General features: G+C 38.7%; 6 protein-coding genes across 9 annotated transcripts; 3 read left to right on the top strand and 3 right to left on the bottom strand.

Annotated features, from left to right (window-relative positions):
• Window positions 1-1,229: 1,229 nt before the first annotated feature.
• On the bottom strand, window positions 1,230-17,644 carry arhgef33 (Rho guanine nucleotide exchange factor (GEF) 33). The gene is made up of 15 exons (XM_034308230.2): window positions 16,717-17,644; window positions 14,163-14,212; window positions 13,164-13,328; window positions 12,826-12,923; window positions 10,468-10,574; window positions 10,230-10,334; window positions 9,135-9,261; window positions 8,754-8,886; window positions 6,401-6,496; window positions 6,213-6,305; window positions 5,701-5,918; window positions 5,458-5,529; window positions 4,006-4,618; window positions 3,774-3,910; window positions 1,230-2,587 (listed from the first exon to the last, which is right to left on the bottom strand). Exons 1-15 carry the CDS (start codon window positions 16,736-16,738, stop codon window positions 2,458-2,460), a joined length of 2,166 nt encoding a protein of 721 aa, XP_034164121.2. The 5' UTR covers window positions 16,739-17,644; the 3' UTR covers window positions 1,230-2,457.
• A 3,067-nt stretch (window positions 17,645-20,711) lies between these two features.
• Window positions 20,712-26,342, bottom strand: morn2 (MORN repeat containing 2). Its single transcript, XM_026944297.3, has 5 exons — window positions 26,167-26,342; window positions 25,861-25,911; window positions 24,115-24,221; window positions 23,840-23,976; window positions 20,712-20,980 (listed from the first exon to the last, which is right to left on the bottom strand). The coding sequence occupies exons 1-5, from the start codon at window positions 26,171-26,173 to the stop codon at window positions 20,878-20,880; spliced, it is 405 nt and encodes a 134-aa protein (XP_026800098.2). The 5' UTR covers window positions 26,174-26,342; the 3' UTR covers window positions 20,712-20,877.
• Window positions 26,343-26,392: 50 nt separating this feature from the next.
• On the top strand, window positions 26,393-29,133 carry znf593 (zinc finger protein 593). The gene is made up of 4 exons (XM_026944225.3): window positions 26,393-26,518; window positions 26,840-27,042; window positions 27,339-27,401; window positions 28,477-29,133. The coding sequence occupies exons 2-4, from the start codon at window positions 26,843-26,845 to the stop codon at window positions 28,601-28,603; spliced, it is 390 nt and encodes a 129-aa protein (XP_026800026.1). The 5' UTR covers window positions 26,393-26,518; window positions 26,840-26,842; the 3' UTR covers window positions 28,604-29,133.
• A 3,577-nt stretch (window positions 29,134-32,710) lies between these two features.
• Window positions 32,711-45,049, top strand: selenon (selenoprotein N). Its single transcript, XM_026944242.3, has 12 exons — window positions 32,711-33,129; window positions 33,883-34,000; window positions 34,157-34,287; window positions 35,081-35,293; window positions 36,078-36,202; window positions 36,938-37,075; window positions 37,500-37,581; window positions 38,152-38,340; window positions 38,425-38,530; window positions 39,421-39,533; window positions 40,277-40,378; window positions 41,092-45,049. Exons 1-12 carry the CDS (start codon window positions 32,932-32,934, stop codon window positions 41,263-41,265), a joined length of 1,689 nt encoding a protein of 562 aa, XP_026800043.3. The 5' UTR covers window positions 32,711-32,931; the 3' UTR covers window positions 41,266-45,049.
• Window positions 45,050-45,143: 94 nt separating this feature from the next.
• Window positions 45,144-67,860, bottom strand: si:ch211-15d5.11 (oxidation resistance protein 1). 4 transcript variants are annotated; one of them, XM_026944215.3, is made up of 17 exons: window positions 67,479-67,860; window positions 65,728-65,923; window positions 64,701-64,855; window positions 63,409-63,488; window positions 60,800-60,877; window positions 59,122-59,226; window positions 58,018-58,149; window positions 57,754-57,938; window positions 56,293-56,558; window positions 55,900-56,044; window positions 52,159-52,333; window positions 50,746-50,862; window positions 50,473-50,625; window positions 50,173-50,268; window positions 49,677-49,727; window positions 48,610-48,683; window positions 45,145-47,502 (listed from the first exon to the last, which is right to left on the bottom strand). In XM_026944215.3, the coding sequence occupies exons 2-17, from the start codon at window positions 65,784-65,786 to the stop codon at window positions 47,367-47,369; spliced, it is 2,007 nt and encodes a 668-aa protein (XP_026800016.3). In that variant the 5' UTR covers window positions 65,787-65,923; window positions 67,479-67,860; the 3' UTR covers window positions 45,145-47,366. The 4 variants fall into 4 exon arrangements, with proteins under 4 accessions (XP_026800019.3, XP_026800016.3, XP_034164143.2 ...); XM_034308252.2 differs by having other exon boundaries at window positions 49,677-49,724; XM_026944216.3 differs by lacking the exon at window positions 49,677-49,727 and having other exon boundaries at window positions 45,146-47,502; window positions 67,479-67,858.
• A 1,704-nt stretch (window positions 67,861-69,564) lies between these two features.
• Window positions 69,565-81,784, top strand: mtfr1l (mitochondrial fission regulator 1-like). Its single transcript, XM_034308274.2, has 8 exons — window positions 69,565-69,723; window positions 70,914-71,058; window positions 71,890-71,997; window positions 72,498-72,607; window positions 74,171-74,382; window positions 74,608-74,974; window positions 77,439-77,591; window positions 78,406-81,784. The coding sequence occupies exons 2-7, from the start codon at window positions 71,041-71,043 to the stop codon at window positions 77,548-77,550; spliced, it is 927 nt and encodes a 308-aa protein (XP_034164165.2). The 5' UTR covers window positions 69,565-69,723; window positions 70,914-71,040; the 3' UTR covers window positions 77,551-77,591; window positions 78,406-81,784.
• The last annotated feature ends 30,534 nt before the right edge of the window (window positions 81,785-112,318 follow it).

The following is a 112,318-nucleotide window of genomic DNA, read 5'->3' as shown; positions in this document are numbered from 1 at the left end:
TGGTAATTTTCACGCATCTACTGCATGTTGTTTGTCAGTGTGTCGTTTTCATTCAGCATGCAAGAGGCGCGTTTTTGATTTGGATACCAAAATGTCCTTGTGATCGTAGCCGAACGGTGGCATCTGTCGTTGAATGTTGTATTTTTATCTTTTTGGAAATGGCAGTAATGACTGTCTGGGTGATAATTTAGCAATGTGAACATGCTTACTAGGAAAAAAAGTGCACTTGGGCTACTTCGTCACACTCCACGATTGATTAAACTGATTTAGGGCTAAAATATAATGCAATTCATGTCAGTTTGCCATTTTGGAACATCATTCAAAGGAGCAAGTCAGAAAAGTCCCCAATTTTCCCCCAATCAATCAAGACATGTTTGGTGTCAGAAGTTTGCTTCTTTAGTTTTGCACTGAAGCTATGAGTCAAATGTAGCAAAAAAAATAATGGAAGTTTTTCACACCTAAAATTCTGTAATTGGATGTGCTTTCACATGTGCAGAGTTTAGTCTGTTTGAATGAGTGTGGTTTTTTTTTTTGTTTTTTTTTTTTTGGCGAAAGCAATTCGACTCTGAATCGACTCACCTGCAGGAAGTGAATCAAAAACACAGTGCGTTTTAGGTCACAGCATTTCTCTTGACACACTAGCTGCTAAACTGAGCCGTGAGACACAAACTGAGCCAAAGGACAGAGCTGCAGAAATGCTACATGTTCTGAAGATTTGGAGCGACGAACAAAAAGAGAAAACAAATGCTGGATGTGACACACAAAATGTTTAACACTAGTTATTTATATAAATTATCTAATACTTGATCGAGCGCCGGCTCCATGTTGTCCGTTCTCTCTGGTGATTTTTGTGATTTCTACACTCACTTCTGTTTTACTTTTTTTTTTTTTTTTTTTGATAAATGAATGAAAGAGTTTTACGAGTACATTTTCAGATGTACACGTCCATGGATTCAGCATTGTTGTTCACGTCCACAGACAACACTGTTAAGCTTAAAAAAAAAATTTACGTTTAAAAACATTTAAGTTCGGTGTGAAAACAATGTCTTAGCAAGTGATGATATCTTGGATAAAAGAAAAGCTATCTAATATTTCTCATTATGAGATTATTATATTAAAAATATAAGACCATTAAGACTGTTTCTAGACATTACTAATTTCAAGCTTAAAACTGTCTTATTCTATTGGCAGATAATTTTGCTTCTTTCTAGAAATAAATGCTGCCAATAGAACAAGACAATTTTAAGCCTGAAAATGAGTAAAGATATTTAGAAATAGGCTTAATAATGTGTTTAGAAAACAACCTAATAAAGAGAAATATTAGTTGAATTTGTCTAAGATGGTGGAATGACACCAAATTTTGCTTAAAAAAAAATCTGGTAGTCCAACATGGCCACTCAAAACATTCCAGGTGAGAACGACGAGATACTTTCCATTTGAGACAAGACAGCTTCCATTAGTTATTTACATTAGCCTCGTAGCTACACAAAACTGCAGAGCAAACGTGTCTTGGCTGATCAACTATGTTTAATTAACCGCCGCTCGGCTTTAGACAAAGCCGGTAATGTGGACAGATCAAGACTTGTTGTGTATTTCCATAAGACATAACGCATTGCTTACCAGTCAAAACATGCAGGGTGTAGTATAATACACACATCACTGAACATAGCGAGAGAGAGAGACTCAGAGAGTGTATGTATGTGAGTGAGAGAGAAAGAGAGAGAGAGTTGAATGTGTTTAAAGTGCAGTAACCTTTCAATCTTCCAGAGTGCAGCTTTCATCCTGAAACATCACCACACAGGTTTCAGCATGTGTTAATAACAAACCGAGTCCGTGTTCTTCAGCTGCATTAACACGTTCACTTCACACTACGATGCACATGACCTGTAAATAGTGTACGATAATATTTGGTTTTACAGACTGTATAATCGTCTATATTTTGTTTCGAAAGTGAAACTGATCTATGAGATTGAGGTAACACATTAAAGGTGAAAACAAAACAAAAATGAATGGTGGTCATTGTGTCTGTTATTTCGTGTTATTATTTTCATAAACACACATTAATGTACTTGGATTGGTTTGGCAGATGGTTTAGTTTGTTTAATGTCATTGTAGTAATGTTTTTTTTTTTTTGCTCAATAGTTAGATGAAATGAAATCCATTATGAAATTGTGGATGTATATTATTGTGTATTGTAAAATGTACAGAACAGCAGTGAGGTTATTTCTATATAATGTTACTGAATGGGGGTTAACAGCATTCTGAGAGAGGATAGTGAAGGATAATAACATGAAAGCATTAAAGAAGCAACACAAGGGGTGTGTGTGTGCGTGTGTGAGAGAGAGAGAGAGAGAGAGAGAGAGAGAGCAAGCCACAAAAATAGATTCTTCTAGTAGAATTGTAGTGTGTGTGTGTGTGTGTGTGTGTGTGTGTGTGTGTGTGTGTGTGTGTGTGTGTTTAGACCGCAGTTCCTCTGTCGATATCTTCAGATTGTTGTGCTCTGTTTAATCTCCCAGATTCCAGCTCACTGCTGCTCTGTCCTTCAGCCTTCTCCACAACTTTCTCCACCTTGCTGTCTCCACCAGACCTGACACACACACATATATATATATATATATATATATATACATACACACACACACATAAAACACTTGTTGGTGCTGGAGCATCCACATCAAAGCCATTGCGTGACAATGTGTGTATGTGTATATGGATGTGTGTGTGTGTGTGTGTGTGTGTGTGTATATATATATATATTCTTTTATATACAACAGTTAGAACATGGCGTCATAGGCTTTGATGTGGATGCCTCCAGCACCAAGTGTGGTCCTTCATGTTACTAGTTTGTGTCCCTGAAACACACTTAAAATACACTTCAAACAGGAAGGAAGCTATTAAGGAAAAGTAAAAAAAAAAAACTATTTCAGACATTTGACCTTGCTGTGACCGTGACCCAGTTTGGATCAATTCCAAAATCTAATGAGTTCATCTGCTGGTTACAATAATACTTCCATATACAATAATACTTCCATATAAATCCTACAAACATTCAATCACTCCATCCTGACATGTCACACTAATGCATATCTCACACGGATGGGCACAGGGACAACCTGAAAACACCACCATCTACTGGCGGAGGTGTAAAAATGTGTTAGCAATATATGTGAATAAATGTATACATGTTCTTACACATTAAAAAAAAAAACATTTTGAAAAACTTTAAATAAAAGTCCCTAACTGCCAAAAATGGATGTAGTGCATTTTGGAATGAAACTTTCCAACTACTTTATGGTATGCAAAGTGGCCAAACCCCAAGCCGCAGGTCAAAAGTAGCCAAATTAGGTGGTAAAAACCACACCTAGCAACACTCATGCCACTAATTTACATCTGGTTTTGGAAGCTGAGACAATTCCGTGCAAAAGTTTCAACATCTCCACCCTTTGTTTGTCCTGACCTCCCACTTAATGCTCAATCCTTCCTCAGCTGCACATGTATGAGGCCCTGTATGTACACAGTGCATATAATATGTCTGGATGTACCACATACTGTTTTTTGTAAAAATAAATATTTATATACAGGGATGTTCCTTGAATTTTTTGTGAGCCACCTTCCTATCTCTAAAGGAAATGACTCCCTCAGCATGTCTATCTACTTAAAAGGAGGAAGTCCTTATAAAATGTGAGTGTGTGTGTGTGACTTGCGTGACATTTTAGTGAGGTGAGTTGCCATCGGTGTGTGTATGTGTGTTAGAGAAAATTTGTTACCCTCACTTCTTTTTAAAGAGTTTTTTGAAGGAGCTCCGGAAACCTTTGCCCTCCTTCCTGCTACGCTCGCTCAGAGGGGTGTGGTCACCTTCATCGGACACGCCCTTCCATTTTAACTCCTCCCATATTGGAGGTCCAGAATCCTGAGATGGGAAAGCACATACACTTGTTAATAAATAATGGTTTTAATGGTTTTCCAGTTTAGAGAAATGCATTGTGTAGTTTTGTGTTGTGCAACCTTGTGTAGTTGTTGTGTGAGCTCCTCAGCGGTGGTGTGTGTGTTGGGTTCGTGATGCCGCTCTGGACTGCTATTCCTCAGCCTCGATTTGGCGCTTGATTGGCGGACCAGCCTCGGGTGGACCGGACTTCTGACCAGGTGGGGACGGCTGTCGATGCTGTCCAGCTGCAAGCCATTCAGCGACTTGCTCTTCCGTTGTACCGGCTGCAAAGGCTTCATCGCGCTGGCTGAATCGGGCGACGCACAGCCACGGCTGGGTCTGTAAACCCCACCTCCGCTGCTCCGCCCTCTGCTGTGTGATTGACGGTCTGGACTGAGGGAGGGGCTACAGCTCACGAAAGCAATGTCGATACTCGAGTCAGTAGAATGGGAACGACTTGAACAGCGAGAGTCCCCGCCTCTGTATGGCAGGAATGCCCCCATTGCGTCGGCCAGGGCTGACCCCACCCTCTCTGTCTCTGGAATCCTGTGGAGTTGAGTGGGCGTGGCTTTGTGACGAGATTCTGAGTCGGATGCAAAGGAAATATCGGGGTGAAAACGATTAGGCTCCGCCTCCCAATCAGGGTAACGACGGCCAGCTGCTTTCTTTCTGCCATGACCATGGGCTGGATCACTAAGAGAAAGAGAGAGAGAGAGAGAGAGAGAGAGAGAAAGAGAGGGAGAGATGAAAAGAGATAGACAAATCAATGGATGGGAGATGTAGAATGAATATTTATTAGAATGAACAAATGAAATGGAATTGGAGATAAATTGAATAGTTAGATGGGGTGAATGAATAGATGAGTGGATGGAGGGATAGATGCAGTTTGATAATTTGATCTATGGAAGGATGGCACATGGATTGATTAGAGTAGTTAGATTGACAGGTGGATAGATAGAATGGTTAGAGTGATAAATGCATGGAATACCAATAATTATGTAGTCGGGTGGATGGATGAAAATAATTGCAAGATGGACAGATTAATGAAATGTGTGATAAGTTTATAAAAGTTGGATAGATGGATAGAATAGCTATGTGGACAGATGAGGAAATGGTGGGATGAGTGGATGGATGGATAAAACTGTAAGATAAAACTGAAGTGGTTTAAAAGGATGGAAATATGGATGGAGTAGTCTGATGGATAGACAGATGGAATGGTTGAATGAGTGGATGGCTGGACAGAATGATCAGATAGATCATTGGGATGTTGGAATGATGAAAGGATTAGTGGAATAGAGGGCAGAGGGTTGGGATAGACAGCCAGATGGATGTAAAAGATGGATGAGTGGATAGTAAAATGGACAGATGGATGGAATCCTTGAATGGCAGGATGGATAGAATACTTAGACAGGTGGATGGAATAGATGGAAGAATTATAATATTGACAGATGGAATGAGTGGATGAAGAAATGGATGAGTAGATGGATGACTGGTGCTGTGATTAGTCATATGTGTTAATGTTGTTGACTCACATCAGTGCACTTGTGCTACTGTAATTTGATGAACTCTCATAATCCACTTTATACAGCTGCTTTACTGAAGATCTGAATCACACACAACAAACACCAGGTCAATGAGACACACAACAAACACCCTAATGCACACCTAACTGAAAGCTTCTTCCTCACACGCTCACACACACACACACACACACACACACACACAAAAATATTCTCTCTCATCACAATACAACATTGACACAATCATAATTTGACCTGCTGAATTCCTTGCGTGTGTGTGTCACCCGGTCCGGCTGGTGTGTGCACAGGTTGTGTGTGTGTTCTCTCGGGCCGTGTGTGTGTGAGTGTGTGAGGAGCTCCTGGTTGTGCTGGAGGAGGTTACTGTACTGGGTGGTGAAGGATCGTAGATGCTGCACACACACAAGCAGCAGATAATAATCTGGATGCTCAGATTCCGTCTGACGCAACAGGCTCTAACACACACACACACACACACACACACACACACACAAATGTTAATTAATGATAAAACCCAGAAGCAACACATACACAGTCAGAATCCTTTTTTCTACATGACACTGTAACACACAAACACTTGTACATCTCACTCTCAGAAAAAACAGCAGGTTGATGTGTAAATGGATGAAATATTAAGATGAACACTTGAAAGTATGGATAGACAAATGGAATGTTTAGATAACAGAGATGGAATAGATATTTGAATGGATGGATGGATGGATGGAAAGATGGTGTATTTAGATAGACACCTGTAAGAGCCTGAGGTATTCTGGGATACGCTGGACTGGCTGGAGCAGCAGAGTGTGTAGAGATGGACGTGCCTCATCTCCTGTGATGTCACCCTAGATTAGAACATGCACAGCCAATCACAACACATTCATCACACCTGATCTTAGTGTGTGTGTGTGTGTGTGTGTGTGTGTGTGTGTGTGTATACCTCTAGCAGGCCAACAGGCTTTGAGAAAAAGCTGGCAGCTGAAAGGCACTCGGGGAGCTCCTTTAGATAGGACACGTAATTGTCCAGAAAATCACTCTGTGGAACACACACACACACACATTCATGTAAGCTTTAACCCCTCATTTCATCTCCATTGTTATGCTAATGTTGGGTCATCATTAACTCTATGCCTTTTTCACTGGGACTGATGCACATAAGCCATGTCTCTTTCACCAAAACTGACATGAACATAAGCCACACTCTTTCATTGGGACTGACATGAACATAAGCCACACCTCCTTTACTAGCACTGACATGCACATAAGCCACGCCTCCTTTACTAGTACTAACATGCACATAAGCCACACCTCCTTTACTAGTACTAACACGCACATATGCCAAGCCTCCTTTACTAGTACTGACATGCACATAAGCCACGCCTCCTTTACTAGTACTGACATGCACATAAGCCACGCCTCCTTTACTAGTACTGACATGCACATAAGCCACGCCTCCTTTACTAGTACTGACATGCACATAAGCCACGCCTCCTTTACTAGTACTGACATGCACATAAGCCACGCCTCCTTTACTAGTACTGACATGCACATAAGCCACTCCTCCTTTACTAGCACTGACATGCACATAAGCCACACCTCCTTTACTAGTACTAACATGCACATAAGCCACACCTCCTTTACTAGCACTGACATGCACATAAGCCACACCTCCTTTACTAGCACTGACATGCACATAAGCCACACCTCCTTTACTAGTACTGACACGCACATATGCCACACCTCCTTTACTAGTACTGACACGCACATAAGCCACACCTCCTTTACTAGCACTGACATGCACATAAGCCACACCTCCTTTACTAGCACTAACATGCACATAAGCCACGCCTCCTTTACTAGTACTGACATGCACATAAGCCACACCTCCTTTACTAGTACTGACATGCACATAAGCCACGCCTCCTTTACTAGTACTGACATGCACATAAGCCACGCCTCCTTTACTAGTACTGACATGCACATAAGCCACGCCTCCTTTACTAGTACTGACATGCACATAAGCCACTCCTCCTTTACTAGCACTGACATGCACATAAGCCACACCTCCTTTACTAGTACTAACATGCACATAAGCCACACCTCCTTTACTAGCACTGACATGCACATAAGCCACACCTCCTTTACTAGTACTAACATGCACATAAGCCACGCCTCCTTCACTGGGACTCACATGCACATAAGCCACACCTCCTTTACTAGCACTAACATGCACATAAGCCACACCTCCTTTACTAGTACTGACATGCACATAAGCCACACCTCCTTTACTAGCACTAACATGCACATAAGCCACACCTCCTTTACTAGTACTGACACGCACATATGCCACACCTCCTTTACTAGTACTGACACGCACATAAGCCACACCTCCTTTACTAGCACTGACATGCACATAAGCCACACCTCCTTTACTAGCACTAACATGCACATAAGCCACACCTCCTTTACTAGTACTGACACGCACATAAGCCACACCTCCTTTACTAGTACTGACACGCACATAAGACACACCTCCTTTACTAGTACTGACACGCACATAAGCCACACCTCCTTTACTAGTACTAACACGCACATAAGCCACACCTCCTTTACTAGCACGAACATGCACATAAGCCACACCTCCTTTACTAGCACTAACATGCACATAAGCCACACCTCCTTTACTAGCACTAACATGCACATAAGCCACAACTCCTTTACTAGTACTGACATACGCATAAGCCACACCTCCTTTACTAGTACTGACATACGCATAAGCCACACCTCCTTTACTAGTACTAACATGCACATAAGCCACACCTCCTTTACTAGTACTAACATGCACATAAGCCACACCTCCTTTACTAGTACTGACATACGCATAAGCCACACCTCCTTTACTAGTACTGACATGCGCATAAGCCACACCTCCTTTACTAGTACTAACATGCGCATAAGCCACACCTCCTTTACTAGTACTGACATGCACATATGCCACGCCTCCTTTACTAGTACTGACACGCACATAAGCCACACCTCCTTTACTAGTACTGACATGCGCATAAGCCACACCTCTTTTTTGGGACTGATACGCACATAAGCCACACCTCCTTTACTAGTACTGACATGCACATAAGCCACACCTCCTTTACTAGTACTGACACGCACATAAGCCACACCTCCTTTACTAGTACTGACATGCACATAAGCCACACCTCCTTTACTAGTACTGACATGCGCATAAGCCACACCTCTTTTTTGGGACTGATACGCAAAAGGCAAAGCTCTAGTACCTCTTTACTGGAAAGCCTCAGAAACACATCTCCCATGATGCCTTGCCAGTGACTCTTGAGCACTCGTTCCTGCAGAAGATGCAACAGCTCCAGGTGCTGCTGGATCAAAAACCGTAAAGAGGATGGGAACAGCCTGAGACAGAAAAAGAAGGAAAGTGACATGAGAGTCGAACTTTCTCAAATCATGTATTCTGCATACAAAAAGTGAGTTTACGCTGGAAAACTTAATGGCATGTGGTGTACTAGAAAGAATATAGTGTGTGGTAAACAATGTGAGACAAGTGTTTCAGGTTAAGTTCTGTCTGAGGTAACAGTAAATTGTCTGTGTAAATATATCTAAACGTGTGTGTGTGTGTGTGTGTGTGTGTGTGTGTGTGTTACCGTTTGTCTTTGAGGTTAGAGTTTTCACAGCCGTTGTACGTGATGTTGGCCTTCAGCAGCAGAGACAGATATGACACATACACTCTCTCTGACTCCAACAGCTCCAGAGCAGCTACCTGCCTTTGACCTACACACACACACACACACACACACACACACACACATACAAACAAAAACACACATTTTAGATCAGGGCTACCCACACTTTTTGGGCAAACAACGCCAAATGGACATTCTGAATTTTCGGAGACCCAAGCCTTGACCACTCAGTCCAGATTTATAATTCAGGACTACTATAACATTTGAACATTTTATTATGCCAGTAACATGCATATGTGTAACATAAGTCACTAAAAACCAAAGAAATATTCCTTGCACTGACAGACCAGTCTAGCGGGAAGTGTTGTGTTATAGGAAAATCCAGACCGGTGTGGTGTGATAGGACGCAAGCAGGGGTGCATGACCACATCTTCATATACAAATGATATTGTTATTCTATTTGCATTTACCTCTAAAATGATTTTGTAAAATAGCCTAATAATCCTGTATTTACAAATCTCAGTATAGTGTGGAACTATATTACAATCCGCATACTTCCCTGCTTTCTAGTACAACAGCAGACCAGCAGTGAGGTTCTGGAAGTAAAAGTGGCACTAATTTCCTCCATACAGAGTTACATTTTTAGCTCAGTTTTTAAATCTGATAAGACTGACATAACATGACTGAGATTCTTAATGGTAGTGTGAAACATTAAAAAAGTTTACTTTAATAAAAGTAATGTTTAATCTCCACATTCTAGTGTCATTACTACAATACTCAGAATTGCAAAGCAAAGCACAACAGATACGTTGATGTAACCATGGTAATAGGTAATGAGAGTCTGGCATTGTGGGATCGGTCCACCATTTTCATTTAAACATTCACTTTGTGAACATGGACCATAATAACTAATATAATAACTGCAAAGTGTATTCACAGTATTATTAGACAAACTCTTATAAAGACCTCTTTGATTTTGTATGATGTGTGTGTGTGTGTGTGTGTGTGTGTGTGAGAGAGAGAGAGAGAGAGAGAGAGAGATAGAGAGAGACGCACTCATGTCCTGGCTGTTCTGTTCTGTCAGGTCTCGGCTCTCTCTCCTTTCCTGCCTGAATGGAGCTTTATGGTGAGTCCTGAAGTCACTGGCATCCTGCTCCGAACCTAATACACACACACACACACACACACACACACACACTCAGTAACAAACAGCAAGTGTCTCTTTCCTAAACATGTGTCTAATCAGAAGGGCCAGTGTAAATGCATCCGAAAGGACGGTCAGAGATTCACTCACTCTGATTGGTCGGCAGGCTGCTGATGTAATGCTGAATGAGCCTCAGCTGTGTTTGGCTGCAGGGAGAGGTGTGGACATCCACGAGCTCCTCCCCACCTGAGAATTTTCTACCAGTAACACAGGTAAGAGATGCTTCAGTAACAGCTAAGAAAATCTTTGTGTGTGTCAGACTTCTTGCTGTTACCTGTGTTGTGTCCTCTGTAGTGTGTGTTACCTGTGTTGTGTCCTCTGTAGTGTGTGTTACCTGTGTTGTGTCCTCTACAGTGTGTGTTACCTGTGTTGTGTCCTCTGTAGTGTGTGTTACCTGTATTGTGTCCTCTACAGTATGTGTTACCTGTGTTGTGTCCTTTACAGTGTGTGTTACCTGTGTTGTGTCCTCTGTAGTGTACATTACCTGTGTTGTGTCCTTTACAGTGTGTGTTACCTGTGTTGTGTCCTCTGTAGTGTACATTACCTGTGTTGTGTCCTCTACAGTGTGTGTTACCTATGTAGTGTCCTTTACAGTGTGTGTTACCTGTGTTGTGTCCTCTGTAGTGTACATTACCTGTGTTGTGTCCTCTACAGTGTGTGCTACCTGTGTAGTGTCCTTTACAGTGTGTGTTACCTGTGTTGTGTCCTCTGTAGTGTACATTACCTGTGTTGTGTCCTCTGTAGTGTACATTACCTGTGTTGTGTCCTCTGTAGTGTGTGTTACCTGTGCTATGTTCCTCTACAGTGTGCATGTTACCTGTGCTGTGTCCTCTGTAGTGTGTGTTACCTGTGCTATGTTTCTCTACAGTGTGTGTTACCTGTGTAGTGTCCTTTACAGTGTGTGCTACCTGTGTTGTGTCCTCTGTAGTGTGTGCTACCTGTGTTGTGTTCTCTACAGTGTGTGTTACCTGTGTTGTGTCCTCTGTAGTGTGTGTTACCTGTGCTACGTTCTTATAAGTGTGTGTTACCTGTATTGTGTCCTCTACAATGTGTGTTACCTGTGTTATGTCCTCTGTAGTGTGTGTTACCTGTATTGTGTCCTCTGTAGTGTACGTTACCTGTGTTGTGTCCTCTGTACTGTGTGTTACCTGTGCTATGTTCTTATAAGTGTGTGTTACCTGTGTTGCGTCCTCTACAGTGTGTGTTACTTGTGTTTTGTCCTCTGTAGTGTGTGTTACCTGTGATATGTTTCTCTACAGTGTGCATGTTACCTGTGTTGTGTCCTCTACAGTGTGTGTTACCTGTGCTATGTTTCTCTACAGTGTGTGTTACCTGTGTTGCATCCTCTGTAGTGTGTGTTACCTGTGTTGTGTCCTCTGCAGTGTGTGTTACCTGTGTTGTGTCCTCTGTAGTGTGTGTTACCTGTGTTGTGTCCTCTGTAGTGTGTGTTACCTGTGTTGTGTCCTCTACAGTGTGTGTTACCTGTGCTATGTTTCTCTACAGTGTGTGTTACCTGTGTAGTGTCCTTTACAGTGTGTGCTACCTCTGTTGTGTCCTCTGTAGTGTGTGCTACCTGTGTTGTGTTCTCTACAGTGTGTGTTACCTGTGTTGTGTCCTCTGTAGTGTGTGTTACCTGTGCTATGTTCTTATAAGTGTGTGTTACCTGTATTGTGTCCTCTACAATGTGTGTTACCTGTGTTATGTCCTCTGTAGTGTGTGTTACCTGTATTGTGTCCTCTGTAGTGTACGTTACCTGTGTTGTGTCCTCTGTACTGTGTGTTACCTGTGTTGTGTCCTCTACAGTGTGTGTTACTTGTGTTTTGTCCTCTGTAGTGTGTGTTACCTGTGCTATGTTCCTCTACAGTGTGCATGTTACCTGTGTTGTGTCCTCTACAGTGTGTGTTACCTGTGCTATGTTTCTCTACAGTGTGTGTTACCTGTGTTGCATCCTCTGTAGTGTGTGTTACCTGTGTAGTGTCCTTTACAGTGTGTGTTACCTGTGTTGTGTCCTCTGCAGTGTGTGCTACCTGTGTTATGTCCTCTACAGTGTGTGTTACCTGTGTTATGTTCTCTGTAGTGTGTGTTACCTGTGTTATGTCCTCTACCGTGTGTGTTACCTGTGTTATGTGCTCTGTAGTGTGTGATACCTGTGTTGTGTCCTCTACAGTGCGTGTTACCTGTGTTGTGTCCTCTGTAGTGTGTGATACCTGTGTAGTGTCTTCTACAGTGTGTGTTACCCGTGTTGTGTCCTCTACAGTGTGTGTTACCCGTGTTGTGTCCTCTACCGTGTGTGTTACCTGTGTTGTGTCCTCTACCGTGTGTGTTACCTGTGCTGTGTTCCTCTACCGTGTGTGTTACCTGTGTTGTGTCCTCTACAGTGTGTGATACCTGTGTTGTGTCCTCTACAGTGTGTGTTACCTGTGTTGTGTCCTCTACAGTGTGTGTTACCTGTGTTGTGTCCTCTGCAGTAGGTCCAGATCAGTCTGTAGCTCTTTTTGTCTGATGTTAAGTTCAGAGATCTGAGAAAGAGCATTACCTGTGTCCTCCTGCAAAACATCAAACATTTATCAATATTCATATTTTTCTTTATATATATATATTTATAAATGCTATGATGGGACACTTCACTTATAACAGTTAAACAGACACGCCAATCAAAATATATCATGTGACGCTTTGTTGGGATTGAAGTAAATTAAAAAAGTAGAACTGCTTATGTGTAAGGTGTTTAATCTTTCTTTGCTTAGCTGCCTCGCTGTCTAGAGATTAATGTGTGTGTTGTGCACCTGGAGTGTGTTCAGCGTATTTCTCAGAGACAGAATTTTCTCAGCCGTGTCTCTCTGGCACTCGGACACTTTCTCCTCCAAACGGCTGTTGCTCTGCTGTAAGGTGGAGAGCTCCTGAACCACGCCCCTGAGTCCTGCCTTAAGCTCCGCCCACAGGGCCTGCAACTGTAATGTGGCAGGCTTAAAGTTGAATAAACATGAAGTTCATAATCTATAAGGCATTATATATACAGATTAAAGAGCTAGATTGGTGATACTACTGAAACCACCACTCCAGTGGGGTGTACTACCTAAAAGTAAGTGCCCCCATCAACTTACATAGACTTTTGCCCATTTTAAAAGTGACAGAATTGAAGTTTTTTTGTTGTTTTCTGCTAAGAGCAACATCTGATTATCCTTAATCAAGTTCAATTTCCTGTGTAACAAAGTATATAAACAAAACCAAAAATAATGTAGTCTGAGTCTGTAAAATATATGGTGTTTCTATTGACTATGTGTGATGTTGATAATGCTATTTAAATATGTTAATCAAAACGAATAGATGTAAAACACAAAATACAATATCATTTACAAAGTCAGTTACTTATTGAAATTAAGGATCAGCCAACCTAGAGCGATTAACTAAACTTTGTCAAACAAATAAACCAATCTAGCAAGATTTAGCTAGCTAGTATTAAAACTGGCTAGCTAACTGAGTGACTGCTTCTTTGAGTTCTTTGAGCTGGATTTGGTTGAACTTCAATCACACTCTCTTCATTAAGACTTAGTGTCTTTTAACAGCATCAGACACATTTTTGTATTTGTGTATTTGTGTGTGTGTGTGTCTTCAGTGTCCTTGGACTTGAGGAGAAGAGTAAATCAGTTTATATTTATCTGTTAAACTACAAGGTCATCTTTTTTGCAACTCACACACACACAAATTAAGCACACAATCATGTGAAAGTCATCAGAGAGAGAGAGAGAGAGAGAGATTTGCTAAAAGGAAAGAAGACATTCTACCTGAACCATGTGCAGATCTGGATCATCCATGTGTGCATTTGCATCTGCATCTAAGAACAAAGTGGTGTACACACACAAGAAAATGTTTAGAACTCATTTATATATCCACGCTGCAGTAAGAATGCTTAATCCACATGACCTATAAGGTTGTAATGGCTTCCTTCATTTAGTCCGTTTCACAAATTTGTAGTCTGTTACATTTAAAACGGATTTAATTCATAGATGTCTTTAAATTCATTAAGTCTTAATAAAGGAAAAATCCCAGCGAAAAATGTACTCAGACTGTTTAATCAGGTATTCGTCAGGTTTTAAGAAGGTTACAAAAATAGCATTGCTGCAACATTCTTAAAACATATGATGTAGTAATGTTTCGTGCACAAAACTTTCCCAGACAAAAACTAACATAAAGATGTTTTTCAAACTCTAACAATTATATTTAATAGACTTTTCTTTTTTCCACATGTTTCTCCCCAACTACCAACTGGGGAGGGAGAAGGCTAACACGCGCTTCATCCGAGACACGTGAATGTTTTTTTTTAAACTGCTGCTTGTGCTGTGCCACACCACGCTCGAAAGAGAGTATACCCCTCCCTCCCAGACAGCATGGCTTATTTTGCTCTCTAGACTCCTGGCCACTGATGTCTGGACCAGGATTCAAACTCACAATCTTCAGATGATATGGCAAACGCTTTTATGTTGAGCCACTAGGGAGCCTATAATTAGACCTTTCTAAGCCTTTCAGTTCTGAAAAGTTGTTCTGTAATCTGTAAATCGTTCTCGAGGCTCTGAAAACATGTCTATGCATTGTCTACAGGAGTTCCTACAACACTGCTGGAACATTTTCAGTAATGTTAACTTAATTTTTAGTAACGTTAACACAAATATTTGTGGACTGGAAAAATCTGGGGGAAAAACCCACACTTTTTTACACTGCAGAATGCTCCACTAACATAAAATTGCTAGCTGGGAAAGGAACATAATTTTAATCTAAGAAAAAAAATTATCAGAAAACTGAGTAACAAATGTGTGACAGGATTTGCTTCACATGTGTAGGAATGTTGGAAAACGTTGGAAAATGTGTAGGAAAACATTCCTATCCGGACATAAACTACCTTTATGTCAATTCTGTTCAATATTTCTACAAACAAAACTCCTTGTAGAATTGTTTCTAAATGTTATCTAAAATGTTCTCACGCCACCCAGTTTAGAAGTGAATCATTTCAACAAAGACATTATCAGAACATTCAAAAATACGGTAGAGAGATTTGAAGACAGCTACATTATAAGGTTGTTCTGATGTGTAATGAGTTCATTTAGAGCTTCATTTACACAACATTCAGACAACAGGAGACACTTAAAGGACATAGTTAGAGTTGGTGACTTAAGTCCGAAAACGATGTCAGTATTTATGCAAACTTATGCATATTCGGAGACGGCTTACTTGCAGGCTTAAGATGATTTTCGAGGCTACAGATTCAGATTATTAGAATCACATGTGTGTAATTCACGCTCCCAAGTGTTTTCTTGAGTAGAAGCGTCAGAATCGAGGTTTCCCTAGACCACTCACCTTTAAGCCCAAAAAACAATTATACAAAATGCAGACTGTAGAAGGAAATAAAGGTTTTTCTTTGCTGTCAAATGTAATATGATATAAAAGCAAAAAAAAATGTAAAGATGAAAACAAAAAAAAAAGACTAATATGAGGATATCTGAATGAGAGTATTTCGAGCATGAAAATAATCACCTGATAAAAGTCTAGTATATTGGCAATATACTGGTGTATGAATGTTCCTATTACATTAATTAATACAAAAATTACATTAATTATTACAAAATTAGTTTAACAGTATGGCTTCCACCCTCATTATTCAGCAGCTTGTAAGCTTCTATAGCACTTGATCCAGCACATCCTGTTATTTTGCATTTCATTTTTGATATATAGGTAATTGTGCACACCTTGAATGAAATCATGAGATATTAAATCATGGTCATTGGATGTATGTTATCAATCATGATTTGAAATTAGTTTATTAAAACAATGGTAATGTTTTTGTTAATTCGATGCACTCTCCTATAAAGAAAACATGCCCATGATTTGAAGGACAAGCTGACCAAGCAGTCGTCTGCTACACTTTCAGCTCATTTAATGGTCATTCAGAACTTTATCCATAAAAAATCTGTCCAGTGAGCAGCGTCTCTGATTAGGATTATTCATATTGATGTATTTAATGTAGGCCACTATGGCATTCCTTAGTATTTTTAACATATTTACAGCCAAGACATAAGTGACATACTGACGTAGCTTCTGAAGAAGTCTGGAGTTACTTCTGGGGCCTGAATACTGATGTGCACAATTCCAGTATTAACCCTCACTACACACGCTAAACTCAACTCTGAACACAGTCCTGAGTGTTTGATTCAATATTCCTAAAGAAAACTGTTGCAGAAGCAGTTGACATAAGGTTTAGTAAACCTGCAAAACCCTAAAACTGTTAACTGATTGTAGATACACTTTAGAAAACCAGGCTCAGTGACTTTGGCTCATCAACTTCACCTTCTGTTTTTCCGTTCTCCATGTTCCTTTAGGGTTCTATATTCCAACTTATCGTTTAAGATCCAGAGTTGTAAATTTTGCAGATCGAGATTTACTTCTTAAAATTTGTTACACTGTCTTTCTGCTCCTAGAAACAACTTCTGCTGTCTTTCCACTTTTTTCAGGTTTTAGAATCCACTTTTAATTTATAGAATCCTATTCTGCTGTTTTTTTGCAATGTTTTTCAGATTCAAGAAACTTCTTCCACTGTCCTTCTGCCTCTACAAACTTGTTCCAGTCAAGAATTTTGTTCAAATCTTTCCACTTCAAGAATCTTCTTTCAATGTTTTCCAGAATCCACTTCCAGAATCTCATTCCACTGTCTCTCTGGCTCTAGAAACTAGTTCCAGTGTTTTGGTTTCTAGAATGTTTTTCCAGTCGCACTGCTTCTGGGATCTTGTTCCACTCTCTTCCCACTCTCCTGTTCCAGTTTTCCGGCTTCTAGAATCTGGCTCCAGTGTCTTTCCACCTGGTTCTGCTGTGTTTCTTACTCTACAAAAATGAGTTTCAATTATTTTTCCACTTCTAGAAACATGTCCCAGTCTTTCCGAGTCTAGAGTCGTGTTCCAGTGATTTTTCCGCTTCTACAAACTTGTCCTAGTTTTCCAGTTTCTAGAATCTTGTTCCTCTGTTTTATTTTAATTAAAACACTGTGTTCCTCTGTTCTTCACTCAGAAGCTGAAAGAATAAACAGAAGTCATCCAAAAGCTCTAATCCAAAAATGACCTAAGAGGTCATTTTCCTGAGTGTCTGAATCTCTCCTTTGCACGCTTTATCCTCTCCGCCTCACTCTGTCCCACCTCTGTGTCCTCTCTCTTCCGAACCATGTGAGTCTGATGAGGCCTCGGACAAAAAGGCCTTGTTTTAGAGTAAATGGAAAAATGAAAACGAGAGAATAAGGGAGAGGGAGAGAGAGAGAGAGAGAGAGAGAGAGAGAGAGATCCACCCCTGCTTTATAGAACAAACCAGACGATTCAATTTCCTCTTCAACCTTCAAGACAGATCTGCCCTGAACTCTAGGCACACACCCACACACAGTTTACGTTACTGCAAATTAAAAACAAGTACTTAAACACACACACACACACACACACACACGTTAAACGTTCTCATCATTTACTGAAGTGACTCAGCAGTGTAGACTATTATAGCGGCTTAAGACATCGGAATAATGAGTGCAGACGAAACGCCTAGCTGTAAAAACACCCACCCTCGAGCAAGCGATGTAGCCACTAATCTGAATTGGACACACACACACACACACACACACACACACACACACACACACTGTTAGTTTTCAAAAACAGGAACAATAAGTAGAAAATTATCTCCAAAGAACACAGTGTATAGTACTGTAATTTCGGACTAAAAGTCCCTCCGAATATTACCCTGCCTTCACACGCCAGTCATGTGATTCTTCCATATTTCCCAAATTACTACACATTGAGTGCTAGAAGGCGTTTCTGACACCTAATAGCACCAGGTCGGTGCAACAGACTTCATCATACGAATGATCTTACTTTCTCTACAGAGAGCAGTGTGTCATATGTATCATACTTACAGGAAAAAAAATTCTGTAGTCAACTTGGCAACAGTACAAAAAGCAGTATTCATACAGTGATTTTTTTTTTAACCAACCAGATTAACTTTTTGTCTTGATTTTGTCTTAGGAACTAAAGAAAGTGAGAAATCATGTCACTTTGCTTCTCTCGTGCATAAAACTAACCTCTTTTATCGCAGCTATTGGTCGTGTCCACATTCCTTGCCAAATATTTGCCAAATTGCTATAATTCACTAACCGTCACTGAATATAAGTGATTTCTTTATCTTCAGTGAGGACAGGGGAATCACTTTGAATAAGGCACACTAATGGACTAAAATTATTTTTTTAAAATAATCTTAATGGAAAAGCAGGTAGTGTGATTCTTTTCTCCCCCCATTTTTGGTCCTGACGATTCCCACCCACTTCTCCCGTATCATAATTGTCATATTAAAGGGGAAGCCTAACACGTGCTTCCTCTGAGAAACGTAAAGCCAGCTGATTGCATCTTTTCAAACTGCTGCTCAAGTTGCTTCACAGGGCAGCGTAACACACTCAGAGGAAAGCGCCATCAACCCTCTTCCACATACATGAGTTCACAGATGCCCATGATTGGCTAGTGTCGCTGTGATTGACGGGGCAGAGAGAGTATGAAGTCCCTCCCACTCAGACAACACAGCCAATTTTACTCTCTTGTACCCCCCACAATGGATGGCTGTAACGTCGCCGTGATTCAAACTTCTGCGATCTCCTGGCGATAAGGCGAATGCTTTTCTGTTGCTCCACTCAAGATCTAAGTAGCGTATTTTTTAATCATTTTTGAAGCAAGCAAATTTGCTTAGTTTATTGGTTTATTTTCAAGAATGCATTTGCAACATTCATTAAAATAGACACATCACTGATGCAAAAAAAGTAATACACAACTGAAACATCATTAATGCAAAAAATACCCCATACATTGTAAAGTTTTCTGATTGGTCAATGACAGCGCTTTCATTTAATGTATTAATTATTGGTTTGTTTTAATGTTAGCATTTATGTGTAATAAAAATAAGCAGATGACAACATTAAACTAATGCAAAAATAATATCACATGGCCTTCTCCTGAACATCCGGTCTGGTGTTACACAACTCCTGACAGTCTTACTGCAGTCATGAGCTTAGCTGTGTGTGTGTGTGTGTGTGTGGGTGGGTGGGTGTGTATATACATAAAAATCTTGTGTTCCTCAGGAAGTCACACTCGTCTCACAGATCTTCACCCTCCTCAGGCAAAACAAAGTTCTGATACTTACTAAAGCATGAGACCTTTTCTTAAATTTATGATGTAAGGTTTGAGGTCATTTTGATCACATTTTCATTCAAATGACACAAAATGCTGCTTTATATGTGATATTTAAATAAATTTCATAAAAGGTTAAATGTAACCCTCCAGGAAGGCTAACTCAAATAACCACTCTTTATAACCATGGTGGACAGAAAAGCATCTCAGAACGAGCAGAAGAGCACATCGGGTTCCACTGCTGTCAGCCAAGAACAGGAATCTGAGGCTACAGTGGACACTGAGTCACAACTTAATAGCTGCAGATTGGAAAAAAACTTTATCTGGTCTTTCTCCATTGTTCAGAGTTTCTAGTTTCAGTGATCCTGTGCCCACTGTCTTCTGGTCTTCTGCTGTTGTAGTCCATCTCCCTCAAGGTGTTGGCGTGTTGCGCATTCTGAGATGCTTTTCTGCTCAACACGGTTGTAAAGAGTTGTTATGTGAGTTACTGTAACCTTCCTAAATATTCCTCGGAATAAAGTGGACAGTGAATGTTTATGCGGTGTACTTACTTCAGTAAAAAAAAAAAAAAAAAAAAAAGTAAATGTAAAATTGTAAAACAAACATCTTTGACCTTCTGTACAACTGGATTCCCAAATCCAGCTTCAGATACACAACTAAAGGACTTTTGTCTCAGTTAGTTAAACTAGTAGCTAACAGCTTTGCTAGAGATGCTAGAAGGTAAGTTTGTGAAAATTTCACAGCATCAACTTCATATAATTTTAGATTTCATTATCACAGTATAATGTGATAGCTATGTATCACCACAACCTTATTTACATGTAGTACGTTTAGATTTTATAGCATATAGAGTTGAACAAAATGAAATATCTACAGCCAATCATTTATATTATTCTGTTCATCACTGACATATAAAAATACAACCCTGTAAAAGTTCTCAATACTCAAGAGAACTTACAGAAATGAAGGAAGTTTCAGAAGAACCCTTTTCACTTGACAAAGACAATCAGTGCTCTGTTATAAGAGGAACACATGCTTATTTGTTGATCCTTAGTGTGTGTGTGTGTGTGTGTGTGTGTGTGCGTGCGTCCACAAGGAAATCATCTTTTTTCTTACAAAAACTGCAGCTTTTATTTTTTAAAAAACTAAAAGAAGCAAAAAGTTTCCTGATGTTAATATTAGGGTTAGATTTAAGTGTAGCATAGCATTAATTAGCTGCATTAATAACTCAATTGAAGGTCCCTACAAGGACAGAAAAGAGTGTGTGTGTGTGTGTGTGTGTGTGTGTGTGTGTGTGTGTGTGTTACATATTAAGTTTGAGTTTGAGCCCTGGCGCTGCTTTTCCATGGAAGTTTCCAGTCCACACGAGTCCCTCCGGGTCGGTGAACTCGCCCTCACCCTCAAGTCTGAGAAGAGAAAAGACAAAATTATTCAAAACATCCAACACAAAAACCTCTTCATGTAAACAGCTCAGCCAGTTTTCACACTTTCTTCCCTTTTTCCCTTAAATAAGGTCAATCAGTCGTGACTTGATTGGTGTCTGAGCCAAACTTTGCTTCCTGAGCTATGAGGCTAATATCGCTAACAAGCAGGGATGGACAAAGTACTGAAAAAAAATTATACTTTAGTGAAAATATAGATAATGTGTCAAAATCTCACTCAGTTAAAAGACAAAAAGTGACAGTAAAAAAAAGTTGCTACTTTTAAATCAAGTCCAAGTACTAACAAGTAAATGTTTTTAACTGATAAAATAAAGTTAATGTCCACATCATTTTGAAAACATCATTCATTCTCTGTTTTGCAACATTTACCATTAGCTAGCATTTGATTTCTACGTAGCCAATCACTAATTAGCTACTGGAGTTGATGCTAGTCCATCTAACCTGGCATTAGGAAAGAAACCAGGCTAGTGGAATATAGCTAGTTAATGTTAGCCAATTAGCGAAACTTTCCTCAGCATGCTTTTTCAAATTAGATGGAGATCATGCCTTCTAATAATTTCTTCTTATTCCAGCATATTGAAACATTTTACTGAGGCAGGGTTCATCCTCACGTTCCACACTGCTGTCTGGTCGGCTATAGTGTTAAATTATTAATCACATTGTGATTCTTGATATATATATTTTTTTTCTACATTGATGAACCCGATTGGATGCTAAACTGAGCTTGTTCGTTTGATGACTGGATGAGAGAAGAAGACACCTTTGAGATTTGTAAGTACTTTGAAGGTCTACATAAAAATAGGGATTAAACAGTATGTTTTTTTTTTCTTAAAAATATAATTAAGTAAGAGTATAATACTTAAATATAATTAAGTAAGAGTATAATACTTAAGTATAGTAATGAAATACAATTATTTAAGCGTTGTCCACCCCTGCTAACATTCAATTTACGATTCGCAAATTGTTCGCAGAAGCAAGAAAGAATAAAGGGTCAGTGTGTGTCTGTGGTAGCTGACTCGCTGCGGTGGCTGAGCTGCATTACTAGACGATTTAGTTCACGCCACACTTAAAGGATTTTCATGTTTTCAGCTCTTTGTGAGCTTTGCCATTTATGGAGTTTTGTGGGCGGGGCTGAATGTAAATCAGCTGTACTGTGGTACATTACGGCTGATTGTTATTTGCACACGGGTGCGGAGAAAATCAGCGTTATCAAGACTTTTGTAAAGCTCGCAGGAATTTTTAGTTTGGTTTGGTCAATGAAAACATTTACACAAATATTTTATTAAAAGATTGATAAATCAGGCTTATTGTTTGGCTCAGTAATAACATTTCTACTAAAATTGCTGAATAATCTGTATTAAGAAAATACATATACAAATCTAATGAAACAACTGCGTCAATTTTAAATTTGGCTAAATAGCTCCTTTAAGACAATTAACCAAGTAACTGAAGACTGTTTGTGTATTTCCATCTAATGACAACCTGGGATTTTAGCTTATTGTTCTCAGCCGCGTAAACAGAGAGCATGTGATTAATGTTTAACTCAAGCCGCGTTCAAAGCTGTTTCACTAAAGTAGTTATGGCATGATATCCATTTATAGGATAATTGCAAATAAAACCGAATGAAATGTGGAAATTCACCTTATGGAGTCCATTCTGGGGGGAATAAAATCAAAGATCCTTTCTTGCACATGATGTTATTTGTTGATCATGATCTTTATCTTGGTGCAAAGGCGCTGTTACGATCTTTCCCTGAAGCCACCATGTGCTTGTCAGCAGCACTGGTTCATGTGAAAGTCGTTGCTTATGGCCTGATGAGATGTTCTTCAGGGAAGGATAGAACTTGGATAAGAATACCGGGTGTTATAAACTACTTAGGGGACGTGACAGAAGATTAATTGCTCCTGAGGGTTACTAAAATAAACGCACCTTTAGCTTTGAAAGAAGCGAAAAATGCGATTGACTGGGGACCATTTTTAGACTACAGAAGCAAAAAAACACTTCAGGACGTGCTGTTATAGGAAAATAATCAACTTCTGGGTGGTTACAGTAACTCCGCTTCATCACAACACCCTGTCGTTGATTATTTTCCCAAAACAGCACAGCACAGAGTGTTGTATTCCTGTTTTTTTTTTTTTTGGCTTCTGTAGTTGTCCCCAGTCTAAGAATGATTAAGATACAGAAGATGTGGTATAAGAGGTATAAAACACTTCGGGGCATGCTGTTACAGGAAAATAATCAACGTCCGGATGGTAACAGTAACTCTGCTACATCACACCACCCATTCGTGTTTTATCTCTCTTAAAAAATGAAAATTTCTCACAGCAATTTTCCAACAATTTTTTTTTTCAGTTATTAAAGAACGACACTTTGTATGTTTTATCCATTTATAGTTACATTTGTGGAAAGTCCATGAAACAAGTTAGTTCCTGTTATCTCTTACATTATAGCAGCTATAAACACTCATTCCTCCTTTGTGTGCTGGAGATTTTCCAGCTTTTTCTTTGACTGTTACAAAGCGCTGACACTGGAGACTCCTTCCATAAATGTTAAACAAACGTCTCCTTATAGAAAACGTTACCGTTAGACACAGTTTTTTATCAGTTTTTGTGGAGCACCTGGCGTACCTGTCCCCGTGAATGAGCAGTTACTATAGAAACGATGATGTATTAGAATGAGCGCATTAAAAGAAACCTGAAATTAATAGCTGCACTAATGTCAGAGCTGCTGTTATAGAAAACTAATCACCTTCTGAACCAATCAGAATTGAGAACATAAGAAGTATGTGAGAAACGAGCGAAGCACATCGAGAGTAAACACGACCTGTTGTTGCTGAACGTTCCAGAGTATTTCGTCCCGTCAGGAAAGTGGTACGTTCCGCTGCCGTGGTACATGTTGTCTCGGAACTGGCCTTTGTACACGGCTCCTGAGGGGTGTGAGAGCGTCCCGCTGCCGTTCATCTGCAACACAAACCCATAATGCACCTCGATCATCCTCATCACCTCTGTACACACGGGAACATAATGATGACATGATGTCGCTCAGACCTCGTTACTTTATTAATAATTTAATAAAAAACTTCACATAGACACTAAAACCTTATCGTCGTTCCACTCTCCAGTGTACGTCGTCCCTGAGGACGAGGTCTGTGTGCCGAAACCTTTCCTCATCGCCACGCCGTCCGAGGTATGACAGCACTCACCCTCTGCCACAAACACACACACACACACACACACTGCAGTTAACAACACAGCAGCTAGTAGGAGAACTGGTCCTGAATTTCTCTCTTTTACACTGAATAATTAAGTCTATGATTATTATTCCTTATTGATCAACATCTATGAGAAGGAAGAATCAGTAATTTAGATTAAAAAAGAGCTTTATGTGAAAGTGTCTTCTCATTTGTGATAAAAATTTGAAAATGTTTAATTTAAAAGCAAGTCCTGAGATCAATAAAGCAAATCTGCTTTCAAAAAAAAAAAAAAAAAGGTGAAGATCACAATAAACTGCCATTGAAGCTTTTTTCTGTAGGTTTGTATCTGTTGAATTCTCGTTTCTGATCGCTCGCTCTAATATGTTATCGTTTCTATAGTAACAGCATGCTGCACATTATCTAAGACTAATAATAAACAGTTTAAAAAACTGGTCATTTAACGAAGAAAAACGTTATATAATCGCTGACGTGGTGAAGTTTTTTTTTTTTTTTAAAGAGATGTTTATGTAATATTTCTGGAAGGAGTCTCCAGTGTCAGCGCTTTGTAACAGTAAAGCTATAAGATTTCCACCATGAGAAAGTTTTGACATGACAAGTGCAGTTTTCTCTCTTATTAACTTCAAAGGAAAGTGAGGGAAATACTGTTTATAGCTGCTATAATGTAAGTGATAACAGAAACTTATTTTGTTAATGTTCCATAACAAATGTAACAAATGTAACTATAAACAGATAAAAAGTATGATGTGTCATTCTGTAATAAATAAAAAAAATCCGCATCAGCAAATTGCTGTGGTATAAGAGGAATAAAACACTTCCAGGTGTGCTGTTACAGCACATCACCAAGTGTTTTATTCCTTATATAATAAACACCAAATTTACACCGAGTGACTTACGTCTGTTTAATCTGATCTAAAAAAACAAGTATCAATAACTTACATCTAACTGCAACATTTAACTAAAGGAGGAAAAGTGGTGTTTCATTTCATTTTCATGAAATGTAATCAAATCTTATCACAGTTTAAAGCTGATCTGGGTTCAGGAATTAACTATTCTGAGATAAAAGCTCTAATAATAAATAAAAAGAAAGATACATACTTGGTATATAATTGGTCTAATATTTTAATTAGACATACAGCTATGATTAGAGTCATTTTAACAAATGAGGAATTTCTTCCAGACTAAACAAGTTGTAAATGAATTTGTTATTAATCTCTCTCTCTCTCTCTCTCTCTGTCTGTCTCTCCCTCTCTGTCTCTCTCTCTGTCTCTCTCTCCCTCTCTCTATTGCTCTTTGTCTCTCCCTCTATCTCTGTCTGTTTCCCTCCGAATCTCTATCTCTCTCTCTCTCTGTTGCACTCTGTCTATCTCTCTGTCTCTCTCTCTGTCGCTCTCTCTCTGTCTTTCTCTCTCTCTCTATCTCTCCCTCCAAATCTCTCTCTCTCTCTGTCTCTCTCTCCCTCTCTCTGTGTCTATGTCTCTCTTTCTCTCTCTGTCTCTTTGTCTCTCTCTCTCTCTCTGTTTTGTTTTTGATTTTTTGCTCTTTTTTGGGGGAATAAACCTGACAAGGAACTTTTGTGCATGTTCAGTTTATTACAGGTTTATTAATGACCCCACAGTCCTCTGTTACTCACCATATTTGTCTCCATTTGGAAAGATGTATGAGACCTTTACAGTCCCAGACTCTGCAACATAAACAGTACTTTATAATATAATAATCTCTAATTTAAAGGGTAAAGGAAATTTTAACCTGAATAAGACATGGAGAATAAATGGGAAGAGTAATATGAAAGAGCAGTATTTGTGGTAATAATAATAATAATAATAATAATAATAATAATAATAATAATAATAATAATAATAATAAGCTCATGGCCTAATAAGCTAATTTTTCATGCTAACTAGGTTAAATATGCTAAAGCTAACCATAAAATACTCACCTGACATTCTATTGCACAGCGTAATTAAAGTTTATAATAACTTTCAGATTAAATTAAGCCACTTTTCCTCCTTATTTTGTCCTTCGCATAGTTTAATTAATCATTAATGTTAATGGATATCAAACTCTTTTTGACGAAGAAGCGTCCTCGCGACAGCATCACCATGGCAACTGCTGGTTTACTCACACGCTCGTTTTTGTCGCCACTTAGTGGCCAGTCGTAAAATGGCCGCCCACCGTGTGCGCATGCGCAGTAGTCTCCCACATGTCGCCTTGAACCCGGAAGTAAATATTTGAAGGCGTAAACACGTGGATTGCTGAGCTCGCAAGTCGATGAAATAACAGCATTATAAGTAAGTAAAACGTTTTCTATTTAAATTATATATCAAATTTATTGGTTCCCTGTTATTTATTTAATGCTTTAATACTCAAATATGCTTCTTATCTGAAGAAATGGCAGATAGTTATCACCAGACTCTACAACACGCAGCTACTTTAAACTCTCATTGCTTATGTATCTAGTTACAGGCAACTAAAATGCTCATCTGACTCACTCCATAAACTTTACAATTGTTTTCACCACGGTAGAATGCACTAAAAGCTTCAGTTATTAGGTTTGCTGCATATATAAGGCAATTATTTGACAATTAATAAGAAAGCTGCTCTTGTGATAGGTCATGGGCAAATCCAAGCAGGTGGGCAACCACAAAAATGGCAAAAAGAAGAACATTGCAAAGACATGGAAGACAAAGAGAAGGACTAAGGACCTGGACCAGATCCACACTGACATGATCCCTGCCAATGCAGCCAAACTGCTGAAGCAGGAAGTGGACTATGACGTCACAGGCTTCGCTCAGCACTACTGCCTGCACTGCGCGTGAGTAACTCACCTGAGAGATAACAAAATATGGACAATAACTCATGGAATGCTATCAAAGTGCTCATAATATATCAAAGTGTATTGTAATATAACTGATCATAATCTATTAATATTATATCATCATATTCCCCAGCTGTAGTAACACCTGGAAATAAAATTGCTTTCAAAGAGACATTCATGTGCAGCTTTTAGGTCAGGAAGTGATATTTATGATAATTCAGCACACGAGCCCAGCATTAATACCTCTGTTGATCTCTTGAATGTTGATTAATTGAGAGTAATGTTGATTGCAGGCGCTACTTTGTTGACCTGAAGACCCTGAAGGAGCATTTCAAGACCAAAGTCCACAAAAAACGGTCAGTTTCCTGCTGAATGCCCGTGCAAATATATATATATATATATATATATATATATATATATATATATATATATATATATATATATATATATATATATTACACACACATACAAGTACAAATTTTGTTATAGATATTTATTTTATGAATTCTGCATTTTTGAGTCAGTACAAAAACATTTTAAATTTCCAAACATTACTTTTCCAAAAAAAATAATGTTACAGAAACAAGTTCGTATGTCAATAAAGAAAGCAGTATATTATGTAAGAGCACTTTTCAGACAAAAAACATCATGAAGGCTGCAGAAATAAGAAGCGAGTCGACAGTCAAAGTCTCCAGAAGAACTGTGGCTGGTTCTACAAGATACTCAGTAACACTTACAGCTCATTTCCTTATAAAACTGCACACACTGCACCTGAGACTATTAATTAAGAAAGAAAGAAAGAAAAAAAAAAAAAAAGCAAAGGGTCGGCACACCAAATATCGACTTTGTTTAGTTTATTACTGTTTACTGTACAGTGTAGTATTTTTCCTTTAAGTAGAAAGATATTTTTTGAAGTCATCTTTATAGAATTTCTTTACATTTGCCTAAGACTTTTGCACAGTATTGTGTGTGTTTCTCTTTTTTTTTTTTTGCCCTCAGTAAAAATTGCCATATGAATCTGGAATGATTGACAGTTGTGTAGGTGGAAGCCCCGCCCCCTTTCCCTCATCTCACATTAGTAATGTTTTGACTGGTGCAGGTTTTAACACATCCTGCACTTTAGCACACACTCGTACCTTGTTGGTCACCTTGGATGTAGACAGATAGAGACTAAAGCTCTTGTTTTTCTTTCTCCAGTGTGAGTTTCTGACCACATCAGCTCCGTTGGCTGGAGATTTTTGCTTGATGGATTGCCTCTCAATCCAGCAGTGGCACTGAGGTGGTCAGACACAGTGTATAGTGATGGATTGTGAAAACTGTATCAGATCCTGGAGAATAGATCGCTGTTTGTCAACCTTCCGATGCACTCCACTGCTATTAATATTGAAAAGACATCTATTTTGATTGTGTAAGCTGTTTTTTTTCCCCCAGGTTGAAGGAGCTGAGAGAGGAGCCGTACACTCAGGCCGAGGCGGAGAGAGCGGCAGGAATGGGCTCGTACGTCCCGCCTAAAAAGGTGGAAGTGCACACGCAGCAGGTGGAGGAGGACATGGAGTGAACGTCGTCTGTCGTCTCAACACCACTGAAGCATGAAGATCTACATTTATCCACATTTTTACCTAAAAAATATTAGCTACCCAACAGTACCTCATGTCAGTGTCTGACTTTCTTAAGACGCCTTCTCCAAGACGTACACAGATAACTGTCCTCACATCCTCATAAAGTTGTTTACTCAAGCATAAGGCTTGTCCGGCTTTAAATTATTTTTAACATGGAAGAGCTGGTGTAGGATTACAGCAGGATTCGGATAATTAACCGTTTTATTCATAGTGTTGAGTGTTAAAGCACTACACAGTGTATTATCAGGTGTATTATAGTGCTGAAAAGCCTGAGCTGTTTAGTGCACTGACTGAGAAGCTCCTGATTGGCAATTTACCTGTCAATCAAATCCCACAGTAACACACTGATGTGGTGTGTGTGAGCACTGGTGGTTTATTGTGTGTGTGTGTGTGAGGATTTGACTGGACTGTGACCACAAACGGCTCCATATGTAAATTCATATGTAAATAAATTGTGATATCACAGTTACCGTGTGTTGTGCATATGTAATTTATTGTGTGTATGTGTGTGTGTGTGTGTCTACTCTGCATATAAATTATAAATATAAAAATATAAAATCTTAAATTAATTTAAGCCCTAAAAACAATTATTCAACCATTGTTGACTTTTCTAATCTGATTGCTCAGAAGGTGTTGATTAATTGTCTATAACAGCAGCTCTGACAGTAGCGCAGCTGCAAATCACAGGTTTATATTAATGCACTCGTTCTAATATGTTATTGTTTCTATAGTAACAGCTCATTCACAGGGACTTGTATGATGGACACTCCACAAAAACAAACAAAAAAAAAAACATCCGAGCTGCTGTTATAGAAAATTAATCAACAACTTCTGAGCAATCAGATTAGAAAATTCAACAATGATATAATTGTGTTTAGCCGTTATCATGCTGTCCTACCTGGAAAAAAAAATACTTTGTATCATTGATATAGTGAAGTTTTCTATGATCATGTTTATTTAACATCTATGGAAGGAGTCTCCAGTGTCAGCGCTTTGTAACAGTCAGTAATGTTTTCTGACATGGGAAAGTCTTAAGGATTGAGAAGTTTACGCTTCCTCAGTGACATGACCATCTGCATTTTCTTTGCCTTATTAACTTCAGGAGAGAAAAAAGTGAAACTGTAGAGAGAGTGAGTATAGTACAGCTGCTATAGCGTAAGCGAGAACAGGAACTAACTTGTTTCATGGATTAACAGTAAAAGTAACTATAAATGGTTTAAAAGTATGATGTGTCATTCAACAATAAATTAAACATTTCAATCATTGGGAAATTATTGTGGTATAAGAGGAATAAAACATTTGTGGAAATGCTGTTATTGGAAAATAATCCATTGGGGTGGAAACAGTACCTCATAGTTATAATCAATCTCAAACAGGCGTTTCTTTCACAGAGTAATTTAACAGCCTGTAGTTCTTTAAATGTATAAATCTGTGAATTAGCATAAGCAGAGAAAAGCGATCCCGGGTGTCCAAGATGGCTGCCAGGTGGTGACGTCTTGTTCACGTCTGAAAGGTGACATCAAATCCCACTGTGTCCCAAAACACATCAGCACATCTGAGTGAAATCTCTGAAGAACTGGGTTTAGTTTCAGGTGTGTATTTAAAGCCACAAATGTACCATGAGACAGATTTTTGCTTCCTTGTTAGCTGCATTAGCCTTGTTGCTCCAGAGTAAAACTAAAGAAGCTAACACTGGACACCAGGCATGTCTCTGATGATCAACTACGTCTTACGTAAGTGGACAAATGTGTGCATTTCATATGGGTCTTAGATAAGCCTTGATTGCAGGTTTGATTAAAATCCAACAAAATCTGCGTCCAAAAAAAAAAAAATCAGTGATTTTCTTCTCTCAAGTCTAAATTTGAAACCACACGAATTTTTTCTATTTGTTTTATTGGACTTGTTTTATTTTATGTAAAACACGCAAGGGTCTGAACTTTACGAGCGGGAGGAATAATGAAGTGAAATGGGAAAAACACACCCACGATTCCTCTACAGTCAAAATCCATGGTTAGGAAGAGATAGAAGGAAAATCATCATGAGATCCATAAATTCACATAAATTAACAGCATAAGCAGGGGAAAAAAAATACATTTTTAAAACTGAAGACCATTTGCTGCCAGCTGTTGTCAGAATTTCTGGCAAATGTGCACTGATTCGCTGCTCACTCTTTTTAAAGTTTCATTCAGAAAGATTTAATTGTTTTTGTCTTGTTAGTAACTTTGTATAATCGCAAAGTTACACCGATTTATTCAAAAGTGGAAACAAGCAATTACAGAAAAGAAACTTGAACAATCACAAAACATGCATATTATTTTATTATTATTATTTTACAATGACTATATCACCACACAGTTGCATTTTACAAGAAATGCTTTAAATAATAAAGTGGGTATAATAAAAGTTAAGCATCTGAGACATTTCACAACATTAAACGTAACTATAAATGGATTAAAAGTGTTTTCTCATTCTTTAATAAATAAAAAAAAATCTATGGCTGTGGTATAAGAGGAATAAAACACGACAGAGCATGTTGTTATAAGAAAATAACTTAACACCGTGCTGTCACTGATTATTTTCCTATAACAGCACACCCCATGTGTCTTACTTCTAACATATCGTATTATAGATTATCATTGTCTGCTTTTAAATTAATTCTATTGAGTTGATCTTGAGTGTAAATGCTGACTGCTGTTTACTGTTATATTTTCAGTTGGTACCTTACATTAGCTACTTATATTTACATTACTTTTATTCAAATGATGGATAAAGTTAGCTCGCTAGTGAATGGTAGCTCAGTCAGCCATGACTCAAAGCTCTAAAATCTTTTCCTGATGATGGTAAAATCAGTATACTTCCGAAAACTGTACAACTACACTTTAGCAATTTATATAGTAATTAATAACTTGGCAGTTAGCCGATGCGACAACTTGCGAGCGCACTCCCAATGTGAATAAGTACAGTGTCCATCACTAATATGGGCGGGCAAAAGGCAAAGACTCTGCCTTCACAAGATGGCGACTCCATTTTGACCAAAAAGAAGAGGCTTCAAATCCTCACAATGGGAGTAAATGGTGCTTTGTTTTCCACTCGGATATACAGTCACTGATTGTCATGACTCACTAAAATCACGAATCACTAAAAAGAATTATTCTACGTGACTAGCACAACAGGTACGGAGTCCCTACAGGGACATGGTGATGGAAAAATATGAGATGGGAGGAAAATTTATAATTCAATGCTTTTGCGTTCGCTTGCAAAACTTTTGTGTTCCCACGAGAAACTTTGCGTTCTCTCGCAAAGATATTTGCTTTATCTCGCCAAGTTTCTCCGGGGAATGCAGATATATAAATTTTTCAAATTTTTCTCCCATTTCATAATTTTTTTCCATCACCATCAACCTCCATCTCAACTTCAAATCTCATCTCAAAAAAAAAAAAAAAAACAGGAGTACCAAATTTTTTTGCGTTCTCTTGCGAAGATATTTGCATTGCATTCTCTCGCAAATTTTTCTGCGTTCTCTCGTAAAAATATTCGCGTTCTCTGCACAAATTTTTTGCATTCTCTCAAGAAGATATTTGCGTTCTCTCGCAAGGATATTTGCGTTCTCTCGCCAGGTTTCTCGGGGGAATGCAAAAGCATTGAAAGATAAATTTTTCAAATTTTTCTCCCATCTCATAACTTTTTTCCATCACCATCAACTGCCATCTCAACTTCAAAAAAAAAAACCCAAAAAACAGGAGTACCAAATTTTTTTGCGTTCTCTTGCGAAGATATTCACGTTCTCTGCACCAATGTTTTGCATTCTCTCACAAAGATATTTGCATTTTCTCAAGAAGATATTTGTGTTCTCTCGCGAAGTTTCTCGGGGGAATGCAAAAGCATTGAAATATACATTTTTCTCCCATCTCATTTTTTTTTCCATCACCATCAGCCAAAAAAAAAAAAAAAAAAAAAACAGGAGTACTGTCCCTTTAAGAATGAAACCCTGTCCTCCCAAACCGCACAAATCTAAAGAGCTCTACGTAGGGCGCGTACGTCATGATGTCACAGCTTACGTAGTGCGCTTATGTAGGGAACTGGGAAGCATTTGGGATTCGGCCAGGATGATGTGAAAGACAGTTTCTCCTCTGCGAAAAAAGAGAACTACAGGACTGGCTGGAAAAGTCGGGGCTTGTGGAGGTTCGGCGGTTTTCTGGGGCGATTTTCGGTGCAACACAAACCGCAGGAAAGAGATTATAAATGTAAAGCAGAGGCAGGTTTAGGGATGGAGGGGGATGTGGATAAAGCAGCGCTGGTAGAAGAAGAGGAGAAGAAGAAATCAGTAAATAATGATGCAGCTCACGATTCGGGGAAAACACCTGGGCGCATCTGGACTTTTTGGACTTTATTCGTGGTCGCGTGCGTTCCGGTAATCGGTGCTGGGATCCAGTATTTCAGAAACACACACATCTCCCAGCGTCATGTAAGTGCCAGCTCTGAGATAATGTTGCATTTCAACAACATATTCTTTCTTCTTTTTTAATCAGTTTGAAATAATGCATGCGACCGGATAATCGATTTAGTCGATTAATCGTTGCACCACTGATTAAAAACAAACAAACAAACAAACAAACAAAAAAGCAAGAAGCATAGAGCAGAATCCCGGATATGACGCGAGCTGTAAAGCGAATAAAGATCGATGCACGAGTCGATTAAATCGATTAATCGTTGCAGCACGCGCAGTAATACACAGCTGTGGTGTGCCATTGTTTCTATGCCACGTATGTGTTATATGAGAACAGCTGTTTTATTAGGGGGTGGGTGTTTGATGATCACACACACACACACACACACACACACACACACACACATGGGTGCAATGTGGAGTTCCTTCCTCCATTACTTGGTGGTCTTTACGCACATAACTCCATCCCTGCCCTCAGATCACATCTCTGTGCATGAGGCTTAATGCCTGCCTCATATCTGCTTCATATCTGCTTCATTCCTGTTTAAATCTGAAAACTCTAAAGCTCGGTCATTCATTTAGCACCAAAATAAAATTAGATATAATTAGATATAAGGTTGCATATGCAGATATATATTTGGAGGAAACAGAGACGACAGATAACATAACACGGCAACTTCGGCTTTCCTGGACCACAGGATTTATCTGCGATAAACTAGTGAAAGAGGCAGCGTGTGAACTTTCCACTCGTTACGTTCTTCTGTTCTTCAGGAAGCGGCGCTGAAGACCCTAGGAGCAGAAGGACTTTTCCTCTTCTCATCTCTGGATGTAGATCACGACCTCTACCTGAGTCCCGAGGAGTTTAAACCCATCGCTGAAAAACTCACAGGTTCAGACGTTCACGTTTGTTTCCCAACGCCACGTTTATCATACGTTTATCTCATTAGTTCATCACAATGCCAGTGCAGTTTTCAGTTAAAAAAACTGCCATGTTTTTAATATCTGCCATGTTTTTAATGTCTGCCATGTTTGTGTCTGTGTAAAGGTGTCGCTCCTCCTGCGGAGTTTGAAGAGGAGTTCATCGCTGACCCGAACGGAGAGACGCTCACGCTTCATGCAGCCATGCAGCCGCTTCTGCTCGAGACCATGACCAAGAGCAAGGACGGCTTTCTGGGGGTAAAACTTCATCCTCCGCACCGAGTCTTAATAAAACACTGGAAAATTGTTTCACTGATTAGGAACAGGCTTTTTTTTTTAATAACATTAGTTCAGCAGGAGCTGTTTCTCTGTTTCTGACCAATCAGAAGCCAGAATTTTTCATCTGACTGATTTTCTTGTAAAACATATCTGCCTAAGTAACTTAAAAAAACCCTTCTGTGCTAACTTAGTGTTTAAGTCGTTGAATTATTCTGGCAAAACTGGAATTAAATATAATAGCTATTATTACTGTTACTGAACTGATCTTTTTTTTTTTTACTTTACAAATTCGAAGTCGTAAATACGACATGATGTGATCAAATAAGTGTTTTTTGGTCTGAAACATCAGAACACCCTGGGAAAGTATATTTTTTAATTAACATAATTAACAAAAATGAGAATTTAATATAAAAAATAAATAATATATCTCCTTGTTTTTAACCATTTACTGTAGATGGGACGTTTTGGAGTTTCGACAACCTCAGATCACGAAGAAAAAACTGATTTTACGACCAGGAATTACACTATAATGACTTTCATGTACACTGATCTCAAAAATACATTATTTCAGCGAGTAGACATGTCTAGCGAGTAATTTATTAAATATTTTTGTTTATCTTGCATCCTTTCATTTTTACAGCTTCTTACGACTATCATGTTGTTTCAGAAAATCATGTCAATGTACTTTTTTCCAAAATAATTAATAAATAATAAATAATAACAGGAAGCGGATATAAAGAAGGAAAAGTAAATGAAATCGTTTTCTCTGTAGGTATCCCACAGTGCGCTGAGCGGCCTGCGTTCGTGGAAGCGTCCCGCTGTTCCATCCTCCAGCTTCTCCGCTGCTCATTTCCGGGTCTTTCTGCCCCCGAAGGGTAAAGGGGAGCCGGGGGACACGTGGTGGATCATACCAAGTGAGCTCAATATCTTCACTGGATATCTACCCAATAATCGGTACCACCCGCCCACCCCCCGCGGCAAGGAGGTGAAGTATGATTCCGGCAGAAATCCAGCATTCAGCTGACCAATAAATGTGTTTTATTGATCTTTTTATGGTGCACTTGTCACTTAAATGGCTCAGGAAAATAATAAACCTGCTGCTTGCTGTTTATCTCCTACATTTAATACGGATATTGTTCCTAAGAAGCATAGTGTACCGAGCGAAACAACTTGTCTTTTTGTTTTTCCTGCTGAAAATTAAGCATGTATGACCAGACAGCATGGTTATGGGCGTGTTTACTTTTAGTTCGTTGGATTAATGGGGAGGTGGAATCATGGAGAATATTCCCAGACTAGAGAAAATAGGATCGATCCCATTCTTCGTACGTTTCCATTTCAAAATAAAACACAAGGACAAGACATGAAATGCATCCGTCAGTCAAATCTCATAACAAGATCGAATCTGATACGTTCTAGATCGGATCAGCGCATCTCTATAAAATAAAGTTATGAGCATTTTCACATACAGTTTTTTTCCAGTGCTGAGTCTGATTGCCAGGAACAAATGAGGAAGAAGTAATCAAGTAAATTAAGCTTTGATTAAATAAACATTAATAAGACCAATAAATAATAAGAACAGTATCTCACAGGAAATCACCTACAGCAGAAGTCGTGTATAGAAATAATGGAATTCACTGGAATGCATTGTGGAGATCAGGTTCTTCACAGTGATCTGTAACAACACTGGCATCTGTGTGTTTTAAATATTAAGGTCCTGAACTGTTGTCCATGACTTCTGAAGTGTTTCTCTTTTCTTCTGGCCCCCTCAGGTTCTGATCCACACCCTGCTCAGCATGTTTCATCCTCGCCCATTCATCAAATCCCGCTTCGCTCCTCAGGGAGCCGTGGCCTGCATACGAGCCGTCAGCGACTTCTACTACGACATCGTGTTCAGGTACTGAGCTTCACAAGTTCACAAATCCTAATGCATCATCATCATCATCATCATCATCAGAGATCAGCCGAGATAAGCTTGATGAATTGACGCTGAGCTAGGATGTCAGGAATGTTCTGGATTATAGAGCTGACTTTCAAGAACTGCACCTAAGCAGAATAATAATACTTCCTCTCTTTCTCCTCTTTTCAAGATCTGTGGCACCAGTGTGAATTTAATATCCCATAACAACACATGATAAAACAAATCAACTAAAAAATCCAACCAATGTGTTATTTGCATTGAATAGATCATGTCTTCTAAATAAATACAAATACAGATATGAACATCAGGCGCACTATTATTTTTATCAGAAAAGTTACGTGAGCGGGAGGTTTCTACTTTCATGCGGGAGTGCAGTCAGATATGAAGCTCGTGGGACAAGAAAGACCACGTTCATTACCATGAATGTACAGCAGCCGTTCACTCATCCTTAGTAACTGCCTGGTCAGGGGTGCGATGCTTTAAATTAGGATACTGGTTTGTTTAAATTTGTTCCTTTTGTCCTTTGCGCATCTCTATAAAAAAAATGAAAAAGAAGAAAAAACTTCTGATTTAGGCCACGCCCACTTCGGATTTAAATCCGACTATTTGGAGCACTGAACAGATACAGCTACAGATAGTGCCATTGCATCACATCTGCTTATGATCCAGTTTCAATGCCGTGTTTTGTTCGCTTTGTGTCTCCAACCTCAGGATACACGCCGAGTTCCAGCTGAATGACGTTCCCGATTTCCCGTTCTGGTTCACACCCGGTCAGTTCGCTGGCCATGTCGTGCTCTCCAGAGACGCTTCTCATGTCCGAGACTTCCATCTGTATGTCCCTAATGACAAGTGAGTACAAAGAAGACCGTAGAAACCAACTGTACAGCTACTGAAACTAAAAAAACACCTTTATATTTCTTCAGCATGACCACATGCTGAAGAAATGCTTTTATATGCTGTGTGTTTAAAATGGTATTTTAGATGCGGCTTAGTTAAACATTACACATGACATCTTTGCTGGTGTATAATCAAAGAAATGGAGAATGGAAATAAAGAGAAATAAAGTCAGTGACTTTATTGTGTTATCCTTGATAGAGAAGCTGAGATGTGATCTTATTGTCAGATAAACTAAAAGGGGGTTATGGTCCGATCTCAAGGTAGTGTGTGGTCTGTAATGCTGGCATCAGAGCTGAAGTTCTCTTTGTTCATTCTGGAAGTTCTGTATATATTGAACGCAGCTTGCAGATCTCTGATTGTCGTACTGTGTCTGTAGGTCTCTGAATGTCGATATGGAGTGGCTGTATGGTGCCAGTGAGAGCAGCAGCATGGAGGTGGATATCGGCTACCTGCCACAGGTACATAAACACCCCCCCCGCATCACTGAAAATAATTCTCCAGAAAATAGCAAGAGCCTTAATTGGAGAAAGCGTACTTTTTAAATGAATGTTTCAACTATTGTTGGTGACTGTAAATAAAGATGTGCATCCTATGGCTGCTTATACAGTTGGAGTTTTATTTTTTTCAATCTCCAGTCCACATTTTACATGAAATTCTCCAGGAAGTGGCTGGCAGAATGTGGCCTTTTTTTTTTTTTTTTTTTTTTTAAAGTGACATGATGTCATACTTTAACTGTCATTACATGTAGTCAAGTCAGACATGAAGTGCAAATTCTCTTCATTTTTTGGTGCCAAAGTTACAGCGAAAGCAAACAACCTCCTCATCACCAGAGGTGGTGATCACCAATGCTTTTTCTGTTTAAAAAATCAGCTTATGAATACTCAGTCCTAAAATAGAGGCTTCTGTATTGTGGTCAGAAATAAACAAAATGTTGGATTTCAGGAGCTGAATATATTTTATATACATATACATATACATATATACATTTTATATATGAATATATTCACACACACGTCAACGTTTTCCAGATGGAGTTGCGAGCGGCCGGCCCGTCCACGCCCTCCGTGATCTACGATGAACAGGGGAAGGTGATTGACACCCGAGAGGAGGGAGGAGAACCCATCCACTTTGTGTTCGAGGAGATCCACTGGAGCTCTGAGATCAGCCGAGACGAGGCAGCCGGTCGCCTCGAGGTCACTTTTTACCCTTTCAAGAAGGTAAACTCTTTCTGTCACATGTTCCACAGCCTCATTCATACCTTCCTTCCCATAAACACCTTTATTTTTTTTTCCCTTCCTCAGGTGGCGTACCTGCCTTTCTCAGAGGCCTTCAGCAGGGCAGAAGCAGAGGGGAAACTGGTTCACTCCATCCTGCTCTGGGGAGCGCTGGACGATCAGTCCTGCTGAGGTCAGAATGAGAGGATTGCAACTGCAAGTGTGTGTTATTGTGCAGTGGATTCATTCCATTATCCTGGCAGAGTACAAGCAAGACTGCGTGGTCCAGGAATGTGGGTGTCTCACACTATTGCCAGAATTAAAAAAAAAAAATTTCTAAGACTTAAAAAAAATTTTGTTTCATATTTAGAAAAAAAAAATAGTATTAGACAAACTGGAATCAGATTTTTAATAATTGCACAATTCCTCTGAAAAGCTAAATACATATACAGCACTTATTATTATTATTATTACAACATTTAAGATAAACCTTTATTAATCCATCATGAGGAAATTAAGGTATTACACTGGCAAGATAGTGAGGAAAAGTAAGGAAGAAAAAGAAATAAATATGAATATGACAGAGTGTCTTTCTGTGCTAAGTAGGGCAGTGTGACGTCTCTCACGTTTTCTGTATTAACTTGAACTTATTGGCATTTGGACTTGTCTTGGTCTTTATTTCGACCCTGAGTTTGTAAAAAAATAATGTTCGTGTTGTCTTTCTTTTACAAGACGTAATTCTTAGTTCAAGTAAAGTCTTTGCCGAAATTTGAAAAGGATCTGAATTTTTTCGGGCTCCGTCTTCACTCAGTCTGGATTTCATCTGGACTCGATCTTAAGACTCGACCTTGAGATGACATGGGCTAGTCCTGGTTTACAACAGTTCTAGTGCAGAGGATGGTCTGTAACCACAAAAAAAAAAAAAAAAGTGATTGACAGCAGGTTGATGTATTTATTCATAATAATAATCTCATTAGCTATTATGGAATGTTTATGAATGGATACACAGTTAATCAAATTTGTACTCTATGCTCTCTCTCTCTCTGTGTGTGTGTGTGTGTGTGTGTGTGTGTGTGTGTGCAGGTTCGGGGCGAACTCTCCGGGAGACAGTCCTGGAAAGTTCGCCCGTCCTGGCCTTGCTCAACCAGAGCTTCATCAGCAGCTGGTCTCTCGTCAAAGAGCTGGAGGACCTGCAGGTGAAGCTTCACACATTTTTATATCCATACTTTTGAATAACTGATTAGTGTTCTGTTCAGTGTGTTCACGGAGTAAGGATGCTTGATAAGTAAAGCTGCTTTCATACTTGTTTTCCCCTCAAACTCCTGCTACTTTTAAAAAGTGCTGCTGTCTCTTCCAGAAGTTGGGAAAAGTTTTCAGAAAAGTGCTTTTTTTTTTTCCTGACCAATCAGGTCTTGTGTAAGGAGAGCAAGCAAGAAAATCCAACCGTGGAGGAATGAGTGCAGTGAATAATTCGTCTTGTAGTAGTGGGTGAATATGAGGAGATTTACGACACGTTGACTTGAAAATGTTTAATTCTCTATATTCTAACTTTACAATCTAGCTAAAAATAACACTGTGTATTTTCGGGATATTCCTTGTTGTGTGATGTGACGTCTCACTTTAACTGTAGCTGTGTATGGTCAAGTCACACAAGCAGCTCACGTTCTCTTCATTTTCTGCCTCCAAATCTACAGCGAAGACAAACAACCTCCTCATCACCCATCTTTATTTCATCTGCATTACTGATAATAATAAATCTAATCTAGACAGCAAGCTAGACACAAGGGTGTTGTTATGGTTACAGTGGGCCGCATGAGCCATTTCTTTTCCGTATTAGCACAAAAGTCGCTCCAGTAAAAAGTATGGAAGCTCCCAGATCTCATGATCAGTGTTTGTGTAAGAAGTACCTGGTTTTTAATGCCATGTGATTTGCGTGCAGGCTGATGAGAAGAATCTGGACTTGAGTCAGAAGGCGCGTTTACACCTGGAGCAGTACAGCTTCCCTGTGGAAATGATGGTGGCGTTGCCTAATGGCACAGTGGTAGGTCTGGGAATTTTATAAAATATGTGTCGTGTTCTTGGGAAAAACTGACGTATGTTGTTGTGGATGAATTCTGGCAAGAAATCACCAAAATTTTCACCAGAATTTGAGTTTTTCCAGCCTATAACGTACTTCGATACCTCAAATTTAAGAAACTATACATAAATCTTACCAAAGTGTAGTGTTTTTATTCAATTTCTAATCTTGCCTAGGCTATCAGTCATGAATTCGCCTCGTTTTGTTCCGTCTTTGATTAGTTTGTCCGTTTACTGTGTCTTTGTCTTTAGAGAAGTCCTATTGTGCATTTGTATTGAGATCTCATCCATGTTTTCCTTTGTCGGGTTTATTCCGGTTTTAAGTCTTGCTCGTGTTTTGGGATTTTAACTCACAACCTTCCGGTTACCCCTTAAAAACGATCAATTTCACTTTCACTTATTTATACATAATATAAATAATGTAAAAACATATTTGTATAAATATCTCCAATATAGACAAATGTATCTAATATATGAGATTTTTTATAAAACATGAGATCACTGGTCCAATTTCTATACTTTTAATTTTTTTTTAAACTCATTTCCAGCTTGAAATGATCTCATGTACAGGCAGATAGTTGAAATTAGCACATTATCCAAATGATCTCCTCGTAAAAGGATCTGATGTTATAAAACTTCGATTCTATTTTCATCCCATCTTGTTTCTCCGTTCCGCAGGTTCACCACATCAACGCTAACAACTTCCTGGACCAGACGTCCATGAAGCCGGAGGAGGACGAGCCGGGGTTCAGCTTCTCGGGCGGGTTCGAGGACCCGTCCACCTCCACCTACATCCGCTTCCTGCAGGAGGGACTGGACAAGGCCAAAGCTTACCTCCAGTCAGCATCATAAACACACACACACACACACACACACCTCTCAGTCTAACAGCTAGACTCGTCCGTGTCTCACACACGTGAACGGGGAATTATTTCCTGGACCTTGTGCTGCACTGAATTCTGGGGATTTCTCTCCTGTCCTGTAGCAAGTGACTGCAGATTTTTCTACATGTATCTGGTAATACAGTGAATACGGTAACACTATTTTTGTGACCTGGGTTTAAGCGTAGTGTGCTGGTTCATCAACACTCCAGCTCTGACCTAGAGAAGAGGCATTTATTAAAGAAATAGTTCAGCCAAAAAAAAAAAAAAAAAAAATTGAATTGAAATATAGTTCATCAGCCAAGACATGTTTGGTGTCCAAAGTTTGTTTCTTTAGTTTTGCACTGGAGATACGAGGATAATGTAGCTAATAACTAACTGAAGCTAAATGAAAGAACAGAAGCTTTAGACACCAAACATGGCTGATTTCTACTTTCACTAATTCTTTTGCCCTAACTATTACTTTACCTTTTTTTTTTCTTCCATTTTCAGTTATTTTGTTCACTTTTTTTTCTCCACTCACCACCAAATGTGTGGCAGCCTGAGAAAACCCTTCACATGGTGAAAATCTGACATTTTCCATTATATACAGTTCTACACACTTAAACAAAAAACAAAAGAACATGGAACGTAATAAATAGGAAAAAGAAATATGTTTCTCTTTTGCATGCATTTCAACCAGAAGTGAAGTTCTAGCATTTTAAAACCGGATCTCTAATTACGAACTGATTGGGTGTATGTCCGTTTCGCTACGTCATGTAGCTATCACACGACTTGATCAAAGTGTGACGTTCACGCCGGTTATACACTGCGATCTCAGCCGACTTTTAAGATTATTACTTGTCACACTGTATGAGATCCTAATGGCTGAATTCTATAACATACTGTACAACATGGTGTGTAGTCCATCTCAGCGTATACGATGAAGATCCTCTAACGATAGACCTGTGACGAGTGACGTAAGCAGAATGCAGTCGTTTTCTTTAATCAGCTGAGCAGAAAACAAACTCTCATAACACACTGTCGTTATAAGGAGATTTCTTCTGTTTGTTAGCATGTTCCATGCATGTTTCATTTATGTTTCGCCATCGCCGCTACCATATTCGTAGCTATCCTGTGAGATCCTGTGCCGTCCTCCTATTGGTGGATTTCAGATAAGCGTCGTAACAGTGCCAACTACCTTCCTAGAATGTTGTCGTCACCTAGAATGGTGGCACTAAACCGACGAAAAGATCAGAGAAGTCTTTTACGAAGTGTGATTTTTGTCTGAAACTGCAAAACCGGGCTGAAGATCATACAGTGTAAAGCCGGCTTTAGCTACAAAATATTTAGAAATCTTTCGACAGATTCTTTATAGTGCCGCATTTAATAAATCTAAAACACAACGTTAGAAAATAAAAATATTTCCGTGTCATTTTGGCATAATACATATAATTTCTTAAAACTGATGTGTCAAAATACAGCAATTTTTCACTCATTTTTGCTTTGACATGTGACTGGTTTTCCCAGAATGCCACACACACATTAATATTATTTTTGAGTTTGTTTCCATGGACAATGGTACTCTAGTAGCTGCTCAGTGTGTTCAGAATGAAGGAAGTGGGTTTGTGTTGCTCAGCCAAACACACTGGTGGTGTGTGTGAGTGTGCGTGTGTGTGTGTGTGTGTGTGTGTGTGGTTTGTTCTTGGATGGAGCAGTTTGTGATGGCCTGCTCTGAAAGCTCACTGTGGCGAGACCAGGCCTGATGTCTTTGTTCCAGTCCAAACACACACACACACACACACACACACACACACACACACACACACACACACAGAGCACAATAACACAAACACACAAAGCCATACCGCATTGCTGAGCATAAACACACACACACATGTATGCACACATAAGTGCTAGAAGATCAGTGTATTGTCTTGTCTTGTAGTCATGATCAGTATTAACTATGCAAAATTATTTCCCTATAATTCAAAGCCACTGCTTTCCTTATATTTATGGAACAAATTAGACTCAGTGTTATCGGAAAGAAAGAATTTATTCGTCCTGGAAAAGTCATAATTATATTATGATTTATCTCTGACTATCATATCATATTATACTTTTACAAAAGTACCACTTTTGCCAAAGACGATCAAAGGAAGTTTGAGGTAAACTGAGTAAACGGAGCATAAAAGTATCGAATTCAAGTAGTAATTTGCCTCCAAATCAGATTTTCACGTTTTCATTACAGTAACATGGACAAACAGATGTCTGAACTTTGCTTCTTTAGTTTTGCACTTGAGCTACGAGGCTAAAATAGCTAACAACTCTTGAAAATACGTGGCCAGAGCTTCATACGCTTAAGGTTGGTTTATACTTGATGCATGACGTTGCGTGACTTTTTGTTGTCGAAAGCTGCATCTCAAATCAAAAACTCTGACCTTACATTCAAAATAGAGCTTTCGGTAGGGTTGAGGACTAATTTTAAAATTGAAAAACTAAACAGAATAGTACAGAAGTATGCGATTTGAGACACAAGGCTAGTTTGTTTATTATTTGCAGACACGGTGTAACATGGTGCTATACTGCCCCCCAGTGTTTACGTTGGTGTTGCACAGCGCGTTCGTTTCGGAGGCCGTGCACAAGCGACGCTCGGAACAAGCACAGGATATGCGTGGCAGCCATCTTGTTTACGCACATGCGTAGCTAAAAGCACGTATAATCCAGGCGTTTCTTTTAAACAACATCAGTAAGCTTGATGATCTCATTGTTAAGCAAGTGATAACAGCTTTCAATCCCAACTTTAAAATTGGGAAACAGTGGGCCTCATTCCACAGGCTGGATATGAACAAATTTATTTGTAAATTCATTTATTCAGTTTTATATACGGATTATTACCCTGTCAAGTTAAAAATGATCAAAACATAACCACAAATGAAGACAAATCAGGCTGTTCGTTCAATTAGGACAAAAGTAATGGCGCTCTATTAAAAAAACGGAAGTTAGTGAGTGTCTATGGAAGCTGACACGCTGCAGTGGCTGAGCTGCGTTATTGGAATATTTAGCATTCTCCGCACTTAGGACGTGCTCTTTCACCATTTAGTCGCAATTTGGTTGTTTTCAGCTCTCTGTAATCTCTGTAGGCTTAATGTAAATCAGCTCTGGAGAGAAGACACTTGGTAATTTATGGTAGATTATTAATAAATATTATTAATAAATAAGTATTATTAACATACGCATGAGTACGAAGACAATCAACATACATTTTTCTAAGTCTGGTGGGAATTTTTAAGTTTGGTTTGACCTACAAATAATTTACTAAAATATCAAGGAAAAAAGTGATTTCGGTTGTCCAAGATGGCCGCCGTCATAATGTTACAGCGTTCAGCTACATGGTAGAGTTTACGTCATGTTTATAGCCGACAGGAAGTCCTACTCTGTCCTAAACCACATCATCATATCTGAGTGACTTTATTGAAGAACTGAATCTAGTTTGAGGAGAAAATTTACACAAAACATATTGGCTAAAACTGAATTTTTTATAACTTGTTAGCTACATTAGCATCAGTTAGCTACATTACATCAGTGCAAACAGGAGCAAACGTTGGACATGAAACGTCGACTACACTTGTGGTGAGCGGAAAACTGTGTGTATTTGTTTTATTTGTAGTGTTCATCATTTGTGTTCACTATATGAATACTTTCCCTGTATGAATGTTTTTGTTGTGGAGTATCAGAAAATGGAGTACCGGAAAATAAAGAGCTTTTCTACTTGTTTTTTAGTTGATGTCTGGAATCTTTTTAAAAAAAAAAAAAAAAAAATCACCACGATTTATTTTGAAGATTCACATTTATTGTTTACATATATATATATAAGTTACAGTGACGAGTTGTAGGTGTGATGCACTTATTAACAATTCCCTTTTTAAATACAGGTTAGATTTCAAACGTACACTTCCTTTAAATAAACAGCGTTGTGTTAGCTAGTGAAACTTGGTAACAGACAGTCTCTGTATGCTGCGATGATGCTTTTTTTAACGTGACGTCGTCAACTGTGCCTCGACTGCGTTTGTCCTCGTGAGTAAAACCGTGATGCAAAATGGCTGCCAATTCGGTGCAATCCAGAAGCAAACACTTGGTTTTTTGGGTGAAACAGGTTTTAAAAAGTACATCTGTTTTATAATTTATCCATAAAACAATTATGTTCCCATTGTTAATGCTTGTACCTACAGTTTTACCCCTTGTATATTTTAAAACAGTGGTTTTTAGCATTTGAATGTTGGTTATTTATCAGTTACTTGCTCCAGAAGTGCTTTGTAGTCATCGCATTTTAAAAATCTTCCAACTAGTACAAACATAAAATCCTGAAAGGGAGGTGTGTGTGTTTGTTATTAACATCAGTGGAGGTTTAGAGTTTGTTTAAGTGCTTACAGGGGATTCAGTCTTCGTTTAAAGGCAGCTTGATCAAATTCATTCCATCATCCAGGTATCAGAAAAGAGACGAATCTTAAAGTGAAATCAAACTTGGTGTTTCGGAGGTTTTTGTACCCGTCCCTTGGTGCTATGAAAACAAATACGGTACTTTATATAAAAACAAATGACAAAAAATAGTATTAGGGCCGGGCAATATGACGAAATAATGTTAATATTGTGATAAATGACGTCACAATATATTCTTCTGAAACTACAGACGTCCAGAAAGGCCATGAGTTAATTATTTTTATGTACCGTTGGCTCCAGATCACAACTTGGTTTTCACAATAAAAAATAAAAAGTATCTTTTCCGAGATCATGTAGCAGTAGCACAGTAGCACACTGTTATATATTGGTGTTACGGCGATTCTGCACTAATTACTTCCTATTTCGAAGATTATGATGAAGGTTTAAAAAAAAAAAAAAAAAGTCATGAGCCTCGCACCATTTAGGTGGCATCTCTCAAACCTCACGCGATAACCATGGAGACGTCCCGCTCCCTCAGTCTGGCTGGTAATGAAACTGATCACCTGTTCAGGATCACTGTAGTGTCCATGACTCTATAGTTGCAGATTTCTGAGTCGCCTTTTCAAGTGATATCAAGGTAACAGCACAGAAAAATATAAATAACTCATTGCCTTTCTGGATTTCTGTATTTTCTGTAATTTTCTGTAATTCTCCTTTTAATTTTATAGTTCTTCGCTTTTGGGAAACTTTTCGATCATTTTTGTTGATGACGTATATCTCGACTTCGATCATGGTCATCTAATTAATGCTCTCTAGAACCACGTGTCCCGTCCCATATATACGGAGGCAGGACTTGCTCTACAGTAGCAGCGCGTTAGCTCGTAAGCGCAAATGTGGTTTGTCGGTGCGTTTTTGGCTCTTCAGCGCTGGATGTCGCTTTGTCAGACAGAGCGAGAGTGCTGGATGAATGCGATTCCATAAAGGCTTCTCTGCCAGTAAAAGATTCTCCTTAAACTCTTTGCTGTTCTACTTATTTAGCTAGCTCGCTAAACTGCTGACACGTTTCGTTAGATTGAGTGGGGGGGTGTGGCTTAGTCTCTTGACTCAGTCAAGCAGTTCAACACATTGCTTCCTGGTTCAGAAGGAAATACATCAACATACGAAACTGATTCGCAGCTAAGAAGCTATTTCATGGGGACTTTAACGCTCGTATAGAGACGTGAAGGTGAGAATATTTTGTTTGTCACCTGATTGGAGACAAAAGTGTGGTTCTTGGTCGCTGGAGCTCCATCAATCTGATTCAGTCATTTAATTGTACGATTGTTCTATTCTACATGGCGGCCATATTCGTCAAAGTTGCGTACGCTTGTAAGCAGTGAAGAAGAAAAAGCAGTCGAACTTTCGTTTCTTATTGACGTTCGTGTCTTTTCCTTTCATCGAGGTCACATGGGTCGGGAAGCCACGTAATGACGTAAAACGCATGACCTCTTTTTTTAGCATTGCACATCATGTCTTCAATATGAAAAGAATTCATCCAATATTGCTTTTCCACCTCACAACCTCCGCCAGATCTTAAAGATCTCCACCCTAATTCTCCATAAAACTCCTCCACCAAACAGCCCTTTTACAGCTCAGGTCCGGGGAACTGCGAGATCACCAGAAGGTCCAGGCCTCGAGCTCCAGCACCCGGAAGTCGCTCTTCTCAGACAGGCTGCAGTTGTTAAAGGTGTAACACGGGCTGCTCCTGCCCACGTACAGAGACTCGTCCAGCCACAGGCCAAAGTGTCCACTGCCGAGGGAGAAAAAAACACAGGAATCAAAATTACATCAAAAGTGTTTTTTTTTTTTTTTGTAATTCTGTTTTTATTCATGATTTTTAGCCGTATTTTCTAATTTCCATGTTAAAATACAATATTTAAAAAAAGTATCACAAAGTGCAAATAATAACCAATGTAATTAACATTGCAAAATGTTATGCAAAAGTTTTGGCACCCCATCCAAATGACATATTTTCGAAGTGAACCGAAGTAATGTTAAAGCACAGTTACTTTATATTTGATGAACCAAAAAAACAGAAAAATTGTGGCTTGTGGCAAGTTTGGACACCATTCCAGATGTAAAGTCTGAACTTAATTAGCCCCTTATGCCTTAATTGACTCATTAGGAATTGTTAGGTGGGTCAAGATTTGGCATACAACTGTCATTTGCATGGCTGCATAAATAAGTAAGGAATAAAACACTTGGAGGTGTACTGCTACAAGAAAATAATCAACAACTAGGTGGTGTGAGTTACTGTTGCCATCCTGGGGCTGATGATTTTTCCAATAAAAGCATGTTTTATTCATCTTATACTACAGCAATTTGCCAATGATTACAATTTGTATTTATTAAAGACTGACATTTTGGACTTTTTATCCATTTGGTCCTTTTTCTGGAAGGTCCATGAAACAAGTTAATTTCTGCTCCTTCTTACATTATAGCAGCTGTAAACAGTCATTCCCTCACCAGACTCTGTTTTGTTTCTCTCTTGAAGTTAAAAAAGGGAAGAAAAAAAAAAAAACGCAGCTATGTAACGCTTAGCTTCAAACAACGCAGTGGAAAACTTCCTGACTGTTACTATGTTTCAAGCACTGACACTGGAGACTCCTTCCACAGATGTTAAATAAACAATTCCTAACAGAAAACAAAAATCTGAATGAGCTGTTACTATAGAAACGATGACATTAGAACGAGCGCATTAATATAAACCTATAAACTGGCAGAGGTGCTGTTATAGAAAAGTAATCAACACCTTCTGACCAATCAGAATTGATCATTAAACAATGTTGTGGTATATATCTGAAATAACAACCACAATGCCTGTATATATATATATCTGATTACAAAGAGCTCGTACCTTCCACCACCGATGGCAAAGGAGTCGAGGTCACCTTTAATGAAGAAGGAGTTTTCACCTGTCCAACGGAAGCTCTGAGAGACAGACAGACAGACAGACAGACAGACAGACAGCGAGACAGACAGACACAGAGAGTAAGACAAGACAGCGAAGAAGGATTAAGGACAGAGACAAGAGCTCGGAGGCTGAGAAATATAAACTACGCAGAGAGTAAGTCTCTTTTCTGTGTGTTGAAATGACAGTGATAAAGCACTTCCTGTTTGTGAGTCATGTGACTAAAACCAAGGCGATAACGCAGGCAAAGTAAGTAACATTATATCAGCTTTACTTCAAACAAGCAGCAGTGACTGTAACTGATTAAGTCTCTCTAATATGTTTACGTCATCACTGATTGGTTGAGGTGAGTTTGTCATAGGGTGTGTCTCGTGTAAATGTTTTATATCTAATCCTATAGATATCATACACACATTTTACTTTATTTTATTCAAGGTTTGTGTGTGGGTCATTTCATATCAGCTCAACCAGAGGTGGCTGCATCATGATCTCAGCATTTGCTAAAGCTTTTGGTACATAAAGTTTGGTCCAAAGGACTGATAAATCTCAAATACAGCAGTGATCTGACCACTGGTTTTTAAAACAAGAACAAAACCTTATTTTTTTTAAGCAAATTAAGCTTCCTTCACTTTGTGGTGGCTTCAATTTTAATGATCTTACAAAGCTGTGCTCTTGGAAATATAGTGTACTTCTCAGGTAGTCCAGCTATTAGCAAGGACATGTGACTTATTTTAAAAATGTGTCTTTCAAAATGGCCGAAAATGCAACAATTGCACAGAAAAAGTCATTCAGAAGCGCTTTTCAGATGCTAATAGAAAGATCAGTGTTGTAGACAGAGACTTGAAACTTGCTGGACTATTACAGAAGTTAGTTCTGATCAGACTGCCACCACTGTGGACACCAGATACTGCCTCTACTCTTAGTTATATGCTTTCAAATCTAAGAAAATCATCAATTTTACTACTCACAACTAGTATTTTGAAAAATCATAGAAAATACTCTATACAATATACCTCTATTTTTTTTCTTGTATCTTGTATTATGCCAGGTTTGGAGTGAAACTGCTGGATTTAATCACAAATAATCATTAGATTTTGTTAAAAGTCAATATTGCAAAGATACAATTTTAAAAAGCATACAACTCAGTGTTAACAAAGTGCTAGAGATATCAATTTTAGCATGCACAAGCAATATTTCTAGTACTATTAGCACCCTCAATTGCCATGAACCAACAGTGCTGTCTTCGTATGTTTCTACTTCTGTAAAACCACATAGTTAAAATATTACTGACTTCATCAATGTAGACGTTCTTGAATAAAAAGTAAACATTTTCAGTATTGTTTAATTATAGATCTGATGTCGCAGGGATATTTTTGGAGTCACCTCTGTGTCCTAAAAGCCTCATGTCTCCATAATTCCTTTAAAAAAAAAAATCTATACGCTTGTAAAGATATACCTGTGGTGTTGTGTGAGAGGTGCATTCTGGGATATCTGTGCACCTAGATTTACCTTATATCGAGGGTGAAGGAGGAAGAGGAAGGTCTCTCCTGTACCGTAAAACGTGTCGCTCGGGTGCAAAGGGTGAGAGAGGAAACCACCAAACACCTGAGAGAGAGAGAGAGAGAGAGAGAGAGAAGAGGAGGATATAATGATTAATAATTAACATGAACATAGATATTTATTAGTTCAAATATTCAATGTCTGTCAGATATTTTCGAATATATTCTCTCAGAATAATCTACACTGGTAAATAAGAGCACAATTTGAGACACTTCAGACCGGACTAGACTGCAGATGTTAGTGTCTGACCTGCTCGTTGTCGTCTCGGATGAGGAGGAGGACGGGCGAGTCCGAGGCGCTCAGCTTCCTGTAGAGTGTTTTGAGACTGGCGCCATGTTTGCTCGTGCTGTAGGCTAATCTCCACGAGTGACCCACGGTACGAGGAGGCAGCTCACTCGACAGCTGAGGACACGACGAACAAAGACTTCTCTTTACATTTTACAGTAATTCAGTTACAACATATACACTCAGTGTGAATTAATTAGGTGTGTGTGTGTGTGTGTGTGTGTGTGTGTGTCTGACCTCTCGGACGTGCTGTGCGTTCAGTATGAGGCTCTGCTTCACAATGTCACTCAGTCCATCAGGCTCTTTGTCTATAGAGAGAGACTCCTTCACCCTGCTGTCCTCTACACACACCATCTACACACACACACACACACACACACACACACAGAGAGATTTCAACTGCATACACAGACTTTGAGCAAAACAACTGAAAATGTATTAATACCAGTTTCAAATGCTATAGCTTTGTATCTAATGTAGTCAAAGGTTTTCGGCTCCCCATATTTGAACTTTTATTTATTTTAAAGAATTTAAGTAAAGAATATGTGTAAGTGAAATGAAAAAGGTTACTGACATCTAATTAGAAAATTGCACCTGAATTTAATGAAACATTATTTAACATCGTTAGGATCTGTCCTTAAATCCAAAGAGCAGTACTTTTTAAAAACTGTTGTTTAGTAATTTTCTGTATTTAATTACTATACTGTGTTTTTTTCTGGAGTACTAATTATTGAAACTACACAAGCCACCTTGGATAAAAGCATCAGCCAAATGAGATTTATGAAATTAAATGTAAAATGTAATTAAGTGTGCATTCACACCATTTTCTGAGTGTGAATCAGAGAGAACCGGATACTTTTGGTTCATTTGCTATTTGATTTGGTTTGGTTTTACACAGTAAACCAGAAAATGTGATGAAAATGTGCTCAAAAAAACTTACATTTTCAGAATGTTCATATCTTATACGTATTATGATTGTGGATTGTTTTATACTTTGCCTAATTTTTAACCTTTTACATAAAAACACTTTATAAAGAAGTTTACTAATTTATAAATTGTTGAACTATATAAATATAAATAACAATTATTATTATTATTATTATTATTATAATACTCTTTCATTCATTGGTCACATTTTCATTCATTGAACACTTCAGGATTCGATTCAAATGGAACAAACGGTGCATATGTGAAGTACGTGTAAGTGTAAGAGTCAGATGCTTTTAAACGCCTGGAGTTTGTATCAAGCGAAGATCAGTTTTTGATAAAATGGAATAATAATGAAATAAAAACATGTTCTTGTGGTATACTCAGAACTGAGAGCAGAACACTCTCAGAAAAACGGGTACTAACTGAACCTTTCCTTGTGCCCTTTTCCCATCTTTTGTACCTTTAATATGAATCTTTCACCTCGAAATGTGAACACGGTGTATCAAGGTTTAAGGTACATAATTACCTTTTAAACTAAAGCTTTAAAGCTACACTGCATGCACCATTCTAGGTAAAAGATACACACTAAAGAGACGAAGTGTGTATGCTTGAGGGCTCAACCCCAACAACAAGCAATCGTACTGTTTAGTACCCGTCTTTCTGAGAGTGTATAGCATAAGACAAACTATTTACCACATCCTCACACACTCTTACACACACCTCCCACTCGTCTCCGGTGCGTCCGTCTCTGTTGGATTCCTCTCCTTCCTCTTCTCCGTCGCTGAGAATCACGAAGTCATCTTCGTCCCGCTCTGCCTCCTCTTCCTCGCCTCCTCCTTCCAGGATGCACAGGTCAGGCCGGTGGTGGCTCAGGTAGGCGTACAGCTCGTCTGAACTGTTCAGAAAACCAAAAACAAAAGTTTTGAATAAAGTCTGTAGAGCCAATAAAGATCAAAATCCACTTTTAACATAATAGTTCGGAATTTGAGAGATCAGTCAAAATCCTATACTGAATCCTGAATATAAGGTCTACACTGGACATCACGTGTGTGTGTGTGTGTGTGTGTGTGTGTGTGTTGGGGGGGGGTGACAAGACCCGCCTGTTGGTACAGCGGACAAATTGTGCATACTCAAGCAAATCTCCCGAGCGTGTGTAAGTGAAGACGACGGAAAAATAAATAAGCTGGGAGTTTTCCGATTAGCATGGAGGGAATTTCTCAGTCACTATCATCATGCTTAGCCAAGACAGCTTACTTTTTAAACCTAATAGAAAGCAATAAGAGCAGTATTACTTTCATTATTAACACAGAATCAGGAGACACTTTAGTTTAAGGAACACACACATATAGTGGGTTAATTACGGTACTGTTATTTGTTTAATAAAGCTCAATTTAGACACAAAGTTCATTCACTGTGCATTAGTCTTTACTCATAAATAGCTGTATTGCTATATAACTGAATATTTATTAGGTGAAAATGACTTATGATAATGTGCAAAAGATACTTTATTAGAATCTTATTATTCAAACTACCGCGCATGAAATGACCTAAATTGATTTGATTCTCCATGTCAGACGGCGTCAGTGTTTCATATTTAATTAAGAATTTAAGAATTTATCACCAACTAAAGACTAAACATTAATATGCTTTCAACAAACTGCAGGCACTAAAACCAAAAGGTCGAACGTGGGCAATCAAGTTCAATTCAATTCAATTTTATTTGTATAGTTTTTAACAATGGACATTGTCACAAAGCAGCTTTACAGAAATAAACAGATTCAAATTAACTTAAAATAAATTCAATTAATATAAAAATAAATTGTAAATATGTGAATTTATCCCTAATGAACAAGCCAGAGGCGAAGGTGGCAAGGGAAAAACTCCCTGAGATGATATGAGGAAGAAACCTTGAGAGGAACCAGGCTCAAAAGTGAACCCATCTTCATCTGGGTGCTAACAGATAGTGTGATTATAAATAATTCCTTTCTATAACTGTGTACTACATGGATAAATAGTGCAATTGTGTAACCAGTAAATTCATCAAAGTTTTTGCAAGAAGTCCGGTTTGTTAAATCTATCCCTGTCCACTGATGGAGTCCTGAGTACAAAGCTGCTCGTGGCAACCGCAGCCCCAAAGCCACCACAGCAACCGCAGTCCCAAAGCCATCACAGCAACCGCAGCAACCACAGCCCCAAAGCCACCACAGCAACCGCAGCCCAAAGCCACCGCAGCAACCGCAGCAACCGCAGCAACCGCAGCCTCAAAGCCACCGCAGCAACCGCAGCAACCGCAGCAACCGCAGCCCCAAAGCCACCACAGCAACCGCAGCCCCAAAGCCACCACAGCAACCGCAGTCCCAAAGCCATCACAGCAACCGCAGCAACCACAGCCCCAAAGCCACCACAGCAACCGCAGCCCAAAGCCACCGCAGCAACCGCAGCAACCGCAGCCTCAAAGCCACCGCAGCAACCGCAGCAACCGCAGCAACCGCAGCCCCAAAGCCACCGCAGCAACCGCAGCCCCAAAGCCACCGCAGCAACCGCAGCCCCAAAGCCACCACAGCAACGACAGCAACCGCAGCCCCAAAGCCACCATAGCAACCGCAGCCCCAAAGCCACCACAGCAACCACAGCAACCGCAGCCCCAAAGCCACCACAGCAACCACAGCAACCGCAGCCCCAAAGCCACCACAGCAACCACAGCAACCGCAGCCCCAAAGCCACCACAGCAACCACAGCAACCGCAGCCCCAAAGCCACCACAGCAACCACAGCAACCGCAGCCCCAAAGCCACCACAGCAACCACAGCAACCGCAGCCCCAAAGCCACCACAGCAACCACAGCAACCACAGCCCCAAAGCCACCACAGCAACAGCAGCCCCAAAGCCACCACAGCAACCACAGCAACCGCAGCCCCAAAGCCACCACAGCAACCACAGCAACCGCAGCCCCAAAGCCACCACAGCAACCGCAGCCCCAAAGCCACCACAGCAACCGCAGCTCCAAAGCCATCACAGCAACCGCAGCCCCAAAGCCACCACAGCAACCGCAGCAACAGCAGCCCCAAAGCCACCACAGCAACCGCAGCAACCGCAGCCCCAAAGCCACCACAGCAACCGCAGCCCCAAAGCCACCGCAGCCACCGCAGCAACCGCAGCAACCGCAGCCCCAAGCCACCACAGTACAACTCCCCATATGAGATCCCCAAGCCATCTCAACGGCCCCCAGATGGCACCATCCCCAGCAATCCCACTGATCTTCAGGCCGTCCATGTGGGGCCACGCCCAGCAGCAGCGAGCAGTCTCAACCGAAGAGAAGTCGGTAAGAAGATATGATTTTTTTTTTTTGTAACTGAACCATTTAAATTAAATGTGAATTTAAATTTAACCATTCAAATTCACATTTAAATCCTTTCACACAAAACATCCTTTACACTGTAAACAAAATAAATATAATAAAGTATATAAGTAATATAATAAAATCAATCCTAACAAGAGAAAAACAGACAAGTCTCTTAATATGTAATTATTTCCAGTTCCAATAATCCTTTTTCCTGCCAAGTCCAATTCCAATCTTTGCCATTTGTTACAATTTTTAACCGGATGCTATCTTGAATTACATTGCTAGACTTGTTTAACTTGGCCTATTTTTATATCTTGGGACTTATTTTGTTAAAAAGACAAAGTAAGTTAGGTAAGTTAGTAAATAGGTAGTAGTAAGTTAGTAGTAGGTAGTAGTAGTAGTAATAGTAGTAGTAGTAAATGTCAATAGATGATTAATTTCAGGCTATTTTTTCCCTATTCCCATCCCCCAGCCAGCTGGGAGGGTGAAGGCGAACACGTGCTTCCTTCGAGACACATAAATCCGGCCAAATACATCTTTTCGAACTGCTGCTCATGCTGCATCACAGGGTGCTGTAACACACTCAGAGAAAAGTGCTATCTGCCCTCTTCCACATACATGAGCTCACAAACCCCCGTGACTGGCTAGTGTCACTGTGATTGACAGGACAGACAGAGAATGACCTCCCACCCACCTAGACAGCACGCCCAATTTTGCTTCCTTGGTTCCCAGCCATGGATGGATGGATTTTTATTATTAGAAAGATTACTAATTTCAGGCTTCCTTTGCCATTTTCCCAGATCAAATATTATCTCCGCCATGCTGGAACAGTACTGCTCAGTTTGTTTATCTTCCCAAAAAGGCAACTGTAGCATACAGTTTCAGCAGAATGAATTCAGAAGGAGTCAGACAGTTTCTTAATATTCTCATAAGGCTCCTTTAAAACAAAACCATAAACCATAATTAAAAAGTTAGGACACTATCACCATGAATATTTAATATCAGCACATTTTAATGGGATGCTCTTTCTCCCAGGTTTTGGATCGCACTATCCAAACTATCTACAACAAGTATAATAAAGAGGGGTGTTATCTGGCTCTGATACACTCTGCATGTCACCTCTCTTGCTGCAGGATGAACCAGGCATCTCTGCATGGCCCGGTTTTGGCTTTTCCGAGCTCCAGCATCCCGAAACCCTTCTTCTTCACCAGCTGGGGCTTCTGCCGCATCCTCACAAACATCAGAGAGCTGGTCCTGCTGTGTCCTGGAGAAAGTTTAGAAAGTTTAGATATAGATAGATACACCCACTGAGCACTTTATTAGGAACACCTGTACACCTACTCATTCATGCAATTATCTCATCAGCCAATCACGTGGCAGCAGTGCAACGCATAAAATCATGATGATATGGGCCAGGAGCTTCGTGTCAACATGGACCAGAATCTTTGCTACATAGAATTGAGGCTGTTTTAAGATATACTTATATACCTCTCTGTTTATCACACTATTTACCTGAGAGCTGCTTTTCTGAAGACAGCTGTTGCCCGGTGTTAAGCTCCAGCGCGAGCTGCTCCAGCTGTCGCTCCACCTCGGCCATGTCCCTGCTCTCCCCGGCCTCGTCCTCCACCGCGCCAGCCGCCTCCGTTTCCACCTGCACGTCACGTGTCACAGCAGATACCAGCGTAGAAGCGGTCTCCATCTTGGATTGAGGTGTGGTGATGTGGATGATTGGGTCTTTCAGGGTTTTATCCTTCGATGCTTTCTTACGACGTTTCCACCTGCGATAATATAAAACAGAGGAGTCGATAAGTCGATATGTCCGGTTTGACTGGTGGGAAAATTTAGGAAGATTCCCGTGTAATGCTCTCACAGAATAAAACTGGTTTCTCACTCATGCAGATACAGGTCAAGAGCTTCAGATAATGTTCACATTAAAAAGCAGAATGGAGGAAATGTTGCAATCTCAGTGACTGTGACTGTGGCATGGTTGTTGTCTGGTATTTTTCCAATCTTCAAATGTCCAGTTTTGGTGACAGTTTTGATCAAACCCAATGCCGCTGTAGCCCAACCGCCTCAAGGTTTTCACGTATTGGGCATTCTAAGGTGCTTTTCTGCACAACATGGCTGTAAAGAGTGGTTATTTGAGATACTGTAGCATTTAATTCAATTAAATGTTATTTGTATACTGCTTTTAACAATGGACATTGTCACAAAGCAGCTTTATAGAAATAAATACATTCAAATTAAATTAAATCAAAATAAATTGTAAATGAGGTGACGGTGGCGATGAAAAACTCCCTGAGACGATATGAGGAAGAAAACCTTGAGAGGAACCAGACTGAAAAGGGAACTTATCCTCATCTGGGTGATAACGGATAGTAAATCAATCAATAAATAAATCACTTCTATATCCCTATTCTCCGTCTCTTCTAATCCTTCCTGTCAGAGTTAACCATCTTGACCTTTCTCATCAACAAGGTGTTTCTGCCTGCAGAACTGGATGTTTTTTATTTTTTTGCACCATTCTGTGTAAATCCAAGAGACTGTTGTGTGAAAATTGCAGGAGATACGCAGGTTCTCAAACACGCAAACCAGCCCAACAAACATACCACAGGTCAAAGTCAATGAGATCACAGTTTCTCCACTAGAGAAAAAGAGAACAAATAAATGACAGATTTCACTATTAATTTGTTTCCAGAGACAAACATTGTCTCCTCTCTCTGTCATGATGCTAACGGGATTGACAGGATATATATATATTGGACATTGGAGTGGAAATCGGACTATTGCTAATCTTTATTGCTAATCTTTAATCTACATTGATAAGTTAGCTAATTAGCACGCTTTTTTCTTTGGAAGCATGAAAGCTGCCTTAACACACCATGACTAGGTAGGATGCATCATTAGGATGTTCACACACGGTCCTGAACGCACCTGACTGTCATTCAGATCTTTATGTTGAGAGCTACACACCTCTGTGTGGACCTGCTGAAGTGAACGTGAGAGATGTCGGAGAAGAAGGTGACGGACGACAGATTGTCCACCGGACAGGAGAAGAGATACTCCTCACAGCCGTTTTCCTGCACCAGGGGGAGGGACTTATACGGGTCAAAGAAGATCTTATTGGCTGCTATGAGGAGAATGCCAGAAACCACGCCCTAAAAATAAACAGACAGGACAAAATTAGTAAAAGCAAGAATGATCAAAATGAATTGCAGCTTCAGAGCAGTAACTCACTTTCCGGTCGGTGATGAAGCGACAGAACAGCTTGAGACACGGCAGGTCCGCTGGCCCCGCCCCCTGCATGCACTCGGGCGGCAGAGCCAATAGGCAGAGCTGTCCGTCAGGCAGCGGCACCGCCTCCACGTCCTGACAGCAGGGAATACAAGTAAAATGTATTTAATTTAGATATTTATTAATAGTAAGTTAACTATTTTTTGCATTTTCTCAAATAAGAATCCATCATTTTTATTATATTATTTATTAATTATAATCAACTGACTGTCCTTAAGAACTAATAACACATGAGGATGTGAATGGGGTGAACATTAAAGAAATGGTGTATGATTATCACAAATATTATTATAATATTGTTATTTTAGATATTCAAACAAAAATTATTTTTTAATGAAAAACTTAGAAAGGTTTTTCTTTATAAAACATTTTTTATTCACTTTTTTTTTTTTTTTTTTTTTTTTTTTTGCTCCTGATATTTTTCGTTTCTATTTGCACTATAGTTTGAGCATTTTTAAAGAAAGGTGTCTTGACTGACAAAAAATAAAATGCAAAAAAATTTGCAAAAACAAACAAACAAACAAACAAACAAATAAATAACCTAATTAAAAGAAAATAAAGCAAGGAGCAAAAAGTGACCAATTATATTTATTAAGTGTGATTTTTTTTCATGGTATTTGAATTTGCTTTGTTTATTTTTCAATTTTTTTTTTTACTTATTATTGTACAGATTTAGGAGTTTTTTAAATACTTTTAGGGAAAAATGAACTCCATGTATAAACAACATTTTAAGCTTGAGTTAAACTGAATGAAATCTATAATATAGATATAAAATAAACACAATTGTTCATTATAAAACATCATAGAGTGTCACAAGAGTAAGAACACACTCAGTAATGTGTAATCCACAACTCAGACTCATCTGTTCATGATTTATTGAGATTCAGTCAGGATTTGCCACTCAGTACCAAAGTCCACTAGCAAAGCAAACGCTGATCTCTGTTCCCACACACACACAAACACACACACACACATACACGCATCCAGCTTTGTGCTTTACCTAAAATCAGACAGAGAAAAAAGAATAAAGCGGAACGTGATGCTCACCAGCAGCTTGTCATATTCGGCGTCTGTGGATGGGGACACAGGGGTCGTTGGGGTCACGGCGTCCAGCTTGGGCTCAGAAAAGTCAGGGAGCGTCGCTGAGACTTTCTACAGAGTTAAAAATGAGAAGATGAGACAGAAATGATTTAAATATCACGACTCTTTCACTTCTCTGTTCCAGACGTCACTTTATGGCTGAATAGATAACTGCAAACTCGTGTTCAGCATGTGAAGAGTGATGAGAAATGGTGCGCGAGTGTGACACGGGATGATTTATATTTAACATAAATAAAATTTAATTTCACTTCGTTAATCTTTTACTAGGTTGAGGTTAATGTAGCTAACAAGAAAGGAAGATGGTAGTTTAACTGTCACAGAGAGAAACGAGCCGATTAGTAGTAACCAAACACCATTTTACCTGTTTATTTATTTTTAATTTTTTAAACTTAAAATACAGAGTCACTCATCACACTGACGTTACATTAAAATGTGTTACACCAAACCCCACTATCTGGCCATGATCTGCTCTGGAAAACCTTCCAAATATCAATAAACATCTTGGTATTGTTGTTGGTGTGTTTTTTGTTGTTGCTGATGGTGTTGTTGGTGGTGGTGGTGGTGATGGTAGAGGTTTTATTGTTGCTGTTGGTGTTGTTGGTGGTGTGCTTTTTGTTGTCGATAGTGTTGTTGTTGGTGGTGTGTTTGTTGTTAGTTGTAGTGGTGGTGGTCTTGCCATTTTTGTTGTTGTTGGTGGTGTTGGTGGTAGTGTTGTTATTGTTGTCGGTGGTGGGGTGTTTGTTGTTGATGATGGAGTTGCTGCTGTTGGTGGTAATGGTTTAATGTTGTTCGTGGTGTTTTTGTTGTTTTTTGTTGATGGTGTTGCTGCTGGTGGTGTGTTTTTTGTTGTTGGTGGTGTGGTGTTGTTGGTGGTAGTGTTGTTGTTCCTGTTGGTGGTGTGTTTGTTGTTCTTGTTGATGGTGGTGTGCTGCTGTTGTTGGTGGTGGTGTTATATTGTTGGTGGTGGTGATTTTGTCGTTGGTGATGTTGGTGTTGTTGTTAGTGGTGGTAGTGGTGTTGTTGTTGTTGGTAGTGGTGTTGTTGCTAGTGTTTTTGTTGGTGTTGGTGGTGGTGGTAGTGGTTTTTCTGTTTTTCTTGTTGTTGGTGGTAGTGTTGTTGTTGGTGTTGTTGGTATGTTTGTTGTTGTTGGTGGTGGTGGTGGTAGAGTTGTTGGTGTGTTTGTTGTTGTTGGTGGTGTTGTTGTTGGTGTGTTTGTTGTTGTTGTTGGTGGTGGTGTTGGTGTATTTTTCAAATGTATTATTTCAGCTCATCTGTAACATCCATGTAACTGTCTGCTTGCAATTGTGGGTTTTTTCCAGGTCTTTTCTTCTTAATCCACTGCACTAATTTTTCAACATTTCTGAGGCTCATATTGCAGGGTTACTGTTATTTATCACAATAAAAATGCACAATATGAGCAAAATTGGACACGAGACAAGCACGACTTTTTTATGTGAGTGGCTCATCTTTCATTCCCCCAATGAGGCACCATAAAGGTATAAATAACATCTATTCTACTGGGAAATTGGTCACCACAGAACAAAACACAATAATACACATGGCAACACAACACACCACACAACACACAACAAAACACACAATAAAATCAGTTAGCATGGAGTACCTGTGAGATCACGGTCGTATCTGCTGGTCTTCCACTAAACTGAGAGGCTATACTGAACACTGTGTCCTCCTGATGAACCTGTTTCACACACACACACACACACACACACACACACACACACACACACACACACACAGGACCTGTCAGTACCACTGAAGGAGGCGTGGCCTCCCACTACACAAAGTTAACACTTATATTTGAAATCTAACATCTTTATACTCCACTACTGCATTACATTGTGTGTAAGTGAAAACAGGAACTAACTTGTTTTGTATTGTGTTGCACAACATTTAACATAACTATAGATAGATAAAATGACATGTCATGACATGTCATTCTTTAATAAATAAAAAATAAATAAATTGCTGTGGTATAGGATGAACAAAAGTATGTTTTTATTTAAATAAAATGACAATTATTCCATTTCAATAGTACTTTACTAACTTGCTGCCAAATCGACAAAAGCTAAATGTAACAAAGTGTTACATAAAGCTACATCTGGCAGACACAATGCTAGATTCAGTAGTTAGCAAGGCTAGGAATGAAGGTTCAGTAGCTAGCATGACTTTCTACAAAGCTAGTTTCAGTAATTAGCAAGCCATACCCCAAAACTAGATTCATCAGTTAGAAAACTGTTCAAAAACCTTCAATTCTGTCATTACAAAGGTTTTGTACAAAGCTTGTTTTGGTTATTAGCATTACTTTCAATGAAGCTAGGCTCTAAATTAGCAAGATAATCTAGAAAAACTACTAATTTCAGTTTACAACAAAGTTTTACATAAAGCTAAATTCTGCAGATATAATGCTATACAGATACAATGATTCAGTAGTTAGCAGGGATTTCTACATATCTAGTTTCTTTAATTAGCAAATCTATATTCAGTATGTATCATGATGCTCTATAATGCTAGTTTTAGTAATTCCCCAAAACTAGGTTCAGCAGTTAGCAAAACCTTGATTCTATCAATACAAAGGTCTTGTAGGAAGCTTGTTTCAGTTATTAGCATTACATTCTGCAAAGCTAATTTCAATAATAAACAATGCATTACATAAGGCTAAATTTGGCAGATACAAAGCTAGATTCAGAAGTTAGCAAGATGTTTTAAAAAGTTATAAAAGCAGTGTACAATGTGTTATATAAAGCTAGAGTTAGTAGTTTCTAAAAGCTAGTTTAAAGTAATCAGAAGCTAGTTAAAGCTAGTTTCCGAAGTCAGAAGATCATCCTCCAAAGCTAGATACAGCCATTAACAAGATGTTTAAAAAAAAAAAAAAAAAAAAAAAAAAACATTTCTGTCATTAAAAAAGTGTTATACAAAGTGTGTTAGGAAGGTAATCTACAAAGCTAATTTCAGTTAATAACACAGCTAAATTCTGCAGATACAATTGCAGCAGTTAGCAAGGATTTCTACATATCTTGTTTCATTAATCAGCAAATCTAGCTTCAGTATTTAGCATGATATTCTATAAAGCTAGTGGCTGTAATGAGAAAATCATCCTTCAAAGCTAGATTCATCCGTTAGCAAGATGTTAAAAGATTAAATTCTGTCATTACAAAGGTGTTATACAAAGCTTGTTACAGTTACTAGCATTCTACAAAACTAATTTTAATTAGTAAAGCTAAAGCTAAATCTGGCAGAAACAAAGCTAGATTTAGAAGTTAGCAAGATGTTTTACAAAGCTATAAAAACATTGTACGATGTGTTACATAAAGCTAGATTCAGCAGTTAGCAAGGATTTCTGCATATCTACTTTCATTAATTAGCAAATCTAGCTTCAGTATTTAGCATGATATTCTGTAAAGCTAGTTGCTGTAATGAGAAAATCATCCTTCAAAGCTAGCAGGATGTTAAAAATTTTAATTCTGTCAAACAATTAAATTCTGTTATACAAAGCTTGTTTCAGTTACTAGCATTCTACATAACTAATTTTAATAATTAACACAAGTGTCACGTAAAGCTAAATTTGGCAGATACAAAGCTAGTTAGCAAGGCTTTCTATAAATCTAGTTTCAGTAATTAGCGAGTCCAGATTAAGTATTTAGCATGATGTTCTATAAAGCTAGTTTCAGTAATCAGCAAGTCAATCCCCAAAGCTAGATTCAGTAGTTAGCGATGTGTTCTGTAAATATAGGTTCAGTAATTAGCAAGACGTTCCTCAAATCTATATTCAGTACTTAACAAGCTAACAGGTTTTATATGAGCTACAGTAAACACTCCAAATCCAAAGCACACACAGCTGTCACTCATCATCATCATCATCATCATTAATGAATCATTTTCAATTACCAAAGACTTTCTGGACCACAGCGCTCCATTGTAAAGCTTCAGCAGAAATTTGTGAATATCCATTAACTCAAATATCTGACAGTGAAAACAGTGTTAAGGAAGAAGGTTGCGACGTCGTGGCGTGTCCATGACCTTTGCTCGGCTCAATTCAGTGTGATGTCACATCTTGGACGTAATGTATGTGTGTGTGTGTGTGTGTGTGAGATTAAGGTGTGTGTGAGTGTGGATGTTGTTCTTTTTCTATACAGTATGCAGGTGTAATCATAGGTCAAAGCATTTGTGTGTGTGTGTGTGTGTGTGTGTGTGTGTGTGTGTGTCACTCACCGCTTGCTCATCTCTCCAGCTTGACTCTGCTCCTGATTGCGGTGTCATTGTGGTTGAAATGTCAGACGGAAAAGCAGCCTCTGTGAAAGCACGCAGAAACGTTGCGAGTCTAAAAACACTTTGTTAATAATTATCACTTCCATCCGTTTTCATTTTTTTACGCATTTCCGATTCACTCGCGCTGTCTAATCCACAGAGGTTTAAATGCACTTGTTAGGGTGTTAGCAACGTCCAAATCTTATTCCCCAAATCTTATTCCTGCCACCAATTTTATAAATAACTCAAAGCCATGTTTCTACAAATACACTCAAATCAATATTGTAGTAGATTTCTGGCTCTAGACGGCTGCTAATAGGAGAAATTTTGCTCATGACAGCTTTCTGCTTAAGTCCAACTCTAATTCCGTATATATTCAAAGTGTACACGACTTTCTACGAAAACATTTCATTTTGTTTTAGAAAACGTTATTTTAATATACATACAGTGACTAAAATATTCATACCACAGCGCTGTTGAATTCCCAAATCTGATCGGTCACAAGGTGGTAATTAATTTTATTTTTATAACAGGCTTTAGCTATCACAGGTTTATATTAATATACGCTATCGTTTCTATAGTAACAGCTCCTACACAGGGACTCATAACTCATACACATAATCTAAGACTAATAATGAACGAATTAAAAATGTTTTTAACAAAGATGTATAATTATGTATAATCGCTGATATGGGGAAGTTTTCTGTGAGGAGACATTTATGTAACGTGTATGGAAGGAGTCTCCAGTGTCAGCGCTTTAGAGGTAAAGCTGTTAATTTACGCTTTATAGTTTATAACGTAAGTGAGAACAGGAACTAAATTGTTTAACGAATGTTCCACAACATTAAACGTAAACAGAAACAGATAAAATATATGATGTGCCATTCTTTATAGCCTTTTTATATTTATTACTATATTATTTATATTTATATATTCTTAATATTGCGGCTCATATTACATCCCTGCATTATTATTATTATTATTATTATTATTATTATCTTTTTTACAGTGTTTTAAATTCTCTTGTGAAGCACTGTGAACTGCATTTTATGTATAAAAGGTGCTTAAAATAAAAATGATTAATATTAATATTTAATTAGAAATATATTAGAATTGGATAATAAAAACAATACAAATTTTTCCATATTTATTACTTGGAATATTTTTAAAAGAGGAATATATTATATTAAAAAATTCACATTTATCGCTTAATGCGTGTGCAAACCATGCTGATCTTCTCCTGCTTTTCTCCTCACCTTTGAGGTAATACTGTCTCAGTTTGGGGTTGCGGATGTGATGGCGCCCCGTGGCCGTACCGTCCCGGTCTGCGTCAGCGCTAACTGAGGCTTCCCACGGCCCTGTGACGAAGCCCGGAGGCTGCGTGAAGCCCGACGGCAGCCTGGTGCCCAGCCTGGGGATCATCATGAGGGGTCAATATTATAACACCGTCACAGCGAACATGCAAACTGCTGCGTGTTTCCTTTAACTACTGTCCTAAAACTTCACTAAAGACGTCTGTTCGTATAGATACATTACTAAACACTAGGTAGATAACACAATGCTTGGGAAAAAGTGTGTAGCAGAAGTATTGTTCATTTATTATTATTATTTTTTAGAAATGTTTGCACAAAACTGCACATTGTGATGCGTCTTAACTAGAGGTGGTCGATACGACAAAAATATATCACGATTCTCAAAGGCATGATATGTATCACGATATATAGGTTTGCAAACAAATTCCCAAATTACTAGCATTTAAAAAAAAAAAAAAAAAAAAAAACTCTTTTTTTCCATATGTGGGCAAATATTTGTTTATTTGTATTTTTTTTTATTTTAGAAATAACATTTTTATTAACAAAAACAAATTATAAAAAATATTTAAAACTGAAAGGGGGAGTTTTTTTAATCTGTAAAAAAAATGGTAATATTTTTTAAAGATTAATTACTTTTAAAATTTACAATTTTAAATTTACAATTTTTAAGATTAAGTACCAAATTTTAGCATCACATCAGCTGCTTCCAGTCAATTTGCAATTATTTTTAACATTTAAAAAAAAAAATTAGTAAAAAGATATTTCACAATATCCCTGGTATCTCAGTAAAGCGTATTGTGACACAGGCTTAATTTATCATGATATCGATATTATATCATCATATCGTCCAGCCCTAAAGTCTTAACAGCTCTAAACTTTACATTATTGAAACACTGGCTGGTCATTTATCACATTACTGCAGCTACAATGTGAGTAAAATAAATTAAACTGCACACACACGAGAGCTGACCTGTTCTTGACATTGCCGAAGTATCCGCTTCTCGTCTTATCCTTCTGTTTATTGTCCATTTTTTTGTGGGTTTTTTTGGAGCTAAATTCCAGAAGCACAGGTTTTCAGTGGACAAGAAAAGAGTCGAAGGAATTCGCTTTTGTTTCCATCATCTTCCTCCTCTTTTCCTTCATCATCGTCATATAACAGAAATAAGCTGCGAAAAAGAGGAGATATTCTATTATTATATGTCTAATCATATATTTGACATTAGACTTACCAGGTCACTTTATTAGGAACATTTGTACCCCAGTTTATTAATCTGATTATCCAATCAGACAATCACGTAACAGCAATCAATTCAGAGCAATCATTCAAGAGCTTCGGTTCACGTTCACATCAGACATCAGCATGGGGAGAAAATGTGTTCTTAGTGACTTTGCTGCTGCCAGATGGGCTGATCTGAGTATTTCAGAAAATCTCCTGGCATTTTCACACACAGCTGTCGCTACTTTATACAGAATGGTGCCAAAAAAAAAAAAAAAAACATCCAGTTCTGCAGGCCAGAGCCAGGCCAGGTCAGAGGAGAACAGCCAGACAGGTTCGAGCTGACAGGAAGGATACAATATCTCAAATAATCACTCTTTACAACCGTGGTGAGCAGAAAAGCATCTCAGAACACACAAAACCTCAAAACCTTGAGGGAGATGGGCTACAACAGCATCAGCTTCCACTCCTGTCAGCCAAGAACAGGAATCTGACGCTACAGTGGACACTGTTTCACCAAAACCGGACAGCTGAAGACTGGAAAAATGTCACCTGACCTTTTAGTAACATTACAAGATACAATATAGTATTTTGTATGCTATATTTTGCAGTGGATTTCCATAATCTAAACAGCACACAGGCGATATTTCACTCTGCAAAATCTAATGTCGGTTACAATCCAAACTTTGTGAATGTTGGAACTGTTACAGAGTGATGTGATGTTTTTTATACTGATTTGTTCAAATCAAAACAGATTTAAAAAAACTTTTTTTTTTTTACCTAGACTTATGCGGCTTGTGCACTTATTTACAATAACACACAGTGTTTTGTGTTGGGGTTTTTTGCCCCAATAGCAATTCCTCAGGGATTTTGGACACTTAAAATGGGATCACTGACCAGAAAAGGTTGAAATTTCATAATCTAAACATTAAAAATGCTCTAATCTTCAGTATATACTGTTAATAAATACTGTGTAATAATTACAGGGTCATAAAATTATGACCCTGTATTTATTATATTTGGTTTCTGTGCCTTATAGTGAGGTGCATTATACTGTATGTTTACTGTATATTTAATATTCACAGACCCACTTCCTTTAAAGGTGCATTGCACAGGGTATAAAATAATGGCACCCTATATAGTGCACTATATATAAATATTTTATTATTATTATTATTATTATTGTTGTTGTAAAAAAGGACGCCATTTGGTAAACTGATGCAACTGTAAATAAAAATGGAGGAAAGCTGTAATTTCACTGCAGCACTTGGATGACTAGCATGTACATTTCCTTTAATTCTCCTTCTATAAGGGAAATAAAAATCAATCAGCCTTTTTTCCCATGATAATGATGATAATGATGATGATGATGTTTTAATCCAAAAAAGGAGAAGTTAGCCAGCTTTGCTACTGTCTGATTAGCAACGAATAAAAGCATATTTCTCCTCTAAGTATCTCTGCATGACACAGCAACACTAAAACCTGTAAACAGAGCAGAAACTGACCTGTCTTTTAATCAACGCAGAGACTCTATCAGCAGTAGCGACTCTCCATCATGTGTTTTCATGTGAACATGGTTTTGACAGGCGTATTGTTCCTCCTAACCGCATTCTGACAAGTCCCGCCTCCTGCTCTCCGATTGGCTCGCAAACACAAGCCAGCCCGCTGATTGGACAGTTCACGGATCACTCACGTCACCGTCGCAACCACAGTGGTGGGTTTTTTTTCTTCTTTTTTTTTTTCTTTTCGACAGGAGTTCTCGTTTTAATTCTCTCGACATCTGTATCGACTTCACATTTAGAATCGCGATGCATTTGCGATCACGATTATTAAATCGTTCACTTGAAAGGCGTCTTGGCGGAATACGGGCGGAAATTAACCACATCACGAGTTGTTGTGGTTCTGCTTCTGTCTTAGGGTGACAGATGACGTCATCACCCCGCGACCTATTGTGCGCAAAAAAAACCCAAAAACAAAAAACGTTTATTTTTATTTATATGAGCTTTTTTTTTTATAATCTATGAACTTTTCTCCTAGTGAATAAATTAAAGTATGAATCTGAAACTTTTATCATTGATTTTTATCATGTTAACAGCACTTTTCATGAATTTATTAAAATTGCAGCTAAATATAACTTTTTTAAAATACTTTTTAAATACTAAACCCAATTCAGGACTTATGTTTATAAATACAGTACCTAAATAATGACATAAAATTAAATAAAAACACTGACATATTTAAAAAGAGTAAAACATACCAGAGTAAATAAGAGAACTGGAATTTTAAATAGAAATTCAGTTTAGGTTTAGTTAGTGTATAGTTTGGTTTAGTTTGGTGACTTTTATTTTGTAATTGTGTTTGATGTATATGTATATTAATTTCTACACGGTGTGTTTAATATGCATTATATCATGAGGTCTCACTAATAGCACAATGTAAATGATATGGGGCAGACTATTACACACACACACACACAGAGAGAGAGAGAGAGAGAGAGAGAGAGAGAGAGAGAGAGAGACGATTTCTAATTTTATAAAGTGTGTCAAGTCTGTAATCCTCTGCTTGATTTATGCTGAGTTTCCTCTGAAAGCTTGTTACCCTTTCATTAATAAATAAAATAAAACCAACCCAAAATAATACTAAACTTACAGTTACTGTCCTTTTCTGTAATTTGTACTTCAAATGGATAATATATGCTTAGTTTATGTACTGCAAGTTTCTCCTCCGAAGCCATTTTAAGGGGAAAAGTATGACAGAGTAAATAATCCACATCCTTCATGTTCATTACACCTATGACTGTATTACGGATGCGCCTTCTCAGTCACTGATGATGAAGAGTTACGGATGTATGGAGGCCAAATGGAGATCAAATCTATGGGGGGTTTCAGTCTGTGAAATCACCTGACACGACTGTCACTGATAGGCTGCAGGAATCTACAGTCTGAGCTAGACAGAAATCAGCCCCAGTCATTTCATGTTCTTTATACCATTCTGTATATTTTTCTTATAAACATTGGTAGTGTTGTGTTGCACTTGCGTTCACAAACATCCAAAATAATCTGCTTTAAGACTACTAAATGATCTGAAGTGGATGCCAAAAATGAAATCTTATGCTGCATTCGACTGAGTTGTAATTTTCAGGACGTCGTTTTCGACAGCAGCACATTTGACGCACAAATTGGGAAAACAAAACAAAAAACACCTCCATGTTCGTCTTTTGTTAGGAAAAAGCTAGTGACGAGTGATGTATATTTTCCTCCCCAAACAGTGAACTGTATAGTCAGTGTCATAAATATAACAAGCTGAGGGCTCTGACCTCGAGTCTGTGGGGCAGATTTTGTATTATTAAGAAGAAGTAATACTTAAAATAAGTAATTTAAAATTATTTAAATCATTGGAATACGAACACATTGTTGTGTTCATAATTATTGTTATCAATGCATTGCATGGTTAATTGCTGTTATTTAGTAGAAAGATACAATAGAATCACTTCAGTGCCCAATTTTTTTTTGAAGACTTTTATCTTGCTGCATTTGAAACTTTTATTTTGTCGAGCATTTGATTGGACGCTGCGATGCAAAAAAGGAACCAATCACAGAGCAGCCTCATTAAACTGGCTCCGGCTTCTGCGTAAAGCTAGCTCGCTAGTTTAGCTTTGTTACCACGGCACTGAATTTGTGTGGTTGTTGTTGTTGTTTTTTTAAATACACAGATTGCAAAGAAGAAAACAAGTTTTTATAACCACGAATGGTTCGTAGTACTTGTTATTTTTGTTATATAAATGAAAAACATAATATCTTTCCAAATACTCTTGCTTTTTTAGTAGCGGTTTTATATTAACAAACATAACGGTTGTGTTCCAAATGGCTGTGTTTTGACGATAGGGTGCCTTAATGAGAGCGTGAAAACCGTTACTCCTATGACGTATGTAGGGCGCCTACGGAGAGATTAGTGAGCGGTTTGGGATTGAGCCGGCGTTTGTAACGCTATTGTAGCTCAACGAGGGTCAACTCATGGGACGCAAGGTTATGAAGTGTTTAATGCAAGTTTGTTTAGATGCGAGGAATCAGATTAAACTACATGATGCTTTAATTGTAGGAATATGATTGTATTTAGATGGAAATGAACTTAAAAATCACCGAGTTTTAAAGCTAGGTCGGCAGCTAGCTAGTGTGGTTTAGCAGGTTTAGTGGTTTAACAGCCTGCTTTTGTGAGCAGCTTTCAGTAAATAAAGCTAAAGATTAGTGAGGTTTAGTGCAGAGCGCAGCTTCTGAGAGCGAGCTGATGCTTTCTGAGCTTTTAACACTCTGTACATATAAAGTTCCATATGTGTGACTCTCAGTGTGGAGAAATGAGACCCAGATCCCTTCATCATCTCTCACATGTCCACTAATGTCATCTCTCTCTCTCTCTCTATCTCTCTCTCTGTCTGTCTTTCTCTCTGTCTGTCTCTGTCTCTCTCTCTCTCCCTCTTTCTCTGTCTCTTTCTCTCTCTCTCTCTGCCTCTCTCTCTCTCTTTCTCTCTCTCTCTCTCTCCCTCCCTCCTTCTGTCTGTCTCTCTTTCTCTCTCTCTCCATCATCTCTCTCTCTCTCTCCCTCCCTCCCTCTGTCTGTCTCTCTCTCTCTCTCTGTCATCTATCTCTGTATGTGTCTCTCTCTCTCTCTCTCTCTCTCTCTCTCTGTCTGTATGTCTCTCTGTCTCCCTCCCGCCCTCTGTCTCTCTCTCGCTCTCTTTCTCTCTCTCTTTCTGTGTTTCTCTTTTACTGTCTATCTCTCTGTCCATCTATCTGTCACCCCCCCCAATTGTGTCTCTGTCTGCCTCCCTCTCTCCCTCCCTCTCTCCCTGTCTCTCTCCCTCCCTCTTTCTGTCTCTCTCTCTGTCTCTCTCCCTCTCTCTCTCTCTCTCTTCATCCTCCCATCCTGGATTCCTTTCTTTTCAGATGCTTGGTGACTCAACCGCAGTGGACTGAAGTGGACAGAAGATTCGTGGACATCATGTCCTCTGTCCTGCTGTGATATCCGTCACTCTGGGAATCAGCACTCGTCGTCTTTCCACGCTCTTCTGATATGATGGACACTGGAGCGGTGAGCTTTCTGTCTCTCGCTGCGTCTCAAATCGCACCTCGCTCCTCACTACACCACTCTCCTGAGAAGCAGCAGTTTATATAAACATCTGTTCACAATCCCACTTCACTCTATAGGTCATCACTAATACCTCATCCCTATCAGTCCACACTGGACGTGTCCCAAATCAGCCTCTGTACTCACTGGATCATGTCTCGTCTTCTCACGGAGCAGTGCATCATGGGGGTTCTAGTACGCTCCAAACAAAACACCCTTAAACATAAACATCAATCTAAGCAGCTCACCAGCAGTCCACATTGGGCGTGTCCTAAATCAAGTTTTATTCACGCTGACTTATCTTCTAGTGCTGCAGTGCATTGTGGGTACTTTACACCTACTAGGGTGCTTTATTTGAGCACTACCTGTAGCGTTGCATTATGGGATGTCCTGAGTACGGTGGATATTGAACACTGCACTATGTACTGTGTAAGGTGGTGAGTGCGTAAGTTGACGAGTGTCTGTGTGTGTGTGTGTTTGTGCAGGGGGTGATGAATGTGTGTGTGTGTGTGTGTGTGTATGTTTGTGCAGGGGGTGATGAGTGCAGGGTTGAGTGTGTGTGTGTTTGTTTGTGCAGGAGGTGATGTGTGTGTGTGTGTGTGTGTTTGTGCAGGAGGTGATGTGTGTGTGTGTATTTGTTTGTGCAGGAGGTGATGTGTGTGGGTGTGTGTGTTTGTGCAGGGGGTGATGAATGTGTGTGTGTGTGTGTGTGTGTGTATTTGTTTGTGCAGGAGGTGATGTGTGTGTGTATTTGTTTGTGCAGGAGGTGATGTGTGTGTGTATTTGTTTGTGCAGGAGGTGATTCCTATTTGGCAGAACAAACCTCACGGTGCGACCCGGAGTGTTGTGAGGAGAATCGGCTCCACGCTGCCTCTGAAACCCTGTCCCCGAGCCTGTTTCCAGGTAACACACACACACACACACGCGCACACACACACACACACGCACACGTCAGTCTCGCATAGATGTGAGCTAAATGAGGAAAACAATGTGAAGTGCAAGTCTGTAACACTGTAACAGAAGTTCTCTCTCTCTCTTTCTGTCAGTCTGTTCGCTTTCTTTTTTTATCTCTTCCTCTTTTGCTTCTTTATTTCTTTCTCTTTTTTTTTCTTATCACTTTTTTCTTTCTTTTTGTGTTTCCTTATTTTTGCCTTTCTGTCTTTCCTTTTTCCATTTTATCCTTTTTGCCTCTGTATTTTTTTTTCCTTTTTTTGCATTCTTTCTTATTTTGCTTTTCATTCTGTTCTTTGTCTTTTTTCTCTTTCATTCTTTCTATTTTTTGCCTTTATTTCTTTCTGTTTGTCTTTCAGATCCTAACACTTCTCTGCCAACACCTGGGTCGTCATCTGCTCGTTAATCTTGTGTTTTATTGTGTGTGTGTGTGTGTGTGTGTGTTTGCTCAGGAGCTGCCTGGTTTGACCCCACTGCGGCACACGGACGGCCCCCTGGTGCCCACGCTGGCCGACATCGCCTGGATCGCTGCTGACGAAGAGGAGACTTATGCCAGAGTCAGGTGTGAGACTGTGTGTGTGTGAGAGACTGTGTGTGTGTGTGTGAGAGACTGTGTGTGTGTGTGTGAGAGACTGTGTGTGTGTGTGTGAGAGACTGTGTGTGTGTGTGTGTGTGTGAGAGACTGTGTGTGTGTGTGTGTGAGAGACTGTGTGTGTGTGTGTGTGAGAGACTGTGTGTGTGTGTGTGAGAGACTGTGTGTGTGTGTGTGAGAGACTGTGTGTGTGTGTGAGAGACTGTGTGTGTGTGTGAGAGACTGTGTGTGTGTGTGTGTGTGTGTGTGTGTGTGTGAGAGACTGTGTGTGTGTGTGTGTGAGAGACTGTGTGTGTGTGTGTGTGAGAGACTGTGTGTGTGTGTGTGTGAGAGACTGTGTGTGTGTGTGTGTGTGAGAGACTGTGTGTGTGTGTGTGTGTGAGAGACTGTGTGTGTGTGTGTGTGTGAGAGACTGTGTGTGTGTGTGTGTGTGTGTGTGTGTGAGAGACTGTGTGTGTGTGTGTGTGTGTGTGTGAGAGACTGTGTGTGTGTGTGTGAGTGTGTGTGAGAGACTGTGAGTGTGTGTGAGAGACTGTGTGTGTGTGTGAGAGACTGTGTGTGTGTGTGAGAGACTGTGTGTGTGTGTGAGAGACTGTGTGTGTGTGTGTGTGTGTGTGTGTGAGAGACTGTGTGTGTGTGTGTGTGTGTGTGTGTGAGAGACTGTGTGTGTGTGTGTGTGTGTGTGTGTGAGAGACTGTGTGTGTGTGTGTGTGAGAGACTGTGTGTGTGTGTGTGTGAGAGACTGTGTGTGTGTGTGTGTGTGTGTGTGAGAGACTGTGTGTGTGTGTGTGTGTGTGTGTGTGTGTGAGAGACTGTGTGTGTGTGTGTGTGTGTGAGAGACTGTGTGTGTGTGTGTGTGTGTGAGAGACTGTGTGTGTGTGTGTGTGTGAGAGACTGTGTGTGTGTGTGTGTGTGTGTGTGAGAGACTGTGTGTGTGTGTGTGTGTGTGTGTGTGTGTGTGTGTGAGACTGTGTGTGTGTGTGTGTTTGTGTGTGAGAGACTGTGTGTGTGTGTGTGTGTGTGTGTGTGAGAGACTGTGTGTGTGTGTGTGTGTGTGTGTGTGTGTGTGTGTGTGTGAGAGACTGTGTGTGTGAGAGACTGTGTGTGTGAGAGACTGTGTGTGTGAGAGACTGTGTGTGTGTGTGTGTGAGAGACTGTCTGTGTGTGTGAGAGACTGTCTGTGTGTGTGTGTGAGAGACTGTGTGTGTGTGTGTGTGAGAGACTGTGTGTGTGTGTGTGTGAGAGACTGTGTGAGACTGTGTGTGTGTGAGAGACTGTGTGAGACTGTGTGTGTGTGAGAGACTGTGTGAGACTGTGTGTGTGTGAGAGACTGTGTGTGTGTGTGTGTGTGAGAGACTGTGTGAGACTGTGTGTGTGTGTGAGACTGTGTGTGTGTGTGAGACTGTGTGTGTGTGTGAGACTGTGTGTGTGTGTATGTAAAATCATGATAGTTAAATAAGCTTTATAGATTAAATATAAACTCTGAAGAGTGCATTTCTTAAGAAACTTGCGTTCTCTTCTCCCATTGGTCAGGAGCGACACACGCCCCTTCCGGCAGGAGTGGAGGCCGACGCCCCTCATGGTCCTGCACAGGAACTCGTCAGTGCCCAATTTCAGGCGTGAGGGAAAGCGCATGGAGGGTCTGAGGAAGCCGGGCATCACGGCGCTGAACCGCGCCACCGCCCTGCAGGACGAGCTGAGCCGCCTCCGCGCACAAATCGCCAAGATTGTAGCGGGAGAGACCGGTACCGTCACACACACACAGACACACACTCGGCTAAATACCGTCATGTGCAGAGTGTTTTTAAACCAGGAAGTCAGGAAAGGACCGTACTTTTTTTCTTTTTTTTGTAATTTTTAATTCGTAACAAAGAGTTGTGATTAAACCTATTCAGCGTTATAACACGTCTACGTCTTCCTTATTGCTATCAGAGCTTCTAAACAGTGTGTAAGTTTCTGCTCTTTCCCAGACTCGAACCCCATCACCCCGGACCTCCTTTCTCCAGACGACACCAGCGTCGGCTTCTCCATGGCTCCTTTCGAGAGCGCAGCGTACCACCCGCTCCCCAGCGCCTCCTTCGTCATCAGCGACGTCACAGAAGTAGACGAGGAGGAGGAGGAGGAGGAAGAGGAGGACGAGTCCGAGGTCCCCGAGCTAGCGCCCGACCCCGTGCCCCCCGTCTGCATGACGGCATCGGCGACCTTCGACCTCGACCGGCCCACCATGGACTTCCGGGAGGCGGAGGAAGACACGGTGTCGCTGTCCAAGTCCACCAGCTTCGCCGACGTCAAGGACATCCTGAAGGACATGAACCGCATGAAGATGAGCAAAGACAGGTGAGAGGACGTTTACCTGATGGACAGAATGATCTGATAGGAACGAAAGAAACAGAGGGAAAAGGTGGCAGCGTGTAAATACTGATAGAACCTTCATTCACAACAAATAACACAAACATTACGTCACATTATATTTCTGAATTCTGTCTTTTTCTCTCTCTCAGTCCGTCTTCATCTACACCTTCATCCCTTCTCTTTTTCTCTTAAGTTATTTCTTCTTTCTTAGTACGCATGTTTTTGGGTTTTTTTTGTTTGTTTTTCAGGCTAATTCAAATTCAATTTTTATCTATCTATCTATCTATCTATCTATCTCTTTCTTTCTGTCTTTTTCTTTCTTTATCTCTGTATTTATCTGTCTATCTCTGTCTATCTTTCTCTGCAGTTGGCTTTCTTTCTTTCTGTCTGTCTTTATCTATCTGTCTGTCTCTCATTCTCTTCCTTTCTTTGTCTTTCTTTATCTATCTATCTGTCTCTATCATTCTCTTTCTTTCTTTCTTTCTTTCTTTCCTACTTACTTTCTTTCTTCCCTCATCCCTCTGTCTTTCTTTCTTTCCTACTTTCTTTCTTTCTTCCCTCATCCCTCTGTCTTTCTTTCTTTCTTTCTTTCTTCCCTCATCCCTCTGTCTATCACTGACATTGGCTTTCTTTCTGTCCTTCTCTCTTTCTTTCTGTCTTTCCAGGGCTTGAATTTTGGCGCAGGATTGCGGGGATTGCGCATAATTTAAACCATTCCAACAAGTTTAACTTTTATAATGAGAGAAATTCCCACACATGTATTTGCTTCATCTCAGATCAAATTATGAAATACATCAACAGATGCGAAAAAAGAAATCACCGGTTCAAACAGTCTGCCTTTATTTTAGAATTGAATTCCACAAACAGCGCTGCAAACAGCCGGCCGTCTCTGACTGTCGCTGAGCGCTGTAGCACATCGGCGCGCTCTCCGTGGCCTGCGTCTCACTGATCTTATTCACACAAGGCCGTGTGACGCGCTCTAGTATTCTGAGTCATAATGAGCTGCTTGTGAAGATAGTATCGGCTTCCAAATTATATTATTTTAATCCCGAAATTCAAACATTAAATGCCGTTTTGCTTTTTATAGTGTGTGAGCGGATAGAGCGCGCCTGCCGACTCAGCACTGAAGCAAGTCATGGTCTCCTGTGATTCATATACTTCATTGTCCTTTCAGCAGTTTGCAGGGACTGTGCTAAGTGAACAGAGTCATGTTTTCACTGAACTGGAGAAACTCATTCAGACAGCCGCGGTCATACCAGTTGCGCGCGTGTCGTGTGAACGTGGATTCAGCACACAAAAAAAACTAAATTTAGAAATTCATTGAACAATACAAGTCTCACAAATCTTATGGTCATTTCAGAGCTTCTCATGAGCAGTTTGACTTCAACAGAACCATCATCAAATGGAAAGAGATGAAGAGGAGGAGACAGGAATAAGCCACAGGAAAAAAAGTCACAAGCAATGGAAGAAAAGTGACTGAAATTGAACTGAAACACATGAAAGACACTGAAACTGAGACACATTAGTATATCATTAGTTTAAACAGAGTTCGTAATGTCAGTTTGAAGGAGAGCATGGTGTATTTTTAAAAAAAAACAAAAACAAAGAAATTGAACTGAAACTGGAATATATGAAATTCCCTGATTCTGAAAGGCATTAATATATAATTTTAATCCAGTTCTTAATGTCAGTTTGGAGGAAGAGAGCATGACATTTTGTTATTAAGCTGATTTGAAAACCACCACACGTTAAAATCTGTAGACATAAATAAATGAAGATTATTAATTTAGCCCGATGTGTCAAAATTTATTCTCCCCGCTTCCATAATCTTTAAATCCCCCCATGTGACCCATGTAAGGTGGGAATTCCCCCCAGTTTAAAAAACGAAATTTCTCTATCATCTATCTACCTATTTATGCCAACTGGTTTTCTTTCTTTATCTATCTGTCTTTCTTCTGTTACTTTGCTCACAGGTGTGTTTTCTGTTTTCTTTGTTCTTTCTTTATTGTGTTTTTTTATGTCATTTTTAAATCTTAATTATAAATCGTAATTTTATTTCTTTATTTCTTTTTCTCTTTCTACCTGATCTGCATTTTGTTTTCTCTCTTCATTCAATTTCTATCTCTTTTCTTTCTTTTGTTTGTTCTTTCTTTTCTGTTTGTCATTTGTCATTTTCTTTTTTTTTTTCCCCTGATGTCTGTATTTTCTTTGTTCTCTTTGTTGTTTTATTGTTTGTTTACATTCTGAAGTTTTGATTTCTTTTTGTCTCTCTCTGGTCTGTGTTTCCTTTTTTTTTTTTTTTTTTTTGCTTTTTCCCCTCAGTTTTTGTCGATCTCTCCTGAACACTGTCTGTAATGACAATCACAGGTGTTTATCACAACTGGTTATCATCTCTCTGGAACCTGCAACCCAATAAAGTGTGTGTGTGTGTGTGTGTGTGTGTGTATAGATATTCCCGCGGCTGTACGTCACTGAGGGAAGAGGACTCGGCTAATCTGATCTCTGAAGCTCTGAGGAAGAAGTTCACTCTGAGGGATGAAGACATTAATATGAAGAAGTGATCTGCCTTTTCTCCATGATCTCTGTACACACACCCCGACACGTAAGAACACACTACACACACTGATTTCACACTCGGCAAATAAACACATAAAACACACACACACACACACACACACACACATTCTCTCTCTGTTCTCCACTTTTCCTTCTCTCTTCTTTTTCCTGATTTCTCTCTCAGGATGCATGTTTCTTTCTTTCTGTTTAATTGCTTTCAGTTTTCTTGCTTTTCCTGATTTCTTTCTTACTGTCCATTTTTTTCTGTCCTTTTTCTCTTTATTCTTTCAGTCTGTCTTTTTTTTTCTGTCAAATTCTTTTCTTTCTTTCTTTTTCTTTCTGTACATTTGTTGTCTTTTTTGTCTTTCTTTCTTTCCTCCTTTCTTGCTTTTCTTTTTCTTTTTTCTGTACAATTTTTCTTTCTTTCTTTCTTTAAGTGGTTTAAATGTTGCTGTGGTGATGGTTCTTCAGTTGGTTCTTCAGTTGGTTCTTCAGTTGGTTCTTCAGATGGTTCCTCCATGGTAATGGTTCTTCAGTAGAACCCTGTAGCAGAGAGTTGAACCTGTTGGAAACACTTTGAGTTTGAATCCCTTCAGGAACCTGGGCAGATCCCTTGAGGAGCCCATTTTTCCGAGTGTGAAGTGGCAGAAACCCCCGCGCTCCTCACACACACTGAAACACCGACATATCGGACTGGATTCAGGAGCTTCGCGCTTATTCTTAACTCGTGTGTGAAATGATCAGTTTTACAGAACAGCACTTTTATTTTATCAGGATTCAGGATTAGTCTGAAATGTGAACTCTGTTTTTCATCCTTGTCTCCCTCAGAGTGATGATCATGTTGTTGTCTGTGTTGCCAGGTCTGTGCCTGTGGACCATTTTGCCATGGAAACGCCACAGCGCCCCATGATGCCAAGTTAAGCCCCGCCCCCTTTCCCTCCCGCAGTGATTACAGCCACACTGGAATAGAGCAGCTCCCTGTGAAAAACCATCCCTGTGTCTGTGTGTGTGTCTGTGTGTGTGTCTGTGTGTGTGTCTGTGTGTGTGTCTGTGTGTGTGTCTGTGTGTGTGTCTGTGTGTGTGTCTGTGTGTGTGTCTGTGTCTCTCAGTGATTTCCCAGATGACTTAATGATCATATTACATCATATTTTATTTCTTTAAAAACTTTAAATGCTGCCTCCTCACACAGAGAACAGAGCGTCGAGAATTTGAAGCATCAACAATAACAATATATTGTGTGTGTTGAATGTTGTGATCTTGTCTAGTGTGAACAAAAAGTGTCTCGTCACCTCACACACATTCATTTACTGTTACGAAATGTCTTTTTTTTTTTTCTTTTTTTCTTCATCTTGCCTCCATCTCCTCTATGAAATTCAGCCATATATACTTGAATCATTTTGACGACTGGCCTAGTTACTTATTGCTATTGTTACATATTATTATTATTAGTATTATTATTAGTATTAGTATAAGTATTAGTATTATTATTAATTTCCTTGTATTTTATATTTTCATTTAGCTTCATTTCACAGAAAGGGCACAAAACTGGGACGCACAAGTTTTTGAATAGCTTTCAAATCTTTAAGTACCGTATTTTCCAGACTAACAGACGTCTAAATTCTGTGTGTTGAGAAAAAAAATAACGAAATAACACACATTGTTTCACCTTTATTTATACGATAAAAGTGATAATTAACCAAAAATTACACATTATTTCTCCCTTACACCATACACTCACTCAATACATGTCTGATGTCAGATTTTTATTTTTTCAGGTATTTTTATTCTTTATTTTATGCAACTGTTGATGTAGGAATAGTGCGATTGCGCTAAATAGTGTCTTTTCTGTGAGCGTCTGATTTCAGACATTCAGTTTCCACAACTCTGAACTAGTGGCTTTTCTTTAATAGCTACATTAGCATTGTGGCTCCAGTACAAAAATAGACATCTGAATTCGGTGTTGAGAAAAAAAAAACAAAAAAACATACTTACAACTAAATAACGTGCGCTGTTTCACTGTGATAGTACGATAGACGTAGCCAAAAGATACATGCACACGATTTTTCTCTTACAACAAACACGCAATCAGCGTGTTCAGTATGCTAAACTAGTGGCTCTTATTTAACAGCTACATTAGCAAAAATATACACCAGTGTTGGATACTGAACACGTCTTTGCTGAACGGTTAGATTTGGAGTTAGGAGAAATTGTGTATGTTTCTGTTTAGCAACAATTTCTGTTTTTTTTTTTTTTTTTTGTACCATATAGTCTGGAAAATACGGTATTTACCCAGCTCATAAAACACAAAAATACTTTGAGGTTTGATGTAGAGATGAGGGGGTGTGTGTGTGTGTGTGTGTGTGTGTGTGTGTGTGTGTGTGTGTGTGTGTGTGTGTGTGTGTGTGTGTGTTGTATAGCTTGTTGTGTTCACTGCTGCTTTTGCTGCCTGTGTAGCTGTGAAGAACATTCTGTGTTTACAGGAACATCGGGCCTCGTTGATCAAACTGGCTACGAATGAATTTATTCGTAAATCGTTCGTAGGAGCGTTTACACAAGAAACATGGTGTTCATGAAAATCCAGTTCGTTCGGATAAACGGTCGAATTCCTAAACTGGCTCCTGACTTTGTGTAAATGTGCGTATAAGAAGACTCTTTAACGTGAACCTTCGATTGATCGGCTTTGTGTAAATTTTCAGTTGTTTCGTATCAATGACAAAAGAAAGCGATCCAAAACAAATCTACAAGTAAAAACAAAGAAGTCTAGCTGTTCATTTAGGACAAAAGTAATGGCACCCTATAAAAGGAGGAAGCGTTAGTGTGCGTGTCTGTGGTAGCTAATGTGTAGCTATTTATTTGTTTTCAGCTCGCTGTGAGCTTAGCCTTTTATGCAGTATTGTGGGTGTGGCTAAAGGTAAATCAGCTGTTCTGATTTACAGCTGATTGGCATTTATCGACTTACACATAATTATGATGAAAAACAGCGAAACTTGTTAAGCTGGTGGAATTTTTATTTAGTTTGGCCTGTGTATGATTTCACAAAAGAGTTAAACACACACAGACCAAACGGACATCATTTGCTTATAATCTGCATGACTGAAGTTTTTCAGCATGTGAGTAAGATCTCTCTCTTATTGACTTACCTACCTAAGAGTTTTTTTTTTCTTTTTTCTTTCTTTCTTGGACATCCGTTTTCGTTGAGTGATTTCTGTTTCAGCGTCTGGCCCTGGGTTATCTCTGAAACAGCATACATGTACAGTACATAATGTTTGGTTTCACACAGTTTCACCATGCAGCAGACATAATGGTCTTATTTGTGGCCAAAAAATATATCCCATCACAATACTTAGACATTTTCATGATGCACGATGTGTATCACAATATTTACATTTGCTAACAAACTACCAGCGTTTTAAAACCTGATTAAAGACCATAGGTTCAATATTTTCTTTATCCTCAGAAATAAGTTTAAAAATTTGTTCACTCGTTACTGTGTCCAGTAATGGGGTTAGTTAGGATTGTTGTGAATTGTGACATAATTTTTAATATGATATTGATATAATATCATAATTCCTGGCACTTCCCTGAACTCTTATTGAGCTCATCTCGGTATATCTTTTCAAATACTGACAGGATCCCTGTTACTCTAGAGTAGAAGTGCAGTTCGCTTAAAGGTACAGTGGTGAAAACAAACAAACAAAAAAAAATACAATTTTCCACCAATATTTGGGGTGTAAAGTGGAAAATTGTGTCTTTTATTTGTTTCTCTGCCAAACTCTTCCTTTAAATCCCCATTAAATAATTGTCTTTAATATTTTCATGTGTTTGACGCATGCTCAGTTCTGTTGATCATATTCATTATAAAATATTTGTTCATTATAATCCGTGTAAAAGTAGAGAACTGCTTAAGAAGCTGAATAAGTGTACACTTTCAGACTGTATGTGAAAGTGTCATGCTCAGAAGGTTCTGGTGTGTAACTTGCTCCTAAGAAAATATGAAGAAGAAGAAGAAGAAGCAATCTCTGACTGTTAGAACTTTCAGGAGTCCTGCTGTGTGTTGGAGAGATTCAAGCATGTTTTATTACTTCCTGTTCGATCACAGATTGAGAACTAGAGTGCAAGTTTTCATCGAGAGGAACGTTTGTGTGCTGTGATTTAGTTTTTTTCCCAATATGAGAATGCTGAACCTGCCTGTATATTGTGTGTACAAGAGAAAATAAAAAGGATAACTTTTGAAATACATTTGATTCTGTTTCTGCGGAGTTCCTGTGCATGTTTTCCATGTGAGTTTCCTCTGGTTTCCTTCCTAAAACATGCTGCTAGGTGGATTAGCTATGCTAAATTGACCCTCGGTGTGAGTGAGTGAGTGAGTGAGTGTGTGAGTGAGTGTGTGAATGAGTGTGTGAATGGTGTCCTACGATGGACTGGCTTCCCGTCCAGGGTGTATTCCCACCTCACACCCACTGTGACTTTGCCCAGGATAAACTGGTTACTGAGGATGGATGGATAGATGAATGAATGAATGAATGAAATGGTTTCCAAGTTTTAAAACAAATAAATTGCAGTGACACCCGCTGACCACAAGGGGGACTCAAAGACCAAATTATGTCTCTTGTTGAAATACATTTTCAAAGAGCAGCTTTTTGTAACAAATAATCTTTACTGAATTTCCTAAATATATTTACTAACAAGAGATTAGACAGTGTATATCAGCATATTTAACTTTATTATTAATTGAAAATAAACTGGATTTACACAGCAACTTAACCATAATTTGACCAAAATCCCAACCTCATACTAAACTGCATACTCCACTGGTCCTGGTCTGCTTTGTTTTTATGACATGAGTGTTTAAGACTTGCTTTCAGTTTCTAGCTGGAGTTGACTTTCTGGGGCAAAAAAAAAGCCATGACTACTAGTAAGGACTAGTTTTCTGGATGAATGTGGCAGCGATGGCTCAGTGGTTAAAGATGTGAGTTGAAAACCCCAACATTCCCAAGCTGCCACTGCTGCGTCTGTGAGCAAGGCCCTTAACCATCTTCTCCTCAGATTTGTTTTAGGTGAAGCTAACCTTCATGTCCAGCTGTGGCTGTGTTAGCCTTACTATCTAGCTTTCACTGGTTTTCTGGACAGGAAGTTAGCCTTTATTTCTAGCTGTGGCTAATGTTCTGCACAGAAGTTAGTCTTCATTTCTAAATAGGGCTAGTCATCTATACAAAGCTAGTCAACCAGACAAACCTTGGTCCTAATTTCTAGCAAATGTTAGCTTTCTTGACAAATATCCTTCTTATTAAGTACTAGCTGTTTGAATAAATAGCTGTAATTCTTAGCTAGAACTTTTCTGGACAAAGATTATCCTTTATTTTATAGCCAGAATTAGTTCTATGGACAAATATAAGACTTCATTTCTAGTCTTCTGGACAAATGATCTTAGCTAACAAACCTTAGTTCTCTGTTTTTTATGTGCTAGCTTCTTAGCCTGTACCTCCGGCCCTTTTGACACAGTATGTTACGTTGAGGTCATCAAACGTGTCCCGTGTGTTATGGCATGCTAAACTGTGACTTCCAAGATTCTAGTTAACGTTTTCTTCCTAATTCTTCTCTAAAAGGCTCGATTCATTTGAGGCCGGCTTTGACTCGCGGTCTATTTTCTGAGCCTGAGTCCTTGGCCTAGTTCACTTCTCACCTCGCCGAAGTGGATCCTGCCTATTTTAGATGCCAGAAGATGTCTGCGGAGAATCGGATTAATCGAGTCCAGTGTCACAGTGTGGTTACTAACGACTATAAATATCGACCTCTGCATGACATTGACACGTTTTTTGCTAATCCAGCGTGTCGTTGGAAAGACATGTGGAGTGATATCTATGCTGATGTAGGAGTTAGACAAGTGTGCAGCAATGTGTTGAACACAATGTTGGCCATCACAGGTTAATCTATTCACCAGCTCTTTGTGTAGCAGCTAACATGATAAACAATGACAATTTTTAGCAAGCACTTTTGTAGTTTTATAGGTCTTGCTGAATTCTACCAGATGTGATATGGTGTGGGAACAGCTAGTTGTCTCTCAAAAAAAAGTCTTACTCTGTGTAAGTCCTTCAAAACATCTAATGAATACGTGCATTTATCAGCATTAGCAAAAGTTACAAAGACTTTCATTGTCTCTCTTTTTTTCTCTGGATTATAATATTAGAATTATAGCTTCATAAGATAAGCAGATTGGGATTTGCAGATAGAATTCATATCTTAGCCAAATCTCAGGCTATAATTTTTGGTAGTTTCAGCTGAATGTGATGAGTGCTCGAGTTCTAGGTCACCTCGCCCTAACAGTTCATCCTAAATCATTCGTTCCAGAAAAATGATGGGACAGCTTAAAGGAATACTTTAGTATTCTTTCAACCTCATCTCTATCCATCGTATGTGTGGTGTATATATGACTACCATGGGCATGACATTTTACACAAATCCCTGTACTGGGAAAAAAAAAAACCCAGAACAACAGAACATATGTTTACTCCAATCTCATCTATAAGTTTAAGGGCATTTGTTAATAATAAATGTTTAAGATTCATGGCAAAGTAACACAAATTAAAAACTACAGAATCTACACTCCAGCAATAAAAGTGTTAGAATGAGACAAATAGGAGTGAAAGTCCTATCAAAGCTGATCTTATTTTTTATGAGTTTTATTCATGATTCCAACACTGGAGTAAGAGCACCCTTGGCCCTCATGAAAAGAAAAAAAAACTAGAAAAAAAACAAAGAAAACTCTCCCTTGACTCAGAACTCTCCCAAGTTCAGCAAGTGACGACAAATCAACATGGCCACTCAGCATGAACAGTAAACAGCATGACTTCTTACCTTTACATGAGTTATACTGTGTATACAAGTATCTGCTTTAGATCAGTCAACATACAGACATGATCACTTGTTAAATCTCTAACACTGACCCTACAGTTCACTGTTCGGAGGAGGTAAATATACATCACTCTTCACAGGCCTAAGAGGCTCAATCCTGTTCCAGCATGACAATGCCCCTGTGCACAAAGCGAGCTCCATGAAGACATGGTGTGTGAAGGTCGGAGTGGAAGAACTCGAGTGTCCTGCACAGAGCCCTGACCTCAACCCCAATGAACACCTTTGGGATGAACTGAAACACCGACTGAACCCCAGACCTCCTCACCAACATCAGCGCCTGATCTCACTAATGCTCTTGTAGCTGAATGATCACAAATCCTCACAGCCACGCTCCAACATCTAGTGGAAAGCTTCCCAGAAGAGTGGAGCAAAAGGGGAATAAATCTATAGTAGGATGTTCAACAAGCACATATGGGTGTGATGGTCAGGTGTCCACATAAATGTGCATAAATGTACTGACAGAATTCAACAACTGTCCTTAGACTTCCATTATAAAATTTGAGTAAAAAACTGGAGTAAATGGGTTTTCTCAGTTTCTCAGTGGATAAAGATTAGATTGAAAAGTTCTAGAGTATTACTTTAAGAAAAAACACCATACTAGACAATGGTCACTATACTCTCAATAAATATAATAAAGGTACCAATTATTATGTATTTCCTTGTCACTAGTGTGGTACATCAAGAGTATACCTTTGTATGTTTCATTTGGAAATGTGAATATCGTACACTTTTTAATAATTGAAGGTACGTAATTGGACCGTAAGTACCACTGAAGCACCAATAAAGCTTAACTTTAAAAGCTAATTAAAGGCCCAAAGGTATATTGATGGTATGCAGTAGATACACGCTAAAGGTCCACCCCAGCGACAGGGAAAAGTACAGATCGATACCTTTATTTCTGAGAGTGTAATTCTCAAAGACAAGAATTGAAACTTGATTTGTTTGGACTAGACTCAAGTTCTACCTGAACACAACAACGTGATCCGGTTTAGTGTGTCTGAATGACTGCTGAGACATCCAGAACCCTGAGATCTGTTTGCCATAAAATAATGACGCACAAACGATGCAATTTCCTCAATTAAGGCTCGCCAGAGGCTCATCGTCTTCCTGGCAGTCATCACCTCTTCGTGCCAGGAATTTAGGTGAGCTATTTCCTGTTTAACCAACATTAGCAGGGAGAAAAACAAAAAAACGCGTGCAGGAGATCTTCACTTTGCTCTCATGTCTTGGAGAACTTTATTTTACAAAGTGAAAATTCAGTTTAAGTTTGAAGAAGCTGTCTATTATATTTGTTATCGACTACAAAAATTGTTTTTCCAGTATTTCTGGAATGGTATAATCCATCTAGCGCACTTTGTTCAGCTGAGACCTGATTATTTATAGTTCCTGTCATTAAACACACCATTTATAACTATTAAGTTTTTTTTTTTAACTTAACACCTGTAGATTGGTTTACTAATTGTGGATTGTTTTATTAATGTTGTTATTTTTGAAATTATTGTATGAACATCTTTTACCATTGTATCATTGCTGTGATTCTTTGTTTTGCCTTTAATTTTTATTTTTATCTTCTATTTTTAAGTTTATCTATCCTTATATGTGTTGGTTATTGTTTTATTCTTTGTCTTTGAACTAATGTTCAGGATATAAAAAGCTTATCATTATTTCTGAATAATAGCTGAATACTACATTTTATGTGTGTGTGTGTGTGTGTGTGTGTGGGCATGTCATAAACCTCTCAAAACATAGGGGACTCTGTTTGCCAGCACCACATCAGTTGTGCCTTCGTCAGTGGATGTTTGTGGACGTCCACTTCTCGGTTGGTCCTCAACACTTCTTTTCGAATTTGTTAATAAGTTTGACAACATCGTGTGTGATGTGTGTGATGTGTTAAAGTCCATCACAACCATCACAACAGCTTCCCGATCCAGCCAAGAGAATGATTTCCGTATGTTCTTCTTTTGTCAAAGGCATTCTTAAATGCAATCTGAAAAAAAATATATATAAACTAAATATGAAAAATTTTGGAAGACATTTTGCTAAAAAGTGTTAATTTCCCCTTTATATGGAGCATTGGGAGACACTCTGTATAAAATATATTATATATAATATAACACTCAGCAAGGCATGATGTAAATATATTATATATAATATAATAAATAAAATATATTATATATAATATAACACTCAGCAGGTCACGATGTTTATTCCTGTGGTATAAGACAAATGTTAACTGTTGCCTTACACTTTCCTTGCCAGTGAACACGTTTTCTGAGTGTGTGTGGGTGTGTGGGTGTGAGTGTATGTCCACTGAGGTGCCTAAATGGCCGACCCCTCATGTCTTCTTCGTTAAGCTGTTTCCAATTGCCTCCTGTTGCTATGATACCTTTCCCAACATAAGGGATGCTAGGAGACAAAACCCTCAGAGGAGAGGCTTTAAGAAAGATAGCACTCTGACAGAACTGAGCCTTTTCCCCAATGGATGAACCCACACTAACACCATCAGCATCCGTCTGTGTTACTGCAGTCTCGGGAGGCTTCGTACGACGTTACACGTCCACTTTCAGCGCCGATAAAAGTCCAGAACAGTAGAATTTATTATACTGCGTTAATGCTTAACTTAACTTTCCATACAACTTTCCACAAGACAGATTGTTTGTCCTGTAGAGTCTTATTTTTAGACAAAGACACTGATACATTTTACACTTCACGACGACTGCCATGTTGCCTTTCTTTTGTCTGACTCAAAGTGTGCTACTGTCTCTTAAGCAAAAAATAAAATATGTACCGACCACATGACAACATTTCATTGTGGAAAAGGGACAGAACAAAACAAAACACATTTTTAATTAAAATTTTGTTTAAACTTCTGCACTACATAAAAATAAAAAAAAAATTGCCACCTAAAAGAATTTTTTTTTTTTTTTTTTTTAACTTCTTGGTGACAAAAATGTAGTGAACTTACAACAGCAGAAAAAAAAGCACATTTTATAATATTTGTAACAAAAATTTCAGATATGTTATTACAATAAATTATATGAAAGTAACAAAACAAACAAGACGGGAATAACAAAAAAAGAGTAGAAAAATTACCCATACCAACTGATAAACAAGACAGAAGTAACAAAAATTATTCACAGCAGCCAATAAACAAGATAAAGTTTAAAGAAATATATCACACACTGGAAACTACAAACTAGTACAGAAATAACAAAAATGACCTGTAGTAAGAGATAAACAGAGAAGAAATAACAAAAATGACCCACACCAGATGGTAAACTAGATGGAAATAACAAAAATGACCTAGAATCTAGAAAGAAGTAACAAAAAATATTTATAGCAGATGATAAACAAGAAAAAATAAACACACACATGCACATGGGAAATAATAAACATGAAATAAGTACAAAAAATGACCTATAGTATGCGATAAACAAGATAGAAGTAACAAAAATGAGTAAAATCAAACAATAAACTAGAAATCTTTCTATTAAAAACTAGAAAATTTTCTACACCAAATGCTAAATATGATGGAAGAAACACAAATTACACACCAGAAATCAAAAACAAGCAAAGAAGTAACAAAACTTAGTAACAAAACTTAAGTCGAAAGAATTTTAAAAATGATTGAATTGCGTGAAATGATCAACAAGAAAAAAGTAACAAAAATAATCCACAACAAACAATGCACAAGAAAATAAGAAAAAATATCCAAACAATAAACATGATGGAAGTAGCAAAAATTAACCAAGTAAAAAATGATAAACTATGAAGAAGTAATACAAATTAATACAACAAATAATAAACATAAAAAAGAAAAAAAAAAACAGATGAAAATTACACCAAACAATAAACAAGATGGAGAAATGACCAATGCAAACTATAAACTAAACTGTAAAAAGAAAATGACTAATGGTGTTGATAAATTAGTGAATTCAACCAACAAAATGGCAATTTTTTTAATTAATAATTTGTGTTAATTATGTTAAAGTAATACTTGCTTTTCATCCACTCAGTTTTTACCTCACATACATTTGGGCCACTTTTTATCTGTTTAAATTTACACTTTAGAGGGTGTTTATTTGGACAGAAATGAAGTGGAGGATCAGTCATCAAGACATTGTTTACGATTTTACAGAAACTGACATACTATAAAGCTAAAACATCAGTATATGTGATAAAAATATTAATTTCTATTTATATACTGGACACTGGACACTGAGGAATAATCTCTGAAGCACTGATTTTGATATAAACCCTATATTGAAATGTTTTTTTTTTCTGTTCCCGTGTCTCCCATCTTTACAAGGCAGTGTGTTTTATTACACACACTAACCTTATCACCTCCTGAGCCAGTGTTTGCTTTGGACTCGTTATCCAAAGCCTCCTGAAATGAGAACATCGTCTCTGACAAGTGAAGCACAGGAGCGCAAAGAAAAACAATAACATCGTCAGAGTCTATATATAGTCTAGCTATAAAACAAAACCCCATTTGATGTGAGTGTGTGTGAGTGTGTGTGTGTGTGTGTGAGAGTGTTTCTTCTCAGTCCTCACTGGTAGACACCATGACGAAGAATAGAACGTCTCCCATATAAATAGTGCACAATGCTTGTTGTTTTTCGCTTCCTAAAGTGGAGACAGAGTGGGCGTTAGGCAGATTGGGTAACGACGGGACGTGGGAACTGTGTGGAAGAGACGAAAAGTGATAGGACAGTTAGGGTTCCTCTCCGGAGACCCCTTATCTTACCTGTGTAAGTGGAGGATAATGAGGACGAGACGGCGAACGGCAAACGCTGATCATGGGTGTGTTCCTGACTGTGTGGGTTTGTAGACTTAGTGCTCCACAATCTCCTTCACACACATGCCAAGGGTTCTCCTAGGTACCACTATGTGATGGATGGTGTGATTTGGGATGACTCCTTTCATTCTCGATCCCCCAGCAGTGCCAGCTCCTTTCTGCCACACATCAGAGGGAGAGAGGGAGAGAGAGAGGGAGAGGGAGAAAGGAAATTAAAAAGTTGGCAAGAGTGAGAGCAAGAGAGGGAGAAAATAGAGAAGAAACAGCAAGAGGAGGGAAAAAAATTCATTTTAGATCATATTTTGGTGAATAAATATTAACTTTTGGCTAAAATGCCTAAAAACATCTAAAATTGATTTTAAACTAATATTTGATGGAGAATATGTGGAACTAACCCTAACCCTAACCCATTTTGCAAACTATGTATACCAACAAGCCAGCCCTATGATGAAAAAATAAAATAACGGAACCTCTATATTGTCTTCTGTCTCTTTGCCAAATGATAAACAAGAAATAAGTAAGAAAAATGACCCATATCATACGAGAAACTAGAACGAAGTAACAAAACTGACCCAGAAAACAACAAATAAGTAACAAAAATGACGCATATCAAACACTAAACAGCAAAAAAGTAAAAAAAAAAAAAAAAAGTTTGCTGTTTCAAATGAAAAAAAGAAAGAAGTAACAAAAATTGCCCATGTGAAAGGAAAAACAAGAAAAAAAAACAAAAGTTACCAAAAAAGAAAAAAGAAAGATGTAATAGAAATTACCCACACCACATGAAAACCAGAAATAAGTAATAAAAAATTACCCACATGAAACAAAAAACAAGAAGGAAGTAACAAACTGCCAATATCGAACAAAAAACTCGAAAGATGTACACAAAATTACTAACACTAGATGAAAACAAGAAAAACGTAAGAAGTAAACATACCCATTTTAAAGGCTAAACAAGATGTAAGTAATAAAAATTACACAGATCGAATGATAAACAAAATGGAAAACCAACATTTATTAAATATTTATCATTGGCTAAAAGGATAAAAAACAGTTTAAATTGGACGGCGTTAATATTTGACGTAGAATGTGTGGAACTGAAGATGACTTGGGTTCCGTTACTAGAAAGACAGATTTTGAAGACATACAAAGGTTTTAATTTTTATATAACCAATTTACACCAACGCTAAAATATGACAACAAAAGCCAGACTGCTGCCACTGGTGTGAAGTTTGAACCCCCTTTGCTTTCTGGGTGCAAAAACTTTAGAGTTTTGTAGAGTTTATCTACAAATCAGAGTTTTGTTCATTCAGTGGTGTTTCTCAGTCAAATCCTGTAAGAACACAGCCTCAAAACAGTCAGCTGTTATCTTTATTGTCTTTATTACCAGGCTCGAAAGTTTGCGCCCCCACCGTCATGCTCTAGTTAATTTAATTAGACACAGCACCTCATTAAGGTGTAATGACTAGTGACAGAACACAGCACATGTGTACTTTGTTAAGTCATTTTTAAGGCATGAAAAGTGCAAACAGGCTCAAACTCCCCGGAATGTTTCGGTTGAGAGTCAAAGGGATCAAAAAACAGCTCACACGACCAAAAACAGAAAAATATCGACTTTAACCGAACTGAAGAAAGAAAATAAGAAGATATCAGAGTGTTTACCAGCAGTGAAAAAAAAAATATTTAGAAAAGGGAAAAAACTACAGACATAAAGAAAGCAACGTAAAGGATTAAGAGAGAGAGAGAAAGAGACAAACTAAAGCTTTAAGATGTTAAAGTTAACCGTACCAAAGTAAAGGAAAATAACCGTTTAATATATTATCATTTCTATAGTAACAGCTTACACAGGGTGGATGTATAAACTACAGAGACTGATTAAAAAAAACCTGTGTAATGGTTTATATGGTAAAGTTTTCCGTAAGAAGATGCTTATTTAACATTTGGAGAAGGAGTCTTCAGTGTCAGAGCTTTGTAACAGCCAGCTGTTTTCCGTTAAAGCTGTTTTCCATCATTGGGAAAGTCTTCAGAGTCACAAAGAATGTCATGCTTTTCCATTTTTCTGTAACAAATTGTTTTTTGTCTTATTAACATCAGTAATGAGAAAACATCAAGTCCAACAGTTTCTCTCTTGTCATGCCCCCCTTAAAAAGAGAGGCTGTTGAGGGAGCTACTGCTTATAGCTGCTTTAATATAATAAATAAAAAGAATTGACTTGTTTCTTGGATGTTTCACAATATTACATGTAACGATAAACATGTTCTTTTTACTGTGTTATGAGAAAAATAAAAAACTTTAGGACATGCTGTCATTGGAAAATAATCAACTTCAGGGTCATTGATTATTTTCCTAGAACAGGTTGACATGCAGTGTTTTATTCCTTAGTTATAGTGGATATAAAAAAGTCTCCTTTAAAAGGGTTGTCGATGAAAGCAAGATAAATCACGTCAGATCTTTTTCCACCTTTAATGCGATACTTGAACCAACACAATTCAAGTGAAAAACAATTAGAAATTCTTAGGAAAAGAAAAGAAAAAGAAAAAATGTACAATACTCAACTTAAAAAATACTTTTTTAAAACACCTTTTACTTGTAATACAACAGTCAGACTTTTTTGAGGAAGAGTCTAGCAACTTAGCACATCATGATCTGGCAATTTTATTCCACTCTTTCTTGCAAAAATGCCCCAGATCTATCGAATTGTGAGGGGATCTCCTATGCACAGCCCTCTCCAAGTCATTCCACGAGTTTTCGATAGGATTTAGATCTGGGCCTTTTACTTTGTTGGTTTGGATTTGTGCTTTGCATCGTTATCATGCTGGAAGGTGAAAATTTTCTTCAGCTGTCTAACAGACGCCTGCGGGTTTTGTGCCAAAATAGATTGGTATTTGGAGCTATCCATGATTCCCTCTATCTTGAATGGAGCCCCAGTCCCAGCTGAAGAGAAGCAGCCGCATAGCATGATGCTGCCACCACCATGTTTCACCATCTGCATGGTGTTATTTGGGTGATGCATGGTGTTATTTGGGTGATGCATGGTGTTATTTGGGTTATTTGGGTGATGAGCTGTCTTGTTTTTGTACCAAACAAATCTTTTAGAATTATGCCCAAAAAAGGTCTACCTTTGTCTCATCAGACCATAAAACATTTTGCCACATGGTTTAGGGTGATTTAGTCAGGATGGGATGTTTTTTTTTTTTTGAGAAAGAGCTTCCTTCTAGCCACCCTACACCATAGTCCACACATGTGAAGAATATGAGAGATTGCGATCACATGCAGGGAAGTGACCAGATATTCCTGCAGCTCCTTTAATGTCGTCGTAGGTCTCTTGACAGCTTCTCTGAGGGACTTCTCTGTTTTTGGTAATGTCACTGTGGTGCCCCATTTTCTATACTTGTTGATGATGGCCTTCACAGTGTTCCATGTTTCTTGTAATGTTTTGGAAATTCTTTTCGTACCCCTCTCCTGATCGATACCTTTCGACAATGAGATCCTGTACATGCTTTGTAAGCTCTTTGCACACCATGACTTTAGCAGTCAGATGAAGCCTACAACTGAGATTTTCTGTTATTTCAGATATAAGATACAAACAGAATAAAAATGTGTTTTTCTCTTTCATGACAGTGTATTTAATGTGCCTCAGTGCTGTATGCCACCCAACCCCGGCTCTCTCAGCAACTGCCCTGCTCCTGTGAAGCAATTGATCAAATTGCCACGATCATATCAAGAACATTTCCTCACATCAAGCCATCAAAAGCAGCACATGGCTCGTTAAAGCAAAGCCTGAGACAAAAACATTGCGTAATCGAGTTCCGACCTAAAACGCCGGACAATTCTTACAGGCTTTTATTGTCACAGCTAATGGTAGCATTTGTACAAAAAAACAAGTGACAAACAGCAGCTGTAATTATTATGTTGTGCTCTGATGCCCCCACCGTCTACACACACACACACACACACACACACACAAATACACACACACAGCCAAATATGTAATTTCCACTTCAGTCAGGGGCACTCTAGCGATTAATTCTAATACAGAACAAATAACAATGGATAAGTCATTTCCCATGGGGGATGAGTCATACTACCCTGACATGTAGTGTCATGTGTGTGTGTGTGTGTGTGTGTGTGTGTGTGTGTTTTTGTGGAGACAGCAGGGTTTCATGTGCTGTTTTTAGACACAGCTCCGTCTGGTCTGTTCGGGCCGGGATGCCTCTACATGGGAGAAGGTCTTCATGTACAGAAAGAGAAATATGATGTTCAGATTGAGGAGATTTATAGTCAGATCAGGCTGTGAGGTTCATGGCGACTCGGAGCGTCCACATGGGGCTTTATGGCTTATTAATAAGAAGCCTAAAGCAAATTTAGCTGAAATGATCAGCTGAGACATGGTTACTGTCTAAAGTTTTCTCGTTTATTTTTGCTCTGGAGCTATGAGGCTAATGTAGCACGTAATGGAAGATTATATTCAGCAGCTTAGCATATAAATCATCACTCTCACTTTAATATACATTGTTTGGCTTTTGAAAAATAGTATTCTGGGTTCAAAGAGATTTTTTCAGTAGTCATACCAGACCTTCACCTCGCTATTTTCTTCACTAGAGCGGAGCAGAAATCAGGCAAACACGATATTAGAGGGAATATAGTAGTTCAGTGAACGTTAATAACAGGTATTAAGGCAAAAGTCAGATGTGACTATTAATTAATAAACATAATTTCCTTCCCCACAAAAAAGCCACAGTCTGGTCTTTATATGAATCCTGCAGTTAAATACTGAATAAAATTTAGAAACTGTGTATGTGCAGAGAATTTAAAAAGGTTTCACATGCTCGTAATATGTTTATTCATTTAAGAATATAATCTTAGAAAAGCGCTGAGCTTTTGAGGGTGAAAGATCCTGCCAATGGCCCAACAATATAATGGGATTTGAGTTCAAAGCCTTCACTAGCGCTAGAACCTAAAAGACCCAGGAGCTAAATCTGTGATTGCTGTCTAAAGCAGTTAATAATATTCTTCAAAACAGACTAGTGAGAAAAATTGGTCTAGCAAGAGAAAATAAACTAGTTTTTTAGTTAGCAAAAGCAATCCAGTAAACAAAACTGAATTAGTGAAGCAAAGCAAACAAAAAGCAAGCAAAAACACCCTAGCAAGAAAAAGCAACCTAAAACTCGCAAGCAAAACCATTTAGCCGGGAATAGCAATAGCAACAACAACTTAGCATGAAAAAGCAATCTAAACCTAACAAGCGAAAACAACCTAGCCAGAAAATGTAACCAAGCAATCAAAAGCAATCTATTAAGCAAATGTGGCCTAGAGAAGGAAAACAAACTAGTGAGCAAAGGTGGCCTAGTGATGGAAAACACACTAGCAAACAGAGCTTAGAGAAGGAAAATAAACTAAAGAGGGAAAAATGGCCTAGCATGGGAAAACAAACAAACAAAAATAAAATACCAAGCAAAATCAACTTATCAAGTGAAAATAGAATAAACTAGTGAACAAAAACAGGCTAGCAAGGGAAACAAACTAGCAAGCAAAAGTAAAATAGCAAGCAAAAACAACTTAGCGAGTGAAAGTAGACTAGCGAGGAAAAAACAACTCTTTCCCAGGTAAGTGACACACACACACCTGGCCATCCACATGATGTAAAAGAAAATGTGATTCATCAGACCAGGCCTCCTTCTTCCATTGCTCCATAGTCCAGTTCTGCTCATTTGCCCATTGTAGGCGCTTTCGGCAGTGACAGGTCAGCACCGGTCTGCGGCTACACAGCCTCATACGCAGCAAGCTGTGATGCACTGTGTTCTGACACCTTTCTATCACAGCCAGCTTTAACTTTTCAGCAATTTTGTGCTGCAGTAGCTCTTCTGTGGGATCGGAGCAGATGGGCCAGCCTTCACTCCCCAAGCGCATCTGTGGGTCTTGGATGCCCATGACCCTGTCGCTGGTTTACCGGTTGTCCTTCCTTGGACCACTTTTGGTAGGTAATAACCACTGCATACCGGGAACACCCCACAAGACCTGATGTTTTGGAGATGCTCTGACCCAGTCATCTAGCTATCAGAATTTGGCTTTTGTCAAAGTCACTCAGATCCTTACACTTGCCCATTTTTCCTGCTTCCAACACATCAACTTCAAGAACTGACTGTTCAGTTGCTGACTAAGATATTCCACCCCTTGACAGGTGCCACTGTAACAAGATAACCAATGTTATTCATTTCAGCTGTCAGAGGTTTATATACACACACACAAATATACAAAATCAAAATTCACGCAGTCTAATGATTACCTCATAATCATCGCTATCACGGCTTTCCCATCTTGGAATTTTTAGGACTGCAATCACAACAGAAATCTGACTAAAGCTTTATTAACAATGAACGCTAATCTCCGAGCAGTTTAGCTCTCTCTGTCCAGTCTTCCCTTCCACTGGGCTCATAATCCAAACTGATTATGCCTTGCTGACTTGCTTAACATTTTTTTTAATAGCGAATAATATATACAGGGATGGAGTATCAGGTCACATCTGAAGCATGTTTACAACTATATCAGGTTCATGAGACTCTAAGGCAGAGATGTTCATCAGCTCATGGAAGGCTTTGGCTTGTGTTCGAGGCCTGTGTGCCTCCAGCCAAGTTCGCTAATTAGGTTCTATTCTAGGTTGAGGAACCCATTAGGGATATAAGACAGGACTGAAATGTGCATCTTGCATAGCATAATGTTTAAAACCAGCTACATACAGTATATAAAGCTCATAAATCACCTCTTCAGCATGCTGAGTCAATGAAACAGAAATACAATCTCACGGAAGGCACCAGTGATGGCCTTTTTAAAACTCCTGTCTACGCTAATAAGAGCTTGGTGCTGCAAAGGTGCTCCAGGTGATACGGTGGTAAATGAAATGTGACATCTCTGCCATACCGGCTTCTTGAAGGTCTCATTAAATCAGCTCTGCGTTCTTTCCTCGAAACGCGAGAAAATTATGAAGAACAAGAGCTTTGATGTGTGATGTCTCAGTTCCTGCCTAAATCATAGAAATATAAAGTCAGGGTTTGACATCTTAAAGTCAGCTTGACATCTTAAAGTCAGCTTGAAATCTTATTCCTCTTATATCACAGCAATTTGCCAACAATTTTTTAATTAATTAACAAACGGCATATCACGCTTTTTAGCCAGTGACTTTTACTGTTACTTTTACTGTTCTGGAACAGCCACGAATCAAGTTAGTTCCTGTTTTCACTTATGTTATAGCAGCTATAAACTGTCGCAAGCAGCTTTTAACAGCTATAACAGCTATAAGCCGCTTTTCATGGTACAGAGAAACCAGAAACTGTAAACTGCTCTGTCCTGAAGACTTTGTCCTCCACTTGGTGGACTGTTATGAAATGTCATCATTCATAAAGATGCAAATGATCTTAGTTTTATGTATGTCATTTTTAAAAACTATTAAAATGGGAGTAAGTTACAGTCCAATGCGCAATCCAGTATGCAAGGAACACAGAAAATTAAGAGGCATACATTTCTTTACAATGTTTGCTATGAATCCCCCTGGAAAATATTGGCACCCCCTGTGCTGACATCCATGACAACCCTGCTCATCTCGTAACTACAATATTAACACAAAAGCTGATGGTAACACACAACATATTTATGCTACATATTTATGGGTTTTTGTGTGTCCATACATATGTGTGTGTGTGTGTGTGTGTCTGTGAGTGTAAAATCTGGTCTGTTTTTAGCTCTGCAGCCTCATTACCAATGATGAGTAGAAGCAGATCAGGTCTCATCCACACCAGAGACACGGAAACTAGAGCTTCACTACACTAGAGAGCTCACACACACTTTTACCTTCTCTGTGTGTGTGTGTGAGCTCTCTAGTGTAGTGTGACATGCTGTTGGGTTTGTTAATCCTCTTGTTCATTACTTGTTCACTTTTCGCATGCATGGCTATTTCCCTGATGGCAGATGTGTGCAGGTGGGAGTGGAAATAAGAAACGCTTAGATATTAACATCATATTTTTGTACAGATTCTCAGAGGGAGGGTGCTGACAGCATCACAGTTCAGTTTCTTCAAGGAAAGCTCTCTTTTCCGGTGTTTTTTTGGAGTTTGTGAAGGAATCTGCACAGTGAATCAAGGCCCTTGAGTTTGATTTTAGACTGGGAAGTGCACTGTAGTGATTAGGATGTATCTTAAGCTTCTCATATTGACCTTTTGGTGGCGGGGGGCGTGGTCAAGCATCAGCTGTGGACGGAGAGGAGGCGGGTCGAACCGGCAGGTAACACATGATGATTCTCACTTGTGTTGTATTAGCCCAATTTACTTATGTGTGTCTTTTTCTGCCTTCAGGAGTCCGTAACAAGAGAGAGAGCTGAGCAGCACAGGACCGTGTGTGTGTGTGTGTGTGTGTTTGTGTGTGTGCAGAGAGTGAGATAGCAAAATATTAACCCAAGGTTCAAATGTTAACCCAAGGTTCTTGGAGAACAACAAACTGTATTTTGATGGTGATGTATTGGATCGAAGGACTTGCTGGGATGACGAGAATTCATCTCTTGAATATGCTATATATATGGGTTCTTCAGGACCAGGGTTGAGAACTTTATCCAAACTGAAATATCCTTAAAACACAACTAATATGTGTGCTGAGACAGAGGGGTGCTTTAAATTTATTTGGAAAAATCCCTTGAGTGTGATTTCTTTTCTTGCTGTACTAACCTCCCCCTAACAGGGTTGTAGCTTGATGTTATTCCTAGTCCTGGATATGTTGAACTAGCATGAAGGCATGTTTTTTATACAGACTACAAAGCACTTCTGCAAGTTGCTCTGGATAAGGGTGTCTACAAAATGCCATAAATGTTCAAGCAAATGTAAAAGGACAGGTAATGTAGTGTAACATCTATGGCAGGGGTCAAAACACAGGCAGGCAATGTCAAACTAGATTAATCCATAATCAAAAAAAAAACAACAAAACAAAACAAACATGGGAACTATGAACCAAGGCTCCGACTTAAAGTTACAAAAATGCCTCACAAAAAACACCAGGGTATAAATAGATAAACTACTTTAGAGCTAACACAAAACTGGTGAACACAATGTGATAACAAATCATAGACAGGACAGGGGCGGGGACAGGGAATCAAAACAAAGACACTTTCCAAAACAAACAAAAGCACATGTCAGACAAAGAACAAGCACAATCCAGGGTGTGGAGAGGCAGAATTCGTGACACATAGCAGTTATCAAAGACAGTAAAGGTGGATGACTGTTACCAGTGATGTGGTGTACAATAAGAAGAGCAGTGGGCCTTGAATAGATCCTTGAGTAGTACCAGTTTTCAGATAATGTGATTTGGAGTCTTTGTCCCTCCATGACACCTTGTAGGATTCTCCCTGACAGGTAGGACACAAAAAAACTATTCACATGCCTTTCCCGTGATTGATAAATAGTGTGCTAATTTTTCTCTCCTTTATATTTAATTCTGAATCAGTCAACTTCTCTCTATTTCTTTCTGTCTTCTCCACACACACACACACACACACACACACACACACACACACCTGCTGAGACACAGCTTTACAGCCATCATTAGTAGATGCTGTAATGAACAGCTCCATAATGTGAACAGTTGATTCTGCTCTGTGAGGACAGTTGTATAGATCAGCATGGTGAGAGGAAAACAAAAGTGGAACCATGAAAATAATTATCCTTCCATCATATAGGACAATTTACCAGTAAGCACACAGACGTGCGAAAGATGCTAATGCCAGCATATATGCCGATTTAAATAACCACCCCAAAGTACACTAATGACTAATAACGCTGTTTTAGATTTTGTAATGTACATGAACATTTAGTTGTAAAAATCATAATATTCAGTTTGTGTGTGGGAGCGGGTTGTTTTACCCTCATGGGGGTGGGAGCAGGCGGTTTTTACTGTCATGAGAATGGGAGTGGGAGGTTCTTACTCTCATGAAGGTGGGAGTGGGTGGTTTTTTTTCTCTCATAAGGGTAGGAGTGGGCAGTTGTTACTTTCATGACGGTGGGAGTGGGCGGGTCTTACTCTCACTAGGGTCAGAGTGGGAGGTTCTTAATCTCATGAGGGTGGGAGTGTTTTTTTTTTTTTCTCTCATGAGGGTGGGAGTGGGCAGTTGTTACTCTCATGACGGTGGGATTGGGTGGTTCTTACCCTCATGAGGGTGGGAGTGGGTGGTTCTTACCCTCATGAGGGTGGGATCGGGTGGTTCTTACCCTCATGAGGGTGGGAGTGGGTGATTATTACTCTCATGAGGGTGGGATTGGGTGATTATTACTCTCATGAGTGTGGAAGTGGGTGATTCTTACTCTCATGAGTGTGGGAGTGGGTGATTATTACTCTCTTGAGGGTGGGAATGGGTGATTATTACTCTCATGAGGGTGGGAGTGGGTGGTTTTAACTCTCATGAGTGTGGGAGTGGGTGGTTTCAACTCTCATGAGTGTGGGAGTGTGTGATTTCAACTCTCATGAGGGTAGGAGTGGGTGGTTTTTACTCTCATGAAGGTGGGAGTGGGTGGTTTCAACTCTCATGAGGGTGGGAGTGGGTGGTTTCAACTCTCATGAGGGTGGGAGTGGGTGATTTTTACTCTCATGAAGGTGGGAGTGGGTGGTTTTTACTCTCATGAAGGTGGGAGTGGGTGGTTTTAACTCTCATGAGTGTGGGAGTGGGTGGTTTCAACTCTCATGAGTGTGGGAGTGTGTGATTTCAACTCTCATGAAGGTGGGAGTGGGTGGTTTTTACTCTCATGAAGGTGGGAGTGGGTGGTTTTTACTCTCATGAAGGTGGGAGTGGGTGGTTTTTACTCTCATGAAGGTGGGAGTGGGTGGTTTTTACTCTCATGAAGGTGGGAGTGGGTGGTTTTTACTCTCATGAGGGTAGCAGTGTGTGGTTTTTACTCTCATGAAGGTGGGAGTGGGTGGTTTTTACTCTTGTGTGTTGGAGTGGGCGGTTTTTATGCTCCTGAGGGTGAGGGCAGGCAGTTTTTATTTTCATTTGATTGACATGAGAGTGTATTAGATGTGGTGTGTTGTTGTGTGCTACTTTTACTGTGTCTTGTGTAAATTAATTCATTCAAACTTTGTGTCTCCATGTATTTTTTTCTTTGTGATGGATTTCTATCCATGGAGGCCAATCTAAACCTACTCTTTTCTGTTTACACAATGAAATCCATCTGCCAATGAGCCAAGCTAAATGTCACAGGCCTGTATGATTATTGAGAGGATTTTGCAGTTGTATAGTCATACACAGGTCCTGAGCATTGAACATTTGTTAAATATTTTTGGTGAGATCATTTGACGATATTTAATTCTTCTTTTTTTTGCTTTGCCCTTTGATTTGATACTAAGTTGGCTAATAGTTCACAAGCCACTGAGTGATGCTGTTTAGTCTCTGAGCTGTAGTGTACAATAACATAGTTAATTATCAGCACTAGTGTGTGTGTGTGTGTGTGTGTGTGCGTGTGTGTGCTAGTGTGCTTGTTATTAGCTCCTGGAAAGACTTCAACACCTCTCGGGCTGCTTTTATCGACCAGATCTAAATGGCTTTGAACAACAGTAATGGAAAAATGAAAGCACTTGCAGAAGATTCATAAGTGCTTAATCCTTACATAAACAGAGATTGCAGGATGTAAATACAGCACTAATTCATGATTTCTCTTACTCTATCCAGCCCAGTGTACTGGAGTGTGGCTACTAATTTTCCACTATTAATAGCATGCATACCACTACACCTGGCTGAGAACAGAAGTTTCCGACAAGTGTCTCTGTGATGCTGGTTTGCATTGCAACATGATTTTTAAATTTAATGTTAAAGTATAAATAAATAATAATTATTGTTAGTTTTTAAAATTTGGTCCTCCATATGTACAAATTGATTAATGAATTTGAAAATGATAAATAATCTTTAATAAAGTCGATTATAATAAGAAATCCATTGACACTGAGGAAATCCAAACAAATGATTGTGAATTGATTCTGAAATTATTTTTCATTAATTAAGTAATAATAATCACATTATAATGTCATTGAGTTGATTAGGCTTGTCGTCCTAGTCAAAAAGAAGAATGGTAACTGCTGTTTCTGCATTGACTATGGGTGTCTCAATGCAGTCATAATGATGGACTCTGACTCACTGCCTCACATTAAAGATGCTCTTCATCACCATCACCAGCTCATCATCAGCTGGCTGAGATCCTTAGATCTGTGAAGCACTTACTGTTGAACCAAGATGGACCTTGCTTTTTACAGCAAGTGTGAACATGGGCGCAAGGATCTAGTGAATGAAATGTGAATAAATCAATAAATAAACCAGAAGAATCCTCCTAAACTTCATAAATAAATAAATAATTCACAGTTGGGGAAAACTGTCATCAGCAGACAAACATAATAGAATCACAAAGGAGGAGCTCCGTGATCACACCTTTGTGTAACATGAAATATTCAGTGCATAATTGGATCCATCTGTGCATGTGTGTGTGTGTGTGTGTATGTGTGTGTGTGTGGAGCAAACAGACAGAGACATAATTGCCTATATATATTGTTTGCACATACTTTATATAGCACACTGTCTGAAGGAAGAGACAAGGGGAAAAAAGCTGTCATGTGGAAATTCACCAAAGCTGTGTTCCAGCATTGTATTGTACACGAGTTCCTCTCATAACCTGTCACGTCAGTGATTTTTCACCCCGAACACGTTGAAAACTCTTAGCAAGAACATTGTAGTTCAATTGATTTCTTTGGCAATGTGTTAAATCTGTATTCATTAACTATGACGTCCATGCAAATGAGCTGAGTTTGCAGAATAAACAAATGTAACTGCTGCATAAAACACATTTTTGAAGTTACAGTAAGAGACAGCTATAATTTTATTTATTAAAAGGTCTTCTGGGTGCTTTCTGCTCCATCATTTTAACTTGATTCCTCAGCTCTTCAAGGACACGTCTAAGAAATTTAACAAGTAATGAAACAGCCTTTATGTTGGCATCAGTGGAGAAAGGAAATGTTGAGTGTTATAAGAACACAGCCCATGTGGCAATCTTCCTAAGCAGTTAGGATCATGGCTCTGTGATAATTTTAATCAGAAGAAGCACATTTATTCCTTCATTTCGAAACTAAACACCTGCAGATCCAGCTGAATTGATGGCTGAAACCAGCCCTGTGCTGAACAATTCAATAAATTAATCCAGTGCAGAAGGCAGAGCTCTGGGTCTTATTTAAAGCTCTTTGTATTATTATGATTAGTATTCATTATCTGGCTCTAAAAGAGCAGTATGATTCCAATTCCAGTTGAAGTGATGATTGAAGTGATGTCTTGAAATAAGTCAATAATCCTTTAGATAGTTGTGCTCTCAGAACTGCATTAAAGACCACTTGTGGTATTTATTACTTGTAATACAATGTTGTTTTTGGAAAAACCCACAAACTATTGAGTCACAGAGGTTCAATTTGTGGTCAGTGCTAAATGTAATTACAGTGTAAATTCGCCTTTTTTAATGTCTTGGCCATACTAGAGCATCGTTTTGAGGATGATTTGCCCTGCTCAACAGGGCCATGCAGAGACCTTTATAAGAGCAGGTGCACAAATATAAAAAGGGCCTATGGATCAAGATGTTAGAACACCAACTACTGCTTAACCTATACTACTATAAACTACTATACCAACCTATATTCTAGACAATGAAATGGTATTTTATAACAAACCACATCATAGTTTATGATTACATGATTACTGCATGATTTCCAGATGAAGTGTATTACTATAGATGAGAGGTAAGTGATACCCGACTGCTTTGAAAATCACAAATTAAACTCACCATGTCTCAACATCACGGAGTAGCCGTCTCTGTATGTAGTGCCCCAGCAGCTCACTTACTGCGTCACATCAGATGCTTCAACAGTTCAGGTTTTAATTTAAACTGGCAGTTATGGAAATAAGAAATTACTTAAGGTTCATTTAGGTAATTTCACTCCCTGCTGCTTTTTAAAATTCAGGGGTATACATGAGCTGGTGGTTGTGTGTGTAATTTCTGTTGACTAATGGGTCCTTCATTCAAAGATGCAAACAGGTAACCTAACAAACCCACAGCTACTGGCAACTTTACTCTTAAGCTTATGGATGGTGGGCCTTTACAAAAAATAAAATGCCTTGCTGAAAAGGGCACCGTGGTCATCTAGGGAAGAAGGGACAAGTGCTTGAGTCCCCCCTCCCTTCCTGCACATGCATGGCGCCTAATGTTCATAATAGTTAGAAGATCCAACATCAACCCCCTGATCTACTCACAGTCCAGTCGTGGATGCTTCTGTCTAAATTAAGAAATATTATACATTTACAGTTTACAAATATTTACAATTTGGCATCCTGTAGTTGGAGGCACGTCGTCTCTGAGAACAAAATCTTGATGTCGTGTGAAAGACCTCTTCTCCATCATATTTATTTGAATGTGAAGTCATGTTTGTTTATAAGAAATGCTGCGAGATCCCAAGTAGTTGGAATCATCTGAGATTTGTAAGCATGATTTGAAAATCTGCCTTGTTTCGTTCTGGGTGAACTCTGGGTGGCAAAGGGAAGGGGAGTCGATGAGGACAATGGACCAAGAACGAAGGACGAACATCTAAGAGGCCACAGATATAATAACAAATTTCACTATATCTGTGCCCTCTTAGATTTTCAACATAAGATTGTGTATATGCTGCGGTGTGGACTAAGCATGAAAACCTTCCAACATGTTCAGGGAGGTTTTGTCTCACTTCCACTATACAGACCAACTATATGGTTTGAAATTTTTTCTTATAATAGAGCTGCATTAAGTGCTTTTACTGCATTGTTATAAGACCATAAGTACAAATAGAGAAATATTAGTCCTGTTTCAGGAACACAGATAGGAAACAATCAGGATCACAATCTCCTTCTATACCAAATATGTAACACACAACATAGACACATTACATACTTTCATACCACAGTGTCAGAAAGTGTTGATTCATTTTCTATAACAGCAGCTCTGACAATAGTGCAGCTGCAAATCCCAGGTTTATATTAATGCGCTCTTTCAATATGTTATTGTTTCTATAGTAACAACTTCGCATGTTTGGAAGGAGTCTCCAGTGTCAGTGTTTTGTAACAGTTAGAGGTAAAGCTGTACTTTAAGTTTTTAGACCTGGGAAATTCAAGACCGAGGAGTTTACCACGCTTTGTGGTTTCTCAAGCCACATTTTTTTATATTATTATCTTCAAGAGAGAAAAAAGGCTGGTGAGGGAATGACTGCTATAACGTAAGTGAGAACAGTTTCATAGGTGTTCCACAAAACTAAACGTAATGACGAATAGATAAATATTACAGCATGTCATTCTTTAATAAATACAGAATTGTAAGTTGTGGTTATGGTATAAGAGGAATAAAACACTTTGGGACCGGAAAATAATCAACTTTGTTGTGGTAACAGCAGCATCACCCCACACTGTCGATGATTATTTTCCCATCACAGCATGACACAGAGTGTTTTATTCTTTACATAACATATGACTGATTATATAAGATGAAGAGAGCCAATCCAGAGTGAAATTAAATGGTAGGAGTAAGGAACAGGTCTGTTCACACAGTAGCATAAGTGCATTGTTGTCATAGTGTGACTGAATGAAAGTAAGACCTCAGTAAGTGTTAATGAGCAGAGAATTGGCCTTTTACAACATACTGTAAATAAGCACAAGTGTAACATAGCAGTGAACTGACTTATTGCATGTGTTTAAGTAAGAAAGCATAGTGTAAATAAGCATAAGTGCATAGTTGTCATAGCGTGACATGATGAATGTAACACAGCGGTAAGTGATAATAACGCTGCTGGTTCATAACCTCCTGATGTTTTTTCATGCGACTTCCTTACTGAGATCACTTCCCTGACTCGCGTTTACAGAGAATTCACGCCACACGTAACTGACGACACGTCCTTCACTGAGATCTGAGCATGCTCATAAGGTGAGATCTCACTGTTTCAGTGTTCTGGCTCTGTGGTGGTCCAAACAGCCCAGCGTCTCCCATTCCTTCTTCAAAGCTCTTAAGATCCTTGTAAGATTACCTCCTTTTAAGTTTGGAGGATGAAGTATAAAACAAGGTACCCAGAGGAAATGCAAATAGCACAGGGATAAGCAATTGGAGCTCAAGATTGATCCCGGAAGCTGTGAGACGCCATCACTGTACCACCTACACATCAATAACAAAAATAAAAGTAAATTAAAAAAGAAACATGAAAAGGAAAAAGGACAAGGGAAAGTGAAAAAGTGAATACATAATATGTTCTCCATACATAACTGCATCATTCCTTCTTCCTCAGGAAGTGTTTTATCCTGGTCAAGGTTGTGGTGGATCCGGAGATTATCCCGGGAACACTGGGGGTGAGGCGGGAAAATTCACCCCAGATGGGAGCCAGTCCATTGCAGGACATCATCACAGAGTAAACCCACAGGGATACAGGAAATCATGTGAAACACTATATAGACAGTAACCCAATAATAATAATAATAATAATAATAATAATATAGATAAACAAATAAAGAAATAAACAAACTTTAAAATGGAGTCTTTTGAGTAGTTTTTGAGTTGTTATAAATCAGAGCACAAGTCCATATGTGGTAACTTAAGGTAAGATTTTTTTTTAAATAATTACTGCCACTTTGCAGTGTTTTCTAGTTTCATAGTGTTACACACTCTTTGCACTTTTTTCTTTTAAACTGTAACATAATATAATATATAATATAATATATCATTATAATCAACGCCCATTCTCTTAAAAGAAAAAAATTATGTGACTCTCAATCAGGTGTGATGTCATACCACACACCATGTGTATGTTGCTTAAAATTTTGGCACCTCCAAAGTAAAATGCCTTCATGTATACCCCTGACCACAGTGACGCTGACGAGGTGTTTAATAAGGCACTTACTGAATGAATCATACAGTAAAGATGAATAAATGTATGCAGGAAATGCATTGCACACCCGCATGTTAATGAATATGGCCTTTCTTTGTTCATCAAGCTTTGAATTGTATCAGCAAGCTTTTCTCAATGTGTCTAGTGAGATCCCAGTTGCAATGCACACAGTTCAGTACTTATATGTACATATAGTAGTTATGTAACTGATGCATTGCGCTTTGTAAGTAAGAAGACATGTTGCACATTGAGTCCAGAGATGATATTTTTAGTCCTCAAGCTTGTCATTTTAACTCTGATATGAGATTTCTTTTTCAGTTTTTTTTTTTTTTTTTTTGGAAAGAAGCTTTGGAGTTCATTTAGATTGGACAGGAACTCTTTCCCGAGGGCGGGTTGTGGAACAGGTGGTTGTCTCGGAGTGTGATATTAATGGCCCTGGTGTCACACGGCCCCTTAATCAAGACAGCGACCTTTCTGCCCTGTGCTGGAGCCGAGCTGAAGCTGAGCTGAAGCTTGAAGTGATGAGTGAGGTGAAAATGAAAGCACTGGTTACAGTGGTGTAAGTGCACTTCATCATGAGGTGTGTTTGTGTGTACATGACTTTTTTAACATGTGTAGATCACAATATACATTCCTACAAAACATAATGCATACTTCTGAACTATGAAGCCTTATAATTATAGTTTATACATTATAATTCAAAAATTAAATATATAGTTAAATGTGAGAATAAAGAAAATTTCATGATGCTCATTTTCATGGCTTATTTCATGTCATTTTTCATGGCGTGCATAGTGTCACTGAAATTAGTTGAAATTGAATAATTAAATAATAAAGAAACATTTCAAGCTACATATTATTTATGCCCTGGTATCATTTATTTATTGCCACATTTTTGCCACTATATATTTAATTATTGAATTATTTTATTATACTGTATATTTAAATTTTAATTAATAAAGTCCGAAAGAAAAACCTCCATATTGAACACTTCCAATTTTTTATTATTATTATATTTTAGACAAACGAGTTGCACTGTCACTTCCCAATCTTAACAGAAGTATTCACAATAATGAAAGATGCCAGATTTTGATATCAAATCTGCAAGAAAAATAAATATAAAAATTCTCAAAATTATACAGTGTAGAATAAAATACAAAAACAGGTTTAAAAAAAATAATAAAAAAATTAATAAATAAGTTTAGATCAAATATGCTAAAATAGGCATAGTGAAATATAAATAAAATCAATAAAAATTTATATAATGTAAAAAAAAATTAAATGTCTTTATTTAGCTAGGTAAAGCCCGTGAGGACGCCTTGTAAAGGGGGGCGGGGCTTATCATCCTCATACTGTCAAAACACTTCATGTTTATGTGTCTGACAAAAACCTCCTCGTTTAATAGAGAGGGATGACAGAAAATCATGCCTTGAAAATGTATTTTACTCATTTACTCTATAAACAGGGATTTTTAAACCTCATTTCCAGTTTCATACTGCTCAAAGCTGATTTTTTGTTTTTGTTGTTTTTGTTTTGATTTGTTGTTTTTTTAGATTTACTTTGTATGAAGCAGTATGAGCAGAGTGAAAGAGATCTACAGTGTTTCTAAGGTAGCCATATGCTATATATGCTAATATATTGTATGATGATGAGGTATGATGAGGTATGATGGTAAATGTTACCATGGAATAACCATGGTCTTCATTTATTTTTTCTTTATCTCATTAAATTTGTGTGATGTGAAGGTCTAAGCGTGTCTTCATTCTTTATATCATAAAAAAAAACCTGACATGTCCCTTTCTGCAAATTTACAAAGTGCCAAGAGTCTTTATTTTATTCAAGTAAAAAAGCAATCGAGGAAGAAGATGAGGATCTGCAGAATTCTGTAACCCCTGGTGAGCTTCCATTATAAAGAACTGGCATCTCAATGGGGAGGTAATTGAAGAGGCTGAAATGAATCACACTGTATCTCATTGTGATTAGTTTATCCTTTTGAGAGCGCTCACCTTGTTCCTTCCCAACAGGATATGAAGATATAAATAATAAAATCATGTGCCATCTTGCTGCGAGGGTAATTAATGAAGAGCTCAAAGTCATGTGACATTCATCATAACCGTCGCTGAAAGGGACTGGGGCCCGACTGAAAATTATACAGATGTATGCAACAGTACAAAAAGATCAATAATAATAATAATAATAATAATAATAATAATAATAATAATCTGAAGAATATTTTGAAAATTTTACAATTTTACAAATTTGACCTCGTTTTAAGGGCTCAAAATTCTCATGACCCTCCCCATTCTCAATTATCCCTATAGCAGTTATCCCTATTGCACATTTAATGATGCTTATATGAATCATTGTATGTAAGGGCTCACAACTACATGCTCTGCACTCTGTGTCTAATGAGAGGACTGGGCTTGTGCGTCACACTGTAGTGTATCGGAACAGTCAACAGTGCATGTTATCTCTCAGCTCTTGCATCTAACCTGGATCGCTACTTTGATTTGATGCACACAAGGGCACTAAACCCGTAAATAAAAGCTAGCAAATGATTGCGTTCATTGTTTAGTCGGGTTCACGCATTGCATTTCGTGAGCATAAAGACCCATTTTACACCAAAAGCGTTGTGGCCCGCATACATCAGGTATGGAGCGTTCATTTCCGTGCTTTCTTGAACTGGTTTAGTAAACAGAACGTGAAATATCTGCAACTATTATAAACATACCTAACTACTCTATATGATCACATAAAGTTTATTGATCGAATGAGATTTTCTTTTCAACACAAAGCAGTTAGACCTTATACCAAGTTTGGATTTTAACCGAACAACAGTAACCCTATTGTCAGTAATTAGAAAGCCAAGAAGTCTTACTAGAATGGATTCTATAAGATCATGTTTGGGACGTGTAAGGAATAACACACGAGAGACCGTGCAGTTATAGGAAAATAATCCACGTCAGCGTGTATAACAACATGGCCTGAAGAAGATTTGTGCAATTTCCCAACAATTACAATGTTTAATTCATCAATGAACAACAAATTGAGCTTTTTAAACCGTTAATATTTACTGTTATGGAACATCCACAGGACAAGTTAGTTCCTGTTATCGGTTACGTTATAACCCGTTGTTCTGTCACCAGCCTCTGGAACAAACTGGAAAGCATAAAACTCATCTGTCCTGAAGACTTTCTCTGAAAATTTACAAAGCATTGGAATTGAAAAAATCATTGGAATAAAATTGTTTAAAAAGCCCACATGCTTGAGCTATGCACTTGAGTCCTGCACTCATGGCTTCTTCAGTTTCATGTTACAAAAAGAATTTTTAGTATTTAAAATGGGCCATTTTTAAGATTAATCTTGATCAATATTCCTTTTGCATTATGTCAACGTTCACCCACTATTAATAAATCTTAATAATACTAAATAGTATGATGACAATATGATGACATACAGTTATACTCTTTAGTGGAGCCATAAGCAATATTGGCGTATTTTTTTGTATTCTTAATGCTGATTAAGCATCTAGATTGAAGTTAAAGATGTAAGTCTGTCTAGTGTATCTCCATCTTAACGATCTGAGGAGGGACCTTTTATCCTCTGTAATTAAGTCCCCTTCTCTCCTGCCCATTAGATCTCAGTCAAGCGCTCAGGGCACAAATTACAGCCTTTTTACCCTCTCTCTCTCTCTCTCTCTCTCTCTCTCTCTCTCTCTCTGACCTCCATTTCTCCTTCTCTCCTTCCTTTTGGATTCCTTTCCAAGTCATGGTGTCTACATTTTATTTAAAATTCATATCTTTGAGTCACAAGAGTGCTCGGCTAAAACATAACAGGGGGAGAATAAAAGAGCGTGAGAACATGAGAACAAAAGAGAAAGAGAGCGGGAATGTTCCTGAACAGATTTTTGTGAATCGCACAGATGGTAACGATGACATCACTGTGACGTTGCGGTGAACGTGATTTGCTCTCGTAGAACATGTTAATGACTCAACATTAATTTAATATTTGAATCCAATCTTTTAAATGATTAACATCAATAGCATCGTCTCCCACTCCTCCCACTCCTCCCACTCCTGAGCTCCTTAATCATTTCCTCCAGAAATAAACGAAGAAAAATTGTTGAGAATTTTGAAAATTTGTTTTACTCACATTTGTAATTACTGACATACAAACACGGCAGAATGTACGAATTGTTAGCCAGTGTTAGCTCAACAGTGTTAGCTAGATAGCTTTTTTATTAGAAGAATGATGAAATACATGGAGCTATAATCATTTTGACATAAATTTTGTTTCACTTAATGAACTTAATTTTCTAGAACAGTCTCTCTTTTTTGCTCTCTTGAAATGAATGACAGTAAAAAATACAGCTTGTCATGTTACAAAGCGTAAACTCTTCCTAAAGACTTTCCCATACTGGAAAACTTAAAGTTACAGTTCTACCTCTGACTGTTATAAAGTGCTGAGACTGGAGACTCCTTCCATAAATGTTAAATAAATGCATCTTTATATAAAACTACACATTAACAATTACGCACGTTTTTAAAATTTGTTTATGTGGAGCATCCAGCGTACAAATTGTTACTATAGAAATGAGAACATAGTTCAAATTGATCAGCACCTTCTGACCAATCAGATTTGAGAATTCAACAAACAAACCAATAAACAAATTTGTGGGCTGAAATGCAGGAATTCAGAGTAGCGTGTTCTAGAGAAGCTGTGGAGAGGGAGGAGTGGAAGGCGCACAGTGATGACATCATTTCAGGAATATTGTTCCACCAAAACGAAAGGAAGTCCTACTTCATGAATCGTGATCTCATTTGCTACAGTCATTCTGATCCTTTTTTTAAATCAGGAAATGACAATGAGATGTGTATGTGTATGAGATCTTTGTGTCAGAAACCTTTAAAATTAATACGCTCTGTTAAATGAATAAGAAGCTACATTGCATAAGTCATATAAGTCAAGTGATTATCTAAACATGCTTTATTTTTCCTCTTCTGTGGATCAGCAGATTACACTCCCAGATTTAATATTAACTAGTGATAGCTCAGTGATTAAGGCTGTGAATTCAAACCGCATGCTCTTACCCCTCAAAGGCTTAGCTACGTATATGCTTGGATTTGATTCTGCTTTACTTAGACAAAAACATCTGCAAATGACTAAATGTAATGAGAGTTGAAAGCTGATGTGGTATCCGATTATTCTGATGTGTCGGATTTCTGTTGGGTCTGGCGACTTACCGGATTTGGTGACTAAATTGGAGTAATTAGGAAACAAACTTTCCATTCATTCCTGCATTTAGAGTTGTTTACAATTCAAGTCACAAAAGGACTGCAGTCTCTACTTTCAAGGGTAGCACCAGATGTGTGTGTCTGTGTGTGAGAAAATACCAGTGTCCTGATGATGATATGTGATAATTTTGGGCATTTTGCATCTTTTATGCAAAGAGTTCAAAGATTTCCTTCTGGGTGATGAAATTCAGTTTAAGGTTATGACTGGTTAAGGTTACAGGGGGTAGGGTTTGGGTTACTGAGGATGAGGTTACTGGGGTTAGGGCTTTGGTTACTGAGGTAAACGGTTGGGTTATTGAGTTTGAGGTTATGGGAGATAGGGTTTTGGTTACTGAGGTTAGGGTTTGGGTTACTGAGGTTAAGGTTATTGATGCTAAGGTTTGGATTACTGAGTTTGAGGTTACTGGGGTTAGGGTTTTGGTTACTGAGATTAGGGTTTGGGTTACTGAGGTTAAGGTTATTGTGGCTAAGGTTTGGTTTACTGAGTTTGAGGTTACTGGTGTTAGGGTTTGGGATACTGAGGTTAAGGTTATTGTGGCTAAGGTTTGGGTTACTGTGTTTGGGGTTACTGGGGTTAGGGTTTGCATTACTGAGGTTAAGGTTTGGGTTACTGTGTTTGGGGTTACTGGGGTTAGGGTTTGCATTACTGAGGTTAAGGTTTGGGTTACTGTGTTTGGGGTTACTGGGGTTAGGATTTGGGTTACTGAGGTTAATGTTTGGATTGCTGAGATTAAGTTTATTGTGGCTAAGGTTTGGGTTACTGAAGGTGAGGTTATTGTGGTTGAGGTTTGGGTTACCAAAGTTAATGTTACTGTGGTTA

Source organism: Pangasianodon hypophthalmus, chromosome 10 (assembly GCF_027358585.1).
Source record: "Pangasianodon hypophthalmus isolate fPanHyp1 chromosome 10, fPanHyp1.pri, whole genome shotgun sequence".
Classification (NCBI taxonomy): Eukaryota; Metazoa; Chordata; class Actinopteri; order Siluriformes; family Pangasiidae; genus Pangasianodon; species Pangasianodon hypophthalmus.
This window is presented reverse-complemented; position numbering and strand designations above follow the sequence as displayed.

Coding starts and splice junctions, on each gene's coding strand:
- arhgef33 (XM_034308230.2), bottom strand. CDS start 16,738: ATGGAGAACGGAAAAACAGAAG. Junction 12,924..13,163: donor ATACGCTGAACACACTCCAG/GTGCACAACACA, acceptor GATGTTTTGCAG/GAGGACACAGGTAATGCTCT. Junction 5,530..5,700: donor ACACGCAAGGAATTCAGCAG/GTCAAATTATGA, acceptor TGTGTGATTCAG/ATCTTCAGTAAAGCAGCTGT.
- morn2 (XM_026944297.3), bottom strand. Junction 24,222..25,860: donor TCCAAATGGAGACAAATATG/GTGAGTAACAGA, acceptor TGTTTGTGGCAG/AGGGTGAGTGCTGTCATACC. Junction 20,981..23,839: donor GGAACGTTCAGCAACAACAG/GTCGTGTTTACT, acceptor TTCTCTTCTCAG/ACTTGAGGGTGAGGGCGAGT.
- znf593 (XM_026944225.3), top strand. CDS start 26,843: ATGGGCAAATCCAAGCAGGTGGGCAACCACAAAAATGGCAAAAAGAAG. Junction 27,043..27,338: donor CACTACTGCCTGCACTGCGC/GTGAGTAACTCA, acceptor TGTTGATTGCAG/GCGCTACTTTGTTGACCTGA. Junction 27,402..28,476: donor ACCAAAGTCCACAAAAAACG/GTCAGTTTCCTG, acceptor TTTTTCCCCCAG/GTTGAAGGAGCTGAGAGAGG.
- si:ch211-15d5.11 (XM_026944215.3), bottom strand. CDS start 65,786: ATGGACAATAAACAGAAGGATAAGACGAGAAGCGGATACTTCGGCAAT. Junction 63,489..64,700: donor GAGACAGTATTACCTCAAAG/GTGAGGAGAAAA, acceptor GTGCTTTCACAG/AGGCTGCTTTTCCGTCTGAC. Junction 56,559..57,753: donor TTCAGCAGGTCCACACAGAG/GTGTGTAGCTCT, acceptor ATATTATCGCAG/GTGGAAACGTCGTAAGAAAG.
- mtfr1l (XM_034308274.2), top strand. Junction 71,998..72,497: donor GTCCCCGAGCCTGTTTCCAG/GTAACACACACA, acceptor GTGTTTGCTCAG/GAGCTGCCTGGTTTGACCCC. Junction 72,608..74,170: donor GAGACTTATGCCAGAGTCAG/GTGTGAGACTGT, acceptor CCCATTGGTCAG/GAGCGACACACGCCCCTTCC.